The sequence below is a fragment of the Anopheles cruzii genome, chromosome 3 (genome assembly GCF_943734635.1).
Source record: "Anopheles cruzii chromosome 3, idAnoCruzAS_RS32_06, whole genome shotgun sequence".
NCBI lineage: Eukaryota > Metazoa > Arthropoda > Insecta > Diptera > Culicidae > Anopheles > Anopheles cruzii.
In genome coordinates this window covers 34,330,349-34,452,357 of record NC_069145.1, presented here as the reverse complement: position 1 = coordinate 34,452,357, position 122,009 = coordinate 34,330,349, and the positions used below count along the sequence as shown (strand labels likewise).

Here is a 122,009-nt window from a genome sequence, read left to right as displayed (position 1 = left end):
GTGGGCAGGCGGTCCGAGGGGTGTTTTGTTGTTTTTGTTTTGTTCTTGGCTTGGCGGCTCGCGCGTCGCGTTCTCACACTGATTGTCAATCCGGCGAGCGTGTGGAGCGCCCGCTAATGCCGACACACGAGCGCGAAGAACCCCCGGGAGCTAATGACAGAGATCAGAGATTTATGGGTGTGTTTCTCGGGAGTGAGCGAGCGAGCGGGCCGAGGAATGTGAGCAACACCCCGTTCCGATCGGTTATGCCAGGGCGCTGGCTGCTGAATCTATTGCTCATATCTTGTTTTCCTTTCCGGCAGCCGATGGTGGCCTGGGTTCAGGGAACTGTGTGAAGTGTCAATGCTTCGCTGTTGTTGCGCATTGCGGTCCACGATCTTCCAAGGAGTGCGTCTGAGGCGCCGCCGCAGAGATTGGCATTTCGCATTCCACTAACTGATCGCTATTGTTTTCTAGAGTCTAGAGATCAATAGGGTTTCTGGAGCCCGGTTCTGTTGGAGAAATTAGAGTGCAAACTTTCCCAGGAACTAGGAAGTAAACTAGGTCTAGAAGACCTAGAAAACCCAACATACCCGATGCTCGTTGAAAGGCTTTTTCTTCGTCCGGCAGCTCCGTCAAGGCTGGTTAGGGATGTAGCATAATTAATTAGCTTCACCATAGGCAGGGGGGCCGTAAAGGAAGGTGGGCCCATTACTTCAGAAAGGCCGCGGCTGACATCTTCATCCAGCGGAAAATGATCGTTCTATTCATCCATCAGCCGAGCCTAACGTCCGACCAGGCTTCCGACGTCTTAGGTAACGACCGTCAGATCACCGATACGCGGGGGGCGAGGGGGTCTAGTAATGGCCGTAGGCGCAGACACGGTGCACTTGAACCACCGTCGGACGGGGAGACTCGCAGGAGTGTGTGGTGAAAATCGTTAAACTCAACTATCGTCGTCCGTCGGTTTTGGTCCGGTTTTCCGGTTTCGCTGGTTTGATTTGATAGCACACGTCCTTAATCGGCTCTAGGGCACCCCCCACCAGGGATGATGTGGTGGGTGGCCGTTCACACACCTTGTCTAATCGATTGCGCCACCAACGGTTGCGCCTGAGCACCTGATCACCACCACCTCAGATCGGCCCGAGAAGGGTTTTCGTGTTGGCTTCCAATTAAACACTGGAAGACACTTTGTATATTTGTATATTTGTATTTGTATATTTGTAAAATACTCATCGGCCATGATTGGCTACATGAGACGTGTATAAAAAAACATTACATCAGGTTAATTAAGATTAAATTATTACATTAAAATACAGCACTGGGGTCATGAGTATCGAAGTCTCTCTTTGAATGTGGCCGTTGACGTGTGGTAATCGAAGTGTGAGTAGACTTGTGACACTTGTGGCGAACACAAAAAAAGGCGAAGAAAGGAACGGGAACAGAAGAGGACGGACGGCGCTCCCGGTTACGGAGGCAGGGCCCGGAGGGGCGCCCGTTTGTAGAGCTAATTGATTGGAATAATTCCAATGTTTTACGCCTCGGGTCGAGAAATTGGCGTTTAGAATCGCTGATGGATCCCTCGCTTTTTATCGTTTACACTCTCTTTACTCGGGCCGCGCCTCTCAACCCGCTCTTCGCTCTTCACTCTAATTCAATATTAAGGGCCGGTTGATGGGCGGTTGTTTGGGGCGCCTTTCTATGTTGCAGCCGCCAGCCGCGGCGGCGACTCGTAAGCGTTAATTACCATATCATGTAATTTTCTTCACACAATACGTGAGCGTGACGGTCGGTGAGGATGGTTTTGTTTGCACTCCATTCGGTTTCCTGCTTCGCTGTGACCATCGGCACACCTAGTTTTGCCACACGAGTTTTGTGCCCAAAAGTTGACAGAATCCCTCAGAAGCAGCTTTTCTTCGTGTCACAGCAAGTTCACACCTCAACTGTCTTTATTAGCGTCAAGTTCGGCCATCAACAGTTCGTCGAGAGTAGCCTTCGGCGAGCAATAGAATCCTTATAATTGCGCCGCTCATCTTCACCGGTCGCAGCCGGAACAGTGCCGGATCGTATAATCACACCTATTAGGTGTTTTAATAGCTCTCCAAGAACCCTAGCGACGACGATCGGCTTGCCGATCGTTAAGCCAAAACGCTCGTCTTGGGAGCGGCTCGTTCCTTCGCCTATCAGTGAGCTCCACGGAGTACACGTGACCTGAGCCCCAAACGAAACGCAGTCAGAAACAGTCCGGCGGGCATCAGTCGGATGGCCCATAGTGTCGGAGCATCGGCAGCATCGGCAGCAGCATCGGTCACTAGATCGGTGTCGGTGTGTGAGTCGATGCGTTGATGCGCGGTGCGCTGGTTAGTGGCCTCTCGCGCCGCGCATGATCCACGTGGATGACCGAACCGTGGCGGAGGGGGGAGACCCACGGCCACCCTTCCGCCATAGGTTCAACGACCGGTCGCCAATGGTGGGAGCGAGTTATCACACACAGCATAGCGGGGCGGACTGCAGCGGGTGCGCTCACGCGGATAACGGAGAATTTCGGGCCGGGACGCTGCGGGGAGGTGATCTTATGCTCTCTTTCCCCTCAGGCACACCGCTTTGAACGCGCCACGGGAAGTGACCGCTGCGGCTTCCAAATTGATGACATGGGTGGGGCCAGATACATATTTGGTTGGGGTCCGGACCGCAGATGGGCCGCTCGGACTGCACCATATCGGATTGCAGCGTTCGAAATCGGTGGATCGGGCCTCTTGGACAAATATTAACAGAAACAATGCCGCATCGGGTGACGCGGTGGACGAATCGGCGGGAGGTAAATATCCCGCGTGTATCCATTAGTGTTGTAAATGTTATGATTGTTTCTAGTTTTTCTGCTTGGCTGTTATGCTTATGGAATGCCATAGTCTCCCGGAAGAGAATTTATTGGTTTGGATATTTTTTTAACTTTCTATTACTAGGAAGTTTAAGAACACTGCATAAAGTAATGATGTAAGTAACTTTATTTGATAGCGATATGTGACCTGGAACCACTTTTCGTTTATTGGAGTGGGTAAGCCACGAGAATGAATCAAATTTATGGTTTTCCAAAATCCCTATTTCAAGGAATAACAATAATTGCTTTGTAGGAACTGTCTGAAAATTTAAAAATATTTGTCTAAGAATTTCTGTGAAAAACCTGAAATAGAAAAGTCGAGAATATTCATAAATTCTTTATGAATTATTTAAATTTCTTATTTGCTTAAGAAATAAAGATCTGTATTTAATCATTCTTTGAGACATTCAAGACGATCTGTGGTCTATTTGTGCAACAAGAAGACTCGGAGTAGAACATTTTTGTCTGCCATATTACCAATCTGTTACGCACAACATGTGAAGGAAGTGTCGTTTTTTACGGCCCGAACTACCCAAAAACTGCGCTACGAAAGTGAAACCGCGCAGAAGAAAGACGCAGTGTGCAGATTTCCTCCGACCAATATTTGCGGTCAATAGACAAAAACTGGCTTACACCGTACCGGAAGGTTGCCGTACCTGAAAACTTGTAAAAAGTGAAAAGCATTAGGCGTGGGCCTTCTGTCCACGTGTCGCTCGCGTCTGCGCACGCGCCCGCTGCAATCTGCCAGCCGGCTGGCCAGCTTCCACCGGAGGCCACCAACCAACATCCTGGATCCTGGTAACCAAAGAAACACACTTCTCAACGCCAGACGGACCACAGCCAATGTGGCGCACGAAGGATACGCTGGCGAAGGAGCAAGCAAACACGGCGTAGGACAACATGACGCGCACACCAATCATAACAGCGATTAAACAAAGAAATAAACGAAATCGAAAAAACAGATTTCTGACGAGCGGCCGTCGTCGTGGCGTGATTTGCGGGAACCGCATCGCACGCCGTCTGAACGGCACGCATCGGAACGCACCACGTGGTTCGCCTTCCAGGGCGGAAGCCAACCGCAGCATGTGCGTAGAATTGCATTTGATTTTTTGTGGGTGCGCCGCGACTCACGCCACGGACGGTGCGGGTTTCGATTTCGGTTAGCATAATCGGAAGCCGACCGTCCTTCTGCGGGTCCTCCGGCGGGTCCTCCGTTTGTTTTTTATGTTCACCCGCTTTTTTTCTCTCTCACTTTCCACCTCGCCACACTGGCGAGGATCATGCGCCATGCCCCCTTGCGTCGGCTTCCTTTCGCTTTTTTACCGGTGGGTCCTGTTTCTCTCGTTTCCTTCGGCTTCGGCTTTCGATTTCGATCTTACACCGCCTCTCCGCGGTGCGTGCTTAGACCCCCGTGCACTGAGGCTGGCGCAGGCGCCGTAATCTGCTGCCCAAGTGCTGCCGGCTGTCGGAAGGAACCCTGAGCTTCGAGGGCGGACAGCACCAAATCACGCTTCCTTCAGCTAGCACAATGTGCAATATTTGGATTCGTTTCGTCGCTCCTTAGATTAGTCCAATTTACGGACATTTTTGAAGAAATCTTAAGAAATCAAGTAATTTCCATTCCTTCAATCAAACTCCTAGCTAGCAATGGCAAGTTCTATGCCAGGGAGAGAACGCTCAAAAGACTATGATTATGGTACAATAAAAAAAACGCGCCGGGCACATGCCACCAAACAACAAATTAGGGAGTAGCGGGTGTTCCGTTGTGCCGCCCTTAGAGATTTTTTCTTCAAAGATACGCTTTTTTCCTAATTCGGAGGCTCAGATTGTGGCAGGCGTCTTACCGGGTCCTGGGCGGATCCTTTGTGCGTAGGAACCGTTGTTTTTTCTGGTTTTTTTCGGTGGGTTCTCCAATGCGCAACACGCAGCAGTTCCGGTGCGTCATATGCAGACAGGAGGTTTCGAGCATTAAGGATCATAAAAAACGACACGCGGTTCCGAACCGAAGCTCAGTGACTAACAGTTTTATTGCGATTTTGATTTCGGTTTCATTCCGGGACCGGGAGCCCGCCCGGTGATCTGGTGATGGTGTAACTTTTGTTTTGTTACCCCCGGAGTAGTTCCGCAGCTTGATTCGTTCGACAGCCGGTGACGCATAAAAACGTCAGCTTTACGACGCGAGGACGTCAGATTGGGGAATCGAAACTGCCTGGACGGATAACAGCTTGGACGGACACGTGTTCGAAATGATTGGTGAAATTTTCGTATTAGCTTACCGGCTGAGATCAATTGTTCGTTCGCCACAGAAAGCTACGAACAGGAATGGTCCCAATTTACCGTAAACGCCACACCTGTTGTAATATTAGAATTGAAAGAATTGGATTTTTAGATAACTGTTCACGAACACACCAGGAAAAAATGGCATGAAGAATCAGTGGAACACTTCAAAAATCTGTCGTAAGATCGTAACATTTACCAAAACAAAAAGAGAAATTATTCACTACGGAATATGTATTAACATTTTCTAAGCATAACTAGAAGCATAGAACTTCGCCAACATTTAGAAAATTTTCTATACAACAGAACATTGTAAGGAGGTAATGTTAGGCTCTAATTGTTGATTCAAGTTGATTGAAAATGCTCTTTTAATTTGATTATCCTTTCAATTCAAATTAATAAGTTAACCAAGTGTTTATGATGTTGTTTTTCATTATTTGGAAAATAGTGTTGCCAATACGGACTATGCATATGACTTCACAAACTCCAACCAAATTATTTGTTGATTGTTGATGAATGTTGTGAAGAATGTTGGTGAACAATGAGCGTGATAATTCATTACATAAAACAAAAGTACTACAAAAAGGACACATGTTTCAAAACAGACTATACCTACTATTACCAACAAACTATGGTAAATGTTTAAAACTATAAGAGTTCAATTTCATTCTTCAATCCTAAAGATGTTTTATGATGTTTATGGTTTTGGAATTTGTACCTGTTCGCGTGTGTCGCGAATAAAGTGACGGTTTTTTTAAATTTAATTCTGATAAGTTCATTATCAAAGGTCTACTTCGCTGTGTAGTCAAAAACTGTTGACTTTAGACAGAATTTCCATCAACGAAGAACTTATGTAAGGTTCCATATCTAAGCTGGATTGTGTCAGTTGATCTAATATTGTTAAAACGCGAGCTTATTGTAGACTCAATCGATCGATCAAATCTCAATTCGATCCCAAATACAGCTTCCAAAAATGACGTAAGTTTTTCTTGGTCGAGAATTTCTACTTCGATGTTGATTTAAATTGCTGCTTTCGTTTAATTATCCATTTAACCTCATATTAATTATGTTACCAGGCGCATAAAGTGATTCATCGTAATGTGCAGGGACTTTACCAACTCCAACCAAATTGCTTGTCGATTTTCTGTCTCCAACCAAAACCAACCTTTTTCGCTCTCTTTCGCCCTCCTTGAAAGTGCAGCTCAAATGGATGGTCGGTTTTTTGTTTGAATTAGCTTTCATCGTTTCATCGGCTCGATAACATCTGCATCCGCCGCTCAGCAGCCGGGACTCAGCAGCACCAGACCACGTTCACGTCAACCCGGCGGTGTGGTTTCACTTTCGACACGAAGGCGGATGTGTCTCCAATACGCAAAATCGACCACAAAACCCACAGACCCAGAGACCGCAGGGAAATGCTAAAAAATGAAACGCCAACCGAAGGATCGACCGACGGGTTGGGCAGGCGCTACGCTGGCCAAGAGGTGTGAAGAACGGCTGGGGCAGACGCGGCAGGAACGCAGGAAGCTTAACGATGATGTCGATGATGAATACTCATCGAATTATTAATTGACAGATTTCAGAGAATCCGCTGGCCGGCGCTGCCCATCCGGCGAAATGTGCAGCAGCGAAACTGGAAGACAGACGGAAGCTAAGCTGGAAGCGGGAAGCGCACGAAATGAAAGGACCCACACACTCGGGCGTCCCATGTTCCGGTCCGGCACCTTCTGGACCGCTATCCGGCACCCTCCGACGGCGCCTCCGAGGGCTGTGTTTATTAATTCTCTCTCTAATCTTCCGGTCCGCGCGAAGTGATGATCACTGCCCGATCCTTCTCGATCGCCAGGGCGGGTCGGACGGGTCCGGTAGTGACCTTCTGCGCCCGGTGGCCCGGAAGATGGATGCACTCATGTGCAACAAATTGAGAAAAATACGCCGAAAACGCCGGACCGGATCCTGGCGCGTCAGTCGGACGCCCAGACAGACAGCCGGCGGACAGATGGCGCTGTCCGAGGTGGTGGCCGGCAGAGTTGCCGGACGAAGCGAACCCACTGGCGGCGCACGGAGACAAGAAGGTGTTAATAATGCGATTATCCATCACCCGAATAGTGACCCACTGTCCGACTGGACAATGGTCGAAAGGACGAACGCTCGATCGATAATCCTTCGTTCCGCCGCACTAGGTGCAAGTTGTCCGGGGCAAGGATTAGCGTGCATTGAGGTTGGGCATATTTGGAGATACTTATGCGGTGACAAAGGCCACATTCGAGTACCATTTGACGCGTCAACGGGAGACGGTCTCTCTAAACTGTTGGCCAGCTACGTTTTGCCGGATTCCACCGGATTGACCGGCTGGACAGCCGAGGTCCAGGATTGATGGTCATGGTCATCAGGTTTGAAAGACGGCTCCAGGTTGGACCAGGTGTGACGATCAGCCCAGCGATCTCCACAAAGCGGCTGTTGTTGTTATCGCATTGTGTTATTGTTTGTTGAGTTAGTGACGAACCGTGCAGTAGCTTCGTGACGCACAATTTACCGTGCTTCCATTTTAACTACTGAACATTTGAACAATATGTGAAAATATGAAAATATCTTCTTTTGGAATTGCTCTTTTAAAATGAGTAATATTTGTTTAGGGTTTCGAGAGCAACATTATGAAGAATAAATGTCATTTTGATTTAACCTCGTGTATCGCCATCGGTGAATTTAAGCGGGGCGAAACAAAGTTTACTTGATGTTTGAAGCTTGCAAATTTCAGTTTTCCAGATCACGTTTCTTCGTTTTTCTCGGTAATAAAGTAACTAGACATCACACTGTTTCCAAGCTTTTAAGGTGGCAGAACCCTCGAAATATCGTAAACTAACCGATGAAGAGTGTAATTTGAATATTAATATGAGTATTAGTGGTAAAAATAATAGGAATATTGCAAAATCTTTCGACGAAAACGAGCAAGCAATCGGCAAAATAATTAAGGTATGTGCAAATGAAGATCGTGTTCATCAGATTAAAGCTGTTGGGCGTAAGAATTCAACACCCCAACGAATTGGTAAACGTATAGTGATCATCTCAACTACAAACTTCTTTCTGCAGTGCTTCTACTTCTTTTCAGTGCACTCCATTCATAGCTGTCCGATAATTTCCTATTCGTAGTCTAATTCCGCGTATGGTTAGTGTTTGTATTACAACTCGAGTCCGGCAACGGGCTCACCATCGGCCGAAGTTAGCTAATCCACGGCTTGCAACCAACCTTGCATGCAACACGGCCCTGGGGTCGAAGGGCCCTGGTGTTATTTGAGTTGCGCGTGCGCTTCCTGGAGCTTCTTGTGGCTTCCATTGGTCGCCGGCCGGTCGTGGGCCCTTTTCGCGGTAGGCGCCAATCGTCGATCCGATCCGATCCGATGTGCAAAAACAGCACTGCGGTCGGCTAACGCGCCGCCATTTCGCGGAAGTGAAAACCCACCACGCGGGGCCCGAGGTCTAGACCCGCGGAAGGGTGCCCGGTCTCTCTCTCACTCTGTCCCTCTACGATCGAGTCTGTCTTCTTTTGCGCGGCGTTGTTTACTTGATCACGGTTTTTGTCCACTTCCCAGGAAAACTCGCCGCTTGCATTTCTTGCGTGGCCAGCGGCGGCCAGTATCGTACGCGTGTCGGCCGCTGGCCACCGGAGGAGTGTCGTGGAGCGGGCAGAAACGCTATTCCAATTTCACAATATCCGCTTTTATCGAACGCCTCCTGCGCAGTTGTGATTCATGCAAATCGGGTGACAAACCTATGGCCGGTGGTCAGAAAGTTCCCCGATTGCGGCGCAAAACCGAACTGGAAGCAGACTTGGACGCCTTTTTCCGCGTGTGCGAGAGTCATAGATTCGACTCTCCGACGTATCCGCTGAATCCTGGGCCACCAGGCAGCCCGAGGCGGCCGAAACGGCAGCCAGTACCAGGAAGGCAGGCGCAACATAAACAGCCGGCCACAATGTTATGCACAACACGCCGCCGTGAAGCGTGAAACGAAACGTCTTCGGTCGCGGCAGAGCTCTGCTCCGACGGAGAGAAATTTTGCTGACTCGCAACCGACCCGGCCGCAGGTTTGTCGTCGGTGGCATCATCATCCGCCTCTGCTGCGTAACCGCTAACTTTCGCCACACTCCGCCAGCGGGCGGATGGCGGCGGCTGAGTTACGGTTGTTTTGGTCCGGACACTGGGGCTAACAGGAACCAGGAACTGACTGAGGTCTCACACCGTAAACAGACACAATGAAACGAAAATAAAACAATTTTCAACCAACCTCTTGGCTCTCCCAAGTGCCGAGATGTTGCTGTTGACTTTAGGAACATTATTAAACTTTAGTTTAGTGATGCACAGAACCGCCGGCGTACGCTTAGCCGGAAGTTAGAAGAACCTGCGCGATTTCCTGGGTTTTCCTGCACTAAACCCCGGGTAGCTTATGTCATGTTTTAAGGAAATAAATGCTCACGATCGTACTTGAAGATGTATTTCGACATCTTGTCAAAATAGAAAGAACAATATTTATACACCGAAAGGAATAACAATAGTATCTGGTGAGGTCAAAACAGAGCGCTGTTTTACTTTTTCGCTTAGGAATCTAATAGCCGACGTTCAGCTTTCAATCCAAACAAACAAACAAATCTCAGAACCAGAAGAAACAAGGGATTCTCCGTATGGCTAACCCTCTAAATGCTAACTTGACAGTCTGAGTTACCTTACCCCCATTCGCTAACGAGCTACGAGATCCACTCGAGTCATGAACCTTCCAAGTGTCCCGTCAAAGAACTACCGTTCAGAGAGCTAGATTTCCCGGCCGTTGCGTCGTAGCTCTCGGAAGCCAGAATCTCTCCGTCGGCGCTGCCTTAAGCTCCGCGGCCACTGCAACTGCGAAAAGTAGGTGAACCGTTATTCAAATATTCTACGCGACACCCGAGCAATAGAAGCAGTTGCGACGGGTTACGTAACCAGTCTCACGGCACGTACACATTGGCCGTTTTGGCTTACCCAGATCAGTGTGTGGTCAGTATGGACTTTGTAATGCTCGCCCTGTTGTCGACTGGCGAGGCACGGACTCGACACCGGGATCTATCATAATTCGACGCCCAACGCCAACGAGTGTTGACAATCTAGTAGGCCGTCAGATATGTGATGTTAGTGTTCTGGGCTGGGTGCGTTTCTCCTTTGCCTTGCTCTGAGGCAGAGCAATAGACATGATAATCGAGCGAACCGAAGACTCTGACATGTGACCTCACAACCACACCGGCTGTGCGATTACACGTCTGGCCCATCTTTCCCGCTTCGGGTCTGTAATCGCCAAGCCAGGGCTGAGATGATCGTCTGATGATCTGATGATTATTACGGGGTAGCGACTTCAGCGCGCGGGATCGACCGCTAGGTTTGCGGATTTAAAAGAAACCCGTTAACCGCTGCGGGATCGACCCCCCCTCCGCGGAACGCCCTCTCTGCCTCGGCTGCCAGCTGATTTTCAGGGAACGGGAATGAAGAATCGGAACCCCCATCGGCCAGCCGGTGGTCGGGGAATCGCATCACCAGAACTCGTGCCTCGTTTCGTGGCCGCATAGCAATGAGAAGAAAGTGCCCGGGCTCGGGTCCGACCAGCCACTCGAGAACTTTCTTCCAGTACCAGCAACCCGGTGGGCGGAGGCCGTGGTTGCTGCTGCACCGTGGTGTGAATATTTGGGTCATAAAAAACCCACCATTTTGCGTTCGCCTTCTTCACTGCGCCACGTCAAGATTTCAGCTTGCTCGGTGCGGTGGCGGGGCAGTTAGCATGTGCGTGGGGCCAGGGGCACCGCGAGAACGGGTTGTCTGCGTGCCCGGGAACGAACCTGCCTCGGGAACCACGGACAGCCGGGTGGGGGAGGGGTGGCCGGACGGACGTGAAACGAAAGCGCAAAAAGCAAATGCCGAAATGAGGACACGGTGAATGAACTCTGGACTAGACGCTCATTAGACGATTTGGATCGCCCGTTGAGGAGAGTCGTTGGCGAGAGAGGCTTCTGGGCCCGGGGCCTGGGCTCTGGGCTGACGTAGGCTGCGTCTGCGATGTTTAGTTTTGGCGATGACATTTGGCCGCTTCACGTTGACGTTACCACACGTGACACGGCTCCAATGGGGAGGGTTACGGGTCGGTCGGCCGCCCTGTGGGTGCTGGTGGGTGCTGGACAACGGAACACGTGTGTATGGAAATTAGTGACACATGTTTGATGAATTTCAATGAAACACTGTCTCTTGGCACACCTTAAGGGGCATCTCTTGGGCTGGACTTTGTCCCCCTTATTGCCAAACTGTGCCCGATTTTAGAACGCCGAGCTTTGGATTTCAGACCAGACTTGATTGAAGACCTGGGATGGGTGCACACTAACAGGTTAGTTTCTTACCACTGCAAATAATCAGTCAAAAACATCACTGAAGTTGTGTAAGTAATCCTCTGACGTAAACAAAAAATTATTTTCATTGGGCTCAGACAATATTGCCATATTGGTGTGGTATAGTCATGCAGTTCTTTCTTCAGACATGATTTTCAGACAGATATTGATTGGTGACCAGACTGTTTCAATTAGTTAGACTAATTCCGTCACATTACGTACGGTCTTCTCAGTTACTTCAAGGACTACATGTTCTAAATGGTCGGCAGGACAGTGCATTGTGGTGGATAGTCTAAGATCTTAATATCATCGTCACCAAGGTACTGAAGTGTTATTTATATGGATTAAATCTTTCAGAGTGATCACATCTTCAACAACTAATCTTTCGTTGGTAATCTTTCAAGTCAACGCCACCCAGAAAGGTCATTAAGCTGTCAGTCTCATACCAGAAATGCATCCCTAGACATTGATGCCTTTGTCATTTACCTGTTATATTTGATTTGGTACGCTTAGAGGATGATTCATAATTCAGTAGTTGAGTATTACAAACGGCTCGCCAACACTTCACGATGATGTCATTATGTTGTCTACGTCGAACGCTAGGCACAGATAGGGTCCCTTCCATATAATGTTTTAGGTGAAAATTTTTCCACGAATGAACAAGATTTGTTGTTGAGATGTTTATTACACGTTTATGGCTGTCGTTTAGGACATGACGGGATTTACACAAGCTGCAAGAAAGGGATCAATTGGAATTGTGAGTTCTTCGTCGTGCGTTTCCCAAGTCATAATTTTTCTCTTGGAACGTTAAAATAACATTCTACTTCATAAAAAAGCGATTCCGAAAGAAGATCTACACAGGTTTATACATATTATCCAATTTATCAAACGATTGCAGATGAAGTTTGGAACAAATTGGAACCTTTAGTTGCAACGTTAGTTTCAGAATATCGAGAATACAAATATAGTTTCACTAGAACATGGAATGCCAGCATGGCGTTCTGAAAAAAAAACATACGAAACTGAATGGAAATTGCTCAAAAATACCTAATTATCCTCATTTTATTGTTCCTTGAGCCATCTGCATGTCCACTTGCCATGTTGCATGGCTTTCCTTGGGCGCAGTGAAAGGATTGAGTCATTTGTGTTCCATGCAGCGCCATAAACCCATCGACAGTGTGCCATTTAATTTTGGGCCGACAGTATCCGGCGGTTCGGTCGCGACCATAAAGCCCAAAAACTTGGTTTACATTGGGCACCATAACAAAGCGCTGCTTTCCCAAAATTTCTTCTCCGGCGAGAAAACGATTTGCGTTTTACAACGACCGCCCGGATGTGGGTGAAAGGCCGTGGCCGTGCTCACGGCCAAGGACTTAACCCTTTCGGTGGACCGATCAACAAAACGATCCCAGAGCGGACCCGAGCACAACAAAGCTAATTACGACGGTTATTACACATTTGGAAATAGGACGAATAGGGTGGCCTCCAGGTCGGAGAGAAATGATCATTACTGAATGGATTACATTACACACGCCCGAGTACCGAGTGCAGCGCGCAATAGAATGGAAAGGGTTGAACCAGAATGGCCCTGCAAGCCTTTATGGCTTTACTGAGCCACTTTTACAATCTTCAGTACGTCTCGCCCAGGGGTTGTTTTCTTGGGCTGCAGGGCACTCTGCGACTTCACGTAGCACGAGCTGGCCGCTGGCTTGGTTGTTTGGTGTGCCGTTTTGCGTCGTGTTTTTATGCTTCCGAAATCAAAATATTGACATCCGCCTGTGACGCTCCACGGACCAACCTTTTCGGTCGCCAGTGAGTTGAGTAAAAGTTTATGAACTCAAACCCTGGGTGTAGTATCCACCAGGCCCGGGCTCAGGTAGTGTCGGTGTGACGGTTAGAGGATCAGCCAGAGACCCGGACGGCACGTAGCCCGGTGAAAGCGTTCGCGCTGTGGGAGTGACATTGACCAAACTGCGACGCGGACCACGGACTTGGGGACCATGCTCTGCCGAGGCGGTGTCCTTCCCGGGACCCCCGGGGCGAACTGTTTGTTGTTTTCCTCGCGAATTACAACCCCTTTTGGGGTGACACATCTTTGCCGGAGAACCTGTTTCCATTCTTCGTTCTGGTTCGACCTTCTCCAAGGGTACAAGGGGTTTCGTTAGCCCACTTAGCCCCGCGGGGCGCACTTCGGTCAACAGATTTGACCATTTGGTCCGCGATTGGCACGACGATGTAGGACATCGCAGTGAAAGCGTGGGATAACCGAGGGATGACGCTCTCTCTCGGTGACACGTCCGGACTTGAAGTGGCGTCAAAACGAAGCGAACTAACGAGCGGACCTGGTTGGTTGGCAGCAAAAGGTGGATTGTAAAAGTTCTCGCCAAAACCGCCATCATAAACGACGTGTCAAAATGCGTGCACAAAAACGGCGGACTCAGTGGGCTGGGCAGCGGTGAGCGGGACTCCGGAGCGACTGCTAATTGGTACGTGCGAGGATGATTGGGCAAATATGGTTGCGGAGGTAATTAAGGTCGCGGCAGATTTGACGCATGCAAATTCTCGGCCATCTCGGCCAGGTTCTTGGCCTACTTTCTACTCTGCCGCCGTCAGGCAGGTCCGGGTTTACCAGTTGCCCACGGTAATTCCAGCAAAACCAAGAATCGACGACGATCGATAATTTGGGGGCTCAGTCTGGGGTATGTGTGAAATATTTCATTCAACTTAGCAGCAGGAACCGCGGAGTCAGCCGAACTACGGTGCGCATCCAGCCGATCTGCCATCTGCTTCCTGCGCAGAGACGCTGCGTGCTTAGAACAGCGTGTTCTAAAAACTTCCCCCACCACCGAAGGATACGCCTGTCCAGGACCAAAAACCCGAAGCCGGAACAGCTGCTAGGGCGCCGGCTGTGGCTGCCCAAAAAGGGCACAACAAGAGAACTCCTCCTAGAATGCGTCCCTGTCGGGCCATTCTGGCGAATCAGAATCTTCCAATATTGTATCAGGCCCGGCACCGAACACACACCAAGAAACTGCCGAAGATCAAGAAGCTCCTACTGGCCAAGGAAGCCTCCTTCGGTTCCTGGAGAGAGGGATCAGCTACCTGAGGCCCGTCCGGGGATTAGGTCCGGCTGCTTCTCTTTCCCACTGGCCACCGGCGGTATGGGCGCTGGAAAAGGCCGGCGAATGGAGGGGAAAGAATCTAATTCTAATTCGATCGCCGCCGTAGATCGGAGCGAGAAGGAAGCGCTCGATCGGTCGCGATGTTCCTGAGGGATCACCTCCGGGATTAGCTGGCTCCTGGTGCTCCTGGCGCGCAGCTGGCTGGCTGGCTGGTTGGTTCCGTGATCGTGCCTTCTCGCTCCGGCATCCGGTGTGCGGGGTGCGCAGCGAAGCTTCGTGCTCGCTCGCTCGCTGGAATCGATCGTTTGTTTTTCCTTCTCTCTCTCGCTCCTCTCTCCGGTGGATCGGTGACGGGAGCGGTGGCGGCGGGTAGCGGAAGCGTTTTCCGGCGTTCGGCGCGCGCTGCGCCGCGCGTTCGAGCAGGAAAATCGTGAGAGTTCGCTCGAGCTCGATTTAAGAGCGCCGGCCCGAGTGCTGAAGTTGTCAGAACGACGAGTGAAGTCGAGTGAGCAACATCGGTTAATCCGTCCACGACACACCACGCTACCCACGCGCCACCCCGGGAGTTTGTCTCTCAAGTCTCACGTGTTGTGCGTTTGCGTGAACATCGGCTTCGCGGCTTCGACGCTTTTTGCGAGAGCGACGCGATCGACGCGATCGACTGGAACTCAGAAACGGCCAGGGCCACGGCACCGGCGAGAGCAGTAGATCTCAGCGGCGCGCGCAGTTGCAGAGTTCATTCGCTACGGTGAGGTTGTATCGTCCGATCGATCCGGAACTTCCATCGCCATCACCAGCCATCATTTCGCCCAAAATGGCCATCCTCGACCCGACCGGTTACTATTAGAGAAGACGTCGACGCCGTCCGTCTCCCGTCGTGTGTGCCAAGTGTGAAGTGTGTTCCGCAACTCTCTGTGTCGCCGAAGATCGCGTTTTGTTTGTTCGAGAAGTTCGCAACCTGTCCGCAACCAAAATGGCCATGAAGCTGGACCCGACCGGACACTACTAGAGCAGCAGCAGAGTTTCTGAACCGTGTGCCCTAGAAGACTGCCTGTGTGCGCCCGAATTTAGTGTGCCCAATTCTTCTCGGTTGGCGCGGTCCGTTCGGTTTCGGAAAGAAGTTCAAAGCGAAACGCAAGATGGCACGCAAGCTGGATCCAACCGGTCACTACTGAACCCGGTGCTGACGACCCCGATCTGCTGCTGGGAGCAACGGCCGTACACTCGAACACGTCAAAAGTTTCCGGAAGAATTCCTTGGAACCAGATCATATAGAGTACATGATGGCGCAAACATTTCTAGACCCCACCGGTTACTACTAGAGATAGAGAGAGAGAGAGCGACGTGTAGTATCCCAATCGCTGCCAACTACGATCCTGACGAAGCCAGCCGAGATCGACCCCAACAATCCGGAACATCCACCGAGAACACCCAACCCAACTCCAAGTGCGATGGAACTACAACGTAAGCTGGACCCCACCGGGATGTACCGGCGGCCGGGTTCGGGCTCGTCGAACCCGCACCAGCGGTCGGCGCTCCACCATCAACAACAGTTCCAGAACCACCGACGGATGCCGCAGCACCACCAGCAGCAGCAGCACCAGGAGCAAGTCAAGTGCCATTACCTAGACCCGACCGGGCTCTACTGAAGGGGGCGGCCCGCCACTCCGTTCTGGCCGAGGAGCGCGCACAATGTGATACTTTTTACTGACGTATTAGCCCGCCACAATCAGCGACCCTCTACCGGAGCATGGCCACGGACCAGTGGACCAGTCCAGGACCTCTGGCGAGGCCAGCCCAGCCGGCGGAGAAGAAAGTTTCCGCCAGACCAGAGTCGCCACCGCCGCCGCCGCCGCGTAGGACCCCAGCGCCGGCGCCGGTAAAGGGAAGTTGATTACTTTTTAAAGAGAATTCGGAAGCCCCACTACCCTCCCAAACATCTCTCCACCTGACCCCACATTAAGTAGCAGTGCCAGACCGGCCGTCACTCATCTCTCGTTCTCGTATCTTAACTACTCGACTTAAGTTTGCCACCCCTTGGCTCGACTTCTAGTGCCTTAGTGGCGAGTTTTAACTTTAACCAGCCGGTAGTGGAGCGCGAATTTGGCGTTATTACTACCCGGCTGCAGAACCTATTGTGGCTTCGCTATCACTATCACTGTCATCATTATTACTATTATTATTATTATTATTAATATTATTATTATTATTATTATTATTTGTGTAAAGCTCTAGGCGTCTAGGCGTCTAGGCGTCTAGCTGCCTCTAGTATTAGTTGCCCGTCACAAACGTTTTTCCTGTGGCATCGACCTATTATTTAGCCAACACTGTCTCACTGCCACCGACCGAGGAGCGATGGCCGAGCTTTTCGGGCTATTTTTCGCGGTTCTAGATTTTCCACTATTCTCGAGCGCCATTTCCCTGTGTTTGTGCGTTCGTTTTCCTAGTACTCCCCGGAAGTGTTCGTGAACGGGAACGAATGTTATTTAACTACCCTTTAGCCGCACCGATCGTAGAGGAGTGATTTTTTCCTCTCTCTCTCTCAGCTAATTATTATCATTACAATTGTACTAGTTGTACGGCGGCAGCGCCCACTGCACACACGAGCTACACTTCACTGCCACAAACGTCTACGTCGCCTATTGTGCAGTGGTTGGTGCAGCAAACAAATCAGCCTCCAAACACTGCCAACAATGAATAACAACCCTCTATGTTTTTGTCGACCAAGCCCCTTGCGTCCTTACCGTATCGGGTGAGGGTTGTTTTCTTTTTCCCACGATGTTTGTGGAACCTAATATATCGTCGTCGCCTTCCGAGAGCACGATGAGACTGATGAGCATTGCCCACAAGTCTGCGTTCAGGATTCCATCCAGAGGCAGTCCGATAGGCCCAACGGGGCGGGGTAATGGGAACTCAACTCATAGCTTAGGAAGGCGAAACGGAATCGATGATCATTGACAGATGATCATTATTATTTTATTATATATTATATATTATTACAATTACTTGTTGAACATATTATTGACGGAAATCATATTAAAACCTGTATGGAAAAAGCAAAGAACCACCCGTTTGTTTTGTGTTTTTTTTGGCTTTAACTAATCCGAAAGGAACCGATACCGGGTTCCGGAACTGCTGCAGACCGCTGACTTCGTCTTCCGGATCGTGGTGCCGAAGTGCACTTTCTTCGCTCATTTGGAATCTTCGCCTTCGTTGTTGCACCCTGTGTTGCGCTGCACATTACATCATTTCGCGCCATTGCGCCATTGAATCCCTTCCGCAAAATCGCAAAAAAAAACACGAAACGAAAACACCGTCAAAAGTGCGCCGCTTCCTGCTTTGGCCGATTTGGTATGCGCTCTGCAGCCGCCCGGCCCGGTCCGGCTCCGGCGGCGCTGCGACAGATCGCCACTGGATCGCCTTGGGGACGGACCAGAAGCGGACACACACACGCACACTAAACCCGGGCGCGTTTGTTTTTGACTGCCGCCAGATCGTCCATCTAAGTCCGATAGCCACGCGCGTTCTCTGTCTTTCTTGGATCCCCCAGCCGGGGATAGTGGCGTCTCTTTCGGCGTATCAAACATCGTTCGCGCACGTCATACGCGCGTCAGCAGAGGCAGTGACATTTTCAAGGCTCGCGTGTACGCGTGATCGCTTGCAATGAGTCGCTCCTCACAGTCGTCGACGGAGGTATGTAGGTGTGTAACCGACACGTGGGATGAAAAGTCCCGAGCTTGGAACACATGGATACCCCAAGGCTCACATTCCTCACTTTTTCAGTGAGTACTACACTTCAAAAAAAAGTTGTTAAAATATCATGATATTTTTCTCTTAAGTTTGTCAGTTATTGTGGTAAGACCGACGCTATTTTTGTTATTTTCAAACCAATGGATCGCAAGCAATTTCGTGTTTTAATTTTACATTGCTTCTTGATGTTACTGTTCAATGCCGTTTGAAAAGTCTTATTTAGACTCCACAGAAACAACAATAAAACGTTGGTTTGCTGACTTCAATGCGAAACGCAGTGGACGTCCAAATGAGGTGGTAATGCTAGAAAACATATTAAAAACAACCACACAATCGTTTTGAATGATCGAAACATGAAGTTGCGTCAGTTATCTGACATTGTACAGTGTAGACCAAAAACAAGAACGTATTTGACGATGATTCTGAGCAGTATTTGTCCATATTTAAACGTAACAAACCGGAATTTTTGCGTCGGTATGTGGCAATGGATGAAAGATGGATCCATCACTTCACTTCGGAATCAAAACGATCGTCATCTGAGTGGAGTGCAACTGGTGAACCTCGTCTAAAGCATCCGAAAGCACAACAATCGACTGGAATGATTTATGGCCTAGGGGCTGGCTGTTTGCAGCTCCCAGAACATGCTCACCGGAAAGAAATTTCGCTCGAATTAAGAGGTTGTCGCTGGAACTGAGAGCTATTTTGAGGCAAAAGATCAATCGTCCTACAAAAGTGGTATTGAAATGTTGGAGCGTCGCTGGAATGATTGTATGGTTCTTGACGGAGGCTACGTTGTTGAATAAAGCCAATTTGAAACCAAAAAAAAAACGCGTTTTCCCCCTCAGTCTCGGGACTTTTCAGCCCATTTGTTAGGTGTGTAAGTACGAAGTACCAACACCGACACACTGCGCGAGCGCGGGCCACGCACGCTGCGTCTATCGCTCTGGCCGCCGCCGATCGACCGAGCGCAAAGTCGCAGCCAAAAGTTCAAGATCGAGGCGAGGTGAGTATTTATATTTTCGATGTCGATCATTGACCGACAAACAGCCCATGGCTAGGAGGGGGGCGGGGAGACGCGGGTGCGACTGGCGCTGAGCGGGTGACGACGGTGTAGCCGAGGACGACGACGGCACCCGACGGTGTGCGGAAGTTCACGACGTGCGATGCGAGTGACTCAGAACGTTTGGGGAGCTGCGGCCGCGACCGCGTGGAGGTGGTCTCGTGGTGGGTTCATCACGACACGACACGGATCGGTGTGTCGCTATGCGGGACGTGTGAAAAAAGGCGATAGAACTAGAGAGCCGTCTGGACGTGGAACGGCGGATCATCGCCATCGGCCACCGGTTTGTTTATGATCGCCCGTTCGCACCTCTCGGCCGCTCGGTTTGTGACGTTTCCATTTTTTTTCTCCGCTCTCCCCGCGGCCACCAGGCGCCATGTCGTAACGTGATCTACGTACCGCGGGTGCGGCACCCAGAACGTGAGTCTGTCTTGGAGCTGGAAAAGGGAATCGCGGAAGGATTACGACGCCAACGCCGTGGACCAAACCGGCAGCAGATGTAGGTCATCGTCCGTCGTTTGCTCACGTCGCTGAACCCGGTGGCAGGTGGCGGCGATCGTTCCCCCGTAAGCACCTGATGCTAATCTTAGGAAATGACTGCGTAATGCCCGTTTGGCTGGCGTTTGGCCCGACTTAACCCTGGAAGTGCCGGAACCGCCAGACGCGCACACAGCTAATGGCGGTCGGTGGTAGATAAAATGTTTTAAACTATTCGTGGAATTCGTGGTTGAACCAAAAATCTCGCTACTGTTTGCAAGGACACACGCGTTATACCCGTAAGTCATTGGGGTTATTCCTTCTCAGAACTTTCTCCACATTACACTTTTAATTTCTGCCGCTTACTGTATCGTTGGATTTTTACGGTGTGTTAGATTATAGAATGCCGTTTATTGATAATTTACTCTGAGTACAATATTGTTCAAATGACCGTCTCCATTAAACACACAAAAAGCGGTAATTTTCAATTGTTTTTGGGCATTTTTAATTGTATTTGACAACATTTTGGGCGTAATAGCCGCAATTTCCGTTGTGACGTTAGCTTTCAGTTCATCAATGGTCTTCGGTTGGCTGATATAAACCTTACTCATCAAATAATCACACTGAAAGAAGTCAGAAGAAAATCGGCAACAATAAGTACGCTCAGTTTTCACAGTTTTCAAAGTTGAACGATTATTTTCCATGTAGAGCGCTACAAGTTCATCCCGCTTTTTTGCGTAAATTGATTCATGACTAAAACGGCATAGACTAACGCTTAAGAATCTGGCTGATTTGTCAAAATCGACTGCCAGGCGGCGGAGTTATCCAACATTCTAATATTCCCTGTCGTGAATACGCACCCTGTATATAAGCATCAAACTCTATATACAAAAAATTTTGTTCCACAAAAAGCTTCATGCTCCACTTCAGCTTCATGAAGTTGTGGGCGTTATGTTGTTTACGTTCTGTGATGTAGTTTTAACGAAGCCACCCGCACGTAATGCAGCCAAGGTGTGGCTGAGGCTAGTAGGCAACCGGCTTCAGTTGACTGGATCCAGCATCCAAAAATATCCGCGAGGAGAAAGATCGTGATTGACGCGTCAATTGTAGACAAACCACTGTGAGAGGGAGAAAGAAAGAGCGAGAAGAAAGGGGAAAGAAACACTTTTCGCGAAGAAAGGGAACAAAACAGAAAAGGCAAGTCAGGAAGAAAGAGAGATTATGAGAGAGAGAGAGACACTCGTTGGGGGCTTAAGGAGCGAACCGATAAGGAAAATGTTACTCGGGACGTGCGATGCGATGTAGGTACAATCAATCTGGGGAGTCAAGAAAAAGAAAGAGAGACATGGAGAGAGACGGTGAATAAAAATGACAATTATCGGTGCATTGCACCTGAAGGCGAATGTGCGTTGTTTCGCTTTATTTTGCATTCGACCTGATGATGCGTGGAGCTGGCAAAATGGCGTTGGCCAGTTGGTCGTACTGCGTAGGAATTGTGACGTAATGAAGCGCAAGTTGAAGGCGATCCGACGTGTATCCAAGTCCCAACGACAAAATGGGTCAGATTTGATGTATTGTAGATTGTAGAAATGCTATCGGTTATCAGGTCTGTTCTGGACATTTCCCCACGCAACTGTTCCGTTCGGTTCCCCATTCCCAAAAACACAACCTGGCTCCCAACGCTGGCCAAAACCGAGCACCGAACTCTGCGTCTCTGCGGCCACTCGGGGGGTGCTCACGTTACGCGCAGGAATTGCTAATGTACGAAGGAAATTAAAATGTATCATCCGACATGACAGAGGTCAATTAATTCCCGTCCGTCTTACGGCCGGCGGACCACCTGGGCCCCTGGGCCCCTGGGACCCCGGCGCAGGATCTCGTGCGACGACGGCTGAGGCACGTTAGGCACACTACCTTCTCGGGACACCACCTTCCCGGCGGTCCGCCAATTCGGGGGTCAATGTCGCCCAAAATGTGCATGAAAATTGGCTCGGGCCCCGGTTTGTGGCTGTGTGAGTCGGCTGTTTGCTGTTTGCTGGTGCACGTAGCCATAGTCTGGCGGTGAACGAAAGGAAAGAAATGGAAACATCGTGGCCGCCGCCGTGGAGTCGTGCTGAGAAGCAGCAAAGTTTCCAAGAGGACCGACAGAGGGAGAGAGAGAGAGAGAGAAAATCGTGGCGGTTCAGCTCGTTTGATAATGGATTACGCATGATGTTACGATTATGTCGATCAACTGCTGCGCGGTACATCAAGCGCACTGCACCCACGGGTCAGCCACGGAGCAGGCGGATCAACGACCGACTCGTCGTCTTGTCTGTGAAGCTGCGGAACGATACCGTCTTATCACGCGTGCGCACGACAAGCTGACGTGGATCGGGGCCCAACATTACGCTCGACGTTCCTTATTTAGCGAACTCTTCCAAAGACGACACTTCCAGAGATTCCATCATGCCAAGGGAAAGTGGAGCAAGTCAACTAGAGGTGAGGGTCTAGAACCACCACAGGACACGTACGGACCTTTGGACATTCTGCATTCGCTGTGGACGAGGAGTCCAAGAATCTAGGTGGCGCCTAGCTGCGCATAACACAGCCGATGGACGATCGCATCGGGCGCACGGGTCAACGACACCCGTAGGCCGGAGTTTTCGGGCATGTTTTCGTTCTCCGCCGCCCGCCGGTCGCGTCCACCCCCTCCCGCGATATGGCGGAATTTTGCGGAGTGTCTTCCCCCCTTGTTGAGGGGGTTTGGCGTGCAGTCGACTAACCGCGCCACAGATCAACTCACGTGAGCCGGCTGAACTAGACATCCCTGGAACTGGTTTCCGAAAATGTTGTGTTTCGACGCAAAATACAAAATTTCAAAACCTTGCGCATCGTAGGTCACGTTCGTTCGGTCGCGCCGTGTCGCGGGAAAGGAAGCTCCACACAAATCTCGAAACTTTCCTTCCATATGCACCGCCAATGGCCGTCGGGGCCAACTTTTTTTGCTCGCCAACCGCGGCCGTCGCTGTTTGCTATTTTTGGGTGTCGGGACTGGCGGAACTTTGGGGAGCTGCGGAGTCCGAATATGTTTCGAACGTAGTCGCTCCATTCTCTACTTCTAGTTCGTCCGCCGTCGCGTTTCGGACGTCTGTAGCAGAAAGAGAAAGAAAGCGAAAAAAGGAGAACACATTGTGGCAAATCGACTGGCTGTTCGCTGTCTAGTCCCGACGCCGCCCTACGCTTCCTCGAACCCCCCCGGCTCCGGTGGCCATTCCGGTTTAGGCCACAACTCATCGAAGACAATTTGCAGACACACAATTCGCGCTGGTCTTGGGTCGGGTCATCTCGAGACGCGGCGCTTCTCCCGGCCACAAGCGGAGCTATCCGCAGTCGAAGATTTTGGGTATTCTGGAGGCGTCGTCTGGCAGTCGTCGGAACCCTTTTCCGAATGGGTTCTTCCTCTGTGCAGAACACGTTACCTGCATAGTTTGGGCTTCGTTTCTTTGACCAACTGCACCCCACTTTCGGGGCGCGGGGTTTTCTTGTGGTTGTGCTTCTATTTCGTTGTCGTCCGAAAAAGGAAGAATTGAACTGCAGGCGGGCACGGCTGAGCACGATCCCCTTTACTGTCCTCTACGGCCTAGCTCTTGGATCTCTTGAGGTTCTATGTCTAGGGACTTTACGCGAGCAAAATCTAATGCGGGAATTGGCTTGTACCTCAAGAAGTCGTTCTTTATTCTTCTATATCTACAACATCACCTTTAAAGTCATCCTTACTCCATGCCTACATTTGCTCCAATTTTTTGCTTGTGTTTAGCGAACAGCCAGAAGTCGTAGTTGCGGAATATGATATTGGTCGAGTTTGTGGCGAAGTGACCCCCAAAATGTGATGCAAAATCTTTCTCGTGATGCCCAAAAACCGAGAATTGTGTGTCTCCAACAAATCTGATCTGTTTTCGGGATTCGGGATTTCGGGCGAGTCAAAACACTCAAGAAGTATTCTGTGTTGACAGTTCTGCCAGGCTCGGAGGAATCCAGGATGTGCCACATCACGATAACCAAAGACGACTTGTATGGATTAGTCTAGTCTAGTCTAGACGACTAGTTTGTCGTACTAGTCGTTGGGGGTTCAGTGATTCGTCGAAGGTCCGACAGAGGCAAAAGTCTGGCAGAGATCACGAACCGTCATCACGGAGAACCCAGGGGGAGGCATCGTGGGACTTGGCAATTAGGATGAGCACAGACGATCGATGGCTGCGAAATACACACACCACACACACTGGAGAGACGTGTGTGTGTGTGTGTGTGTGCTGGCTGACTCCTCTTTGTTTTACGTTGATATATCTGGTTAATAATATTGCGGCCCGGGCCTCGGTCCGCCCGGACGGGAGTTAGGGATGAAGCCAGGGGAGAGCAACAAGAGTTTTGATGAGTTGATGGGTGTCTGAATGGGTCTGGGCTTCTGATGGGTGGTCGATCAGTCGGGTCTGGCTCGAGCCCGTCGCCCCCAAAGTCCGGCGTCAAAATCGCCCAAAGTCCGACCGGTCCGCGTGTCTACGGGACGTCGATCGAAGGAAGCCCTCTCTGCCCTCTCGGGTGGCGTTGGTGGCGACGTCCGCTTGCTGATCCATCCAGCCTCCAACAGTGTCTATCACTCAGAACGCGCCGCCAGAGAATGGCAGACTGCCCCGAAAAAGGCGATTCTAGGTCTCTCGGACCCTGACTTTACGGGCCTTAGTCTTAATCGCAAAACAAATGTCCAGTGTCAAAGGTTAACCGAATGCTAGATTCGGCCCCACGCGACGGACACGCGACGAAATCAGATACGCACTGTCGAGGCAACCGAACGGGGGGCTTTCTTCCGAGGTCCGGATCATATGTTAAAACCCCCAACACATGGCCCGATGTTCGGTGAAAGAGTGAATGATACTCCCGAAAAAGAGCGAGAAGAGAGAGAGAGAGAGATTGGAGGAAAGAAAGTAAACAGAGCAGAAGCAGAATCAATCGCAACGAAACCGAAACCGCGGACACGGTCCGCGGGCAGTGGGCTAGAGCGAGAACGGAACACAAGAATGCCCCCCCCCCCCGCCCTTCTCGACCATCCAACACACCATCTCAAGGAAGTCGCGATCGCGAAAGCGACTCGGCAGAGAGCGTGGCCGGGAGATGTGATCGCTGCCCCCCGGGGAGAAAAGTGAGCGTAAAACCTAGATTTAGCAGATCATACGACGAAATGCTCGATCGACGCATCGCAACAGAGCGAGACCCCAGCCGAGAGAGAGAGAGGGACAGGCGATACTCATATGCGCAGCATAATCTTAAGGCGCCCCGTAAAACGCGTTGACGTAAGATCGAGTGAGAGGGAAAGAGCGCTCCGGAGAGAGCGAGAGAGCGAGCGATCGAGCAAGACGTGTGCCGGGGGTTCAGTGACCCGCGCACATTACTCTCATCGGCTTCGGGTTGGGCGATGCGCGACTCCGGGGGCCACGCGGCTGCTGCTGCTGCTGCGCGGAGGAAAGTCATTTGCAGGTAGTAACTCTTCATCTGCCATCTCGCTTTTGCTGCGGCCCCCCCCCCGGCAGCTATCTCACATCGTTACGCACACACACACCACAAACAACGACCACACAAAGCCCACCCGTCATATCTTCTGGCCAGCAGCGGGTTAGGTGTCTGGGGGACACACCGGGCGGCGTGTGTGAGAGAGAGAGAGCGCGAGATGGGGACGATGGGGTCCGGCGAGAACGAGACAGGGAACCGGGACGGGACGGGCCCTTTATCGCTGCGCGCCCATCGGGGCCTTTTTTTGCCCTCCGTTCGCTTTTGTCACATTTCGCCGCGCGGCGAGCGTTGAACGTCATATCGACAAGTGTAACCCATTAAGTACCCTTCCGCAGGCAAGGGCTAGGTGGGAGGGTGTCCGGGGGCCAGGGGGCATGTTGTGTTGCGCGCTGCGCTGCGTCGTGCACCCCGCCGAGAACCGAATGATGCGTGCGAATTGACACGTCCTTGCCGTTCTCCAGAACCGGCCGCTGCAGTGGTGGTCGGTGACGAGTTCAGTGTGTTGGTGCGGAGGGGCGGGGGGGTTGTGTGGTTGCCCTGGCCGCTGGGAGATGCCCCTTCAAGAACGCCCGACCAGCTTGAAGGAAGAAGCGATTGAACCCGGGGAACCCAAGCGATTGTTGCATAATCGTCGATTGGTCTCGCGCGATACGGTATGCACTGCATGTCACGAGATTTAGGAATATCTGGACCACATTTGGGATTAGGAAACATTGATAAACTGTGACTCAAGAGGCAAGGTACCATAATGTCCGTTTTGTAGGTCTGTTTTGCACGGACCAGGGGTCTGACCAGCAGCAGATAATGTGACGCACCATCCAGGAGATCAGCCCGGTCGCAATAGTCTGTAACACTATTTGGCACGCTACGGAAATGATGTGCTGTTGCTTTTAATATTGCATCATTATCGCCAACAACGCGAAATTATGCCCGGATGATGATGCTGCGCGCCGCAGCATAGCAGCTCGCGTCCCGCGACCGCTGAAGGTGCCGGGAACTAAGGGAAAATTGGTCCGATGCCGAGCACAAATAACGCACTTTTCCAGATCTTTTCCGCCAGGAATAGGCCGCGGCGGAGCCCGATACGGCTGTGGTCTCGCAATCCTCCGTCTACGGGTGTGCTTAATGACCACAATCATATGGGGGCCTGCCACAGGCAGGTGGGGTGTGTCTTATGTGCTGGTGCATTCGTTTCGATGACTACTCTCTGGTGGGTTCGTGACTGGTAGGGACGTAGGACAGCTTCTGGCTCAATCGGGCAGATAATGATGATAGCAGCAACAGCAGCCCCAGCGACAGTAATAGGGGCGAACCGTCACTTCGCCTCGGTGCCAGAGCGTTAGAGACGTAATCGGGACGTAAGTCCGGGCGGGGAAGGAGCTTCGCAGTTCCTCCCACAGCCTAGGCAAGGCTCCCACACACCACGGCATGGGTTGCTTGATGGGTTCAGGGAAGCCTTTTTTTATAATTGCCTACTCACAGTTGGAAAGGTTTTTCTTCGCAAAAGGTCAGCCAGGTCAGATAAAGTCCCACTGGTCCAATTCTTCACTCCGTCAGCCTATTGCGCTGTTTAGTCCCATCTACGGCCTTAATTACTCTTTTAACAACTATACTTTCATCCATTACATTGTGCGTTTTTAATCTTAAAGTTTTGTTCTAAAGTTGACTACTGTCAAGGGTCGGACTAATGTCTACAAACATACTATATTATTAAACATTAAAATGTATTCATCGTATTGTAGCCTGTGCGATTATCGGGAATCTTAGCACTAGAACATCCTAGGTTCTTCCACTTTTCTTTCTTCTTCTTCTTCTGATTTTTTTTTATTTGGTTGATTTGAAGTTTCTTTTGATTTTCCGAATTCAATTTCCTCTTATTTTGCCCTTTATTTCAACCTGTACACTAACTTTAGTTATTTATTGCTTACTAATTCTTAATTAATGAATCAATTTATTTGTTTTTTTTTAAATTTATTTCGTTATTTTATTTATGTATTTATTATTACTTTAAGTAACCTAAACTAAGCGATGGAGAACGTTCGTTGGTGAAAAATATGTTGACGGTAGAAAGAAAAAGGGAAAGAATTCTTGACAAAAATGATGCTTAATAATCAAAGTGAATGAAAACGAAAGTGGTTTCTGTTGAATAAAAACTTCAGGGTATTAGAAATCAACACCAGTATGATTAGGTAAATGCATAACAAACATCTCAATAACAAATTTTTGCCTATTAGTTAAGAAGAACTTATTCCAAACATCTAATAGAAGAGTATTAGGCATTGGATAAACCTGTGAGCATTCATAAACCTGAGAAGATCCTACGACCGTACATAACCAGCTTCATTAACTCAAACAGTTTGATGAACAACAATATCTGAAACCTGTAGAAAATACTGCGATACAATATTACGCCAATCTGACGATATCTGGTTCTGGGCGCTATGAAAATAAATTATGTGTTGCGCCAGAGGAATTAAGGTTGTTCTTAATATGTATGGCTCAAATATTTTATTTGTATAATATTGTAATATTATAAAGTCACTTATACAACTTTATAGATGTTTATACTGATTTATAATAGCTTTAAATTAATGCTGTTTGCTTGTATTTCATGACATATTTTGTTTTGTTGAAGTAAACTTTGTTTCATTAGTCACTCTATACTTTTAATCGGATCGCTCTGACAAAATCAGTTCAATGTTGAACGGACTGAATGATTCGATTCTTGGCCCTCGTCGCTTCTGATGCTGGCGAATCACTTGGGTGAAGGTCCACTAAATTTACGTACAATTTACTCACAAAAAACCACTGGCCAAGTGCATTTGAAGATGGCAAAACTCCGGCAACACAAAGTAACCAACGACACGGGAAGGTCCAAAGACCCACACCACTGCACGCTGACAGCTGACTAGGCGCGAGGCGAGTCCTTTGCGTGGCCCTATTCGTTCCATTACCGGGATTGCCGGACACTCGGACATACTCGGGCGCGAGGTGAGAGTATCTTTCCGAACACGACCGAGACCCATTCTCATTTCGATCAATGAATCCGTAAGCGAGCCTCTGGCCACGGGCAGCATGAATCGACCGGGGCTCAGCCCACCCCATTGCCGCCCGTCCGAGGCGGCGTAATTACGGCATTCTTTATCTATGTTAATGTCGAAACAGGAATTCCTCTCCGCCATTGATAGTGCGCGTGTGGCTGACCCTATGAGAGCCGGTCCTAGAGCCGGAGCAATCGGAAGAACAATTTCAATTAAACTCCAGTGCTCCGCCAAGTCCGCCAGGCCCCGGAGACCCCTTGGTGGAGAACGCGATCTGCCGATCGTCCCGGGGTCTGGGAATTCTAGGAGCGATTATGTCATTCCGTGACGTACACTTATCGCGCCCCGGTCCGAAGCCTAGTGCAACCCTTCCCGGTACCCTTCGACCTTAATTTGGGCCATCCCAGTGGTGGGCCAGGTGGGGTAAGTACTCGCGAATATGTGCTTCCTCCCTCCCATGGTTCTACTCGCCAATCGCGCGTATTCATTTGCTTTTCGTTAGCCCGTGCTCACGCGAGTTCAATGAACGAACGAAGCCGTGCCAAAGACGGGGGCCGTGTGCTCTGCTCACTCGCCGCGCGTGCCAAGCACTCCTTGGCTCCGGCAACATAGGAGCACGCGGGCTCAGGGTACGCTCCACTCTCGGCTCAGCTGGCGAAGGGTTGTTAAAATGTTCGTAATTTGTTTCATTCCACTTTCTCCTGGGGCCGGTTCCCCGGACTGCTGTGTGGATGAGTTTTTGGTGGGTGTCCGCGCGTTCGCTGCTGCTGCTGGTGGTGGTGGTGGTGCACTGTTTTGCCTGGATTCGCCGTTGCACCGCGCGGTCAGGCCGCGAGATCCGGGCTGACGCTGTGAGAGTGGGCGGATGTGGCGGGTGCGTTTCGGGCTGCGCGGGCGGACCAAGGCGGAAATTTATTCCATTCCTCGCGGTGGAGTCCGGCTCCCCCATGGGGACCAACCTGAACTGTCAACTGAAGTTGATCCGAATCATTCCTGATATGAAGGCTTCTGTGACTTCAGCGTTTGTGTCATTGTCTGTGTGCGAGAGTGAGAGAGCACCAACGGGCACCAGGGATTTGGACACTTTGGCACGTAGTTCTTGGGTGGGGCGAAAAAACGGGTGTACTTTCGATGTCTCATTAGAGAGGGGGCCCTAGTTATAGCTGTCAACGCGCTGTGACGCGCTGATTGGCTCGACTGGCCACTTTGGGCCCTGGACTCGTCGTCCGGTGGGAAACAGAGCGCCCGACCGGTCGCGTTGAACCCTTTTTTATGTCATGGTTCGGACTCCGTGCGACCATTGCCAAGGGCCCACTAATTACTGGAGGAGGTCACCAAGGTGCAACCAACCCACGGAGCTTAGCTGGAAGGAACCACACAGATCTGGTCGAATGTGTCGATTGGAATTCTTCAGGTCAAGCATAGTTTTTGCTGGGATCACCAGGGAATGCCCCAAGTTTCTGGAGAGTCCAAACGGAAGCCGCAGAAGTAATTTGGTGGAGAAATCTCCAGCTGGTTTGTTTTGGCGCTAGAGGAATATCTGGATGGGACAGCAGACAGGAAGTGGCAGGACACGGACCCCAAGAAACGGGCGGTGGCTCCAAGAGCAACAAACTGCAAAAGATCTGCTTAAGCCCCGCGTGTTCCAGAGGGACCATCGTGCGCCTGTGTCTCTCATTAACTCACTCTCCCTATCCCGCTCTCGCTCTGCCGATTCTTCTTCTCTTTCTGGGCGTGTGTGTGTCGGTTCTAGCTGCCCCGTCGTCGTCGTGGTCGGCTTGTTGACCAGCAACTGATTTTCCGGTTACAGCGACAATTATAATCTTCCCCGGGATCTAATTGATGTAACATCGACCACAGGAGAGGTCGCTCACAGCAGCACAGGGTCCAAGAGAGGCTGGGGCTGGGAGCCTCCCAACGGCTGTAAACGACACGCTCGCAGCGTTCAGGAGGCGCCCTCTCAGCCCAGCCAGCCAGCCAGCAATGATATAACTTTATTTATCAGTGTGTTTGTTTTGGGCTTCGCCGTCGTCGTCACGGAGTCGTCGGAACCGGCCCGAACCGGCAAGGATGTCTGTCGCCCGTGTGCTGCGCAGGGCGGGCGCCGGGGCCGGTTATCGCCGCGACCGCGCCGTCTGCCGCTCATCCGGTTTCCGAGTGACATCTCGGGAAAATCTGCCGCAAATTTGCCGTATTAAAAGAAACTGCACTAAAATGTGCACTTAGCAGGCACCTCCTCATCAGGCGCGTCATGCGATTGCCACCCGGCAGACCCGGTCCCTGGTCTAGGACCGCAGGGCCGCACTTTGCGTCGACGCTGGCTGGATTAATACGCCACAGTTTCCTGCCCTGGAGCCCTGGAGCGAAGATGGGTCCGCGATGAAGTGAAGATCGGTAATGCTAGCCTATGTCATTGGCTCCCCGCCTCGGGGGGTGGTAGCCGATGGCAAACAGACGCAGCCGGACGTAAGGCGGAAAACACAATGCAATGACACCGCGGCGTTGTGATGGTGTCGTCCGGCGCCTCGTCTTGGGTTCGGTGTCTCGGATCGAAATGATTGGACGTGAAGCCGACATCGGCGAATCGCTGTTGACAGCCCGTCTCTGTTCTTCCCGGGAGCCGGGTCAGCATTCTAGCCGGACCAGGTGGGTAGTCGGTCAGAACTGGCACACCTGGCCCCCGCGAAGACCAGGCTCCCTTCGTGGTCCGAAGTTCCGAAAGCAAATCGATAGGCAAATTATGGGTGAATTAATACGCACACCACGGCCTAATTGTAGACCCATCGATTACACTAACGCTTCCCCAGGATACTCTCGGGGACTAATTATCCAATGACATTCATTGCGCGCAATTGCAGGTTGTTGGTCCACGAAGCACCACCGGAGCACGTCGACGTTGCTCTTTTCAACGTTGTCAGGGTGGGTTTTACCTGGCTGTTCAATAAGTTCGATAGGAAAAACACAATTTTATCGTATAAAATACACTTTACTAGTCAGTCTTTCTGTACAGCAATACACTTGTTCCAACGAGATGAGACTCTGAAAGGGCTGCAAAATACGTTTCCACAGCTGTTATGACCTCATCATTTCTTGAAAACTACTTTCCATGCACGCATTGTTTTAGGTCTGGAAACAGATGGAAGTCGCTAGAGGCCAAATCAGGTGCATACGGTGGATGCTCCAACAATTCCAGCTTTAATTCATGGATTGTCCTGAAGAAAGAGGATTTGGTTTCTTCAGCTGGTCTAACAGGTTAAAATAATATTCAGAATTTATTGTTTTACCAGTTTGCAAGTAATCCACAAACAAAATTCCTTTCGCATCCCAAAAACCTCATGCTAACACCTTCTTGGCCGACACGAACTCGTTTCGAAGCCGAAGAACCAGATTCACTAGGACTTCTACTAAAGCTCTTCCTGTCACTCAACGGATTTTCAATACGATGTTCTGTATTTTTACTATGATTTCAGGTGTCGCTAATGTTTTTAGACGTCCTTGACACATCGATACTAAATGTCTTGTAAACAAAGAATGAATTGACAGATTCAAAGGAAACTTCCCAAGCGTTCATATGAAGAGTATACCAACATAGAAAAAATAATTCAGGCTAGTAGCAGCGTCCTCTGTTATTGAACCGCAAACCTTATTGAACAACCCACTGGTTAGTAACGGCACCCTGCTGGATAACTAATAATACCCTGCATCGTGGGGCTAAAAATAGTTGTATGCGTGATAACCGTAATAAGCGTGAACTCTTGTTGCGCGACTTTATTGAAAGTATTTTACACCTGTAATTGAATTTGTCAACTAAGGTCTTCAAATTCTTGAACTAGGCACAACGGGAACTTGCACCGGGAGCAGGAAATGTGCAGTGCAGTGCTTTCCGACCAGCTAACTATACCCTACGCGCGGTCTACTCTTGAGCTGAACGCGCGGTTCCACGCAAAACGCGGCTTACCCAACTCGATCGCCGCAAACACGAGCGCCGCCGTTGCCACGGAGTAATTTGCAATTATTTCCGCATTTTATCGCGACACGCATAGACTGGCGGTCCGCGTTCGCCGAGCCTATTGCTTAGTCAAGACTTGGCGAGAAACAAAAGTATCGCGTTGGCCGCGTGTGAATTGGTCTACCGCGGCGGCGACGGCGGCGGCAATTGGTTGGACCGGGGTTGGTGGCTGCGACTAACGCCTTGACGGACGGGCGGCGGTTGATAAATATTTACTCAGCAAAGCAGCTAAATTATTGCTTCTTTTTCTCGCCTGCCCTCGCTCGTCTATGCAGCTACTTCGGGCGCTCGGCCACGTGAGTGGCGCAGATATCTCATCTTTGCCATGGTTCGTGCAATCGAGAAGTGGCTCCCGGATCGGGATTCCAGCGGCGTAAGTGCATTCAAACAAATCAATCACAGCGCCGATTGATCGATTACAACATTGTGTGCGATTCCGTGGTTCAATCCGAAGACCCCCAAGAGTGGCGGTGATGTCGGCCACACAGACACACGCACACGTCTGCAACATGGAAATGCCTTCCTGTCTCCGATCGCAACGCACCTGCCCGATCGGTGACAAACCTGGATCGTTAAACTTAGTACCGCCCTGACTACTACAGAGCAGGTACTCATTAGTTGCGCTCTTAATGTCGCACCGTCCGTAATTGCACGTTGCCGTCGGGGTGGTACGGACTACGTTGGCGGGGCTCACTTTTGTCAAACAAACACAGTACTTACCCTAGCCAGCCTGCCTTCGAGGGCGATGGTGACCACGACCCACGGCGCAGCGCATCGCCCATTTATTCCTATTACTCACGCACATGTGTGCCCTGGATCCGGCGGTACCAGGTGTTGGGCATTCCTTGACCGTTTTTCTACTTCGTTGAGCAAAGTGGGCAAAATAATCAGGCAAACAAGATCCCAGAACCACCAACTGGACCACCAGTTTCCTTTTCTCGTATTCTTATTGTCCGAGGATGTCAATGTTGGAGGAAGCTGAGAACAGGCCGTTGTGATGAGACGCTTGGCCAAGAGATTTGTTTGTAGCCTGGCCGTGACTTCTAAGCTTCTAAGAGTGGCCCGAGATGTTCTAATTTCAGCCTGTTCAATTTGAAAGGCAAATTAGGGTTTAGAGGTAAGTTGTTCTTCAAGTTCACAGTTTATGTTAGTTAATGTTAATGTTATGTTAATGTTGTTACGTCAGCCACCATTTAATTTGTTTTTATTGTATAATTTAATATTAGAAAGACAAGTTATCAAATAAGAAGTACAAAACATCGAGGTAGACTTCCTAATAGTTTACGGTTGTGAATCGATGACGTACGATCGTTGCTATGATGGATTGGAGCCTTCCTGGAATACAAGACAGTGTGGAGAACGATGGGAAAGTAAATAAATGCGACACATTTGATTTATGGTGGCTCTTGCAATCATTACCCACATTGTCGACCACTCTGAAAGAAAGTACCAGGAAGAGGCCGAGAAAGGAAGACAATGGTGGCGAGGTAATAGATCATACCGCAGGAGAACTCCATCGAGAAGGAGTGCTGTAAATCAAGTGGCTACAGTAAATCACTTCTAATGTGCAAAGCACCGCAAGGACCTTTGGCAAGACCACCGCGGGGAATGTCTCAATTGTCCCGGCCGGCCCAGAAGGCCACTCCTTGCCCTGAGAGCATCAGCTGGTGGTGTGTCGAGAGGAAAACAATACGCCACCCGTACCCTTTAACTCTTGGTCTAGGGAACGATAAACTTGACGCCGTAAATCAGGTCTCGATCGGAATTCAATCATCCATCAGCGCTCCTATCATCGCCCGCGTTGCGTCATACACGGCGTCGCGCGGCGTAACACGGCGTGGTGCTAATTTGTTGATCGTAACTGCATCTCCTGTTGACAATTATCGCGACCGAGCCGGAACGCCGGCCCCAGCCCTAGCGCTTCCCGTTAGGCTGGGGCGCAGTTTGATTTACGAGCTCCACTTGATTGTCGATGTGGGGGGCTGAAGATCGAATGCAACCGATAAGCGCACCGCTCGCAGGGCGACAAATGATCGGTGCACTCCTGGCGCAGCCTTGAAGGTCAGCGCAGGCACCGGCAGCGCAGGCGCAGGCCGATCGGATGCCGGCCCGGCACACCGTGGCATTTCACAGGCGAACGACTTTGGCGTCCTTGTGTGGCCTCCGGCCAGCACACAGTCGGTCCGGGCCCCAGCCGGGGGATTCCGGGCAGGCCAAATTGCTAGACACACGGCGGGGGGTGCATATGGCGGTGCGCGTTACGTCAAACTCTGCCGGACGTCGCGAACTGAATGAAATCGAAACTGAAACCTGACTCCTAGATCCGTCGGCGACGAAGAGCAACCATCCACACGCTGCTGACCGCTCTAACGCTCCTAATGGGCTCCCGGCATCACCCGGATTAATGGGTTGGCCATTTGCCGCAACTTTGAACTATTGTTTGCTAATAGCGTACGATGCGGAACTGTAGATGTTGTGACTGGCTGGCACCATGTGCGCCAACAATAACAAAAACTATGTTAAAACATCGACCGCAGTTCGCGGAATGGACCCACCACACGGGGTGATGTTTATTTTTTATGCATTTCGATGTGGCTGTTGCTATATGGCACGTAGCGCCGCTATCCAATTGGAACCAAATGTCGTCCAAGATTTCGGTTTCAATTTCGCCGAAGAACCAATCAGCCAACGATTCTCGGTAGCCATCGACTGTTATACGAAGGAATCGACGGAATGTTTACAATTTCCAGAATGAAGTTTGACGTTTGACGACAAAAATCAAGTAATCGGTAGTTTAAAATCCAAACAATAGATAGACCAGCCTATACATTTTCGGGCTTTTACGTTCAAAAATAGTCCCAACATTCTTGCAACCTGGTAGGTACTGAGCGTTCCGTTGCATTATCGTCTGTTCCTGTCTCTTTTTCATGTATCCAAGTCTTCCAGAAGTATATCAGGGTGTCGCTCTGCGTTGGGCCGCTGAGGACGGGATTCAATGACGCCACGCGAAGAAACCAAGCGTCATGCTCTGGACGCGGTGGGCGCAATGGCCGCCTGTTTCGGGTGAATCGCCCATTTCTCGGGATTTCATTCGATATTTACCATGGGCCCCTTAGCCGCTGGGCCGCGGCCAATCAAACTGAACTGTGGAGTCAGCGAGACAGCGAGTTAGTTAGTTGGGCGTGTTGCAGCCTCGTGCGCGCCTCGTGCGTTGTTGATATCAAATGAACAAATTTATTCGTAAATCTGAGTAATCATATAAAGTGTGTGGCCGTGTGTGTTTATTGTTGAGATGTGCGCGACCGCGAGGTCTGTGGGAATCGATCGAGTTGAGGCCGGTTTTAGAGTTTCGAGAATTCCTACCATAAACAAACAAGAGCATTGAACGCTATGTCCGCGTGTTGCGAGGAGGGCGCTACTCCCCCGGGTAGGTGGTTTAATCGAACCCTTTCGAACAGGATACGCGGGTCCGGTGACGGTATTGCAGCGGAATCCAGCCCGTGAACCCCTCACAAAACCCGGAAGCCGCCAGATGTCAATTGAGTGGAGTTTACGAAAACGGGGCGTGGGGCCACCGGTGGGGTGGCTGTGACTGGCAATAAAATGCATATTGGCGATGTGCCACGGCCGGTGCTGACGGCAACGAACCGATCACCGGTTCGTTGGCAGTCGAGAGGAAATGTAGGCAAATAAATTTTATCCCAGCCCGGTGACGTCATGCGGACGGCAACAGAAGTGCTGGCGGAAGTGTCTGGCGCGCGCGATAGACAATGTCTCGATGTCGAGTACCGAGACCATTACCGGTGATTCCCATTCTTCGGCCTATGGTCCTAATCTGGTCTGGTCCTGGTTGTTCTGGGACTCTAATGCAAATCCGTCCGTCCGCATTATTAAATTAGCTGCTCGCCTTCGGTTGTGGCAGGTTGATCGTCGCAGGTCGGGCCGTGTGAAATGTCGATTCTCTATCTACCTCCCAATCGATCTGCTCGCACCGCTCGAGGACCTGGGGAATCAATTAAATGCAACCACTAGTAGTTCTGCTTCTTCTTGCCTTCAGCGCGAAGTTCAACGGTGCACTGCGATGCAGTTGAAGTTCAACGAATAGAGCAAAACTGTCCCGCGGCGTTCGGTGCCTCGGCGCCGGTGACCTTAGACGGTGCAAACTCTCGCCGTCGGCGCCTCGCCTCGACGTAAGGACGCTCCGGTCTTCAATCAACCGGCCGGCCGGTCGTTGGGTTTAATTTACGGATTAGAACTCTTCTTCCGTCGTTTGCTGGCAGGTCGCTCCAAGCGCACACCAATCACTGAACGCGATGACACCGTGGTGGCACCGGACTGTCAGGCGGCTGACAAAATGTGGGACCGTAACAGAGCGCATTAACGTTCCGGTGTCCATTCATGTGCGCGCCTAGCATAAAAGCGTCGATCGTCTCAGTGACGGTGACTATGTACTGGGATCGTTTATCTATTTGTCATAATATTTATCGCCACCAGACCAGACCAGACAAGTCCACATGGCCCAGGCCGGCCGGCAGAAGTGTAGATGAAGCAGTTAATGATATCACTTTAAATGATTGAGTGTTTATTAAAAGGCGCTGTGTGACCGGGCCACATGCGTGGAAATGGAGTGCCAAGAGAGTGACGAGAGATTCGCGAACCCGGCCAGAAAGAAAAGCGAAAAGATCGAGAGCCGGGCCGGACTTTACATAGGCTTTAACAGGCAGCGGCGCAAAACAACTAAATACTCGCCATCTGAGGTATCTGAGGCTTGCTCTGGGGAGGGAGCAACGATAAAGTTGCCAGCTGAAATCGGTCCGGTCCGGTCAGCCATCGACAAATCGCTTCTGCGCGCGAACACTACACTAGCGTGCGTAGTTGCAGAATAACCCGGCCGGCGATCCAGACAATTCGAGTTCGAATCTCTCCCGTATTTCGAACGCCAAGGAACCGAACGAGAATTCGTACGCCGCTCCCATTACGACGCCGAGTGTGCGTAAGATCGAGATCGCGATACGCCACCGTGCGGCGGGGGTTTCATCAACGTAATTTCCCTGCTGCATCCCCGCCACCACCACACCAAGTTCTGGATGCGTGTCGACAGGAGGAGAAGTTGTACGCGCCGCGGGTATGCTGTTGTTGTTGCTGTTTGCATAATAAGAAGGGTGGCTCGCGAACGAGAGAGGCGGCCGGCGATGATTTGCTGCGTGATCCTGCGCGACTCAGGTCTCACGTTTCTGGGCATGCGAAGTGCGCGAACCCGAGTCGGGAACGCATCGCGCGTTATCGCTCGGATCTTCGCGCCGGGTTCTCTCGGCACCCGCGCATAAATTAGATGCAAATTTCATAATTTATAATTATCGATCATCCTGTCGCGGGAGTTCCTGTCTCACCCTACGTGAGCTACGATGCGCGGACTACAAATGAGACATAATTGGTGCACACCGCGGCCAACGCCGCCGCGTGTGTTGAGGCTGGACCTCATCCCGGTGATGAATGCGATCTAAGTATAATGAGGTACGTGGGCACGATGGGCAACATTATGGACAATCTGCGGAACAACGAAATATGCGGACCTGACGGGACGACGTGGTTGTTAGTCAGCACACGCGGCCAACTTGTCGACCCGATTGGCTTGATATGTCTCACACCTTAGAAGATTAATTTAGCGTCGTCGTCGTCGTCGCGGCTACCTTGAGTCCACGTCCGTGTGTCCGCAAGTCATGGGTCCGGGATCGATAAAAGCAGGAATAATCCGTGCTCGGTATGCAATTAGTCGTTAATATAAGAACGAGCTTACAGCGACGAAGAAAGGCTTACGACCGGGCTTAAAGAGCACCGGTTTGTGATCGACGCAACATTGTTGCGCTCTATGCAAACGCGGTAGCGCGCCTTCAACCGGTACCGCACCACCGCGACAGGTTCGCTCGGCGATCGCCACTGAGCTGAGCAAACAGAGATCTCGACCGACCGGTATGCGGGCGGTCCGGTGCAGTGAGTGATGCACTTCACGCCTTCACTCACCTTCACAGCGGGAAGTGGGCCCCCGCAGACACCGCACCGCGGCGAAGATACTGTCTAGGGCGGTGAGAATGTCAGACGTAGACCGCACTGAAGTGATCCGGAAATCGAGTGCCGGCCGATTAGGCAAAGGCGACCAGTCATCCAGTCGGACCACGGGATGACTTAATATGCGCGTGGTACGCGAGCGAGTCGCTTGATAAATGGTGGCTTCGATGACGTCATCAGGCGGAGCGAAACGCCCGAACATCTGCCAGGTACGCCGCGCAGGATGTGCCTCGTCTCGCATCGCATCCGTGACGGTCCGGAAGTCGGCCCGAGATTCCACTCGAAAACGAAAGGAAACCAAAAATTCCCCGGAACCTATAACGGTAGTCCGTGTCCATATGTCCTTTGCGCGTGTGACGCAATCTGCGCCAACCACTGGATCCCGTTAACCGGGACGGGATCCGGAGCCCGGAGTGAAAGTTAATCGGTGCGGCCGGAATAAACAAAGCGTTCGCTGCTCCGGCACCGGCATCTTGGGCCGCATTTGTTTGCCAACGTGGCTGGATGTCGTTTTCTATAGATCCGTTCCGTAGAGTGGGAAGATTCGGTTTCAGAGCGGTGTCCTGGCGAAAGTCAAACGACTCGGAAGGAAAGGAAATCGGATACGTGCTCGAGCTCTGGAGTAGCGGTTCAGGTCGAGAAGTCGAATCGAGCAAACAGAAGCGTCCGACCAAGGAAACGGCACGGCAACATTTGTCCCCAATCGGAGCAGGCCATCTGCCATCGGCAATCGTGGAGTTTGCCATTTCGATCGTTTGCGCTCGTAAAACCCGATCCAACGATCGCTGTCTGAGCAGATCTGTCGCTGACCAGCCCGGCCTAGCCCGCACGGGTCGCCAGTCTCGCCCGTTTTCTCCGGCCGAGAGTACCCCAAAGTCCAAAGTCCTGTTTTATGGCTTTTCTGAACGTTTGCCATCGTTCGCGGTCCGGACCGGGATCTGGACCAGACCGTGGGTCAGCAAATGGTCTCGTCTCGAGAAGATTCTGCGCTAGGCCGGTTGGGATCGGCTAGCCGCCGGTGACTCTCGCTTTCGTTTGGTCGTAAAGTAGCGGGATTGATTGCCCCCCGTACGCTGTCAGTCTCGGACCGGACCGGGCCGCACAGGTTTCAACACGTACCGGGCATCTCTTGGGAAGAAGGTTCGTCGCTTCCTGCAAACGGGTGGCCGAGTTCACCGCAAAACACCGACCGGCGTCGGCTTGATCCTTGAAATCTGTCGATCGTAAAACTGCCATCGGACCCCCGGGGGGTGTTTATCCAGTTGCGCCATTTGACAGCCGCCGGTCATCCAGCGGGCGGGTTCTTCATAACATTCAAATGCCAACAGTTGTTGTGGTGCGCATTCGTGAACCATTACGGGACGGAGTACAACCATTACCGGCACATGGCGTGAGTCATCGGTGCCTTTTGCGCTTTCAATCGTTTCCACATTCCTGGGCTATCACTTATTGAACACTTTAACTCAATTCAAACTAAAATATAAATTCAAGCATTTATCCACATTGGCCATGTAGCATTCCAAGGGGCTCGATAAATAGGGTCACAATTTGTACGTGTGCCTATTATCCACCATGTAACAACTGAACCATCAGTTGTACTGCATTACTAACATTCGTTTGTAGACCGTTAAAGAACTGTATGAACGGTCGGCATTAGCATTTGACAAATTTGTATTTGTGAAATTTAAATTGGGCAAAACATCTGCAATCAATAAAGATAGACGTTTAAAATAAAATTACCTGTTCTAGACGTATGAAACCGGATTGTGTAAACAGATGGCTCTAGCGGTCGATTTGGTCCTCCTCATTATGCTTTTCTGACAACATTACCTTGTTTTAACATTAGCGAAATGATTTCATGTTGAAAAAAAAAATTTGGTTTGCAACTTATTTTTGAATAGGTTAGACCGTCTTGACTTTTGTGCATGAAAAGTACGAAATGCGGACGTCATTGCTTTTCTGCTACCTTTTGAAGAAAACTGCTATACGATTGCATCAAATGACTGTCGAAGCTTACGATGATCATGCTCTTGGAAGATCGCAGTGCTTTGAGTGGTTTAAAAACTGCAAAGAGCGTCGGAGGACTTCATAATAGTTCGAGCACGCTGAACTACAAGAACTTTTGGCAGAAAATCACACGCGAACGCAACAACCATTCGGAGATCAGATAAATGTGTCTCAATACGTCATATGCCTATGTTTGAAGTCTCTCGAAAATCCAGAAGATTGGAAAATGGGTGCCAAATGAACTGAACGAAAGACAGCAGAAAAACCGAAAAACCAAAAGTGAAATTCTGGTCGCCGGGTACAAGAGGAAGTCAGTTCTCCATCAGATCGTGATTGGGGATGGAAAGTAGATTGCGGACAGTGGGCCTGGTTCAGGATACAATCAAAGCACTTGGCTGGGACATCGATGGGACACGTATTGGCTGAGCAACCAATTCCTACGAGAAAATTGAAATTGGATGACTAATTGGTTTGCTTCAATAGACGAAGAATTCTTTAGACGTGGCATCCGCAAATTAACAAAGAGAAGGGAGAAATGCCTAGCAGTTGGACATACTTTGAAAACAAAAAGAATTTTTAATTTCAATGTAATACGCATTTGATTTCTTTGAAAAAAAAATCAGTTTTCGAGTTTTAGACCTCATATATGCGGTGTTCCACAGTTCCAACAACTCGAAGAATCGGCCCTAATCCCAGTGGAACATTCCCAGGCGATTGCTGCACAGTCACGAGGATCATGAGTCTAAGCGCTTTCCACCAAGTTGAACAGTCATAGTTCCTGGCATTAAGTACTTGGTATAACTAACAAGAATTGAAAAAAGTGTCCATGATTTTCCGCAGACCGGGCCTACGTAATTGAACTTGAAAACTGCGACTAGCTGGAATGGATCCCTTGATTTGAACCACCTACCAAACTGCCAAAATGATTCTCTGAAATAAGGATTCGGTTGATTGAACCACATTGGCCTCGCTCTGCATGTCGCGAAATACGGTGAGTAGAGATGCACGAGTGCTTTATGACGTGTCCGACAAGTTTAGGAGCTTGCATCACATCATTAAACAGCCCTCACGCCCTGCGTTCGCCATCCGAACGTGGCCGATCGGCGATCGAGGTATCGGGAACGATCAATTGAAAATATGCCGCAGAAATGCGATTCTTCGGCCAGACGGCCGCAAAACAACAATGCTGACCGGAATGGGTCGTACGCGGGGCGGAACCCAAGAAGAAGCCTTTCGTCACTTTATAAGGCCATTCCGATGATGTGTCCTCAGCGCGCCAGTAAATCATGAGACCGAAATCTACGTTTATTCCATTTACAGAGATTAGTCTGCCCAAAAAGTTAGAGATTTCGCGGTGGCTCCCATTTATGGGGAATGTCCTCCGTTCGTTCGCGCTCGGCTCGCCCGGAGCCGGCGACAGGTTTTCGGCCGTGGCCGCCGTAGCAGTCGGGTAGCAATCGCAACGTGGCCCCCTTTTTTGGGCTGGAAGGATGTGGAAGTGCGCAGCGCATAAAATTAGACGTTGGCCTGACGTTCGGCGACCGTTCAGGGCGGCCGATGCCGGTAGTCGGCTTTGATGGTTCGAAATGCTTCACCGACACGTCAAACGCGCTGTCGGTAAGGTAAGCTTCGCGCAGGATAAAAGACAAAGGGCCAGTCCAAGTGTGTCACCGTCGCCGAGGAACTGATATTGATCCTGCGAAGCGTTCGCGGAATGCGTTACCATTGTTTAGAAAACACGGCCCGCCCAATCCATCCAGAACTGCCACAGATATGTTGGGCTGCCTTTCGGAAGGGCGCATCGTTTGGCTGGCGCAACGCGATTCCCGAAGTGAATTTTATGGATTTCTCGGGTTTTTTTTCGCCCCGGGCGGCTAGCCCTAGAGAGCGAAGGCGGCCCGCGATGGCCCGCGATGCTTATTGGGTATTGTTTTCAATCAACTTTATCAGCGCGAAACATCTCAAGTTCTCAAATATGCCTCCGTGGATGTGGCTTTTGGCACGTCACTTACCCATCGATCTGTGGAGCGCTGTCAAAACGGAGCTGCCCGTGTTGCTACCGCAATGGTATGTTTGGCCTGTGATCGCCGCACAGAAAAACCGCTGGAATTCGGAGCGCAAACTTCATTGCCTGAAGGTTGAAGGTTGGTTGTTTGGGTTAAGGAGTTCTCTTTGGAGTGCAGCCTAATTAAATGGTTAAGGAAACACTAGCCAAAAGTAGTTATTGCTCAATGTCCCGGCAGATATGACAGGGTTGTCAATGGCAACAAAGATTCATCCAAGTAGCCGTAGATTTATTAAACTAGCGAAGAGTAGTTGAGTGGGGAAGGCTCCATCATAGGTCTTTGACCAATTACCCAGCACTCTCGGTACTTTCCTTCTCAAAATGATCCAATTGTCGCCATTGATGTCGTGTCGGATACGGCCCTATAACTTTTGGCGTAATTGTTGTCGAAATCCCCTTTTAAGAAATCAAATCCCGAAGACGGCTGTTCTTGAAGAAGGTATTGGCCAATACCTGAACAAAAAAAAAATCGCACCTTTCACCCACCATTAGGGCGTAATAATCCAGATGCCTGCGTCGTCACTTTCAACAACCCCTTTCGAATTTGACACTTTCCTTCGGTGCCGCGCGGCTGTCAATCGATCGATCAGGGGGTTGGCCACCACCGGGATATCGAAAGTAAAATAAAACTTCAAGATTATTATGACACATCGACGACACATGCGCCGCGGAACAACAAATCGAAATCGGGAATCAGTAAGTGAGTTCGGCTGCTGGCGCACGTGCCACGGAGCATCCGGTGGAGGACCCCACGGTTCGCGGGGTCCTTCGAGAGCGTCTGCTTCGGTGAGGGTGAGTAGAGATTTTTTATGCTTGCTCGAAGCGTGCCCACGTGCCAAGTGAAGGGGTTCATCCGCTCCGGAACGGGGTAGAATTCGGGCCTAGGGACACCTTTTGTGAGCGAACAAAAACATGATTCGATCTCCGGCGACAAGACGCGACCAAGCGCAAGAAAAAAGTGAAACTCGAAACGGACACCGAACGAAACGGTTGTGTGGCACGAGGCCGGCACTCGATTCGGTTGTGCCGCGCATCACATGTTACCGGAAGCGATCGGAAGCGCGCGCGCACACAGCACATCCGCCACGGGGTGTGTGGATGGGTTTTGGGCGTTGGTCCGAGGTTGAAAAAAAGCGAAAGCATCTTGCATCGGCTCGTTGTTTAACGATGACTTTTTTTCGCGCTATCGAAGACGTCAGAGTGTCAATCAGCTGCCAAAGTCTCCAAATACTCACAATGTGAAGCTGCCCGGGTCGGTCATTAAATGGGAAGATTTATTCCAGGGGTTTTTTGTTCAAGCCGAACCCCATAGTTCTTTCCATGTGCCCCGTGGATCAAGCAAACGGGCCATCACAATATTTGTTTTTTTTTTATTTGGTTGATGCCATAAAACATATCGAAAACTAAAGAGCGTCCGAGGTCCACGCAGATCTATCGCCGACGAACGCACGAAAGTTATGGTCCCGTCGAGGGGAAAGAGAAGATCAAAGCCGATCGAACAGCAACCCGATGTCACTACCTGTGTCCGGGGTGTGGTACAACAAGGACCCCAGAAGGAAAGTGAAAAGGATAATCACCTTTTCGGGTGGGCCACACGGCGGGCCATCCTTCGCCGGACGCTGTGTGCCTTTATCCTTGCGGTCTTTACGACCGCCCGCGAAAACGGTGACCAACCGTTCTGGGAACTGGCGACAGCGTTGACAAGAGTGACGCACTCTCGGCGCACGGATGATGGCTTTACTAGGTGAGGTCCCTCTAGAGGTCCCTCTTGTGGACTTTCTCCGTTCCTCGTAAAACTTACGAACCGATGGCAGAGTTATTGGATCATAATTTTGATTTTATTGACGAAGTGTCCCGAGAGAAAGTTTCTCATACTTTTGTGAGAATGTTCCCAGTGGACAGACAAACAGTAAAATGGTTCAGAAATTCTGAAGGCAAGCCCCATGAAATCCTTGTCGATCGGTAACGGTAACGGCTGTCAACACGGTTCTAGTTTACCGCACTCCGGGCTCCGCCTGCTGGTGCACCTGTGTGTGGACCAGGGCAACCAGGAACCGATCGAGATCACACACACGTCATCCGTGTCACGCTCGGTGCAACGTGTGGTGGCTTCTTGTTTTGCATACTTCACTCGCAGCCACTCTCTATATTGCCCGTGCCAGCTCATGCCGGACCACAGATCCGTCTGGGTCCTGCCACGCACACACACACACACAAAGGGTCACGCTAACGGTCGGAGCTCCCAGGAAACCGCGCGGTCCCACATCCGCGTGTCGCTGTGGGGCCGTGGAGCAATTACTCAATCAGTGCGACGAGCGAGAATTCCTCACGATCGCATGCGATCTCGGTGCCAACGCACCGAGAGCAGGCGTGTGCCCTGGAGATCGGCCCCGTGCCCCGGTCCACTGCCGGAGCCCAGATCTCCGATCGGACCGGGCTCTCTGCCCTTATTATCGTTATTTAATTTAATTTGAAAACAATGAGCCGCCGCGAGCAATAGACGACGGCAGGCAAGCAGGCAGGCAGGCAGGCCCGGCAGCCAGTCACCTTGAGTGTCGCTGCATAAACAGATTAATGAATAATAATAATATCGCAAAGTGCCCACAGATTGTGGCCGCGGTGTGGGACGCAAGCGTTCGTACGACAGCATGGTTCGCGAACCGTTTTAAGGTGTTACTGCTCCTTCGAGTCGCTACCGGGCTTACACCGAGAAGCGAGCCCGAGACCAAGCCCTACCGAGGGGTTGCACTACGTCCGACGATTGCACTCCGCTAATTAGGCGTACAGGTTATCGGGGCCTACGGGGGGAGAAAAAAGCCTACAAACATTCCAGCTACGCTCTGTTGAAGGCTCGCGATCGTGATCGCAGTCGCAGTCGTAAATCAACCACTCCTGGGTGGATGCTGTCAGGACAACGGCCATTCCCCGTTGGCCACTCGTTGACGTCTGAGACAAAACACACTCGCACAGCATCAGTAATAGGCAGTAACGTAGAGTTTCATTTCATGGCACTTGTTCCAAAAACCGTGTCCTTCAAGGTGATATACTGTCACACCCCATAAAAATAGGATCCTTTGGGATAAATATCGAATCCAATCCAATTGGCCCCCGGGATCGAGGTGCTTGCGTGAGACCGCGGCGAGGACCTCTCTCAATCAATCCGTTCCGTTCCGATGCCAGTCACCGTGGCCAATTAGCGTGGCGGACGGAAGGAAGGTAGCAAACCGAATTCAAAATAGTATTCCCAAAGCGTGCGTCGCGCTCCGACTCGCTCCCGGAGCTGCAACATAATTATGCTCAACCGTTTCTGCGGCAGCGCGAATTGATTGATTCGTATAATTCGGCCCGGCTTAATTCCCGAGTTTTGCGAAACGGGCTCCTAAACGGCCGAATGCAAAATGCGCTGCTACGCCATTCCCGCCGACAAAATGGTCGATTTTCCGCCTCGCCCCGGCGCTCTTTGGGGCGCTCCGGTTCGATAATTATGTATATTTGTGTAAGATCATTCGGTAAGCGGCGAAGCGGCGTTTGAATAAGAAATGCAACCGTTTTCGGACCCGGAATCACACACCCCCCCCCGGCCTATCCCCGCTCCCGACCGATCGATGGACTCCCGTGATCGGGGTCGCGTTTTTCTTGTGCATTCTGATTTTTTGGTCGATCGCCACTTCGGGATCGCCGTGTCTGTGCCAGAAATTGCATTGATTTGCCGCCGTAAAAATGGCGTTTTGAAGAGCGATCGTCAGGGTCCAAAATCGCTTCCTGTGAAATCGCATCGCGTCAGCTTCGGTGCCCCCGGCTTTCCGGGGGTACCGCAAAAGCGTGTCCCTTTCGGTCCGCAGCGGTCTAGTCGAGTCCGCGTCCGGGGCACTCGGGAGGGCCGTCATGATTATGATGGGGTGCTGATGCGCTGAGAGTTCTGAAGAATTTCTGTGGAAAAAATTCCCAGACAAAGCGCCCGGAACCACCCCGGCCTCGTCCTGGACCCCGGCGGATCAATATCTCTACGCAGTCGCGCAATTATGAGCACGAGCCCCATCAATTTTGAATAAAACCCGAACCGATCGGATGCGATTCAAATCCTAAATTGGGACAACTGCCCGACCGGCGCGACTTGTCCCGGGAATGCGCGGGCAACAGATTTATGGCTCTCTGGCCCGATCGACCACTGGGGGACACGCAGACAATAACATCATCATCTGGGAGGATGGGCGCACAGGAATTCCGTTCATTTGGTCATTCGGAGGACGTTTTGGCCATACCGAACGGCCCGGCCCTTGAGGGTGCATCAAGGAGTCCACGATCAAATAAGGCCTTCAAAGGGCGAACCGCACTCGGGACCCTTGTCCCCGGGCGATGAGTACGAGGACGGTTGGTGGTTCGCTGATTTGCTAAAAGTCAGAGGGTGGAATGTTTTCTGCAGGTCTGACTCACGTTTGTCACGTGTCTCAAAACAAGCCACCGTACGCTAGGGCCTGGCAGGTGTCTACGAGCAGCCGGTGCGCATCCCGGTGTGGGCAAAGTGCTTAGGATAATCTGTTCCATAAACAACCGAACGGTGAACGCTACTTAAGACCGCTGCGACCAAACGCCTGGCCTGCAGCGGCAGGATGGGCGGATCATCAAGGGCGACACTGCGCCGCCGGGTGGATAACAATCGGAAGGCGGCGGCCACGAACCGAGCAAGGGTCCGACGGCTCGAAAAGGACAAACAACCCATATTTGGCGGAACGGGACGGGACCGGGACCGGGACCGGGACCGGTCGCCGGCCGCTCCATTTGCGAATCGCCAAGAAATGGACAAAAACAGTGAACAATTTTTGTCAATATTTTGGCTACGTTTGGCTCGTGCTCGGCACGGCCCATATCGGGGCCCCGGAGGTTCCTTGGCTGTTTTGGTCGGACGCACTGCACACTGCGGACCACTTATCCTACACCGCGCGAAACCGAAAACCGAATAAAAACCGCCTCCTTCGCGTCCTGATGGAATCAGGCTTCCTGGGGAACGAGTGGGGGAGGAGCGGGTGAACAACATTGTTTGGTAATGAAGAGTTTAGCAGTGATTGAAGGACTGCTCCGCGAACGGCTTGCGCATCTCCGGTGTCGCTTTTTGTAGTCCGTCCCGTCGATGCTGCCAACTTATGCGTTGCTGCGAATGCAAATTGATGCCAGCGATGGTGATGTCCCGGAATTGGACATCTAGACGTCCAGTTTTGGGGTAGGGATTTGGTTTTGGGTATGTCGAAAATTTGTCGCTTTAAATCGAGCGTGAGCGAAGGGTTGCAATAATGACAGTAGGCACGCACCGGACAAGATGCATGGTTATGCTTTAGCGAAGAGGGTCGTCTAGCATTGGAGGATTTCGGAAGTGTGTTCACCATAGGAAGTAGTGTTTGGAAGGAACTTCAGTTTCTTATGTATTAAAGGGATTTTGCGCTGCAATAGCATTCCATTCGTCTCTTTTTACATATGAAACTAATTCTATCTGAATTTAATTTTAATTCAAATTTTAGTTCCATTATTTATTTATTGAAAAACAGTTGTCTTTCGGGGACTCGGAGCATCAAAGCCCTAGCCTCCGCGAAGATTTCCATTGGCAGGGAAAAGTGACGTGAGACAGCCTCGACTCTGACCGAGTAGGCGACTATGGGCAAGGGCTCGCAATATTGAAGAAAGACTCCAAAAGAGTGTATGACCCCGTGGAGTAAAGGCTCTAAAAGAGTCTTATGGTCCTTAAAAGGGCCATCCGAAAAGGCGTCCTCTATTACTCGTTCGGGGCCACCGCCACCGCCAGCCACCGTCAGAAATTGTAAAATCCGAATTGGAGGTTTGCGAAGAAGAAAAAGAAGTGATTGTCAATTCTGAAAGAGTGAGTGACTCTTTCCAAAGTTCTTGTGCTGAAAAGGATCGCTACCCTCCATTGACGCGTGGCCTGTAGTGCTTGCGACTATCGGGTGACCCACGCCGCCCCAAACCCTGCAGCACCGGCGAGTCGAGGATCCGATGAGGATCCGATCCTATGAAAAAATTTGTTCGCAACACAAGCGCACCATTCGAAACCGCCGAAATTACAATGGTAAAATAAACATGAGTGAGGAATGAAATTATAAAGTTGTTATCAAGCGATAAAGAAAATTATAAAATAATACTAGTAAATATAAAAGGATTGCGATGGTGGAATAAATAAATCATGAAGTAATAAAATAACAGTAAATTGAAATTAGATCCATAATTAATGTTGGGTCTTGAGAAGGGCCCGTGGTACTGAAAAGAGCCGTTTCGATCTTTTGGGTTGTGAGTCCTTAGCCTTTAGGCTTTAGCCTAACTAAAAAATTATTTCTTTATTCTTCCAAATCTATGTCATTACCTTCATAATAATCGTTACTCTAAGCAATACATCTATGTCTACATTTGTTCCACCTTTGGAAATAAAAAGGTCTTTTTTGGAATAGTCTTCAACACATCCTTCGTTTCGGCTCTCATCCCAACTATTGACGTGTCCATGGAGTGGCCTCTTGAGTTTAGCGAATAGCCAGAAGTCACAAAGTCAGGCAACAATCTCCTCGTGAGGCAAGAACCAAGGACTGTCCCTTCACTAATTAGGTCTTGTTTGACTAACAGAATTACGCAGACACCGCACAACACTAATATTCTTTGTCGGTTTCCCGTTTGTCTTTGGTCACAATAGTATATACTTTTCAATCAATTATTAATATTGAGTTTATTGATGTGGCCCTTTAGATTACTTTTCTTGGAACTCTTCTTCTATGGCCCCCTGCCATGATAAGTGATTATTCTTCACTTTACTTACAATGAGAGCATCGAATGATGTGTCGCGTGCCACTCTGTGACAGCTTTTTTGTAACACCAAATAGAGGGTTTAAAAAACATTAAACAATTACCAGTAAAGATCGGTAAATAAATTTCGGGTTTCCTGAAACTCTTCTAACGACCAACATTGTTAGTTCACATGCTGTTCGGTGGCTTGCAAAACATCCTTCATGGTTTGCCGGGCGCAGCGATTTCGCTAAAAAATGTCGCTCCCTGTCCGATCCGGGAGCATTTATCGGTTTATTTATTTTGTTTTTTTTTTTGCTTTGCCTTGCCAAACCATTTATGTTGCCCGACCCGTTCCGTTCACTGGCCGCTCGGTGACGAAATGAATTGGATTGGCGTGAGCAACATGCGTCGTTGCCCTTACGGGTTCGTAGTATTTTCGGCGTCCCGAGTCGCGTCAGCAGTAGCTTGTGTCCACCACAACGCCATTCACAAGAATACAAAACCCGCGGGCCCCGGGGTGGCCTAGTCAGCACAACAGGGAGCTATTTTTCCCACCCACCCACCGTGGTGGTCCGCCTCATGTTACGGCGGGTGTTCCCTGGAATTCCGAGAACGCGCGATGCAGTCCGCGACGGTGGCGTGCGTGTGTGTGCCCCGTGTGCCAATAATAAGGTCCGGCGATGCATTTCGGAAAAACGCACTTGAACTGCAGTTGAACCCGCGCCGCGGCAGCACACTTCCGACCCCGCTCAGTCGGTCGGTATGTTGTTTACGGTACGGCGAGAACGTGAAGGGTTTTTGCTTATCGCGTCAAAACGAAATCATACATTTATGGGCGTTGTTTGGCACCGGATAGGAGATGGCCGGAGGTTCATTGGCCGTGCCGTACGGCGTTGACGAGCGCAGTAGTAAAACCTCCGCGCTACACAATCATTGACCTGCGCTGTGCCCGTGGTGAGAATGTGAACGAGAAGGACCCTGCGATCGAAGGGCGCCGCATCGGGTGGCAGAGCCGATTCCATGGTCAAGAATTGCGCCGGTGAAGGATGAAACCCTTTTGAATCGCAAATCTGTACGCCTCGATCAATGGGTGGAAACAGTGGCGTTGCGCACACAGGATCCGCCGGCAGCAGGCTCATTGCCGAAACAGCAGCCCGCGCTGCGTTGGTGGCAGGGTGAAATGCGCCAAAGGAATTGTAGATTTCACGCGTGATCGATGGATTTTGAGAGCTCGTTCCGATCCACTCGGGGGGCGGCAGCAAAAATCACCTCCACCCACCCCGGTTCGGAAATCAAAGGTCACGGTGACAACGCCCGTGGCAGTGCCGTTTATGTTAACCATTTAAATCATCGTTTGGAACCACTTTCCGTTCCGGTACTGTGGCGTCCGACTTTCTGGCCACCATTTAAGTGACGAACTTGTTGTCTTTTAGCTCATTTGTGAAAATAAATTACAAAATTGTTCAAATATTTTGGGAAGCATCATAACACGCGTTCAGCCTCCGGTAATATTCGGATTTGGGATGTTGATAACGACCTGACCAGAAACTCAGAATTGCCCAACGTTGATCAACTGCTATTTGCTCATCTCTTGACTTCAACATCTCCCACAGTAAGTGCTACTGTCCTTCATGCCGTCATAGACATCGTTCAAGTTCATTAATCAATTCTTCAACCGGTTACCTGTGTTTTGTTTTCCGTCTCGTTTGTTGTGATTAGTTGCGCTATTAGTTCTATGTTCTATGTTCTATTTTCTGTGAAGCCCAATGACTCAAGCGAACAAGCTGATGTTGACTAAGACGAAAACAAAAAACAAAAAGAAAGAGCAAACATATCTGACTATCGACTTGAGTGCTGGGTCGATAGCCAAATCATTGAGCTAAGTTATTATTATTCAGTTATTGTAACTAGGTTATTCAATAGTTTCAAGCTTCGATGAGAAAAACACATTTTTATGGTTTGAAATACACTTTATTATTCAGTATGGCCATCCTGACGCTTCCTGACACGCTTGTTCCAAGAGACTCAATTTTTTAAATTCCATCCCTGAAGTGAAAAACTGGAAGGGCTTCAAAATACGCTTCCGCAGCTGTTATGACGTCATCGTTTGATACCAGACGCTTTCCCTGCATGATCTCTGCATGATGGTGGATGCTCCAACTTTAATTCATGGATTTTTACCCTCCCTCTTCTTCCAAATTCCAAATTCCAAAATATTCCAAATTCTTAAACATTTCTGAGGCAGAGACAAGCTCTTTTAACAGTGTACTGGGAAATTTACTTCATTTGTGGGAATTGGTACAGATTTATCATTTTATCAGAAATAAATGAATGATAAATCCAGCTTTGACGGCCGGTGTAGTGACATCGACACCTCAATACGAAAGAACCTTCAGTTTGTCATCTTAGACGACAGACTTCCGACTCAATGTCTCAAATCCTAATCTTTCCCCCGCCAGACCCGCCAAGACCCGTAGCATGTTTGACCTGCGATTCACCTCCTGACCGAACGACCGTCGGACTGTTGTGACAGCTGATGATGTGCAGGTTTCATTTCAGTTTTGGGTGCTTCGGATCCGGATCGGGTCGTTTAGGTTTTTTGGGTACTAAACGCGGCCGGCATCAGTCTGCGGATCGTTCACTGATGCCCGATCTCTGGTCCTCCCCTTCCCGATATGCAAAGCCGTGGCCCCGGTTGGTCCATGGCCGGCCGGCCGGCCGGACCAGATGCGATAAATTTGTAATTCCAATCCGAATGGTCGCGTTCTGTTCGCACTCCAGAAGTTCGCTCGCTCCAGATAGCCTTGCCGTGTGCGTCTTGCGGGGTTGCGAAAGTCAGACGCCGGGGTGATCGCTCCGTGAAGCGTTTCCAGCTTCCAAAACTTGGTCTGCCCCGCGATCAAGTGTTGAGCACATGCAAAGTGACTGATTTAGGTGCGTCCCCAGAACCTCGACAGCATGCTTCGAGGCGCTACGCCCTCAGGTCAAACCGTCAGCGAACTGGCGAGAACCGTGACCTGAACCGTGGAGCATATTCATTGGCGATGCCAACACACGTCCGGGAGCCGGGCGAGAAAATACAGGAAATACCCGCTTACTCACACACATACGCACACGTGTGCGCGGTCACGCACTCACGCAACGCGAGGAAAATTGATCATCGAACAGCAACGCGATGGAAACAACACCGCAAGACGATCGGTTGGCGCGGGAAAAAATGAGCGCAAGTTGAATGCACCCGCGAACTGCATCGCTCGGGCCGCGGGTCGTGGCCACTGCTGGGGCCGCGGGTTGGGGTGGGTTAGGGCGACTGGAAATGGGCGCAATTATCGCCACTTTCATTGCAACACTTCCTGATATCGCAGCGGTCGCCGTCGTCGTCGTCGCTGGGGACGCTCACGGGAATGGAGTACCATTTTCCGGCCCAACCCGTCGGCGACCCCAGCCCACCAGGCGGCCGGTGACCAACCAACAGGCCCCCCGCCATAGCCCGGGGGGCACTCACCGGGTGCATTCAACCGCGAGCCTCTCTCTCTCTCTCCCGTATCTCTCTCGCTCGTCGACACAACCCGATCAGTCCGATCCGGTTCGTGGCGATCGCTGGCTGCTCGAGATGTCAAAGGCCCGAACCGATGATGCCGTCGGCCGGCGGCGGCATCGTCGTCATCGTTGATGACACTCTCACGGTGAGTGACACGGAAAATGGGCTGTCAGTTTTTCCGCTTTTTTTGTCGCCTCACGGCCGCTCACGACGATCGAAGGAGCGCACTGCGGAAGCCGCACTGGAAAATGCCGGACCGGCCCAGGGGTGGTGGAAAACTTACGCGCAACTTTTACGTAACCGTTCATTGATCTCACGCCAACAACGGTCGCATAACTCATTCGGCTCTCGCTTGAGCTCGTTCGGGCGTTAGCGTTAGGGCGTTACGCGACGCGCAACGTTGTCCGGCCACGTTGTTTGCCAGGCTGGTTTCCGCATTCCTCGCACTTCCGCACGGCCCCACAGGATTAGACGATCGTTCGCTAGGTTTAGGTGGTGCCTTCGGTGCTTCGGATCAGAGATATTTAAATCCCATTCGGCCCATTACCCATGCGACTGAATTGGCACGTCGCTCGGCACGGTTAGATCAGCGGCACGGCGCAGCCCATGTGCCCGGCCCGGATTACTTCACCGTAACCACGTTGCACTGGGTCTCTAATATACACTGGCGCATATGCACTGCCGACGCAACGCGCAACGCATGTGGCGCGAATAAATGCGCATATGCTCGACAAATGTGCCCAAAGATGCGCCGGCTCAACAACACATTTTACCGGTCCACTTTATTAACTTTAATTCATTCATCGCTGCTCCGTATTACCTCATCCTCCGCTGGCACTTAGCACCAAGCAGTTTGCTTTCGCTTATTTTGGGTGCACTCCAGTTGCAACACTTATTGCAACGGTCCCGTCCGTCCTGTTGCACCGTTAATAAATTATTTATTTTATATTATCGTCCGGCGTCGCGTAAACATTACGGCACGGCGTGTCCTGCAAGCACACACCTCAACGAGGGAGGGCTAAGTGACGGAATAAACATCATCATTAGGCCCGGCTCGGAAACGATAAATCATCGAGGGGGCGCATTACGCGGTCCGGCGGCCACTCGTTGTCGCGATTTGCCGCCGTCGCGTTGTGCGGGTGAGCCGGACGAAACGGGTTGCAAATGATCCGTAGGAAGCGCCGAAGGAAGGAACTGGAATTGTCCCGAGCCACCGGAGCTCGGGCGAGGTCCGAACGGGAGGCCCGCACTAACAGTGGCGAATGAATAATGGACGGGCGAGTTACTTTCGATTTCACTGCCGGCCGGCCGGAGCGTACACCTGTTGCAGAGAGCGTCACCGATGATTGTGGGGGACGAGGGGGCGGATTAGAGTGGTGCTCAAGGTGCTGCCTTCGAATGGCCCAGTGGGAGTGCGATAGGCGCCGCGCGGCCCCTCTGCGGCTTGCCGATGTTTCCGATCAATCGGAGTGTCACTGTCACTGTCGTTTGGGGGGGTGGGGAAATTGTGAGCATCATGCTCTTGGGTAAGGTGTGTGTAGGAAGGTGACGTCGATGGTAGACACGTGCGTCAAGCGGGAAACGGGGAGTCGTCGACTGAATCCTTCGCGGTCCGATAAAAGTGTGATGCGAATTCTATGTCATTTGTTTGTCTCGAAGTTATTTTCGTATTCGAATGCTTTTCTTAATTGTTCTGAATATCGGCCTATCCCATCGGTAAAAGGAGTCAGACCTGTTGTTGTTTATTACTATTATCCGACAGTAACAGTTAATGAATGGAACGCGATAAAACTATTATGAGTTTAAAATCATCGCTGCACAAGTTTAAATTTTTTTTTAAATTTATCAATTGAAGCCTATTTTTTTCTTTGAATAGCTGGCAAAGTTTGAAGGAATAAACCACATGGGAGAGTGTGATGCTGCTGCATATATCGCCAAGGATAAGCCACACAAACTTCTGAAACCCCAATTCAGTCGGCTCTTTCAGTGACAAACAATTACAAAATTCCAACCAAACATTAACTGCTCGGTCAGATCACACTTATGTTGCAAGTGTTCATTACACTCCGAGAAAAGTAAACAATCTGTATTTTTACAGCGTATCCTTTTCATCTAATGTTTGATGAAAATCGTCCCGGCTTACGCGAGAATATGTTTATACACTAGTTACTGTGTATATAGTGGAATACAATTTTATCCGAGATCCCTCGAGATAGCTGTAGAAAAATAGCTCGCGATAGCTCGAGAAAATTGTCCTGTTGTAGGGTGAAATCTTCAACAATAAAACGAGTTCCTTGATGAATGATTGTTTCTTTCATCATGTTTGGGACAGTTTTTGGGTTTCGAGTCACTACGAACAGGAAAGGTCACGAACCAACAAAAAGAAGGCCAGAGTTGTCTACATTCTGCAGACTAAATCGTAAGACATGCGCGGTAGGGACTTGTATACCTTCTGGTTTTAGTTTTAGTTGAATATTTCTGACATATTGAAAACGATTTGTGGTGTCACTATACATTTATCAATTCGTTTTGGTGTTGATATCTTACGGACACCAGCTTAAAAAGCTTTAACGACCTTCGTTCTCATAACCCTTCTTTGTTCAGCATTACATGTTTCACCAGTAAAACTCTTACCTATGACCATTCGACGTCATCAATAAGTTAAAAAAATTTCCCAGGTTTTTGCCATTTTACAAGCTGAGAAACAGTATAATGTATCGTGAATTCTTCAGCGTGCTTCTCAACTTTAGTTTTGCATTTTAAACATGGAACCATGTAAAAAATTAAGTTGTTATTGCTCATAAATAACAAAATGTACTTTAGTTGCTTTTTTACCGAGCAAAGCGAAGGAAATTGGTGTGAAAAACTCAAAAGATCAAGCTTCTAACTTCAACTGAAATTGTTTTCGCGGTGCTCTAATTCACCTATAGCCCCAAATGGCAGTCTACGAGATTTAATCAGAATGTCACTTAACCAGCAAAACTTTGCTCTTAGATTAAAGAGTAGTTACTTAAACCTTCTTATTTTTCTTCTGTATGTTTATTTTCTTTGGCCTGGTCATGGAGCCAAAGCAAGGTGAAGGTTAAGTGTTGGTTCAGTAAGGCTTTTAGGCAAAGCGGTCCGGCAGACAGGACAATGATCCTTCCTTTGCACTTTGTTTCTTCAAAATAAAGGTTTTTGTTTGCTTAGTTTGCACGATTTCTGCCTCAAATCCTTTTCCCAACTCAGAAAATGATGCCCGTACGCCTAAATGTATGCATTTTCGGGACACCTCGCATTTTGCATCGTTTGAACTATTTCATCTGGGTTCCAAAAAAGCAGTTGATGTTGTGAATACCGAATCGTTACGCTCTAACTTGCTTTCGCCGATCGGCCTAATGATGAATATCGTTATATGAATAAAGATCACTTTTTTCAGCTTTTCGCGCGCATTCGATCAAATGGCGCGGAAAACATCGACGGAACATCGAACATTTCATGGGAATGTCGGTTGGGTACCGAGCTAAGTATGGTGCATTGCATACTTTCAGGGTACAAACGAATCGCTTTGCTTCCGTTGAATCGGTTTTACAAATTTGAATAAAGGAACGAATATTCAAAATCTACATGCAAAGCATCAAACAGATATGCGACGTTTCTTTTTGTACCCCAAACGTTGCTCAATGCTGCTCTGCTCTATTATATAAATGCTTATATCTCTCTGCATAGTTTAAGAATGATATCTAATAATCCAATCCAATAATCCGTACATGTACATCGGTCCGTGTTCGCTTTGTGTTTTTATTCGTTTTTATTTCCACCGTCAATAAATAACGTTCGCATTGAAAAAAATAAATAACTCGAAGTGGATTTAAATAACTGAAACTCAACACCAAACCATCACGGTTCACGGTCCGCAACACGGCGGGTCCCTCACTTCCCCCTCGAAGACGATTGGAGCTGATGTCCAACCACACAGGATTGGGGCATTGGGAGGTCGTGACCTAGTCGTTTCGTTCTATCGACGCTCGATCGGACGAAGGCCGATCAGTTGGAATGCGGCGGTGAAGGTTCTGTGTCCTGCGGTGGTCTCTGGGTTGCTCTCCAGTGTTGCTTTGGTTGGGCCAACGGGTTGGGCCAGTTGGCGATGGCGGTGGTTCACGGTGGTCTAGTACGCGTGCGCCGCATTGGACGAGGACGATCCGGACGAACCGGACGAGGAAGAGGAGGGGGAGGATGAGGAAGAGGAACCAGAGAGCGAGGATGATGAGGAAGGGGAGCCCGAATTATAGGCCGTGTAGGAGCTGGAGCCACCGGAACTGGGATAGTACGAGCTGTAGGCGAGATTGTGGGACGTGCCCGAGGTAGATGGTTCCCAGAGGCGCGAGTATGGTCCACCGGACTGCGGTTCCCAGGATGACGGCTCGTAGCTGGAGGCGGGCGTGGAGCTAGGCGGGACCGGAGCACCGTACTCGGCCAGTGGCGCCTGGGGCATCATTGGCATCATGGACATCGGCATCCCGAGGCCAGACTTCTTGACCAGCTGCGCCACCAGGAAGCCCAGCACGAGCGTGATGGCGAGCTTCGACAGGATCAGGGCCTTCATCGCCTTCAGGCTCACCAGCCCCAGCAAGATCGGCATCAGGGCCTTCATCTTCAGCTTCAGCAGCAGCAACACTGGAAGCAGGAGTTTCTTCTTCAGTAAATGACCACGGGCTTCTGTGGGGCCGATCGAACAGAGGTGAGAAATGGCGGCGGTCCAATGACGGAAGGGAGGTACTGGTTAGTTCCAATGTCGCGTGGCACTCGTAAGGTTAGCGCACCCCATACTTACCGGTCGCGAGCCCGGCAGGCACGACGTCAATGTCCAGCCCCTTGTCGGCACGGTAACTGACGACGGTATCCTCCGGAAGCTGCACCCGGAACTCGTGGGTGTCCAGCACGCGAGCCACGCGATCGAAGATCACCTTGTCGACGTGGGTCTCGTCGAAGGCCCGGGCCTGTTCTTCCCGCAGTCCAAGCACACCGTCCAGGTACAGCAGAACCTTGCCTTTGAGGCAGCCCATGACGGACGAGTAGCCGCTGAAGCACTCGTTCACAATCGACGACAGCAGCTCTTCGCTGGTCGCGATCCGTGGCCGTTCCTCGATCAGGTTCGACGCAATCGAGGCGCAAGATGCGGCACCGAGCAGCACCGCCAGGGAGGCCACCACCAGCCAACAGGATCGACCCGCCATTATGCCGTCTAGCGCAAGGACACCGAAACACACACTCGCACACACTCACGCACACTGGCTCGCCCTGTGGGTCTATGTTTTCACGCACCTCGTGTGACGGCGGCGGTGGCGAATGTTGATTAAGCAAGTGGCGGCAGGCTAATGATAGTGTATTGGGAACGCCGCCAGTGTTTTATACGTCGGCTGGACTTTCCAACCGACCGATCCCCGGCGGGGCGTCCCGATTGCGGCCGCACTACCGTACAGCACAGCGCCAAATAAGCGAAGGGCCGGCTGTTGGCCGTTTTTGGCGGCCCGAGCCCCGAGCCTGCCTCGACAATGGTGCTGACCGTGATGGTGGTAGTGTTGCCGTATGGTTCCATTGCCGATCCCACCTGCCGCCGGAGCGTTTCGATTTCCATCCATTCCCCCCGGCCCAGGCCAACCAGTGCCCTATGCTTCATTTTCGATGCTCGTCATTTGGATCACGATGTAGCGAGCGAAACGCGGACGTCGCGAAGGCGATTAGCTATTCAAGGCACGGCGCGCTGCTTGCTCGAAGCGCACTCCCGGGGAGTGCCCGGAGTGGAGAGACGAAAGAATTTCGACCGCAATTCCCGAAACGTCACCACGGGCACCCACCACAGTTGGGTCGGCTACGCCCAAGAATGATCACTTTCTCCTGGATCGCCTCGATCACCGATTGGGGCGCCGATGCAACGATCGACCGCCGAGCGCCGCTTGGCCTCTTACTTCCGGATCCACAGATCCGGATTGAAAGGCGAACCGGATTAGGATTTGGCGGAAACTGGTGGCCAAGGCAAATTACCACGCAATTACTCCTTTGGCCCCGTTGGCCAACTTCCGTTCGGGTCACGCGCCCGAGTTATTATCTTTTTGTTTTCATTGGAATGCAAAGCGGACACTTGCGTTGTTTTTAGGCTACAGCAGCGGCAGTTACAGCAGCGAAACGGAAGTGCAACAATAAACGACTGGCCGTCTGGCTGTGCGCAAATTATGATTACCATAATCGAAAAAAAAGTTGAAAATGAAAGTTCCGGTCGTGGGAAGTGAAGTCGGAGCACAGGTGCCAATAAGTACGTACCAAAACTATCAAATGAACCACGCCCCAATCAGACGGCCAGACGTCGAAAGGCAGATAATCTCAAAATAGTCCACCGAGGCTTGCATGTACTACTAATCGGATGTGAGACATTAATGCCCTTTTCCGCATAGTATCCGGAATTACGTAACACATACGTTGTGACAGTCAGGCCGGGCATAGCACGAAAACATCTGTTCAACTAACTCCGTCCAACATGAAACCGATAAAATCGAGCTGAAACACAACACTTTCCAATTTTTGGGGTTTATTACGACCAATCGGCCTATGAAAAATACTGAAAACTCTGAAAAATGTAGAGATTATCTAGATTCGGGAATAAAGATAAACATTGGCATAATTGACAGCCAAAGGTTGATTCCGTATTCTTCCTTTTCTTTTCCTTGTTTATCTCCGGAATCCTTAGCACACATTACCCAGTAGATCAATATTGGGTTGTTTTAAATGATTGACTACAACATTATTACACCCAAAGCGCATTTGAAAATATTTCGATGTTTTTATGACTTGCATTGTCCATCTATAAATCATCTATAGAAACAATAAGAATTCTATTTCTGTGACAAATTGAGAGAATGCTTTACTTGCGGCCACGATGTATAGAATTGTGTTGGTTCTTGTCGCAGAAGGTCTGCCCACGGAGTAGGCTGGATTGGTCTTGTACTTCCAGAACTGCAGTTTACAATTTCTTTAGAAAAAGGGACCTTCAGCTCAGGGTTCCCTTAGAATATTAATAAGCAGCAGACTGAACCTAATCATGCTGTACGCTGTTCTTAGTGCCATGTTTCTTTTCGCACAAACGATCGCACGGAGTGTTCAAGAAAGCGAACAATAATTCATTAAAATATTTAACATCAAAACGTAACGCATCAACGTAACGCTAACCTACTTGAAGATAGGGTAGCATTCGTTTCCATTCAAGTATAGAAGTGAACATTAAAACAAATTATTCAACAGCTTGTACCTAGCATTAACCCATCGCAGAATTCCTACTACCTGTCTGTATACCTAAGCAAAGATCCAGTACCTCAAACAGTAGCTTCTCCTGCTCACGATCAGCATACATACATATCAGTTGGCAGCATAAACATACTAGAAAGTGGGTCATCTATTCCAAGATTTAATAAACACACCAGAGCGGTGTAGATGTTTTCCACGTTTCCAAACGTTGGCTCACTGGCACATGGAGACGCCTGGTGCGCGACGTGACTTTCATTCAAAATGGCGACGATGGCGATCATCACGATGCGAACGGAAGTGAAATCGATTGAACATCCATTGTTGTGATCCAGGGCCCTAGACCACCTCACCCAGCAGGTGTTACTCCCAGGAGAAAGCCTCCGAATGCCATTTGCTAGGGAAAGTGTCCCCCCGGAAGCATAACAAGTGTTCGTTTCGTTTCTTATTCGTTTATTGGTTTCTTAGTCTTTCACTGTGTGTCGTATGCGCTCGTAAACAATAAATAAAATAAATTACACCATCAACATGGTCGAGTGGACGACTCAGGCGTAAGCACTGTACGCCAGGTCCTGCCCTTCGAAGGCTGGCTGCTCGAAACTGCCGTACGATCGGCCGGCGTCCCACGGTCCATGGGCAGCTATGTGAGGATGATGGCTATCGGCAGCAAGCTGTTTGGAAACGAGAACAGTTAAGAGTGAAAATGCGGCGTATGTTTCGCATGTTACTTGTATGTACCTTTTTGCAAAGCTGGAAGATAGCCAGACCGACCGATACGACGAAGGAGAAGAACGACAATTGGAGCGAATTCCACGCCTTAAGTCCCAACACACCGAGCGCCATCGGGATCAGGGTCATGGCCTTCAGCAAAATGAACACCATGATGGGAATGACAATTTTCTTCAGCTTGGACTTGCGGGCCTCGCCTACGCCGCGGCCGCTCTCGGCGCTCGGGAACTGGAACGTTACGCTCATTTCGTCGTTCTGCAGATTACGCTGGGAAACGGTGACCTTGGCGTCGGCGATGGGCATCTTGAAGGTGACGTCATGGCTGCGCAGATAATTCTCGACCTGATCCAGCACTCCGGTCGCTCCACGGGCATCATTCGTTACGGCTCCATTGCTGCGGACTTCCACATCATCGGAAACCTGTGTGTGAGAAAAGGAAGTTCTAAGAGCAACCGATTCCCTGCTATTACTGACCTCGATTGCTTACCTGGAAGTTGTCCTTCCGGAAGATGGTGTCGAAGAAGTTCATGATCTTGAACTTCATGCACGCAACGGAATCGTTTTCCGTGCTGCACAGTGACCGCATCTCCTCGACCATACCATCCATCGGCGTTCCCTTCCAGAAGGCTGGCTTGTTGGCCGGATTGGCTGCAACCATACCGGACACCAACGCCCCGATCACCACGATCACCGCGCACTTGGATGCCATGTTTGGGGCCGTTTTCGTACAAATCGCAGGTGTCTCGAGTCGATGTTGATCCGACAAGCAAACTGTCCGGTGTGATTGGAGAAATTTCACCGCCCGGTGCTTTTATACGACCTTCGGTCCGGTCTCCTGCCCTGGCCACACCGGGCCGGCCAACTCCGCCAATCGCTGGATCCGTTATCAGTGGCTGCTTTCGAGCATCGCCGGCGCACAGCCGTTACAAGCTGCAGCTAAGCGCCAGCGCCACGGAACATCAAGATGGCGATCACGTACGGTTAGTTTGGATTTTTAATGGTTAGTAACGTCTGGTACGCACCGGTCCGTCCGTACCATAACGCTCGAAGTGTGAGCAGCAGCAGACACACGTCCGTTTGCAACTCGAGCGAAGGAAAATCCGTAATGCGCCGTGTGCAACATATCATAGAAACCGAAACGAATGCACCTTATTCTAATCCATCGTACGCGCAGGGAACTTCTACGATCTTTGCCACGATTCGCAGAACGCCACGGAACCAGAAGATCGATTTTTGCTCGAGGAGGAGCTCATCAGATTGCAACATATTGGATTACCGTCAGAAAATCTGCAACCCGCTTTCACCTACTGCAAATGCAATTGCACGACCCGTTTACGCACGCCTTACGCATGAAATCAGCTGCCAATGCGATCGAAGGCGATCGAAACATAATTCATTAAACCTTTCACCCTCGCCCCAATAGCAGTTCCGGTCACGATCGCGGCTCACGGAAGCGGCCACAGTTACGGGGACCTTGGCTGCATAAGGAAATCACGATCGAAATCTGACAATCAAAGTGTCTCGACCGATCACTGTCAGCCCGTCTGGGTCCGTCCGCCTGTTTTCCCTGAAATCGATATAATGTTGATGACGTTACGTAAAACTTTAGTTTTTCGTTGTTTTGCCCACATTACGTTGTTTACGTAAGATGTATTGGACGGCGAGCAAACAAAATTTAGCATTCTATTTTAATACTGGAGTGTAAAGTATTCGTGACAGTTTCGATAGATCAGATAAACATGTTTGGACTGTGTTATAAATTGAGCAACTTGAAATGAGCAGTAGAATAGAATAAAAAACAATATAAGATAAAACGGAAACATAAATTCTATGTTAAGAACTTTGAAAGAATCATAAAATGTGACCCAAACGACCCAAAAAGAAAATAAGAACTAAGAACACAAGGACAAGCAAAACTTGAAAAACTGTTTGGTCTGGTCTGTGGATTAGTCGCTTTCAATGTGTCTGAAATCTTCTACAGTCAAGTGACATTCATTCTTGAAACACTTCTAGCGATCTGATGTAAAAATAGTTATTGGACTCAGATTCTTGAATAAGAAATAAAATAATATTTTTAAATTCATGTGACACAAATAACCCCATTGATGCAGGATGCAATTAAGGAACCGAAAGCTTAGCAAACCATCCAGGGCGTGTAGGATATACGAACGAGGTTGTCGCAGAGCGAAAGTTCTCCTTAATTGAGGTGAGTGTTGGCTGCAAATTTCTGGCATCGCCATTGCCCTGTCCTCAAAGGACCCAAGTGTCCTTAGTCACCTTGTTAAATTTATTCAAAATTTAACTTGAAATTTAACCATGATATCTGACGTACCATGATATCGAGGACGTACCATGGTATCTGTTTTTTACGCAACACACCTCAAAAAGGGCAATGATCGAAAAGTTACAACATAACACAAAAGATACGAAAGGTACAAAATGGTTTTATGTTTTAATTACAGTTGTAATTAAATAATCATCAACGTAAAAATTAATTTCACCATTTTTCCTTCCGCCAAGAACAATATAAAGAAAGATATTAACTACAATTTGATTGTAATGAGAATTATCTTTTATATTAAAAAAAAGGACAAAAATAAATTAAGAATTTGTTCAATTTCCGGTATTCAACAGGTTTATCAAACTCTTTTTCCCCATTTTACTGTTCTATCGAAAAGAGTGGAAACGGTTTCTAGTAAACGATACTATTTACGTAACAACTAAAATTTTGTGTAACGCGTGCCTTCAGACGAAATCCTGTGTTTGGCAACCTTCGTGCACCGCTAATTACCATTTAAAATTTATTTTTTCGCTATCATGTACGTAAATACTCTCGCTTTCTACGGTGCCTTTCGTAACGGAAACGGCCGTGCCTCAGGTCCGCCGGCAGTTTACGACGCAGCATAGCGGAATGGTGGTCGAAGTGAAAAGTGGCGCTCCAAAGGGTCGTCAATGTGTTTGGAAAAAATTTCGACTGTTCTCCCATTCCGGCCACGTAGACCACTTTGGACGAGCGGAAACCGATAGTGTTGGTGTTTCGGGCAACGAGTTTCCCTCCTCTATCTCGTCTGGCGGAGCCTCTACCGCCGACTGCTGACACGTTGACCAACGCGTGGGGAAAAGAAAGAGCCAGGAAGCTAAATGAGTAGAGGGACAATTATCGCCGACGACCGGGGGCAGAGTAACGCCATGTACCCTGATATAAAATCCATGGTAATCAAATCCAACCGATTCATACGGTTTGTACAAATCGATCAGTAAAGACCGACATCTTCGTGTCAGTAGTTGTGGTCGCGAAGTGCGTTATTCGTTTCCGTTCCAGAGCTCCGGTTCAGCTGAAATGCGCTCGATAGCAGTGCTGGTAGCGTCACTGGCGATTCTAGGATGTGCTACCCACGGTCAGCCTCATTCGGCGGCCGAAGTAGCGGTGGACATCTACAAGACGTGTCTCAGTGACTACAGCATGAAGTGTGCCAAATCGAAGGCCCTGGCCTGGATGGCTCGGGCTGCCGAGCAGGACGAGATTCACGTCACTGACGCGCTAACGATCGTGCGTACCGGAACCCTGGAAGATGTCGAAATGCCGACGGAAACAGGAACTGAGCAGCAGGAGCATCGGGCTAGCAAGACGGTGCATTTGTTGAACAAAATCGATAGCTTCCTGTCGACGCACGCCTTAAAGCTAAGCCCACCGGCAGTTCTTCGGTCGGAGGACGCTCGGGCCTACATTCCTGAGTCGCTGCTGAAGGGCGGACTCGCCGAAGATCTCGTCGTCCCACTGACGGACGGAAATGTTGCTGAAGGTAGGCAAAACCACGTTACGCTCTACCTACGGCAGTTCTATAAGAAAATTCTCTCCCTTCGTGTCGTGCAGGTCGTGGCTTTGTTAAAAAAGTCATGATTCCTTTCCTGTTGGGCATCAAGTTCAAATCTACCGTCCTGGTCCCGATGGCTCTTGCCCTGATCGCCCTGAAAACGTGGAAAGCGATGACGCTTGGTCTGCTGTCCCTCGTCCTGTCAGGCGCCATGATGATCTTCAAATTCGCCAAACCAAAGATCGTCAACTACGAGGTGGTACACTACCCAACGCCACACCACGCGCACCACGTCGACCACCATTTCGACCATCACGCTCCGCACGTCCACTGGGACGCTCCGCCAGCCTGGAAGAAACGATCGCTGGACGCCCACGAACAGGCCTACGCCGGGCAGCTGTAATGTACCTGGATCCGCGGCCCGGACCGATAAGATATTTATGTCTCCGATGATTGCAAAATAAATAAATAATTTATTTCCTGAAAGTGCTACATTTTCTTTATTTTTTGTTCACTACACCTTTGCTAGTACACCTAGTTGACCAGTTGAGGTAATTAATTACATTCTCTTCGAAGAAGTTAAAGAAAGCTGCAGAAACCTCCTAACATGGAATAATGGTGTACCGATAACTGATTGACCAGCGCTGGCGAGTGGGACTGACTGACACTTTACAAGGAAGTCACCTCGAAGTCCGATTCTCTGAAAAGCCGGTTCATTGAGAAATAAGAATGAAATGAGGCTTGGCAACGTACGCCGAGAACAGCTTGTACTATAGTAAACGCAGGGACAAAATTCATCTCAACAAATTCGTATACACACACCGATAAATTTGATTTTATGAAATTTATTTATTTCTATCGTTTCTTTTCGTCGTCCAGGTGGTCCAGATGTTGGAAGAAATAAATACTCGATTGAACTACACTATTCCTGCGATGCTCCTCCATTGAAATAAATAGGTTAATAAATAGAGCAATAAATAATTTAACATTAAACCAATTGCAATCAATGATCTCTCACGAACAGGGTGAGGACATCTACATGGCCGATAGTCTACAATGTGCAGGGTAAAGTAAAACAAAGGCTGTCTAAAATGAAGGGAGCCACCGCGGTTCACTCCGATTACGTTCTATGCAGTTTGCGTTAGGTCATATTTGGATGGATCTTTTTCTACAATACGACGCGCCCTAGCGTGTGCTACCTACTGTCCCTACACCCGATGCTGTGTCACACGTAGCCGTGCTCACGATCCTTGCAAGTCTTAACCTAGCTGATTGCGTTGAAATAGAAACCCTGCTGCCCCCCCGGGAAAGAGGATTGCGACGAAGGATAGCAAAGAGTTCCCTGACTATGTACAGATTGAGAAACATTGCCTTTGAGGTATGTGTCAATAGATCGCTGAGTTGAAACGTTCCCGTACAGTTTGTTGTATCCAGCAGCGTTATCGGTTCACGGAGCGCGTGATTTATTTCTTCTTCTTCTCCATGTTGATCGTGCACAGCGAGTAGAGCCTCTGACAATCCCTCTGATCCTGGCCATCGCGTGCCGCCTGAACGTATCTGTAGAACCGGACCACGGCCGCGTTCGTCGAGGTTGGCTTCTGTAGCTCCGTAGCATCTCTGGAAGATGGCAAAACAATTTGTGTAAATTTAAAACTACAATGTAACAATATAAATAAATGTACAATAGTTTCAAGCCATCAATGCTCAGCCACCAAACGAATCAGATGCGCTGCCGAAACGCTTGCCTACTTTTAGGCGCACAGCATCCAACGAGGTGAAGTAGCGGTTTCGCAGTCGGTGCCGGCTGTTTCAATTACTAGTTCCCTTTCATCGTTGACAGCTATGATAAACAAAGGTTTTAGGTGGCTAACAATAGAGCAGGCCAGAGGTGCCGTTAACGATAGGCGCCGCCGGGAGTATTGTGGTTAGCGACACGCCGCAGACACACTGCGCCGCAGGCATTGATTTCGCCGGTCAGCAGAGCATAACCAACGATGTATGTAATTTTCTGTTCACCCTCGGCGCCGCGTCGGCCTGGTACTGTTCGGATCCTCCGCACTCGGCAAATCGGCAAATAAAAGCAAGAATAAACGTACAAAATGCGAAATTTCTTTCCCCTACAATCACAGCAGGCGATCGGGGAGAAACATTTTCTAGTGCGCTTCACCTACGGAACCTACTGGAGCAGATCATAAACATTGGAAAGTTGGTGTTGGGCGCGGCCATCGCAAGGTCGCTCAGAAGAGACTGGCTGATAGATATGGGACGGCCACGCCGCGGCGCTGTAAAATCGAAACTAGTGTGTACACGTGCATGCTATTAAAGCCGTCTCAAATCTCCAAAAGCGTTTCGGCTGTAAAGCTTTGCACACAATTATTTGCCGTGGAGAAAATTGGCCATTTGTCAGTGGCATGAGGAAAAATTAGTCAACGAAAGTAAACGCAGACTGGCGCTGACTGAACGGCTGGGCGCTAAAAAGGGACCAATGCAACGACCTCCTTTTCCAGGGTTTCGAAACTAGCGGACATCAGATGACAAATACGACCGGGAAGCCCGAATTTCGGAAGCCACCCTTCCCGTTCCGATGGGTCCCTAATTACCTGCCCATTCAAGGAATGGATAGGCAAAAAAAACAAATCGACATGTGGACCGCATACTCGCCGCCCAGTCTTTATGATGGGAAAGTGCTTACTTCATTATGTGCAGCGAATCGAGTAAAAAAATTAGCGTACTTTCGAGCCAACCGGCCAGGGCGCGGCAGACCGTAGACATCGTCGGTCGGAATGTCGCATTAGGCGAAAGCTTACGAATGGCAAACAGTCACCCTTGGGTTGAATGGGGTAATGTTGTTTAATAGTATGTGGATTTCGCTTTAGTTGGCCTCTCTTATGTCGACGTCAACAAATAGCGTGACGTTTCCGAATAAAATTCATATTACTTTGATCTGTCCGTATCGTAATCTTAAATAGTTTATTAACACATAATGTGACGCAGTTCCCCGGGACGGAACTAACCTCTGAAGGGAACGAGAAAGGTACTACAATTGGTCCCCAGAAAGGCACTCACGGCTGAGGCTGCGCCATCGCTCAGCTTTCCGTTATGACAGCGTTAATTACACCAGGAATCGTCCAATTCGGTTTTACAGCTGCCAAGCCCGAGCAACATTAGCCATCAGCCCTCGCCCATCTGTCTAGTGGGGTGCATGACACCGACGAGCATCGGCCACTGAACTCGCAACGATTAATCTATTCTCGAATGAAAACGAAACCCTCTCATCGCACACGATAACGCACACGTAACGCGTGAGAAAACTTCACCTCGACCAACCAACAATAGGTTCAACAATCCGAGCGCATCATCAGGTATTCCCGTACAGCACCACCTACCTATGCTGCTGCTGACACTGGCTGACCTCGGCCATGATGCCATGATAAAACGGTGCCGATCGTTAGGACTCATCGCATGTTACGCTCCGTCTCATAACGCTCACATTTTCTCGCAGAAACGTACTTTCTTCCCCATTAACCACGTTCGAGCTTACCTGCTTAGTTCCGCCGATACGTAGTTGCTGTGCGGGCTGTACTTGACGGGATTCTTATACATGCTGCAGACCAACCGTTCTCGGCAGTTCTCGTCCACGATGCCGAGCGAGTTGAACACCTTGTCCAGCCGCTGCAGGATGGGACTGTAGAACGGATCGACCGGCCGCGGAGTGACGCCTTCCTGGACGTATGCCTGCTGATTGACGATCGCCTGCTGTTTCGCTATCAGCTTCTGCTCCTGCGCTATCCTGTAAGCTTCCTGTCGCTGAGCTTCACGGATCTACAACACGGAAGAAACACAGAAAACATGGACAATGGACTGAGCATTGTTTGTGATTGGGGAAAGTTTTGCTATGGCTCCGCAAAGTAATCAGTTTCTTAATGAGCGTAATATCCATAGGTCACCTCCGGGCCACAGATTGCCAATCCAGTGATGGCGCAGTGTGTCCAAGTATTCGGAAGTAAGTCTCTTCGCCCGTTCACCGTACGACGCTCGCGTCACGCAGTGCAGCTGATTGCTGGTGGATCGAAAGCGATCATATATGCAACACCCCGGCTGTCAGGCCGCGCCAGATTGTTTTCCAACGTTAGAAAGTGTGTCATACCTAGCAGCAGTGGAGCGTAAATATGTCTGCGACATGTCTGTGTGGCGTTGGCGAGCGCCTACGAGAGCGCCCGGCATTGGAATGTGCGTTGTACATGTTGCTGCCCGATGGTTGCTAATCGATGCACACGTGCCAACGGCTAATCGAACTCTCTGGTGGTGTTTCCAGTCCACCGCCGACGATGAGCCCCCAGCATCGGGCCTCAGCATAAACAACAACAAACAAGGATGCATCTGGGTCGCGTTGATTAATGGCAAACAATGGCGCGGGGAAGGAAAAAGTGACAACCGCCGCCCGTTACCGCCACTTTATGGCACGTTTTTAATTGCCAACCGTTACCCCACTCGCGTCTCGCGTGGTTATTAGAGATGAAGATGAAATGAGATGTTGAATGTGCCCATCAAACGGGTCCGCATTCAAAACACGATAAGGTACAACTGTCATTTCAGATAGCAGCTTCGTAGCGAGCGAAGATCTACACTTTCCATCGGCCGGTAAGGCTCATTTCGATTTTCCTGCTGCGATTGGCAACAGTTATGACGCATGCAAAGCGTCGCATGGTCCATTGTGGCCATTTGGGGGTCTCTGTCACTTTCACTGCAATGCAAAACAAAACGACGGGAACGACCCCACCATTATCTCGCCATTCCAGACGTGGACTTCCAGCCTGTTTTGTGTAGGTTTGCCTCGGCCGTACTTGAATTCATAATTGAGTGACGCTACGGTTTGCCAGAAATGTGGACTGCTGTTCGCATCGTTGTGGACATCCGACGTCCGGGTACTTACAATCTGTTCTTCCGCCGACAGCGTCGGTCCGGACGGGGCCGACACGTACTGGGCTGCGATGGAGGTGGCCGCTCCGGTTGGAATCCGTTTCTGGGCCGTAGACGTGAACCCGGGCGGACCGTACACGGGCTTGGGGCTCAACACTCTGTCGGGTATGGGATGAAATGGAGAATCGAGAAGGGCGACAAGTCCCACACATTAGTCTCACTCGCTGCATTCGGTTTAGGGGTTTTGTGCAGGATTCACAAAGTTGTGAGAAGCCCCAACGGCGTCGGGATGGATGAGGCATCGGTTAGTGACGAATGAAATGAATGTTTTAGCACTGTTTTGGGCGTTTTCTACCCTCGGTTAGTGTTGGGTGTAATTTTGAGCTCAGTCTCGCTGTCGGCGTCCAGTTTTCAGTGGTCATGTCTGTGATCAGGTGCGAGTAACGCGTGTAATCAGAGTCGCGCTTTATCGGTTATTGGTGTTGCGGTGGTTTAGTGGTGGCGCTAGTCACGTGCTGCGTGGTGAGTGGATCGGGTGCAGGAGAATGTGACGGGCGGACAGACAGGGGAGTGGTCGCTCGGGGCGCTTTCCTTTGGCCAAAATAACACGAACACAGCCCGGTCGGGGGAGGGAGCTCGGACTCGGAGGGAGGAAACTCTCTCTGGAGAAAGAGGTGTGTGTTGGGGGCGGCAAAGAAGGGCGCTAGAAATCCTTAGGGTGGCTTACGCGGACCTACCTGCTGCCCGATGCGTGATGCGTGAGTGGATTTACATTGTAGCTGCCGCCGCCGCCACTGCCGCCACCGGGCGGAGAGATGAAGTATGGCGATGATTGTGGTTGTGCTGATGTATTTGTGCTTTCGCCCAAACCCCATGCTTTGATATCGTTCAAGTCATCGTACTTTGGCTTGAACGACGTTTCTACGTTCGAGTTTCTATCGCTAATGAACCTGCGTTCGAAGAAGGTTTGGTTTCGGTTGGTTTGTATGAGCGGAACGATGATCTGACACACACATGCTGGTGAGTAGTGATGCTGGTTTAGTAATCCCCGACCGATAGTTGTTTTTTCACCCCCCCTGTCACCACCACCAACTACTAGTTGCGACCCGTGCGGATTAGTACAAGCTGCTCAGAACCCCATTCCGTTTGGCCCCAGACTATCATGCAAGGGATGGACACAGCAACACTTATACGGATACTAAGGATGAAGGATATGCCCGAGGGGAAAATGCCTATAATGAATCCTAATTCTTCATGGTAAGTCAGGAAAATATGTTTTGTCGACAAATGGAGTGGACATGACATGACGTTCGGAGTTCCAACGCTCCACTGCAGGTCGCATTCTTAAACACTTTCTCCTCCGTTTGACTACTAACCCACCAAATATGTCTCCGGAAAGGTGAAAATGTGTCACTCTTAAGCTTCAATAGTAAAGAATTCAGCAGAGTTTAGGACCTAAACTCTGCTGAAACCTACACTCTAGGTCGTGTAGGGGTTTCAAAGCGCAGAATCGTAACGATAAGAAGGAGAGTAGCGTGAAAGACAAGCGACAGCTCGAGTGTAAGGATGATGAAACAAACCTCAGACTTGACATCGGCCAGCTTCCTGGTCTTGAGTTTCACTCATGCTCGATCGAATCGCGTGCTCGACGAATCGAATGAGTCTACGGTAAAGAGAGTAATTTATTCTAACCCACAGACGTCATGTGTTGTTCGGGCTAAAGTTATCCCGTTTGCCAATCAGGGCAGATACCTGAAGTCATTTTAATCTGACTGCTCTCCTTGTTATGATCTAGTCATCTAGGGTTTGGATTTTTTAAAGTGGTGAGTCTTCCAAGTTTTTTCCAAAGTAGTGAGTCTTCAACTCAAGCTGTACGAATTTTTTCACACTCATGTACGGAAAGCAAACTTCAATTTTTCTTCGAAAATGCCGAAATAAGCTACCGATAAATGTTGGCTGATTGGTTCATCGATATTTTACACTACATCTTCGGAATCCAAACACTAGATGGACCAACCCATTCCTGGTTTGAAAATAATTTGAACTTAAACTTTGCTTTGCAAAAGCTGTGCCTGTGTCCATCGCCTATTCCATCTCTAGTTACCTAAATCCTATTTCCCGGCGTGCAATGTGGAATGGCATTGAATGGAATGAACTTTTGATACAAAGTGACCAACCGGTGGGCTACCGGTGTGCGGGCTGCGGTGCGGTGCGAGTAGACTGATAGAAGGTACAACTAGAAAACCGACGCGCGTCTTAACGTCTTAGATCCGGAAAGACATTTTGCCAAACGGAACTGCACAAGAGAGAAGCGGCGTGACCGGCAAGAAAAACAACATAATCGTAGCATTAGCGTGGCTCTACGTGACGGTTTGTGGGTTGGGTTGGGCACCGCAGGATTCGCGATCGCAGTGACGTCATCAGTGACAAGCGGTCACCGATCACGGAGAAGCGCCGGACGATGTGCATTTGTTGTTCAAAGTTAGCAAAGTTAGTGCAAACGTGAAGCGTAGCCAAATGCAGCCCAATACTCGGTCAGCTCGGTCACAGCATGAGCAATGGTTCGAGCCGTGGCAAGGCGGATACTCACTCTGATCCAAGACCCGGCGCCGTGAACTCGTAGTTTACTTCCGGCTGGTAGTGCGTGTGCGGTGGAACCGGTGCTCCGTGCAGGTACTCCGATGGATGGCCCCGGGGGGGTTTCGTGTAGATCAGCTCCGGTCCGCCATGCTCGGGTCCGTGGGGATAGAACTACAGCGCAAAAAACAACAAACAAACGACGTAGACATTAATGGACTAAGATTGAGGGATGATGAGCGATAGCCAGCGATGTTATCTGGTTGCGCAATCGCGCACGCGCGCGCCTGGAACTGCCCAGTGACCCAGTAACGTCTGATCTACAAATTTCTCCACAAAACCTGGGATCGCCCAGTGCGGAGCTGTTCGCCCCAGGCGTAGAACTACCACGGGGCGGTGGGACACCGGGGGAACACGAGAGGCCAAAACACAGGTTGAACCGCGTGCAGATGGCTCCCGAGGGGCCCGCGAAATGATTGTGTGATCGTAAACTTCGTCAGGCCGCGTTTGAAGTTCAACAAACTGGTGGCCGACTTTCGGCGCACAATTTGTGAATTTTGTGTCTTACTTTCTCTCACGCTCTCTCTCTCTCTCTCTCTCTTTGTCCGCGGGTGCGCGAGTAGCATTTAATAAGAAAAAGATTATACAATAATTAAGGGGGCCGCCTCGGGGTGCCAACCGCACACGCACGCACGCGGATAGTGGCACTGCTGACCAGTATTAAGGAGCGCGCGCAACAGCCCGTGGCTCCGGAAGTAGGCCAACCTGGGGCTGGTGAACCGTACCAAGCCGCACCGCTTACCGTATGGAGATGGCTGATGTGGTGCTGATGGTGGTGGAAGTTGGGCTTATGATACGAGGCGTGGTAGTACGAGCAGAGCTTGAAGATGTGGGCCAGGGCCGGGAACAGGAACAGCAAGAACTTCAGCACCAGCTTCTTGGCCGTGCCGACGCCCACCATCAGCGGCAGCAGCCACATGACCTTGATCTTGATAATCTTGATGATGAGCACGATCGCCAAGAACGCCAGCAGCAGTTTGTTTTGGAAGAATTTCTCTGCAAAAATAACACACAGGATTAGGCTTCGCTCGTTGGTCCACACGGCTCCCGTGTCGCTGGCTACTTACTGATCTTTTTTAAAAAAAATATTCTCGGCGTGCCGTGACCCCGCGCTTCGGCCAGCTCGGTCCGTGGCACGAGTTCCAGTTTCGCCAGCATCCCGTTGCCCTCGATCGCGCGGGGCTGCACGCGGAACACGGCACCGTCGAACAGGATCTCGGGCAGCTGGATGTTCACGTCGTGCGTCAGCATGAACTTTAGGCTCTTGTCGCGCAGCGCCGTGGTTACCTCCTCGATCGGTGACGACGGCTCGAACAGGGCTACGAATAGTAAAAAAACGAAAACGTACAAAGTCTGATCAAAAAGTATCGCGACACAAGTATTGCAGTTTTCTGCAATTGTAGAGGAGCGTGGTGCATCATGAGTTCTTGAACCAACGGAGTAGAACGGCCAATAAGGAATAATACCTGCAAATTACGCCAGAAAAGCCCGAATTCGTGGAAAACCAAAAATGGGCCAAAAACAACCCACGAAGAATGCCACACCCTCTGTTATTCCCCAGATCTTGCTCCCTGTGAAGTTTTTCTTGATCGCGAAACTGAAGAGCCCCATGGAAGGACGACACTACGATTGAGGAGATACAGACGGCATCGAAGGAAGACCTGAACTGGATCACAAAAAATGACTTTTTGAAGTGCTTCGAGGATTGGAAAAAAACGTTGGCACACGCGACTAATACCTTTTTGGGGATTAATGTGAAAGGGACAAAATAGATATTCATAAATAAATAAATATTTGTTAGAAAAGAAAAACAAAATTTGGCGATATGTTTTCAACAGCCCACGTAAGTCGTTGGGGCGAGAGCGCGACCGAGAACTTCCCCGAACTCCGGAGTCCGAAACATGATTCAAGAAGAAACTTGATTCGATCGACCGCCTACGACATAAGGACCGCCGCCTGCGCGATGCGCGACCCGAAATCTCGCCAAAGTGAAAGTCGATAACACACGACGCCTGGGCGGCTCTGTCGCATCCGCATCGGCGTACCTCTATTAGTCAGTGGATCTTAGTCAGTCTTGGGGGTCTCTGGCGACATAAAACACACACACACACAGTTGACAGGCCGCCCTCTGCTGAACCGAAATTCCGGACATTCTTCGACCACAAAAACAACAGCGCCCAGGTGTGCCTCGAACTACTCGAAATCCTCTAATCGCTTCCCGTGTTTTGTAGAGCTGGGCACACTTTCAATAGCCATTCCGGAACCTTGGCCCCAAGTGGTCGATTTCCGTACTTCAGATGACCGATCCGTCCGGCGACCATTAAACGGACCATTGGGACGGGAAAGGAGTCGCGCATTACGGGGCACGTTCCGATGGCGTACAAATCGCTCCAAGTGCGCCGTCGACCGATTTGCCACCGCGACAGGGAGGGAGCTTTTTCGCACAAACAAGTCACACAGACACACAGCAACGTCTCGAGAGCGCTCTCTGGTGTGCGCGCACTTGATTTCTCTTTCTGACCAATCTTCGGACGCCAGAGCATGGCGCAGCGCGCAGGGCCACTACGCTGCTTCTTCCCTCCACAACATCAACACTGGAACACTCCCGACTTTCTTCCCGTGGCCGATGATACCGAAATTTGTACACCCCCCTCTTGGGTTTCACTTTCCAACCAGCACCGGATCGGGGGGATTAGCAGCAGGCGCGCGCGCGTTCCACTGATTTCGTCACACCTCCAGGAGGAATCGATCGGATGTGGTCAGTGTGGTTGGGTTAGGTTGTTGCGTTTAGTTTCCGCTTTTAGCCCCCCAAAAATGGTGAGTTGACGAAATGGTGACTTGATGTGATTTGACACCTACCGGGAATCGAACCCCTGGCCCCAGCTGCGGGACAACCGTGAGCGACTGCTGTACGGACTGTTCCGGTCAATCGACCAATAAAACAGGCACAACAATCGCCGCTCCACAGGCTTTGCAGTTTAGCCGTCGGCTCCTATCGCTTTCATTGCTCGAAGCAGATCGAGGAAGAGATCGATTATGAACTTCCGCCTTCTCGCGCCTACTTTTCCGACGCGGCCCAGCTCACTGTTGCAACAAATGCTGCGCTCGGTCCACGCCCAGATGAATGGAAAGTGCATCTCATTTTCCGTGCCATCCTGCCATCGCCTCGTTGTCTCGTCGCGACGCCACATTGGAGAACCAGTCCGCAAGACGCGATCACCGTAAGCGGTCATCGAAAAATTGTGTTACCAGGGTGGCTTCCCGGTGATCCCCACTCTGGCAACACTACTCAGCAACCCGGTAATCGTCTTCGGCCTCGTCCGTCGGCATCTCCCATTCCATCTCTGAGCCCTCCGTTGCGTCCGGCCGCCAAACCAGTTCTTGCTCCGTCGGCGACCTCCAAGTGCGTGTGTGTAGTGGCCGACTGCCGTGAACGAGGGAGAGCATGGGGCTGCCGGCCCCTCCAGGGCACTTTGAATTTCCCTTTCGAGCAAGTGGTAGCGGTGCGTACTTAGATTCATCCCATCGACACACATAAATCAACTTCTTCCCATCGACAACGGGCCAGACTGGGTCGGTTGAATCGAAAGTATACCTCGCTCTCGTCACACACTTTCTTTCTGCACAGGCTAATGACGATGATTAGATCCTAATTGAGATCGCGGATCGCGTCAGGTCCTGCGCTCAGCGGAGAGCCATCAGCGCACTCGGAAGCGCAACAGCACACTGCACTACATTCGTAAATTACCAGACCGGTCACTCCCGAAGAGAACCCCAGCTTATCTGCATCACACCCCAATTGGACCCCTACATCGTCAGACCGTGATTATGACGTGAAACAATCCGTACAACGGCACAACGGTCGTACCCGGAACCCTGATTTAAGTACGGTCAAATGTCAGTACGCTGGCACGTGCCCCGTGGAGTAAGTACCCCGTCAACGTTGACGGCCAGTGCCACCGAACCGGTCCGTCATCCACAGTGTCGGCAGCCCATAAAGATTATGTTGAAATCAACGATGAAAACAACATAAGCAGCGAGCACTCAGGCTCGGCGCAGTTCGACGAGAGACCTGTGGGGCCAACTCCCAAAAGTACTGGAAGCGAAAGTGAGCGAAGATAGAGATCTCCGTTTTCGACCAACACATCGTTTGTCATGGTCGTAATGAATGAAACAACGACTAAGCATGGGGCACGGGGCACGGACCGACATGCCTTGGACAAGATGTTTACGTTTCACTGTGTTCACCTCTTGAATGTTAACCCTCGCTTCGTGGATCATCATTCGGAGGATCGAAACTCGACCAGTGGACAATATTTGACTGACAGTCGACTATGAAGGCTCTAATAAGGGCACCAAATCCCACCCGCGGCCACCCGTGGTATATGTTACTGGTCCATCAAGTGCTTGGATTTTAACTTAACGATTACTTTACTTTCAAAACGTAAGACTTCGTTCTGGAAATTGTAAACATTTGGTAAAACTTTGACATTATTTCTAAAGTGGTAAGTTTTCAACTCTTGTTTTTGTCTCTGTTGTCCCTGGTGAGTCTTTGGCCCTATTGATAGATCAGTCGGTAACGCTCGTCAGTGTCACGCAGCTGGCCATGGTTTCGATTCCCGATACCGGATACCCGATAGCAACAGAGATTAACATTGTCTCTGATGCAGGATAAGACCGCTCAGCCGTTGTTGCCGGATAAGAAGAAGAGTCTTCAGCTCAAGCTGTACGACATTTGAATTTCCACCTCGGGGGTTATGTTAAAAAGCAAAATCGTCGTATTTGCGGCTGGAAAAACCCACACGTCGTGCAAGAGAAGCTAATACTCCCAAAACGAGTGACTTTTTTGTGCGAATTTTGATTTGACGGCATCATCGGCCCATTTTTCTTTGAAAATGAAGAAGGAGCCGCCTTAACCGTCGATGGCGTACGTTACCGAGCAATGTTCTTAGGCGAAATTTAAGCTAAAAACTTGGACGACATTTGATTTCAACAGGACGGTGCTACGTACTATACAGCGAAAGCCACAATGGATAATTTGTGCCCTATCATGTGTCTACGGACTCCAAACATAGACCCTATATCAACCTGAATCAGCCTATAGGCCTGCAACACTGTCATCCACAGTGTTGGCATCGATATAAGACACCTCGGAAGGGTTTCTCCAGTACCTTAAACCCCAAAGAAAGCCCATAACAATGTCGAAGCAGTTTACAACGATGAATAAATTACAGTTTTGAGGAACATCACATTCCAAGGGGGTCCGCTGGATTAACCTCAAGCCTTCCCGATGGAGGCCCCAAACCAAACAAGGCAATAAGGTGTCATAACAAATGGTCTCCCCGCGTGGGGAACTAGAAATCTACCCGAAATTGGCCCCCTAGTAGCCCGGAGACTTACCGCTTCGTGCGTCGTCGGGAATTTCGTTGTCATCGTCCGCGTCCAGCTCGTTCGCTTCGCGCGTATACTTGGCAAAGTCCACCCGATTCCTCCGGAACTGCACCCGGTTGGTGAAGTTCATGTTCTCCACCTCGAGCTGCTCGCCGAGAAAGTTGTAGACGTTCTTCTGGATGCACGCGAACGTCGGTTTCCGCAGGCAGTCAGCGATCAGCGCATCCCACAGATGGTTGCCAGTGGAGAACATCGGTTTACCGGTCGTCGCCCGCCCACTGTAGTTGTTCGGGACGGGAGCTTCCGTCGTGACCGTCACCGAGGAATGATGATGTTCACTCTCACTAGCGTTTGCCGCGAACTCGGAGGCTGCACCGCTCAGACACAGACTTACGGTCACGGTGAGCAGCACGAGCATCAACGACTCCGACACCGGACCTGCCGGTGTCTTCCGCCGGCGGTTGGTGGTGTTGGTGTGGCCACCGAACATACCGTAACTACCGATGTTGCCGGGCTCGGTCGGCTCGACACTAGGCACCGTTCCCACCATACTGACACGTCCGACAACTTGTTGGTGCTTGCTGCGCTGACAGTCGTCTCGTTGCACTCCGTTGGTTCCTTATTGCACTCCGTAAACTCACACCGTACCACTGACCTACAGCGGCCTCCCGGGCATGGCAATCGGCAACAGGTATGTGACGTGTATCTTCCCTGGGCACAGAGACTGCAACGAGAGCGCAGGCAACGAAAGGCAACGGATGTATCAATATCGGACGCGACGGAAAGTGAACGTCCACAGCTGATGTCGCGAAACGGACTGACCGCAAACTGCTGGCCACACTCGCCTAGAAGAGTCGGTGTTTCTCCAACAAATTGCACGCGTGGACCCATCCCCAAATGAAGTACCTCGGCTATGCGCATCCCAAGACACGCGATAGCTATACCGGCAGATGAGCACGGGCCCCAAAATTCGAAAGTTGATGCCACGAGCGCCACTGTAACGGTAAGCGGGATGTTTTGGGCGAACGGTTTTCTTCGGAAGGCCCAAGTTAACGGCCCGTTCCGGGTTGGGTGTTTTACGCTGTCACTGGCACCGCGTGGGACACGCGCGATCGTGTAATTGATAGGTACAAATGGGACGCTTCCGGTTAAAATCCCGTCCACGTCCGGATGTTGCTCGTGAATTCGGTTGGTCAACACGCAGTCGAAGTCGCCGAAAGGGCCAATACCGGTCGGTGAAAATCGAACCCCATTTTGTAGGCCCTTTCGGACCACCCCTCTTCCCCCGAGGGAAAAGTGACACACAACACCACACACACTTTCGGCCGCAACCTGTGGCTCACAAATTGCGCAAATGTTTTCGATGATGATTTCCCAAATTGCTGGTTCCGCACAATAAAAGTGGGTTTTGCGGTGATCCGTGGTCCACAATTATCCAGTGCCCGTTCGCCCAATCGGACGATTTCTTCGACCCCCCCCCCCCCACCCCAAACACACACACACCTGTTCGGGTGTGGTGCACACCCGACGGGGAGCTGAGCAAAGTGCATCGACGGCGGCGACGGCCTATGAACCTACCGTTTTGGTTTCACCTCGCCTTTTTATTTCCGTAAAAGTGAAACCTACGCCCAACACACACGCACACGGCACGGCACGGGTCACGGCACGTTTGGGTGCCTATCAGGCATCTTCACCTGACGGCCCAGAAGTGAAACCGCAAACCCAGCGGGGTGCCCGGAGTGTTTGCGCATTTCACTGTCAACAGACGGACGGACGGCAATTGTCATCTCGTCGAAGGGACGAGAGATGAACAGCCCCAACAGTGGGCCGGATGTGGCACAGATTGTACTCCCGGTGTCTGGGAGCCCGTTGATCGATCAATCAGCAATTGAGTCCAATTTCGCCCAATTCGCCCGACACCTTTGGGACGCCAGAAGATGGACGCCAAGATTTGCGCACTCCCAGCACGGGGCCGTGGTGCGCAAAAGGTGCTAATCACGCCAATCGCTAACCCAGTTTCGGTGCACGCACACACGCACACACCCAGCCAGCATTAGCATCCAGGCGCCACGCCAACTGACCAGTGAGTGAGATTATTAATTGATTAATCGAGAGACAATTTCCTCCCTCCAGGCCTGACTTACTGAGCCTACTCCGAGCCTGAAAAAGGTGGGTCATTACTTATTCACCCACTTCCCTACTAACGGCCGCATTTCTCCGAGATCGCTATCCGGCGGCCGCCGGCGGGGGGGCCGCGGCCTTACATCACCTCGACACTTTCCGCGTCCGATCGTGACGGTGAAGGCGATCGTGCAGCAATTAAAAGTGGTTCGACTTGGCCGCACCCAAGGCCAATGCCAGTGCCAGTTCCACAGTGGTGATGGTGGCCACGGTACGCGGCCAGCCGCTCTTCGGACGCCGAACCTCAAAATTTTATAGTCCACACCGGACCGACCCACCCGCAGTGAGGTAACGCTTTTCCGCTTTTCCACGCACTTCGCGCGGTGTGCACGGTGGTGAATTTTCTCATATCACGCACTGTTTAACGCCTTCTCCCCGCAAGACTCAAGACTGCTGTTTCCACCTTGTTTGCTCCGCTGTCAGAGCAATGCTCCACGCTCGCCAAGCCCCTTTAGTGTACTAAAAGTCGCACCACAGCTGCCAGATCGTATCGCCAGATGTAATGGACCGGCTGTTCCTGCTGGAGAGGGAACCTTCCTCTGTCCGATAGCAGGCGGTATTGGTCGATTTCTCCTTTGATCTTTCGGCCCGGGACCGGGAGCGATGCGAGCCGGCATCTTCTGGGGATTGAAGATCCATGGTGTGAAGTGCTGTCAATATCTTCCCGTTTTATAGGAAGCAAAGAATTTAAGCCCACCGAAAAGATGCTACCTCGTATCTTCTATGAACTTCGAATCCGTGTCCGTTTAAATTTCATCGCGCGTATTACATGGAATAGAAAAAAAACATCGCCTTGCTCCGTCAACATTGCCACCTGAAGACTTGATCTAGGCCTTCAACCGAATGGCTGGAGGCAAATGATGCCTTCTGATGTTTCTTATCAAGAGACTAATCCTTGATTTAGTTGGCGGGAGAGCAACTATCGGGCGACCACTCGGGACTCTTCAAACTTTTGAACTGTTCAAAGCGTTTTAACCACATCGTTAGCCTCTTGGACCGAACAACATGGAAACTCCTCTGTAGGCCAGGAATGTTAGAAGCCTTGCCGAACGAACATCTGCTCCCTAGCGGAACTGGCACTTCGAACTAACAAAAAATTTGGGCTATTTTGGGCACTACAGCGTCGATTTCCCATCGAAAGACGTCCGTTTGAACCTTCGACAGTGCATCAATTTGAGGGTCTTCATTATGAAGTTTAACAGCCCGTTCTACCGTTCGCCTCACAGAGAATTGGTCCACTTCATGCTCGATTATTAGCACTCAACTCCCATCGACGCAAAAGTCGCTAAACATCGGGCCGGCTCTTGAAAAGTTCCCGTTCGCCGTTGGTGCTTTGGTGCAAAAAAGGATTCACCCCCAGCGTGTGTGAGTGTAAGTGTTTGAAAACTGATCTAATGGGATGGGTGCATGGTAATTTGTTTTGCCTCGTTTGGCGCAGTTTCATTATGGCGACTTAAACGATGGAGCGGTGCTTTACCGCTAAGCATGGCCGGCAACGGCAAAAAGGCTCACCGCGATCGACTGATGATGATAATCTATTAGCGGCCTTTAGGTGGGTCAAGATGATCCGAAAATTCTCCATCGGAAATTGGCTGTCGGTGTCGGTTCTGGCTGGAAGCTGAGAACCGGCCAGAAAAACGGGAGCGAAAAAAACGCCTTCGCAGCCGGACCGGAAGTAGCAGCAACCTGTACCCGTGTAAGCGAGCGAAAGCATAAAAAACCGGCGGCTCCGACAAACATTCCACCATAATTGATGCTCTCGCTAGCGTCGGTAGCCGGCAATGCAAGTGCCCGTAAATCAAATACCTCACGCGCGGTCAGATGCTAATCATCGCCGCGCCGATCAGGGTCAGTGGAGTATGCCTTTTTTCGGTGCTTCGGTGGGTTGAACTCGGCGGCCACGGCGAAGCATTATGCGTGAAGCAAGTAGGTTTACGATCGCTTGATCATAGGCGGAGTTACTAAATTCAATGGTTAACAATTGCGTGGTCAATGCTGAAAGTTACGATAGTGTTTTGGGCGATTGGGGATTACTCAATTCCATTTCACAACATTCCGTAACTATTTTCTTAAATAATAAGGATCCTGATGGCAAGTTGGCGGGTTGAGCTTTCTGCACTTTTGGGCTATCCGAAGCGACAGCGACAGATATTGAGTTCATTTCAACACACAAACGTCGTGTCGTGATCCGTTTGGAATGATGTAAATATTGGACTATCCACTACTATCGACCAACAACACGCTACTCCGACGGCAGACAGGTTTTGGTCATGCATTTCACTTCTCTCACTTCTCCACAACGCTCGCCCGTATATCCAAAAGTCAACAATCGGAACCTGCGGCTGCCAACCTACGCGGTCGGTGTACCGTTTTTTCGTGCCTGGATTGGAGCCGATGCTTTCGAAAGGGGAGTTCCGTTAGCATCGCTTATCAGCTGAAATTCGAGTGAATTAATTAAAACAACACCCCGACCAACGGGACGGGCGCTGACCGGTCCAGCATAAGCCAACGCCTTCTCCTTCACTCCGAAACGCGGGGCCGGAACGCGGTCATCGGAAAATTATGCTCCGACCCCGCACTCAGCAGTTTCGCTTGCCGCGGCTGTCGCTGCTCATTTGTACGCCCTCCACGTTGGCGTTTGTTTACGTCGGCGTCGGCGGAACTCTCCCACCCTGGATTCGGCGGACAGCGTGCCCGAAAACGGAACGACCGAATTTTGGCAACCCACCGCGGCCTTTCTCTGTCCGATCCAATCTTCCCGGAGGAGGCAGAAAGTTGCTCAACAACTACCGGCCACCAAGACTGGGCTTCACTGAATCGTCAACATTCACATCGACACTGATATCACCGCAGGATTCGATGGGCTTCCGAAGTCAATCGAACGCTGCCCAATGTCCACCGGAACCGTACCCGAAACCACTTAGAGCTCACTAATTAATCACTCTGTAAATAGACACTCGTCTAAGCTCACTCTCTCGGTCGGTCTAGCACTCCAGCCTCAGCCCCAACCAATCTCTTTCTCTCGGTCTCGCTCTCGAACCGGGGAAAGCAGTGAAAGTTTCCACCTTCAGGTGATCGGGTGACGGCGATGGACGCCTTTGCATGCCTCCCGTTACTCACGTACACAGAAAAGAGCCGCTAAAGGCCAACCACTAAGCGCACACCGAGGCTGAGACGAAGTTTCAAGCGCCTTCGTGTATCCGACACCACAAACGTCCTCGGTCGCGAACGGTTTCTACCAAACTGAACCACTAACCGGTGCTGCGCGAGTGTTTTATCAACTTTCTTTCGTAGGCCCACCGTGAGCCGAGCCGGCAAGAAGATTGCCTTTGGCGTGAGATGGATGGAATAGGATGAGATGAGATGAGAATAGGAGATCCACGGGCGCAACGGACTATCGGTGTGACAACGACATTGATCTGGATTTGAATTTAATTTCAATCCAATTCTCGATGTTCTAGGATGCTGTAAATCAAGAAGGCAACTTTGGGTTCCTACAGTTTCTATAATTTCTTGAGGTACTTCAAAAGGCAACGCGTTTCTTCTTCATCCCCCCAAGCTAAGTATTGCAATTTAGTTGATATGTAGCGAGATTTTACTGACCTTATCAAACAATGTTCAAACAGTTAAAAGCAACAGACATCGGAAGACGTCACTTGTGGCACAGCATCACTGTTCAGCTGTACGGTGGTTGAATGAGCTTAACACGAAACTTTCGTAAATTTTTGGTTCGAACTGTCAATTATTCTAAAAACATGAAAAATTCCTATAAATCCTATTTCTTACAAAGAGGTTAAAATTGTTAATGTAGAACCAGTAATTGGTTCACTTTCAAGTAAAAACCAAATACTTTAATCACTATCAAAATCGCTTGGTGATCCGCAAATGATCGTCGTGCTAACGATGTAAAGATATGATCGCGCCCTTTCTTGCGATTATGCGTAAGCGGAAATCAAAAACAAATTGCAACAATAACATTGCATCGTCATCTAACTAAGTTGTAAGTCTGTGCTTTGAGGCTATCCATTGTGCATATAAATAGAACTGCCGTCAGCTGGGTACAGGAACTACGACGCAAGGTATGTTTTCCTACCCCCAAAGGTTTCATTAAAATGCATCAAAGCCCTCGCAGTACTTTTAATCGATGAAAAGTGCATCATTAAATTTGATCGCGATGCGTCACTATTGTCTGCGGATATCGTGCCTAGACTTCAATTAGTTCCGGCCAGTGTTCTTGTAGGTCGCGCAAGTTTTTCCCATACGTTCCGCTCGCGTATCGAATTTTCTTCAATAATTTTGGAATACACTGTTGATCAATCACTGATTAGATTCATAATATTTATTCTCTACGTTGATCGTTCCCGAAGGACATGATATGCGTCACGTATTTCTTGACAGCATTTTTTATATTGGCTTACCCTTGATGTTTTCGGTAGTCTAGTCGGTAGAACTAGTAAAAATGATTTTAGAGTACACTGAACTGTTTTCGCATTTCTGTCTTTTATTTTCGCTCGAGGATTGCACAGAATTAGGCATAGATCACGTTTGGATCGTCTTAGTTATAAATAAATTAATAAATAAGTTTGGCAGAAAGATCTTCTACGGGAGTAGAATAAATAATACGCCCTAGTTAGCCCCTACGGCAGAAACCCAACGGCCACCCTTCAGTTCAAATTTATACCTCTCGATCTCTGCAGCAGCACGTGCGAGCGCCCTCTGGGGCCGGTATCTCGAAGCTTAGTGGGGCTTTTGGCCACCGTAGGCCAGATCGTAGGCCCTTCCGTACCCACCGTAGCCCGTGTGCCCGTGCACCGCCTCGTCGTGCTCCGAGTGGGAATGCGAGTACATCGGCTTGGCCACGATCTCGTACGTGGTGGATTTGTGGCCACCACCACCGCCGCCAGCCAGCGATTTCAGGCCAACGATCGCGGCCAGCATCAGGGCCAGCAGTCCCGTCATCAAAGCTTTTCCCGCGATCAGGGCCAAAGCTCCAAGCCCAACGGCTGCTAAGGTACCTACGAAAAAACAAACCGAAACGGTCGAAAGGGTTGTTAAATTCAAAAGCCACGTGGACGCACTATTTTCACGCACCTTTCATCATCATAGCGCCGGCGATCAACGTTTCCAGACCACCCTTTTTTCCGAGCTTGCCCTTGCGGCCGATGAACGCTTCCCGGGCCTTCTGGAACGCGTCACTGTCCATGAACTTTAGCCGCAGCGAGTGCGTTTGCAGATAGTCGTTCAGCTTAGTCAGCAGGAACTCGTCCAAGCGTTTCTCGGGATTCGTTGGGAAAATGCGCGTCACCTCCGCGATCAGATCGGCCGTCTTGGTGACGTTTGCGCCCGGGTCACGCACCACACTCACGCCGGCCATCAGATCGTACTCCTTCTGGTTCGTGACGCGCTCCAGGAAGGACACGAGCTCCAGCTTCAAACAGTTAACGTTGTACCGCTGTTCGCACATCTTTTTCGATGAAGAAAACACAGATCCACCGCCACTGCCACCGATTACGGCCTCCACGTTCAGGCAGCTGCCCAGAACGACGCCAAGGGCAAGCAGAGTCTCGATGTAAGAACGCATGACGGTACTGGTTTCTGGCACTGCTGCTGAGACGGCTGCTGCTGATTGACACCTGTTTCGGTACTCGAACACTCGATCACTGACGAAACCGGGATTGGGCCACCGCACTTTTATACGACCATGCGCACTCTTGAAGTCGAACCGTTTCTCTTCTCCCGGAAACCCAAAGCAGGGAAAAGCTGAACTGTTGAGAAAATGACAACAACGACCACAGCAGCCCAGACCTCGACGCATATTTCCAGCAGGGGTTTGTTTAACGCATGATTAGGTTTGCTACGCGATCACTTAACGATCCCGTGGAGCAGCGCGGAGATCCCGGAGACACCTGCCGGGCGCGCCGATCTTGGCCTTGGCGTGGCGCCAACTTTAGCGCGTGGACGACCGCAGACCCTTTCTGCTGGGGAAAGCCTTCGATGTGGATGTAATAAAGAGGTAATGATCGAGATTTTCGCGGTTCAATTAGATTTGCTGGAGAACGCGTTGCCCGAGTGAAAACAGTGGCCAAGCGACGAACCCCGTTGGAAAGCGCGCCTTGCCACCTTGCCTTGCTGGAGGGCCGAGGGTTTCGGTACCGACCTAGACGACGATGCGACACAAATCCGCCGCAAATCCACTTTGGAAAAACGGGTCAGCCCATTGGGTTACTGAAGCGTACCGACAAACTTTTCCCTTTCTTTTGACTGTTCCCCACAGGAGCGGATGTAGAGCGGGCAATGCTTTCGTAGAGAATGTCTCCTTCTATTACACGATTATTAGTCGATCGGGTTTTGGTTTTTCTTGTGCGGTGTACAGACCGCGATTGAGGCGTTTTGTCACAGTGCCCCGTGGCCTGTGCTGTATGGTAGACATATCGTGGCGGTCCCAATTGCTGCGCCTGTCGTACAGACGATACCCCGAATGGTACGCATTATTGTGTCTAAATTGGCTGAGCTGGTCATAAAAGACAGTTTATTTGGGAAGTGTAATGGGCAGGATAATGTGTGGAAGAAACACTGACAGAACTAACCAAATCTCTCAAAACTTAGGAAGGCATCGGCATCTTTTGAAAAAATGTCTACTTCCCTCTTTGGGCTTCCCTTGCGGCTCTGTGACAGTTTTCGATTTGTGGCAGAACAATATGAGAAAATTTCAGATCAGATTCAAATTCCACAGGTTTCTTCAAGGACCATTCTAGCCAAATACGTGTATCTGTATCTGGTGGAATGAAGCAACCCGACCCGTTAGGGCACAAGAATTGAACTTAGATTACGAGGGCTGATCAAAAAGGTTCGCGACATTGGACTTTTCGTCGGCTACATATATTTGATTTTTTGTGGCGTTGGGTTACTACACATGTCAGTGACTTATGGTGAAAAGTCATTTTGAATAAACAGTCAATTTTTTACAGCCGTTTGGCTTGAACAAGATTTGGCTCATCGGCGATGCCGTCTTTGTGCCTCCTAAATCGTATCGTAGCGTCGTCCTTTCACGGCCTCCTTCAATTTCCGGACTAAGAAAAAGTCACACGGGGCCAGATGTAGAGAATATGGTAGCTTTGGCATCATTAGTGTATTGTTTTGGCTAAAATTTCGCGCAGAAACCACGATGTGTTCGCAAGAGCGCTACAGCCAATTTTGGGTTTTCCACAAATCCGGGCATTTGTGACGGATTGCTTCGGGCAAATTGCGCATAACTTGCAGGAAATATTCTTTATTGACCGTTCTATCCTTTGGCAACCACTCATGATGCACCACGACCCTGCAATCGAAGAAAACTGTAAGCAAATCTGTTCTCATTTAACCAAACTTTTGACTTTGGCTTTTCGACGTTCACATCTTCTCGGCTCTCTGAAAACCTTCTGAAAACACCACACCACTAATAAGTGCTGCTTTTTGTCTTATTAGCTTCACGATAAGCCACAGTCAACATTTCGAAAGCGCATGCGCTTCTAACTTCGTTTTTCACACAAAATTTGATAAAGATTCTTTGTCATCCATTTTTGTGGAATAGAGAAAAATCGACAATGAGCCGAAACACGTTCAAGCAAAACGGATATACGTAGCCCGCGGAAATTCAATGATTCTACCTGTCTTTGCCAAAAATGTTAAGCACCAACAATGACACACCCCAAAAACTAGTACTTGTCCTGTACAGCCTAACAGCTTTGCAGGAACGGTCATTCCCGTCCAGACTTCATCATACCTCCGGTACGCAACTCGCCATTTCTGTTTCAATCTCAATTACCGCATCCCATCGGTGGCGGGTGAAAAAAAAGTAACATCTCTATCTTGTGTTCGGCCAATCGATGGAGCTTCCTATGCGCTCACATATGTGGGTCACCCGGAATGTTGCGTGATGCTCGCGCCTCGCCCGGTGGGTCATCAGCCATTTCCGTTACAAATAATTGCAAAGACAAAATACCGTTCCGCGCAGCTTATGCCTCTGTGGCATTTATTGGCTTGGCTCTCGCGGAACGATTACCACCGCGAGGCGTTGCGTTCTGACCGCCACATGGAACACCCAACGCCAACCACCGAAAAAACCCCGGATGGACAAGGAAACCTTTTTTCTTCTATTTGCGCGTTTCGTTTATTTTCACCCATACTACGGTACGTACGGTCGGTGGAGACAGCTGGAAACAATGTGTTTGGTGTTGGTTGGATCGGGAGCAATAAGTTACTAAAAGTAATGCATAATAAATTAACTTCGCCGTCGAGTCATTGGTGAATACGATTTGGTAACGTGATGGGGCCTGCCGCGGGCCGGATCGCTTAAGCGAGCGTCGAGTACGGGTAGGCACCGTAGGCCAGCTCGTGGGCCGCAGCCTGGCCGTTGCGGTTCCAGTCCTGGTGGACGATCTCCGCGTTCACAGGCTGAGCGCTGGTGATGTAGGCGGTGGTCACGCGCTCTTTCTTCTTCTCAAACAGATCCTTCAGGACGGTAAAGACTGCAAGAGGTGAAGACACAGTGGACAAGGCTCAGCACTCGTCAGCTACCAAGAATCGGGTCTGTTCCCTCTGCGAACGATACTTACTGGAAAACTTCAGCGCCAGCAGACCGGCGATGAGTCCCTTGAGCGAAATGAACTTCACGATGGCGAGCAGAACGGGCAGCACAACGGCCATTTTAAACTTCAGCGCCAGCAGCAGCGGCAACAGCATCTTCTTCAGGCGGCTGCTACGAGCTTCTGGAAGTGTACGAAAAACCGATCAGCGGGGTTGCTGTCGCGGGCGAACAGTACTAAAGCTTCCGATCGACGAAAGCTTTCGCGGCGTGCAATCCCAAAAGCTACAAGTTGAATGCAATGTGGCTTGAATGGCCTTTCTTCCCAAATCCTTAAAACCAAACGAAATTTGTTTAAACGTTTCCGATGATTGCACTTTCATTAGTTACCAATTTCTGCGCCAGATTTTTATGGTACATTTCATAAACAAAATATATTATCAATTGGAGAGCTTGTTGTACTCAAGATGCTGATCATTGATCGCTGATCATTTATGGGGGACTACTCAGCAACTTATGTGGTACCTCTGTTGATTGACCAAATTCTTGATTGTTGGCAAATATTTAGCCTCATTCCTTCGTCCGACTTATTGACCACCCACTTACCGGAGGCTTTGTGCGAGGGTCAAGCAAGTATTCTACGAGACAAGCACAGCATCTCTGCACTGACACTTTCTCCCATTGTGAGTTAATTGTCCACCTTTCAAATCCAATGTCGCTCAAGGCCTTCCAGCGGCACCCAACACAGCGGCAACCGTCACACATTGATCGCCGCGTATTGGTTTAGGGGAAAGTTTCCCCCGGACCAGGGCCATATCTGGGGCCGAAGCCGAGTTCTAAAGCCGCCCCAAAAAGCTAGAAACCTGTAACCGGGCGGTATGCGGCCGCGCACTTGTCTCTCCGGGGAAGAGGCGCGAACGCGATCCGCGGCCACTCACGCGAGGCTCTGTGCCAATGACCTACAAACGCCACGGCACGCCGAGGGCCCGGGCCAATCGATCGATCCGAGTGCCGGCGGTTCGGCGAAGGTTCATTCCGTCCGTCCGGCGTTCATCCAGCATCGGCGTCACGGATGTGCGTCGGAAAGGAACGAAACGTGGTATCGTTTCGGGGGTTTCTCCTTCTCCATCGAGCGGATCGCGTGGCGATCGCCGACTGAAGGGACTCACGCAGTCCGCGCACTGCACCTCTCGGGGACTGCTGTTCTTGGCGCTCCCTTTGCGGGGAGTGAGGGGGAGAGTGGAGGTCCGGCTTGCGCGTCGTGGAGGCTGCTGTAACACACAGGGTGTGGCCCGTTGCCTACATCATGTGGAAGGAAGTGTGTCTTTGGCGCAACTTTCCCTTTTTCTTGTTGGGCGTTTTGTACGCGCCACACAGCCTTTGGTGCGTTTGTATGTGTGTGTGTAAGCGGTCTGCTATTGTTGCTGTTGCTGCTGTTGTTGTTGGTGTTATGCATTGTCCCGCCGGCGGATAATTTTTTGGAGAATTTTCGAAAGCCGGATCTGATGGGAGTGAAAGTCGCTGGGCGCTGGGCTGGGCGCAACCTGAATCCTACACGACAGGTATTTTGATGAGCCGGTGGCTTACAGGCAGTGTCCTGGAAAACGGGTGCGGAGGACATGCGCACCCGACGCAACCCAAAAGCCACTCACAGGGCGCGCGCGCAGCGAAAATGCAATTACTTTAAACGAGAAATTCATTAATCTACGCCGGCATGGCATGGCTCGGCGAGCGGACCTGCAGGAGTATCGGTTGGCCGGGGTTTTGGGGACCTTCTTCCTGGCAAACGTCAGCCTCTACGCGGCTTACAGCACACAAGGCTAATGCTTCCTTTGCCACACCAGAAACGGATTCTGCACGTTGCGTCGCACCAAACTACAGGTTAAATGTCCAAAGGCCCGCAATTTGTGCCGATCTTCGTCCGGAAACTTTCTCGATCTTATCACGCACGCAGGAGATCGCGCTTCATTGGCGCGAACGCTCGAGAACGATCTTACGGCGCTGCGTATGACCGACAGGAAACTTTCTCTTTCGACCGCCCGGAGTGCCCTTGCACTCCTGGCTTGATTAAATACGATGCTGCTCCAAAAAAACCTGTTCCAACATGGCCCGGCATGAAGATGTCGTTGACCTGTTCTAATAAGACCTCCAGCCGGCCGGCGTGGGATTCTGTCCAATTCGGCGTCACGGAGTCCACTTGGAACTCCGAACGACCAAGAAGTGAAAGTTGGTTCTGGCCAGCAGCAAAACAATTGTGAAACGGCTACGATGCCTATGAGCATCCCAACACGCAGCCTTGAACCCCTGGGGGTCAAGCTCGTGCCAGCAAACACGAAGCAGGCACAGGTTCAAGATCTTCATGTCGAGCAGCAACGTACGGACGAGTTGGTTAACGATGGGATGACGTCTCCACCAAAGCGGGTCGTTCGAGGCGTAGCTCGCACGGAAAGTGAATTTTGTGAAAGTTTCCCCAAATATAAAATACCACGTCAGCCCGTCGGCACCATGCATTGCAGAGCTAGACACCTAACTGGAGCGCAGGCTATACTCGCGGCGCGCCATGGATTAGCTAACGAAGACCCAGCTCATCAGACCTCAAGTTTACCACTTTGTTGGGGGGTTTATGGGGTTGCCTCAAACAGGGATACTAGGCCACCGACCCATCTTTTTGAACGGTTGCAGTATCCATTTCGAAGAATGCTTAGTAACTACGTCAAATGGACGTTACGACACCATTCTGATGTAGACCGTGTGCGACATCTTCGTCGCTTGCTATGATTTCCATGAATGTTGGTTGTCCAGAACTACACAACACCCAGTCGTTGACACTTTGCGCTCACCTTCGACTGTGTTTTCATCCGATGGCACCTGGAACTTCAGCGTGTGGGAGCTCAAATAGCGCACTGCCCGGTCGGCCAGGTCTTCGTTCGAGCGGCCGGCGAAGGTGCGCCCGCCGTCGTAGTCGTTCGATCGTTCGACGGTCAACCCACCGAACAGCGGGAACCGCTGTTCACCGTCGATCTCGTCGATGAGCTGCATCACGCTGGTCTCCTCCTTCGAGGTCTCGGCACCGACCAGCGCCCCGAAGGCAACCACCGCTAGAACCGCAATCAGAACACCATTTCGCTGGGGGGCCATTTCACTCGAACACGTGGGACACTGGGACACTCGAAGGACTTGACGGTCTTGACGCCTCGCGGGAACGCACTTGCTGGTCGAATTAGCGGACGCTTAGTACTGATACTTTAATTTGCCGTTACCATGCTATTTATGTGATTTGTGAACCCCCGGCGGGGGTGGTCACCCCGACGGGGACTGTCCAAAACGGCCCAACATACCCGGCCCGGGTCGCATCGGTTTATGGAGCGAAACTGTCCCCCGTCACACCAGGCTGCGGCTCGAATCGATGGGCGATCAATTACTTGGCATGCAGCCGGTGTCTTCCGTCAGCCGGTCAGCCGGGCTTCGCACCGTCCGGAGTCGTTGGCTTTTGGGCATGTAGGCAAAACATGCGGCGGCCAGCGACGATGACAGGGGGGTAGCAAATCATAACCGAGCCGAACCGAGCACCACACGCGACTCTCGCCGCGGCCAGCAAATGTGTGCCAGAACGTGACGAGAATTCGGCGGAGGCTTTCCCGGAGCCGCGGAATGCGACCAACTATTCGCTTCCGGCGTTTCGTTTTCGTCGACCCGTGCGGAGTGCGTACCCTTAAACGGGGGTAAGGGTAAAGGGGCGTACCCCGACGGGAGCGGGGTAAGTAAACGTCTTCATCTGAAGATGATGGATTGGCTGCCCTCTTCGGGGCGCGGCGCAAACTGGAGTAGCTTTGCGGAGCGTTTCCATTAACAGGAAACAAGCCTGCATCTTGTGATCCGAGTCGGCCCGTAATTAACGGGGCCGCGGGCCGGTCACTCCGGCCGACGCTAAATACATTTTGATTAAGTTTAAGTGCAGGAGAAATCTGAGGTTAGGTTTAAGTTATTCATCGAACGTCTGTGAAAAGCAGCCGGCCCATTCGTACGACCGTGTGTCGTAATTGGCGCGACGCACGGCGGAAAAATAATTGGAAACTTGGTCCGTTACTTCCCAAAAACCCATCCCCTGGGGAGTCCGAGTCTCCAGCTCCAGCCAACCAGTCCTCGTGTAGGCGTGTGGGCTACGTACTAGCCCAATTTATATAATCATACGAAAGTGTAATTATTGTGTCACAAGAGAGCAGCCACAGGTGTGCTAATTTGTAGTGGCAACAGGCTCATCTTTCGGTCGAATTAACCCTCAATCGAAACGGCCCCGAAACGGCTCCACAACCACCGCACTATCACCCGTCTACCATCAGGGGCACGCAAGTTGCGAAGGCGGCCACGATGTCACATTTTCTATTCCGCGCACCGGACCCGAGACATGTCCGGACGCATCCACGCACCGGACTCCGGTTCATCAGTCAGTTCCGGGATCGTGGACAATGGACAATGGTCGACAATGACGACGAGGGCCCGGTGACGCACTGAATGCACTTTCCCTTTCGGGTCTGCGACAGGGCCCACGCCAAGTTCCCACAGCATTACCGATCGCCCTGAACTGAACGAAGTCGGAACTTTTACACTCCAGCACCCAAAAGAAGTGCCCAAACTGAGGCCCGTCAGGCGACACTTTCTCGCACGCACACCGACTCAGCAGCCCCAGCGATTGGTCTGGATGTCTGAAGTTGGAGCCCTGGGTTTGTGGTCGGGCAGTGCCGGAGCTTTTGGAACACATTCTTCTATCTAGAATTGGAATCGGCCCAACCGGCCCGGATGATATCTGTGTTAATGGCGTGTCATTAATGTCCGTCTCTCTTCCTCGCTCTCTCTTTCGCTGGCTTCTGAGTCGATCCTGGGAGCTGGGAGCCGATTGATTTCTCTCGAATTTGTGACAATTTCACCGAACGTGCTAAAAAAGAAATCTCCGATCGGCCGATCAGATAGTGGCCGGAGCCGAGACCACATGCACAGTTAAGTCAACAGGGCTGTCAATCATTTATGATGCCTCGGCGATGGTCGACCACGATGCCGACGATGAAGCTGAATAAGTATCTGGGCCACATCACGACAACACCTGGGTGCGACACCCGTGACTGGTGGGCGAGCGAAATGAAGATGGCCCGGAAGTCGGCGGAACCCGGGACACTCGATTGAGGTTACGCCTGCCTGTGCGGAGGTGTTGTGGATTAACGAACACACAGACTTCAGCCCCCGGGCTGGGGTTTTTGTTTTCAATCATCCATTTTGCTTTATTTTCATTCAACACTTGACTGACAAACTGGTGGCTCTTTCTTCACTGGCTTCGGAGCGGGATTTGCGGAGTCGTTCCTAATGTGAGTTCCTGAATCTGAATTCTCAACCATTTCCCGCGGGCGACCCGCGGGTGTCAGGTTGTTTGGTTTACACTGTGGTTAATCACCTCCTGTGGGCATTCTTCTGCTTATTGCGGTTCCTAGCTAGAGTAAGAGTAGGTATTTTAATGGTTAACTTGTGCTGCCGCCGCTGTTGCGGGTTGTGTGCGTTTGTGGCATCGTCTATTCGTATTCGTATTCGCTGTTAACGTAACTCTGGCTTGTGGTTCGACCTCGACACTCGACACATTATTACAATTATATAAATAAAAATAAATTAACTACACAATGTTTCTGAGCGTTGTTGTTAACATTACGATTGGCGTCGTGTTTTTGTGTTTTGTTTTGTGTTCCGTGAGCGTTCTCGCGCCGGGTCGGGTCGCCCTCGACGCGGTGCTCACCCTCACGTGATGGTGGTAAATAAGTTACTAAACACTACAAAAAAAAGTATGTTAGAAGTCGAATCGGTCTGCTTCCGGGGCTGCTCCGGATCGCACTGCAGCCGGAATGGCGCAGCGTGGTGAAGTACGGTGAACGGTCCGCGTGTGTCCGCGGAATGTACGGGTGTTGCGTGGCGCAGAAATGAGAGTGAGGGCGCCGGGCGTGCTAAAGCACCGTTTAGACACCCCCCGAGAGGCCACCCGAGATGAAGATTCGTGCCCGAGAGGCAGACAGACAGCGTGGTGGTGCGCGGAAAATGAGGCGATGAGGCGCAGTTGAGCGAGAAAACCTGACCACCGACTTCCATGGCGCGGTGCGGTGCGGTACGGTGCGGGGCGTGTATGTACAGAAGCGGACATCCCGGGAATCGGTGTGGCACGCGGTGTGGCTCCGGTGCTCCGCTTTCTTCGTTACGAGCCGCTGTGCGCGATAATTTGTGTTTGCGCGGGGGGCCTGAGGTGCCGCGCGCATCAGTGGCGCAATGGAGGGCAACCGAAAAACGGGCGTCCGAATGTCCGAAGAGGCAAGAAGACTAGACAATGGTGAGTGAGGACAGCAGGATGCATCGTCGGGACTGCTTCACCAGAGCGCTCAATCCCGGCGAGCATAGCGGCAGAGAAAGAGAGCGAGCGGAAGAGTGCGCGGACAGATCAGAGCAGGTGCGGAGGCGCGGATTGCAACCGGTTGTGAGGTGAGGGAGGGTACTGCGCTCACGATGAGCTTACTGGGCCGGGGCCTGGCCGCTGTACGCCAGCTCCTGGGCGGTGTCGTAGCTGCGGGCGTACGGGTACTGGGCCGAGGCGGCTCCACCGTTCGACCAGCCGGACGTGGCGGCTCCGGACGACCAGCCGCCGGCACCACCGCCGGCCGCAACGCCACCACCGAGACCGGCCGACGCGCCTCCGGCCACCTTCGACAGCAAGTTCAGGGGCGATCCACCTCCGCCGCCAAGGAACTTCTGGGCCGCCAGGACCGCGGCCAGGACGAACGCCACCTTCGACACGAGCAGCGCCTTGATGGCGAGCAGGGCGACTCCACCGAGGAACAGGGGCAGCAGGGCGAACAGCTTGCCGCCGAGGGCGAGGACGAGCGGACCGAGCACCTTCTTCAGCTTCTTGCCTGCAACGGAAAACGGTGAAGACCACGTGGTTTTGAAGCCCCGAGAAACCGAAACAAAAGGACGTCGCAGGACGTCAAACAGGACGAAAGGACGAAGAGACAGACGGGATCGGGTTAGTACGGTTAGTCGGCTGGCGATCGTACGCACCTTTCTTCAACAGTCTACCTTCCTCCAGCGAGCGGGCGATGCTGTCGGTCGTCTCCTCCGGCAGCTTGAACTGGACCGAGCGGGCACTGAACAGCCGCTTGGCGGAGTCGATGGCCAGGTCGAACAGGGCGTCCGTCTTCTGCTCCGAGTCAGCCGGCAGCGTGTTGATGATCTCGTTCTCCGAGATGGCCTTTCCGGTGCGCTCGGCCGGCACCGACGGGTCTCTGCGTGTGTGTTTGGTCGAAACGTAACATGATCAGTAAACGAGCATTGCAGCATTGAGCATTGAGTAACGATCCCTGGTACCGCGCTACGACCCGAGACCAGATCTCATCCCAATTCCAGAGAAAGAAGAAAAAAAATTCTTGGGCCAAATCCCGGAACTGTTCTTGTCTTGTCTAATCTGTCACTCGATTCGTCGTCTAAGCGACACTAGATGTGATCCTCAAAACGAGCCCTAGACGAGATCTTCAAAACGAGCCCTAAACGAGATCTTCAAAACGACCCCCCGACGAGATCTCCAAAACGTGCTCTAGTTGTGATCTTCAAAACGAACCTTGGACGAGATCTTCGAAACGATCCCTAGACGTTATCTTCAAAACATCCTCTAGACATAATCCCCAAAACGAGCCCTAGACGCGATCTTCAAAACGAGCCCCAAAACGAGCCGAGCCCCGTTGTGATCTTCCAAACGAGCCCAAGTTGTGATCTTCAAAAAGAGCCCTGAACTTGATCTTCAAAACGAGCCCTAGACGATCTGAACTTCAAAAATGGCTGGCAACCAAGCAGAGGCAGCCCGAAAAATGCGGCGCCTTCTGCCATCGATCGCTTCCTTCACTGCCATTCAAAGGACACTACCGTTTCCGGCTGGGGGGATCGCGGGTCACACTTGGGGAACGGGTCCAGAATAATCACCTTGCGAACGTCACACCCGGTGCCAGCTCGATGTTGGCGGCGCGGGCCGCCCGGTTCAGGGCGGTGATGCCCTTGACGGCGAAACAGGTGCCCATCTCGTCGCTATCCAGACAGGTGCCAAAGTACTTGGCCATCATGCTGAACGCTCCGCCGGCGCTGGCGCTGGCACTCTGGTCTGCCGGGGCCGGGGCTGCGACGGCCACGGCCACCAGGGCGGCGATTGCGATAAACACTTTCATGCTGACTGCGTTCTTTTGTCGTTGTTCACTAGCGCCAAAGCTTTCGTTTGTTTCGTTTCGTTTTTGGCTTTTCCGGGTTTCCGGTCACTCGGCACTTGCGGTCACACTTGCGTTTTGCGCTATCGATCACCACTCGAACTGCTCGAATCTCTCGGGAGGCGAGTCGAGTTCGTCTGACTTCTGCGATCGTCAATTGGAAATGGTGCCGGTATCCGAATGCTGTAACCCCTTTTATAGTGATCAACAAAAAATCTCTCGAATTCGAGCGCACACACACCACCCCCGGGGCCGGCGCACGCACACCGGCGCGCCGCCGATCGCTTCTTCAAACGGCGCGCGCTGATGATAAATTGTAAGCCCGAGATATTATGTTAAATAATTTTTACATCCCAATCCCACGAGCGGGAGAGAGAGAGAAGGAGACAGTGAGAGAGAGAGCGCGCGAGAGAGAAAGCCCGAGCGCGAAAGAAAGCACCGGGCGTGAGATCGCGAGACGCGTGAGAGAGATGATCATGCGGATGCTCGCTCACAGCTGCTTGGGGCCCGAGAGCGAAGGAGCCGCAAAGAGGCGACGAAAGCGCGTAAGATGCGCGCCCGCGATCGCGCCCGTGCGAGCAGGACGACGCAAGTGGGGCTCGTGTCCTGCACGAAGCGCCCGCCCGAAACATCTCGCAGATGTGTGGGGCTCTCTCACTCTCCCAATTTCACTTGGCAGACCAAATTCAGAATCCATTCATCAGCAGCAGCTCGGAGTCGCCCGGAGATCCGGCCGCCGGTTTATCGGATTCCGATCGAAGGTGGGTTACGTGGGCCTCGGACAGCCTTGGGGGACCCTTGTGGGGACAACGAAGAAAAGGAAAAATCGAAAGCCGCCAGTATACTTCTGGGTTCTGGGACGTCGAGCGAAACAGAAAAAGAGAGATGGTAGGCAAACGGCAAGTGACACTTTCTTCTCGGTGTACACACACACACGCGCGCGTCTGCACAAAGCGAAACCATTGCCCATTCTTTTCTCCCGACGGCGGCACCATCATGTGTGAAATCCGGCTTCCCGGCCCTCGCCCGACATCCTTCCCATGTCCCTGTGTGTTCGTGTGTGTGATTCACCACCACGCGGAAGCGAGTGACGCAATGCGCGCGATGCCAATATGGCCTGGCCGCATTCCCCAGCGCTGACCGAACCCGACCCGACCCAGCCCGGGACGGACGACAGTTTTCACTTTTCTTCTCAGCCCAGCCCAGGGGCCAAATAAAGTGTGACAAAGGAAAATATTTACTCGCCTGCACGGCGTCGACGGCGAAACACGGAAACCTCATCCAGTCGGGACAAAACGGACGCACCTTTCGCGCCGCGGTGCGTGCGGGTGCGTCTGCCATTAGTTTTCCCTCCCATGGTCCGGCCAAAACGCATTTGGTTTTCAAATTTATTTACTGTTTTTCTTTTCTGTTCCCCCCCGGGGGGCGTGACCTTACCGCGGTCCGGGCGCTCCAGACACTCTGGACGCGGGTGTCTCTGATTGTTTACTGTTTTTTTTCTCTTCCTGTGCTTTTGGTGGCAAACTGCAACAAAAAAAGAGCGGTGAGAAAATGATGAACCAAGCGACGAACCCCGACGAATTCCCGATTCCCAAGACCTTGCCGGCCGGCCAAGTCGGCCAATGGGAGCCGACGACGGCCGGGGAGAAAGCTTCCCGATGACGATGATGATGATGAGATGATGTCGCCAGCGTGCCGATAGATGACGAGGTGACGCGGTTCGACGGTGCGCATCTTCGATTCGTCGTCGCTTCCTTGACGACCGGTGCGTTATGGAAGGAATTTGCGCACGTCCCCATCCCGCCGTCGCAAAGGAAAGTCGCGAAGCAGACACTCCCGTGATCCCGCCGGTATGTGGGTCGTGTGCCGAAAGGGCGCTGGACAATGGTGACCGTTTTGGCGCTTTGGACATCGTCGAATGTCTGAAACTTGAATAAAAAACCCGTCCAGTGATTCAAAAACGCATTAAAAGTGCGAGGATATGCTTTGAACTCGGCCTGGCGACGTGCAATCTGTGTGGCAAACACTCCAAGTTCGCTCGCCACACAAACTTGGAAACGTCAAAACTGCATGCAGTTTGTAAACAAACCCACGCGGAGAGAGTCGATGTGTTCCGGGTCACGCACACATACACATGCTTGTGGAAATTACGGTCAACGGGTGGAGGTGGGCTTAAGATCACTCTAATAAACTTATAACAAGGCCCTTCACTTGGGCCAACTTCGTTAAAAAAGCGTTAGCAAAATCCACGCCTTGAGATGTAAACAAATGCTTCCGTCATCACCAACACAACAGTACGGCAGTGGCAACCCCATATATCAGGCTGTTCAATAAGTTTTTCAATAAGAGATTCCAATTAATGAATTCCATCCCTGAAGTGACAATCTTAAAGGGCTGCAAAGTACACTTCCACGGCCGTTATGACCTCATCATTTGATGAAAATCGCTTTCCACGCATGAATTTTCTTTGGTCAGGAAACAGATGGAAGTCGGCAGGGGCCTAATCTGGTGAATATGATGGATGCCCCAACAATTTCAACTTTAATTCATGGATTCTTGGATGAAATTTTCTCCTTCAGCTTGTCTAAATGGTGACAATAATATTCAGAATTAATTGTTTCACCATTTTACACGTAATCCACAAATCAAATGCCTTTCGCAAACCAAAATACTGATGGCAAGACCTTCTTAGCCAATTTTTAAACACGAATCGGTTTCGGAAAACTAGATTCACACCATTCTTTAGCCTCTTGTTTTGACTCAGTATCATAGTGATAGACCCAAGTCTCATCCATAGTGATGAGTCGACGGCACAAATTTTATTTCACTTTTCCTCTTTATCCTTTCGCAAATGCTCCAAATGTTGCCAAGAAAAATGCATTCAAATGTGTTTTTGTTCCAGCTTTCTCCGGTTACAGTCACACGACGATTTTCCAATATGATATCCTGTATTTTTCCTACGATTTCAGGTGTTGCTGCTGTTTTTGGACATCCTTGACACGCTGATACTTAATGGCTTGTAGACAAAGGACCGTAAATAGTTGTGGGAGTTTCATCAACAAACCTCGCCCAAGCCAACCTGGATCATGGAGTAACATGTACAGCCGAGTGATCTTAGGTGGACCCCCTTTTGGACACCTTTTGTTCCAGAGAAACGTACTTCACGCCCTAACGAGCGACCGATTCAGTCCTAGTTTACGTTGCAGTGATACCTACTAGCTTACCAGATACGAGGCTTACACATGCTCTGCGATATTAGCAACACGAGGCTTTGGTTGCCGCGAAGTTTAGGAACAACAGCAACAGTGTACTATCGGCTGATCGGCTGCCGTTGCGCCTCTTTCGGCATCATGCTTCATATGCGAACGAGTGCAGATAAGTCCGGTATCATTCGACTGCATAAATCGCGTCCATCACCAGGCGTACCAGGCAGGCGATTATCGCGGAAACGCCACGGAGGGCCACGCGGGACGCGTGCGCTCCATTACCTAACCGTCGCTAACGAACTCGGACTCCCGGAGCCGAGGGAGAGATCTGGTACGGACACCAGTTTGCCGGCCCGGCTCCTAGAGACCGGAACTAGAGCGCGCGACGTGAGCACACTCCCCAATTGTGCCGCACACACACAGTCAGCGGCAAAAGCGGTGCCGTGCTCCCGTTCGGTTGCGCTAAATCTTCCGAAGGACCACCGCCACGATTCCGGCCGCTATCAGCGATCGCCATCGAAGGAAGCATCGAGAGGCCCCAACTGGCCGTTACGACAACCGGGAGCCGCTCGGATGCCAGCAAATGCCGTTAAATTAACACTTGCCCACACGGTGCACAATTAGAAAGTTCGGTGCGATATGCGTGCGTGCGTGCCGTTTTGCGATTCGCCCGCCCGGGGGGTGGTCCGACCCGATCCAGCTTCCCCAACCCCGTTCCGGTGGCGCGCCCATTGCCCATTGCCTAATCGCTGACGGGGATGGCCTCTAAATCTGCTAATTGCTAGCTGTGCTCGCGCTCTGTCTGTTGGGCGAGGTCACAAACGCGAGACTTCGGAGCGGAGCGGACCCGGAACAGTTTTCACTCTCGTTTTGGGTTGGGTGGCGACTGGTTTGGAAAGTTCGACGCACCAGGATCGTCGGCTTATCAGAACCTAGATCGCACCGGCGAAGGTCACTGAACAGAGGGCCGCCACCTGGAGCATATCGCTTTCTATGAGGATCTGTACGGCCAGGGACCGAACCCAGGAAGCATTCCAAAGTTCCCTGCTTCGTCCCAGACAGAGAGAGGGGGGGACAGAGAGCGAGAGAGACGATGCCCGGGGAAAGAAAGCGTGGAAAATTGCTGTCGTGTGTTGCGATCGTAAACCGATAAGCACCGTGAACTTCTACGCCCGGCAATTATTACATGGATCGCTGCCGCTCCGAGCCAGCCTCGGGCTCGCCTCGGTTTTCGGGATCCTACTCCGGTGCCGGTCGATCCACTTCCAAATTTCCAAACTTTCTACGCGGACTAGGGATCCAGAACCCCCGCCCGCGTGTGCGTCGCCGCTGTCAGAAGGAATGGACGTAGAAATCGAAATTGGAAACTCCATTTCATAGCGACCTACGGGCGTCTCCTAGCCTATCGTAAAATCCGATTTCTATCCTCCTCCGCCTCCTCCGGGCCGCTGTCCAGGGCTGCGCAGGGAACGCACGCACCGCAGCCTTCGGAGGCGTCGTCCGTGGGCTGCATCTGATCCCTGCGTCAGTTGTGGGCCCCACAGGGGCCAAACACTGAGTCCTCTATCGCTCTCTCTCCCTCTAATCCCGATCGATATCGAGGTCAATGGCACCCGGCCCAGCTCCGGAGCATTCCGGAGCCTCCCTAGGCTGACCCGACCCGCACGGAAGGTGAGCGACCCGGACGCCTTCGACGCCTTCGCGTCGTCAAGACGTCAAGATATTTATTTGGCGTTTACAACCGGCACCGTCAAGCGACATCACACCGGCCCAACTCGGAGGATCCTCCCAACAACGCTACGGCTCAGTCGCAGTGTGCCTGAGGCGGGCGGATTGCTAAATGAAACGAGATATAGCCCCGACGGCGAGCGGCTCTTCACCGGCAAACAGAGCACACGAATGGATTCTGTATTAACAGACGTGCTGATCCCTGGAGGTAAGTATACTGTGCCGAGAATTAGAGTGTGCATCCCGACTTTGACGCGGAGCCAAAGTTGTTCGAGTGAACGTACGTTCATGTCTAGTTCACGAGCTGCGATGGTGTTGTCGATGGCGATTAGCACACCACCACCGCGACGGAAGATGCTGTTGTCAGTGTTACGATCACAACGAAAAATGATATATTTATCGGACGAAAACAACGGAGTAGGAACGGTGTCATCCAACCAGGTTTCGGTCAATACGTATACATCGTAGTCCCCATCGGCGATTACCAGCCGGAGGTTGTCAAGCTTGGTTCTGAGTCCTCGTACGTTCTGATAATAGATGGACAGATTCTTATTTTGATGGCGATTAGGAGCCGCGAAAGAATCGGTCCAGCGTGGACTGAGTTTTGGCGTGAGAGGTCGTATGATTAGAGATGTGTCCGTGTGTTGTGGGAGATGGAGCGTCGACCAGTGTGTTATTAGCATTCTCCGGCGAGCGGTCCGACGTACGGCTCAACGCGTCCGGAACGTGTGAGGATGAAGGTCGTATGGTCGGTAGAGCGTAATTGTGAGAAGTGTGAGAAAAGGATTGCGGGACAAACTCGCGTACGGCGAGCCCCGCTGGCCATGTGCTCGGAGTGAGTGCTTTCTCACGAAGGGCTGCCTCGATTCTCACCTTGAACGAGATGAAATTCATCAACTCGCGACTGCTTCCTTTTTTGACGAGACAAATCCCGGTGGCATCGTTTGTGTCCAGTCTGTGCTTCACCATTGCAATAAGTTGATCATCGGTTACCGACGGGGCCAAGCGGGAGATATACAGCCACAAATGCTTGGAGTTATCCTCACGCGGGACGATGGTAACCGCATTTGTTCCACTACACGAGGCGTCAGTTCCTGTTAGTGTGGGTAATGCAGGCCTGCCACTCATTCGAGCCGTAGCCAACGCGACAGGGTGGTCCGCATTCGCTGCTTCCCGATCCATCGGTTGGGCGACCTCCGCGAATAATCTGCGCCTCTTGTTTGAGGGAAACAGGGGACGATCGGCGTGCGGGTGAAGATTATTGGTTGTCGAGTCACCTGAAGAATTGTTTCCACTCGCCTTAAACTCTCGAATCAGCGGTTCGAGGACTGCTGACTTCATGGTTTCGACCACAGCCGATAAGGCCGTGTTGAGGCCAAGCTGGAGACCTGCATTCTTGAACGCCTTTGAGCGCGGGTTCTTCAAGATGCTCGTGCACCCGATACAGCTCCACTGGAGATTTATATGCCGCTTCACCTCCTGGATCAGCGGCATAGGAACTTGGGAGCATTCGTCGTGGAATAAGCCGTCACAATAGACGCAGCAGATCATAGAACTTTCAGCTTCGAGCGGATGCGCACAAGCGAAACAAAGTGAGGCCATGATGCGGTGAAATAGTAGTGAGTGATGATAGTGATAGTGATGATAGTGATGATAGTCAGGCACAAGTAGTAGTGCAGTGCCGATGCGCAGATATGATGCGTAGTATTAGTGGCGGGATAGAGCGAAGCGCAAATTGACGAAAGCAAGGCAGCGAACAGCTGATGACGCCAAACAATTCGCGACGAAATGCAAAGCACAGACGCGCGCAGGATACTTTACACGAACAGGCAGCAAGGCAGTGATTCCAAGGTAACCGAAAATACACGAATCAAGCCACGACACAGTGATAAGTCACAAAAAAACACGAATGTAACACAGAGCGCAATAAGGGACGTCCGAACGCAACGAATTGTTGAACGCGCACTCGAACGTTGAACGTTTTAGAAATTCGCCACCAGCACGAACCCAAAGAGCCCAGTTGCTGCTGAGCTGTTGTATGTAATTATTCAAATCCCAATTCGGACGCTGTCCCTTAATCGTTGGATAACCACACCACAACTGAACATGAACTGCAATAAATTCCTTTTTTGTTGCAACCTTGGGCAAAAGTATAATATTTCGGCATTCACCCTAAATATCAGCGTATAATAGTTAAACATTCGATGTACCCTTATGAGCTTTTTCAGTGGGTTTGAAAAGTTTATACTAAAGAAACCTAGTTTTTCGAGGTGTCAGCGTATCAAATGGTAATTACATCTCGTGGTTAGTCCTCTGGTTTTAACCCTTAAATTAAGGTTTTATACGATACGAACATTGCTTCGCCTTTTGAATTGTTTTCATTTTCAATTTCGGTATGTTTGGTGTCTAGAATCAGTCTTTATTGCTATTCAAGGAATTTTAAATTCGAATTTAGATTTAAGAGATCTGGTAAAATGTGGGTTATGTAATTAGAATAGGGTATTTTCTTTCCTTTGTATATGAAACTTTGTTAAGAAAATCATACCGTTGATTTCAATGGCATTTATTAAAGTGCTGCTGGGTATACAATGTTTCTAGTTGTTCTTCCAGATGCATACACAAATAAATCTGAGCGTGTTCGAACACATACAACTGACCATGGGAGCAGCTATCATTTTCTGGGTTTGATGTTACAGTTTAAAACATTTACGTCGTTATGTTTTGCTGCTAATATAGCTAATGTAGCCCATATGACACTACACACTAGACTCGCAACCATATCAGAGCAGCAAGAAAATTAAATAACAATCGGCAATCATCGGTCTCTTGGCAATTTTATCACAACTTGGGTGAAGTATTGCCCATATTGTAGCGTTGTCCCCTATCCGAGTAGTTCTCCGTAGATCTAATGGTCGTCTGCTTAATGATAGTGGACCGAAAGGGCGTTGTGTTACAACGCCAAGTGTCATGCTACACAAACCCATAAACCATCCGACCTCAACAATGAGAGAGTACGGTGTAGCATTACACGTTGATATTTAGCATAATTGATGAAGCAAGCTGAAAGCACACGAAACTCAACTCTCACAAACTTCCACACACACACACGCACACACGCGCCCCCGACCCGACCCCGAGGGGCCCATCGCAGCGGAAGCGGACATCGTTCGAAGCAATTGATTCTCCGCCGCTCGTTCCTGATTAACGACTGCAATTTACCGTCACCTCCAAACCTGTCAAACCCAACCCATCGGCCCATTCATCCCAAAAGTGGAAAACACCGCTGGCCAAAGCGGGCGCGCACCGCCCGACGGCGCACGTAGGGAGAAACAACGAACTCCACCGGTCCATCAATCCGCCGGCTCACACGCTGCTGCACCCGATGGGCCGATGGGCAGGGTGGGCACATCTCGAGATGCACTTTTCTGTCACCTTTTCGCGGCACCGCACTGGCCATTTTGCCAGATTTCGCCTTGTTGTTTCGAATCACCCCGTGGAGCAACAACAAAAGACAGCAACGGCCGCAACGGCGACGAACCTGCCAATGGCGTTCGGTGCACGCCAATCGAGTTTAAAATTTCTCTACACGTCCCGGAACCGTGCGCGCACCCGAGCGTGTGTGTGTGTCGCGGTACAGTACCCGGCAGGACATAAATCAAATTTCTCCTCCGTTGACCTCAGCCTCAGCGACCGCGGCGATGCATCTTCTGTGCGGTGCACCCCGCGCGGGTCAAAGCGCAGCGTCAGTGCAAGTGAACCGCCTGCTCACGCCGAAAAGGGCGAATGGCTGGGCGAGCGAAGAACGGCACGGGAACCGATTGGTTTTCGGTCCCCAGCGGGTTCGGAATCCGATCGTCGCTGATTGACCCTTTTCGCGGCTCTGCTCGTGCAACGCTCGGTCACCTGCCACCGCCGGGTTGGTCACCATTTTATTGGAATGAGGCAACAAAGAGAGAAAAATTGAAGACGTGGGCCAGTTTGTGGAATTTTAAAAATTTCTCGCCACCTCGCAACGCTGACCCGACGCTTCGATCGAGGGGGGTGGGATTTGTGAAGCGCCCTCGGGCCCTGAGCGCTTGGGCTTGGCGATCGCCATACGGGAAACGGGGATGGTGACAATTATTCAAACACTTTTTGGGGAATACGCGTGGACCTCAATGGCTGTTTTGCGAACGCGAAGAAAGTGCGGACGGTCGATGTGTGTTAGGGGGTTGCAAACGGAACCGTTTCGATTTTTGGTCTCCGGGGAAGTACGCTTTCGTGTGACGCGCAAATCGGCACACAGTTCTGTATGGACACGCTCAGTTCAATAGAAGTGTCATTGTAGTGGAGTATACTATTCGTGATGGAGTTTTCTATCATCTTCTGGTCTTTTGTCACGTTGTTCAGCAGCTCATTTATTTATTTGCAGATTGACAGCTTACAAGACTAACGTGGAACTAACTATCTGTACCCAGTGCGAGCGTTGCTTCGCTTGTATAAGTGTTTCTTCTTTCAATTTCGCAGTCTTCAGTTCTGATCAAGGAATTTTAAATTTAAATTTCATTTTGAGGGATCTGGTAGACATTTGATCGTATAATTAAACTAGGTTATTTTCTTTGGCTTCCATTGAACATGAAAGTTTATTGGGAAAAGCATACCATTGAATTCAGTGGCGTTCATTGAAGAACTACTAAAAAAGTGCAATGGATTCGATGATGTTGCTCATCCATTTTTTTATCCAGCCCAGCACAGTCAGAAAAATTTCGACGGATTGCTATTTCTCAAAAGAGTAATCATAGCTCCAACCTTCAACTTCAAAATATACGGAGGCAGTCCTAGCAAATCAAGCGAATAAAGAAGTTCTGACTTATGATAGTCTCGATTGACAGATCGTTCACAGTAATATTAATTTACATATTGATTTAATAATAAATGTTGATGTATAGGTACACTATTCAAGCGGAGCGTCAAATACGCGTCAGGCATGAGCAGCCAAGACATTCATCGAAGGTGTTCCCCAAACAATTTTTCTTACTGATCGAGAAGAAATTTCATGCGAAGATAATGTTTGAACTGTTCACAGTAACAGTCACCTATCCTTCTATTTCTGCGATTTCTTTGGTCCGGTCCCGCCAACATCATTCACAGCCCATGCCCTGCTGTCGCTGTCGTTCTTCGGGGGTCACACAATATTGGTTCGGTTGATGGCACGACTATGCAAATCACTTTCACCGTTCCGTTCCACCAGCAACCGAATCTATGTTTAAACTCTCGGGCCTGATGTGTCAAATTTCATCACAGCGCGCCCGCGGGACCCACCGAATGGTCGAAAGATGATAATTGTTTTCAAACTTGAACGGCCGACGACAAGTGTCTCGTGACGCTGACCCATTTTCGCGACAACGATTTCAGCTTACTTCGTGGCTGGGCAGACCCTCGGGCAGTAATTCGTTCCCGGCAGCCCGGCCGGAGTGTGTCCTCTCCAGAATCCCTTCCACCGGCACATTTGGGCGGGGAGGACGCGGAGTGTCAAAACACGTTTGAGCCGTCGGTTTCTTTTCGCTTCGCTCCCTTCCGGCGAGCGTTAAGAGTAGTGCGAACAATGCGTTAAGATGGCAGATGGAACAACAGTCGGGCTTCTTCGCGGCCCGGGGGAGGGCTCTGCTTACCATAAACTTTCTCCCCGAGCAAACAATCGAAAATTCCTGCCGGGCTCTAGAGCTGGACCATTGGTTTGGGTTGGGCCGTCCGATTCCCAGAGTTCGGTGGTGGAAGCCCTCGACAGTGATCGAAAAAACTGCGGGACAACAAACAGCCCGTTATGACCTCAGGCGCCGAACACGGATCCCACATCCGCATCGCCCACCGACCGGAAGAAGCGCAACCGGCGGCATCAATGCATCGCGCGCGTATGCAACATTCAACAGCCATCCACCGAAGAGAAAGACGAGAAAGGCGGGGTCGTGTGGTTGCGTCCGGTGGCGTCATTCCAGATTACAAAATCGATCAACCGAGTTAGGTAATCTGGCCGCCACGGAAACCCGGCTCTGACCCCCGGCTCTGGCCCCGAGGTACGGGTGCATCCTGGTCCTGGTCCACGCTCGTTACCCGAATGGCGCACGGCAGGGCCATAAAAATGGCACCGAAAAACAAAACCACCGAAGGAAGCGAAGAAGTTCCTGCTCCGGCGGCGGGCGAGACGAGATTTATCATCGTGCGATGCGCAAACCGCGGTTGGCTTAGTGAAAGTATGCCCGTTCCACCTTTGGCTCGTTCTCGTCTGAAACCTTCCCGTCCGACCACAAACACCAACCGCAGTCTCAGGGTCAGAGTCTCGGGAACGACTCACTCACGCCGGGCAAAACCGGGCCACATCCGTTCCCGGCGTAAAGTCGGCGTCATCGCAAACGCAAACGCCATCCGAGAAAGGCCGGCACTCTGCGTAAGGATCCCGCCAGTAGTCGACGGACTTTCTATGACACATTTGTCCCACTTTCGGGTCCCGAAGACGACGACGACCAGGTGGGGGCGACGGATCCAGTTCGGCTGTACACATTTTTGACATTTTTTTGTTTGTCACCCACTGCTTGATTCATCGATTTTCGGCACCGGCCCCGACGTCGATACGTTTCGGCATTTCTCGTTGACATGAATTCCTCGAAAACGCACCCTTAAACGCTCGAACTAGCCCCACCACGAAGCCCGTTGCTGGGAGTTCATTAAAATGTTTCGTTAGAATTTCACTTTCACCAACCCCGGGGGCGACTCAAAGTGATCAAGTGCAAAACGAAACGACTGAACACGAAACGACGTAATGCATTCGGGCGTGGGGCACACAATGACCCAACCCGTCCCTGGTTATGTGCGTCGCGAAACGGGAACCACGGTTTTCGCGATGCCGTTTCGATCCAAACTTCACTTCCGTTTTGTGATATTTATTTATGAATCGCTGACGGGCCCGGCGAATTAGCTTTATTCATCAACGGAATCAGAGTCAAGAGCCAGACACAATCATTCCAGTGCCGCTCAAACATTTGAATACCACTTTTTTAGAACGATTTATCTTTTGCCTCAAAATAGCCCTCAGTTTCAGCGATAATATCTTCGAGCGAAATTGAGCATTTTTTGGGAGCTGCGAACCAGCCAGTCGCTGGAAGTCAAATCTGCCGAATACGGTGGATGTGGGTCGTTTCTTTGCAATTTCGCCCTTCAAATGTTCCGTGTACGCTATATAGTGTTCACTGATGATGGTATTTTCCCTTCTCAAGATAGTCAATGAATTGAATGAATCAATGATAACACCACGCACATCCCAAAATACCGAGGCCATAGCCTTTCTAGCCGATTAATATACTTTCGTGCACTTTGGGCGAAGTTTACCAGTTGCTTTCCACTCAGATGACGATCGTTTTGATTCCGGAGTGAAGTGATGGGTTCATGTATCATTTATTATTACATATCGACACAAAATATCCGGTTTGTGACGTTTAAAAATGGCCAAACACTACCCAGAATCATCAACACATCCGAATCAGAATCATAAGATTTTGTGGATTTTAAATGTTTTCTAGCCGTAACTAGCCTCATTTCGACGTCCACTGCGTTCTGCGTAGCCGGTGTCTCTATCGGACCTCGTTTGAAGTTATCAAACCAACGTTTTATTGTTATTTCTGATGGAGCGTCCTTATAACACTTTTCAAGCCATTGCTCCGCTTGAACGATATTTTTTTCCATCAAGAAGCAGTGTAACATTAAAAGACGAAACTGCTTGCGATCCATTATTTTGAAAATAACAAAAGTAGTATCACTCTTAGCACAATAACAAACTTAGGATTCAACTCCTACCCTCCTCCTACCTACCCTCCTCCTACCATTCAACTCCTCCTACCATCATGAAATTTTACCAACTTTCTCTTGAAGGTTAGTACTAACTGGAATAGTGTTAAGTGAAAAAATATTAATAAAAAGAAACTTTAATCAAAAGATCATTGTTTTGGTCGAACATAGACGATCACGGCCCTTCGCGCTCCAAGCTTTTCGCGGGCCGCGATTTTGTTCCATTGTAGAGAAATAATTAATGACAGACATACGTACGGTGCGATCCAGATACCAACAAACAGTCAAATAAAGTATTTTTTCCAAGGATGGTAACGGTTAGATGACACTAGTCAAAATGAGAAATTTCGAAGCATCAAGAGCAAAGCGAGAAAGTTCTCTTAGACCCTCTAGATCCCTTTATAACTCAAAAGCCATCATGGAAAGGGCTAATAAAGGAAAAGCCAAATCCATTTTCTTAAAAACCGCCCATTCGTTCAAACCTGAACAACAATCAATCCTCAACCGCTCCGACAATGGCGCTACTAATTGAACTACGCAACGAGTCGCCTGCTCCACTAACTGGTCAGACACGAGCACGACGTTTGCCCGCCGGTTCCTGGCCACGAACCACGCCTGCCGAAGGTGCCGGATCTTCATGTGAAAGTGTCACCGACGCCGCCGCCGAAAGGTACGGCGTCCGTTGCACTGAGCAAATACGGAGCCATTTTCACGTTTCCGTCACAAAAGTACGGTGGACCCCCCCGGGCGAAGTCCGGACTTGATTTGTGAAAAAGTGAAATTTTTGTTTAACCAATTGTTGAGTAATCTTAGCGCGCGCGCGAACGTCGCGTCTCTCACGTTCACATTCACGCCGAGTCCGCCGCCGGCCAGTTTCGCGCTGTTGACGGTGGCCCTCTCACTTCACTGGCCTGTCATAAATGTTTGCCGTGTCGAGTGGCTTTTCTCGTTGTCGTTTTTCCAAGGGAAACCATCCGCCGGTCCACCGGAGCGGTGCGAGAAGTGCGAGACTTGTAAACCTCTTTGGTGGTGGACAATACAAATTTCGACACGTTTATTGCGCGGATGGGAAGCGGAATCGGTCGTGCTCGGTGGTCCACTGGAAAACCACTTGCATAATTATTGGCGATGGAAAGTGAGAGCTCCGTTCTGCCGTGGAATATGGGGTCCAATCGCTCGTCTGTTTCGGATGCAGCAGCCGTTGCCGATTCTCTGAAATCTATACGCCAAAAGTTATGCAATTTTTGTAAGCCCTGCTATGCGACCCGGTGACATTTGCCAAATATGTTGTATCATCCATTTGAACCGTGAATCGTAAGAAGAAGCTACTGTTCGTTTTTTCGGAGTTTGGCAGCAACTGAACGCGGCGCAGTAAAGCGAATCCACCGAAACCGATAGTGATTGGCCGCGCGGAACCAACCGAAAGCAGTTTATTAATATCATCGTTTTTCTCCCTCACAGATCTCACAGAAATCATATCTGAAGCATCGGCGCCTCCTAAAGTTAGTCGCTTGATTGCGCACCATTCAGGCCCGTTTTAGGCCGCGTGCCGTGTGTGGCGAAGCATAAGTTAATAATTAATTACGGTGGGCTATATTGGGATGTGTTTTTTGTGGGGAAGGCCAGTAAGCCTATGCTGGAAGTCGATCCCCTTGTAGAGACCCCCACGGGTCAGTCGCTCTGGAATCGCTGATGTTCATCTCGTAAATGCCTCATCATGTCCAGCTTCTCCTTCGTTAAGGTTTTTTGTTTTGTTTTGGGTTCTGTTGAACACGTCACTCTTCAGACCGACTGCTGCTGCTACTGCTACTGCTGTTGTTGTGTGAGTATTCCTTAGAACTTTCGCTTTCTTCTGTTGACCGTCTGCTGGCGCCCACCAGCCATGCCACCATACTCCCCCAGAACCACTCCGTACTTGCTCCGGTTGTCGGAAGACGCCAGCTGCTGTTGGTGCTCCTGGTAGTTGTACGATGACGCGGGCGCGGGCTGCTGATAGTCTTGGGACTGCGGGCCGTAATCATCCCACCCGTAACCGGCTTCGTGCGCCTGGTATCGCTTGGGCTCCTCGCCGCGATTCCAGCCGCTCCAGCCGTCCCACCCATCGTCCTTCCGGTCGAACTGCAGATCGTCGGTGTCGTCGTCGAAGAACTGCTCCACGTTCTGTGCACCGCCCGCCAGCGCACCATTGAACGAGGCCGGTGTGGCGTCGAAATGAAAGTGATTGGTCTCGTAGCCGAGCGGGATGTACTTGCCGCCGAAGTCCGCCATCTGCTGGTGCGCGTGCTGGATCGGGTGCGAGTCGGCCCCGACGAACTGCTCGAACTGCTCGAACGCGATCGAGGGCTTCGCCGTGCTGGCCGGGGCCGCTGGTGGCGCCAGCTGCTTCAGCTTACCGGCCGCGTACTTCTGCTGCTGGTGCTTCTTGTGGAAGCCGGTCTCCTTGCGGATCGGAATATGCACCACCTCCAGCTTGCTACTCTCGCTCTTGTCGGTAGTGTGCGGGTGCTGGAGCAGCAACTTGAGCGCAATCAGTGACGAGACCAGCAGCGACTTCTTGCTCAGCAGCAGCGACAGTGCCGTGGCCATCACGAGCTTCTTGAGCAGAAAGTGTAGCAGTAGCGCCTTCAGTGCCAGAATGCCCACCCCGATCGGGACCGCCTTCTTCATGTGCTTCTTCCAGCCCTTGCGCTTCCGCCTGCGGTGCTTCTTGCCCTTCTTGCCCTTCTTGCCCCCTTTGCCCTTCTTGTTGCCACCGTCTTCGATGCTGATGGAAATGTCGTCGTGTCCACCGCCTAGGCCACCGCCACCACCGGCCACAACGATGTTGTTGGTTCCGCCGCCGCCGCCGCCCCCCTTTTTACGACCTGGAACGAGAGTTTGAGGGCAACGAAACATTAGGCAAAATGAAACGAAGGATGCGGCCACACACACCCAAAGCGCCAGAACTCTCTCACGCGTGCCCAAGCAAAACACACAATCATACGGGTTGTTACGCTACATTTACATGAACAAAATCGAATACTGTTAATTTCCTGGCGTCGATTGGCGTCCCGCTGTTCGCGGGCCGCCCACCGACAACAGGGCCGACCGTTCCACCCGTTCGCTCTAGTGCACCCCCCACGCAGCGCACCCATAACGATGCCGCAACATGTGGTCCGAACGAGAGAAACAAGCGTGAAAATAGGATGCGCTGGTTTTGAACGTGGCCGGCGCCAGTGATCGCGTTTTTTGCCTCCCCATTTCTAGGCAATCACGCGTGTACGAGGCGAGGGGCACACGTGCGCGCCCAGCGCAGTCGCATCCCGCGTATGCGCAGAAAGCGTCACAGTAAAAGCTCTTCGTGCTCTTTGGATGCATCACGCAGCAGCAGGCGGGCACGGTCAGTTACTGTTGCAATTATCTGCAGTGTTTGCATTGTAAAATATATCACAACGAGCACTTTCGAGCAGACGTTTTTATCGGAAACCACCAATTTAGATAGGATCTCTTCTCTTACTCTCAATCACGCCACTGTAAATATATTCCGTGAGCACTACCCCGTTTTGGAGCCTCTCCATTTAAATGGCGTTATAATTTGGATGCAATTCACTTATCGCTATTCAATCCGTCTCAATTCAATCAAACTTTCAATTGTAGTTAATTGCTTACTATGGACTACAGGTTTTTCCTCGAGCAAGAATTATTTAGGACGAACACAGTTGCACTATGCACTAGTGGCACTGGCAAAACAACAGCAGAAACGCAAAACATTATGAATCAATTATGGAGAGATCAACTACGAATTATCTATTACGAGTTGTTGGGCAGACATCAGAGGAGCAACGCAACGTAGCAACCCATACTAACACTCCTGGCCTTTGTAAAACTATTCACCTAGAACCGCTAAAAGAACTGATGAAATCGTTTTCGCCATTAAGTGTACACGTTATGACACCAAGGTCCGAGTTGTAAGTTAGCTTGTTGACTTGAAATTCTCGACAGCACATTCTTAGTGTCCTAGATTTACACTGAAGCCCAGATTCGAGCGCAACCGAATTACAACTTTTTTCAATGATCGCTTTCTAGATCGTTCCCTCGAAACCGTGCCACCCGTAAGCGCCACAATCACCTTCTACGGTGGCCGTTAGATCCTGACCCGGTTCAGACGCGGTCTCCTGCGACGATTCTTCCATCTCGGCGGATTGCTCTTCTCTGCTTGCCACAACACTGGTACGGTTCACGTCACTCGCCCGGATGAGCCCGTGCTGCATGGCGAGCTCCCGTAGTGATCGAAGATTTTTCCGAATGTCAGCCCCACGAAGACTCGTTAACCGTCTCAGCAAGTCCAAGTGTGTCATCCGCGCTTCGGACGTTTCATTCTGGCCGCGTCCCGGTGCGCCACAAACCGTCAGCACCCCGGACAGCAGAAGCAGACACAGGCACCAGTTCATGGTTCACTTTAAAGGCCGTCTCCGAAGTAAAGTCCTTTTTTCTACAGCCCAACTCCCATCCGGTTTCGCCGTTGCGCCACGAAACGCCTTCGGAATCCGGTCCGCACTGGCTAGTAATCGCAGGTGAACTAAAATCGCGAAACTGCAACAATCGATAAAACCTATCATGGAAAATGGCTAACGTTGGTTTTTGTTCCTCGCGCCGCCACCGGCCGCTGCCGCCAGCCGCCGCCCATCCTCCGGTGAGTCTTTTTTCCGATTCACTCAACCGATCAACTACACGCAATCTCTTCAACGGGAATGGCGTACAAATGGTCAGGTTTGCCTTTTTGCTTGCTCTCTAGTTACGCAATTGTACGGTCGTTAATTGGAAACCTATTTTCTGCACTGATAAGACGGACTACGGCTGAGGGGCTGAAAAATGAAGACCATGCCACGAATGGTCATTGATCACAACGGAAGACATTGTTTCGCATAATGAAGAAGCCGTTGTTCTGGATGTTGTCTGCTGCTTCCGTTATTTCTACCCTGTGTTTTAGCGCACGCAGCAAATCCACATCGCGATCGAACGCACACATGTAAATAAATAACGCACGGACGAGAAAGTGATGATTTCTCCTAATTCGATACATTGCCGTGAGCATGCCACAGTTTTCTGTAGGGGCGAAGGAATCTGTGTGAATGCACATTCTACCAGTTTCGCAACATGAAACATGAGCGGCCGCTTATATCGACGAACTCGCGTTCGTTTGATTCTGTTTGAATAAAGTCATTGTGCATCCTCATATTATATTTATCGTAGATGATGATGATTTATCGTTGTTCGAAATCATTTTTTCATGTAACTGAATTTTGTAATTTCTTATGGCTTCTCAAAACATGCTGTGTCGTACTGTTTGCCTACATTTAGGCGCTATAGGTCCAAATAGCCGCCGGTTGGGGTTGTTAACCGTTTGAATTCACGTTAACGAATGCAACGTGCTATTCAATTATTCCAGGTTGCAGCCAAGTATTTAAGCATAAGAAACTTATCAGCCATCTCAACTAGAAATAAAACATGCCGTGATGTTTGTTTCTTTGCCTCGCGCAGTGAATGAATAACATGCTACAATTTCGGTGTGTTTGCACTCAGTTTTATTCAATCAAACAAACTTGGTCACTGTTTCTAAGTGTCTCAGAAAGGGCGTTGGACCTCGTTGAATACTGGATGGGTCTGGTATTTTTATAGATAATACTTAAAGAGAAAACACTTATTTAAATTCAAGTATTAGCTCGTGGAGCACTATCATTTAAAACTGTCCATCAGATTCCCACATCGGAGGACCCTGGTGCGACGAGGGAAAACAAACTCGGTCCCTCGGTGATGCGAAGTTAGTTACAGTAATTAGTCGGACTGCCAAACCCATCAGATTCGAGCGTGCCTTACACGAATGTGAACGAGTACGCGTGCTCTTCCCTGGCGCGTAGACATTCGCACGGAAAGCTCTAGCAAGCAGGAAATTCAGCCTCCGCCGGACGGATGATTGATTCCGCGCTGCGAACACTGCTCAGTGGACCTTATCGCTAGAAACCTTAACCGCAAACAATCGCCACAACTCACACCGGCGCGCGCCATCCCCATTGTTTTGTTTCTTCGGCGGCCCGATCCGGGAGTGAGAGACGATTCGATACGAGTCCGTAAACTGTACATTTTTGACAGCCCAAAACAATTGAAAGCTCCGCTGAAAAGAGTGCGCGCTCAACCAATTCGCTTCAGTTTTAATTATCTACACTTTTCTTTCGGATACTGTCTTTACTTTCTTGCTGATCCAAGGCTCGGTCGGTTGGGGCATATTGTGGGCGCCATGAACGCCACCGCTGCCGGACGTGACCCTCTTCAACGAAAGTATGTAACAAACAAAGCTCTAGCGGTCGACCGTCAATCCTAACCTAACCTAACAATTGTGCCAACGATACGATGCCCAAAGAATGGGTGTCGATCGGGAAGAGAAACGATAGAGACTGTTCAGCAGCTTCACCTTGACTCCGGCCTTTTTTGGGAGGGCTTCTATTGTTGTCCACCAACCGCCTTTTATGCGCCCGCCCGAAAACCTATTGCTCCACCATTTCCTCCGATTCCCCGGGCGGACCGACGACTGTATGTAATTTGTTACGGAAGTTTAGGGTGCCAACTACTACCACTGCCTGGGGTCAGCTGCTGCCTGCCTGATTGCTGATTTTCTTCATTAAACCTACGAATATGGATAGTAAATTAGACGACAAAGACCGCCCCATCGCCTAGAAGAGAGAGAAAAGCAGGCGAAAGAGAAGAAAGCTCATTACATGTTACATTTCTCCACGTTGTTTTTTTATTACGCCATTATGTTGAGCAAAAGTACCGTTCGGTTCCTTTTGGCCCACATCTCGGGACTGCAGCGGGACTTACCCATTGATCATCGATCGGAAAACGTCTCCGTCCGGAGATGGTCAGCTGCGCTCTGACACGCAACTGCGTGAGATAGGATGACAGAGGTTAATACTTCTTGAGGCTGACGACGGCGGTGAAGAGCGCAAAGAAAAAGCCAGCCAGACCAGCCGACTTCACCAGCAGTATCAGACCGCCGATGATCGCCGGCACCAGCGCTAGGAACTTTATTTTGTACGCCAGCAACAATGGGATCAGAAACTTTTTGTACTTCTTCTTGATCTTAAACTTCTTTTTCCGCGCCTCGGCGCTAAGGTCCAGCCCTCCGTCCTCGTACAGCATGTTGCCTTCCGAATCCAACACATCCGTCGTGCCGTCGTCTTCGTCGTCGTCGTCGATGGAGGCGGAGACGTCTGCAAATAAAAGGGTAGCCATCGTCAATCGACATCTCTTGGGTGTAATCTTGGACCCGGCCGGGCGCGGTCACGGGAGTTTCGCGGTCCAGGAACGGTGTCAGCCACCGGCGGTAACCTATCATCATCGGCGTGCGTCAGTATGCGTGCGCTCCTCAGAAGGGATCCTCCGACAACGCGCGCGCGCACACACTGACCTCAATTAATGCGATCTTCAAAACGCTTTGGCGCGTTGGCACGGTTCCCGGCCACAATTAAAGCACGGGTCATTAAGTTCCCACAGCTTCAACACGCCGCCGCTAACCGGTAAGGTACACCGCGGCCCCCCCGGGGAGACCGGTATGCAAAGGTAACAGGAACAACAGCAGCACTAAAATGCGCCCCAAACAAGCGAGCGGAAGCAGGCCAATCCGGTAATTAAGCGAGTTAAATTGTTTGTTTGGTCACTCTCTGCCATGCATGTACGAGCATTATTTTGGGTGTTCGTCTTTTTCCCGTACACCGCACATTCCTGGCGGAAACATGACGTATGGTGCGCAGATCGGTTGCCTATCGTTTTCGGGACAGCCTGGGCTGCCTGTTGCTTCTTGGCGGACGTCAGCTGATGAACGAAATATAGGGTGGTGGTCCATCTAATGTTTGGATTCCGAAGATGGGGAGCAAAATATTGATTGTGGCTATCGCTGTATGGCACGTCGGCGCCGTCCTGTTGAAACCACAAGGCGTACGGTATCTTCTTCATTTTCGAAGAAAAATGGGCCGATGGTGCCGCTTCTCTTGCACGACGTGTGAGTTTTTCAAATATGACAATTCTGTTTATGAGCATAATTATCGAGGTGGAAATGAGCTTAAATGAAATGAGCTTCTAAAAGTGCGTACAGTTTGAGTCGAAGACTCACCACTATCGGACCAATAACTTTTGAATATTTTCCAATTTTCTGCAAGCGTATAGCTTCCCATTTCGTAAATGTCAAAGTTTTTACTAAATGTTTACAATTTCCATAATGAAGTTCGATGTATTAAAAATCAAGTAATCGTTAGCTTGAGATCCAAACAGTTGAGGGATCACCCTTTATCCGATTCAATCAGAGTGCCATTTTTATCAAATCGCAAATCAAGTGATCGCTATGATCGCTATATCACTTTTTCAATCAGAATTCGTATAGGAACTGAAGTTATGCCAAACAGGCATAATAGGCTTGTTTCAAAGAAATGCAAAATTCAAGGATTAACAAGTTCCAAGGAAAATCGGTTCTTCAACAGCCTTCACTAAAACTATCCGCTAAGTAACGTACGCAACTTTGTTGATCTTCGAATATTTTTGGTGGTATCAGAAAAATCATTTGTTGATGATAATGTGATAAGATGTGTTCATTATGTCAGGAAGAGGAAGAGAGCAATTCTGGAATGTGCCATGAAACTGATATCGCAGTTCATTCTTCGCATACATCTCACATACATCGTTTTTCCATTCGAAGCGGATTGTCTTTAGACGGTGGAAACGTGCCCAAACCAATGTACAATTGAGGAAATTCTACCATGAAAATATGAAAATACGACAATAATTTGGATAATAAACAATAAAAAACCTTCACAAAAGGCATACAAAAATAAAAGTGAAAACTTTGGTACAGTAGAGCATGTGGAGCTCCAGCATTTCATTGAATATTTCGCGAAGATTAGGTACGGACTTAGTACTCGTCTAAATGGTCTATCTGACCTACAACGACCTACTAGGGCACTCGGACACGAGGCATTCTGGATGTTGCCTAACTTTCTGAAGTATTCTTAACTGTACAGGTTTAAATGGGCCAAGTGGGCCATGAGCTTGAGACGCAAACCGAAGACCAGCCCATGGTCACCTGGTCACCTTGACAACAGCACTGTTTTGAGCTGGCAAGGTTTCCCGATCTTAACGCCCGGCCCCTGGATTTTGTAGTGTGTTTGCCTTCTTTGCGATGCGCACCCGTGGATGCGGTCCCGAGAGCGATCTGTAGCGGCCCTTAAACACACGTCATCCTCTCACACGCGCCCGTTATGTCTGACCCTCTCCGTGAGCCATAAAAGCAGTATCCAAGTCGTAAAAGCCACCGCCAGCGGATTCGGAAACCGGACCGGACGACCGGTTGTGTGTCTGGATAGCACTCACCGCTGTCGACGAAGTACTTCCAGAAAAAGTTCTCGATACCACGAGATTTTTCGGCACTCCGGAAAAGCTCCGCCAGCCCCGTAACGTTGGTCATCCGCTTCTGAGGCTGGGGCGGCAGCGGCGGCGGTGGCGGAGCGTCGATCTGCTGCATTCCGGCTGGAATCTCGACCTCCGAGAACCGAGTCATTGACCGATTGTTGATGCGGCTCCGGCTGCTGGCCGACAGCGGCTTGGGCAGCGGTTTCCGGGGCCGCCAATTACCGGAGTAGCTGGTAGCGTCGACAACCTTCCGCAACGAGTGATGCAGATCGAGCACGTGCTGTTTGCTGGCACTGAATTTTACGCTTTCCCCAGCTCCGGCCAGGTCATCGGCGACGGTCCCGGAACCCCGGCCGAACAGATGGTTGTAGTCCATGGCCGTGACACCGCCCTGTAGCTTTCGTCCGCTCGCCCTCGCCTGTTCCAGGGCGTTGCACCGGGTCCGTAGCAGGGCCAGGGCCACCGCCAGCACGAACCACACCACGCACCGGCCGTTTCGGCACATCTCACCGGAAATCACCTCGTGCCGTGCTATGTCTACTGTCACTGCGCCAGGGACGACGGCGATTATCACTAGCTTCTCGAGGCGTTGGCCGTCCGACCAGCGGCCACCATCAAGTTTGACAGGCTTGTGTCACTCGAAACACTCAAATAAACACCACAAACCAGAACCCATAAACCGCCACCGACACCGTCATGCACATAGCCAGCCACCGGAGTCACTAGGTTGAGAGTGGCGTCGTTCCAGAAGAAAAAACGGCAAACTCCGCGACGTGCGCACAGGAGCACTACTTTGAATGTCGGTACCGTTGGCCAACCCCGTCGGCGCGACTGCCAGAATGCGAATGGAGCCAACCGCCGGGGGAAGTGATCTGTGAAGCCCGTCGTTCCGGGCGCGGAGTAAGGTTCGGTTCGGCTTTTTGAAGTCCAAAACTCCTGCTGGCGGCAGCGGCGACGGCGGCGCTGCCACACCAATACACCGACCCGGTCCCGGCACCGCGGAGCAACCTCGCCGCCCGACACGACGCCAGGCCAACCAACCACACTCCCAATCAAGTCGCGGAGGCCGTGGGGTAGCTCGCAGGGTGGTGGCGCCGTTCCGTAGCTTCTTCCCGCGAACCTGGCGCACATTGGCTGAACAGCAGAAGGCGCAGAAAAACCGCCAAGGCAAACCGCAACAGACGCAGAAATTGATTTTTTTCCATCAAACGCCAGGCTAACAATTCCGAAACACATGCCGGGCGGCCCAACAACGACGGCTAGAGATTGTTAAAGTGCTTTGGTATTGAATTGTTCATGATCAGCGTGCCGCACCTGACAGATATGAAGGGACCGGGGACCGGGGGCCGATTTAGCTTGATTCAGACTCCGACTCCGGAGATCGGCAGCTCGTTTAGGGCGAGCCAATTCGGTTGCTTCTGGATGCTCCGGGTCGGTGACAATCCGCTCGGTCCGTGCCCTTGCCCCGCCAATCGAGACGTAATGGGTGAGTCCGAAAGTTGCGATTTTAGTTTTGTTGCGAACCACAATAGGAGCATATAATTGATGTCCAAGAAAGTATGTGCGTTGGTTGGTTCGCTCCCAAGTCCTGTAGGTTGCTGTTTCCTGTTATCTTCCTGTGAGTGGTTCCTATGATGTTCTGCATTTCTACTGACCTTGACCGCAATTATAGACTACTCGTTCGACTCAAAACATTGAACGATGTAGCGCACATCAGATGAAGGCATACATCTTTCGTCACTTGCGCCATCTTTAGCCATTAGCCAAGACCATCCGAAAAAAATTTGGAAGTAGCAGAGTTACTACTTCAAGTCTACAAAACCCAAACTACTCCCGTGTTTTGGTGCACCAAGTCTAAGAAAGCGCCAGATGGGCCCTCTTTTGTGTCAACCCAACGTGTGTAGGACCGGCATGGAAAACCGGCGACAGTGAAACTGTTGGCGCTGTTGTTTTCGGATAATACAACAAATTATGTTAACGACTTTTCTCTCATGCTCGAACGCAAATCCAGAGCAACCGGTGCGTCATTTGTCAGCGCTGTTTGCTCAGGCAGTGTTTTCACTTTTGCTCCGGGTTTGGGACCGGGCCGGGCAACCTGCGGTGGCGACTGCCATGGAGGGAGGCTCCATATCAACCTTGGTATCCAATAAAACAGTTTTCCCGCCATCGCCGCCGCCGCCGCCGCCGTGCGCCGGTGGTTCTACGAATTTAAACGAAACTGAAACGCAGCCGGCCTAGCCTACCCTAGCGCTATCCTGGTGGACGCATAAAAGTTGAAAAGCTGGCATAAAAAAGTGCCCCGGACACCAAACAACGAACCGGGAGGAACCGTGGTCAGTGAAAGTCCGGACGGTTTCTAATACGGCGGCCGGTACTGCGGGCTGCGTTTGGCTAATTAAATCCCCATTATTAGTTATCGAAATTATCGCCCTTCCCATCCCAGGATCGTTACTGACGACTCATTTAGAGAGAAGATAAAAAACGGTCAAAGGGAATCCGGTTCGTTACCGCGCATAACTAGGCCTATTCTGTTGGATGATCCCGATCCCGATGAAGTGGCGAAGCAAAGTTTATCATCTGAACATTTGTATGATAGGGGGAAAATATGTGAATATCTTCTTGTGAAACGGCTCTTTCAGGAAGTCGAATGTTCATTTAAGGACGGTACGGTACAACCGCAACTGGAGTAGATTTAGTTCTTGAACAGTAATAGTTACGTGATTTTGAGCATGATTTAACAATAAAAGGGGCAAAATGTGTGGTAAGAAACGCTCAATGAAGAATTAGCTAGGCACAATTTCGTGTCTTAGTTTGTAAAATGACAAAGAGCTCGAAATATTGTAAACTAACCGATGAAGAAAGGATCATAACTCTGTGTTTTAATACTAAAAATGAAAAAAATGAAAACAAAAATCAATAGCTTTGAACATGAAGAACTTATTAAAGCTGACGGGCGTAATAAATTAACACCAACCCGAATTGATAAACTATAGGCCGAAAACGTTTAACAAAAACTTCAAACAGAAAGTATGGAAGTCCAGTATTCAT

General features: G+C 50.6%; 9 protein-coding genes across 9 annotated transcripts; 1 reads left to right on the top strand and 8 right to left on the bottom strand.

Moving 5' to 3' along the window:
• Window positions 1–57,137: 57,137 nt before the first annotated feature.
• On the bottom strand, window positions 57,138–58,206 carry LOC128270297 (uncharacterized). Its single transcript, XM_053007699.1, has 2 exons — window positions 57,804–58,206; window positions 57,138–57,688 (listed from the first exon to the last, which is right to left on the bottom strand). Exons 1-2 carry the CDS (start codon window positions 58,204–58,206, stop codon window positions 57,138–57,140), a joined length of 954 nt encoding a protein of 317 aa, XP_052863659.1.
• Window positions 58,207–60,810: 2,604 nt separating this feature from the next.
• Window positions 60,811–61,703, bottom strand: LOC128273148 (uncharacterized). Its single transcript, XM_053011070.1, has 3 exons — window positions 61,482–61,703; window positions 61,004–61,414; window positions 60,811–60,936 (listed from the first exon to the last, which is right to left on the bottom strand). The coding sequence occupies exons 1-3, from the start codon at window positions 61,701–61,703 to the stop codon at window positions 60,811–60,813; spliced, it is 759 nt and encodes a 252-aa protein (XP_052867030.1).
• Window positions 61,704–64,334: 2,631 nt separating this feature from the next.
• LOC128273744 (uncharacterized) lies at window positions 64,335–65,212 on the top strand. The gene is made up of 2 exons (XM_053011778.1): window positions 64,335–64,797; window positions 64,869–65,212. The coding sequence occupies exons 1-2, from the start codon at window positions 64,335–64,337 to the stop codon at window positions 65,210–65,212; spliced, it is 807 nt and encodes a 268-aa protein (XP_052867738.1).
• A 1,060-nt stretch (window positions 65,213–66,272) lies between these two features.
• Window positions 66,273–78,307, bottom strand: LOC128270296 (uncharacterized). Its single transcript, XM_053007698.1, has 8 exons — window positions 77,767–78,307; window positions 73,434–73,685; window positions 73,109–73,362; window positions 72,320–72,480; window positions 70,467–70,679; window positions 69,743–69,887; window positions 68,351–68,631; window positions 66,273–66,426 (listed from the first exon to the last, which is right to left on the bottom strand). The coding sequence occupies exons 1-8, from the start codon at window positions 78,305–78,307 to the stop codon at window positions 66,273–66,275; spliced, it is 2,001 nt and encodes a 666-aa protein (XP_052863658.1).
• Window positions 78,308–84,675: 6,368 nt separating this feature from the next.
• Window positions 84,676–85,519, bottom strand: LOC128270295 (uncharacterized). Its single transcript, XM_053007697.1, has 2 exons — window positions 85,030–85,519; window positions 84,676–84,953 (listed from the first exon to the last, which is right to left on the bottom strand). Exons 1-2 carry the CDS (start codon window positions 85,517–85,519, stop codon window positions 84,676–84,678), a joined length of 768 nt encoding a protein of 255 aa, XP_052863657.1.
• Window positions 85,520–88,269: 2,750 nt separating this feature from the next.
• Window positions 88,270–91,639, bottom strand: LOC128273987 (uncharacterized). The gene is made up of 3 exons (XM_053012067.1): window positions 91,342–91,639; window positions 88,533–88,685; window positions 88,270–88,445 (listed from the first exon to the last, which is right to left on the bottom strand). Exons 1-3 carry the CDS (start codon window positions 91,637–91,639, stop codon window positions 88,270–88,272), a joined length of 627 nt encoding a protein of 208 aa, XP_052868027.1.
• Window positions 91,640–95,038: 3,399 nt separating this feature from the next.
• On the bottom strand, window positions 95,039–96,738 carry LOC128273974 (uncharacterized). Its single transcript, XM_053012048.1, has 3 exons — window positions 96,500–96,738; window positions 95,585–95,808; window positions 95,039–95,436 (listed from the first exon to the last, which is right to left on the bottom strand). The coding sequence occupies exons 1-3, from the start codon at window positions 96,736–96,738 to the stop codon at window positions 95,039–95,041; spliced, it is 861 nt and encodes a 286-aa protein (XP_052868008.1).
• Window positions 96,739–111,359: 14,621 nt separating this feature from the next.
• On the bottom strand, window positions 111,360–113,956 carry LOC128270294 (uncharacterized). Its single transcript, XM_053007696.1, has 2 exons — window positions 113,635–113,956; window positions 111,360–112,390 (listed from the first exon to the last, which is right to left on the bottom strand). Exons 1-2 carry the CDS (start codon window positions 113,954–113,956, stop codon window positions 111,360–111,362), a joined length of 1,353 nt encoding a protein of 450 aa, XP_052863656.1.
• A 2,512-nt stretch (window positions 113,957–116,468) lies between these two features.
• LOC128270293 (uncharacterized) lies at window positions 116,469–119,466 on the bottom strand. Its single transcript, XM_053007695.1, has 2 exons — window positions 118,923–119,466; window positions 116,469–116,773 (listed from the first exon to the last, which is right to left on the bottom strand). The coding sequence occupies exons 1-2, from the start codon at window positions 119,464–119,466 to the stop codon at window positions 116,469–116,471; spliced, it is 849 nt and encodes a 282-aa protein (XP_052863655.1).
• Between the last annotated feature and the right edge of the window lie 2,543 nt (window positions 119,467–122,009).

What these genes read in the sequence shown, in the direction of transcription:
- LOC128273987 (XM_053012067.1), bottom strand. Translation starts at nt 91,639, where the DNA reads ATGGCCCCCCAGCGAAATGGTGTTCTGATTGCGGTTCTAGCGGTGGTT. An exon ending in GGATGAAAACACAGTCGAAG is followed by an intron (nt 88,686 to 91,341) that starts GTGAGCGCAAAG and finishes GTACACTTCCAG; the next exon opens with AAGCTCGTAGCAGCCGCCTG. An exon ending in GCTGGCGCTGAAGTTTTCCA is followed by an intron (nt 88,446 to 88,532) that starts GTAAGTATCGTT and finishes CACCTCTTGCAG; the next exon opens with TCTTTACCGTCCTGAAGGAT.
- LOC128270293 (XM_053007695.1), bottom strand. Translation starts at nt 119,466, where the DNA reads ATGTGCCGAAACGGCCGGTGCGTGGTGTGGTTCGTGCTGGCGGTGGCC. An exon ending in GAAGTACTTCGTCGACAGCG is followed by an intron (nt 116,774 to 118,922) that starts GTGAGTGCTATC and finishes TTTTATTTGCAG; the next exon opens with ACGTCTCCGCCTCCATCGAC.
- LOC128270297 (XM_053007699.1), bottom strand. Translation starts at nt 58,206, where the DNA reads ATGGCGGGTCGATCCTGTTGGCTGGTGGTGGCCTCCCTGGCGGTGCTG. An exon ending in GCCTGCCGGGCTCGCGACCG is followed by an intron (nt 57,689 to 57,803) that starts GTAAGTATGGGG and finishes TCGGCCCCACAG; the next exon opens with AAGCCCGTGGTCATTTACTG.
- LOC128273744 (XM_053011778.1), top strand. Translation starts at nt 64,335, where the DNA reads ATGCGCTCGATAGCAGTGCTGGTAGCGTCACTGGCGATTCTAGGATGT. An exon ending in GGACGGAAATGTTGCTGAAG is followed by an intron (nt 64,798 to 64,868) that starts GTAGGCAAAACC and finishes CGTGTCGTGCAG; the next exon opens with GTCGTGGCTTTGTTAAAAAA.
- LOC128270294 (XM_053007696.1), bottom strand. Translation starts at nt 113,956, where the DNA reads ATGAACTGGTGCCTGTGTCTGCTTCTGCTGTCCGGGGTGCTGACGGTT. An exon ending in TCTAACGGCCACCGTAGAAG is followed by an intron (nt 112,391 to 113,634) that starts GTGATTGTGGCG and finishes CTCTCGTTCCAG; the next exon opens with GTCGTAAAAAGGGGGGCGGC.
- LOC128270295 (XM_053007697.1), bottom strand. Translation starts at nt 85,519, where the DNA reads ATGCGTTCTTACATCGAGACTCTGCTTGCCCTTGGCGTCGTTCTGGGC. An exon ending in CGGCGCTATGATGATGAAAG is followed by an intron (nt 84,954 to 85,029) that starts GTGCGTGAAAAT and finishes GTTTTTTCGTAG; the next exon opens with GTACCTTAGCAGCCGTTGGG.
- LOC128270296 (XM_053007698.1), bottom strand. Translation starts at nt 78,307, where the DNA reads ATGGTGGGAACGGTGCCTAGTGTCGAGCCGACCGAGCCCGGCAACATC. An exon ending in TCCCGACGACGCACGAAGCG is followed by an intron (nt 73,686 to 77,766) that starts GTAAGTCTCCGG and finishes TACTATTCGTAG; the next exon opens with CCCTGTTCGAGCCGTCGTCA. An exon ending in GCGCCGGGTCTTGGATCAGA is followed by an intron (nt 70,680 to 72,319) that starts GTGAGTATCCGC and finishes CTTCGAACGCAG; the next exon opens with GTTCATTAGCGATAGAAACT.
- LOC128273974 (XM_053012048.1), bottom strand. Translation starts at nt 96,738, where the DNA reads ATGAAAGTGTTTATCGCAATCGCCGCCCTGGTGGCCGTGGCCGTCGCA. An exon ending in CCGGGTGTGACGTTCGCAAG is followed by an intron (nt 95,809 to 96,499) that starts GTGATTATTCTG and finishes ACACACACGCAG; the next exon opens with AGACCCGTCGGTGCCGGCCG. An exon ending in AGGTAGACTGTTGAAGAAAG is followed by an intron (nt 95,437 to 95,584) that starts GTGCGTACGATC and finishes TTTCCGTTGCAG; the next exon opens with GCAAGAAGCTGAAGAAGGTG.
- LOC128273148 (XM_053011070.1), bottom strand. Translation starts at nt 61,703, where the DNA reads ATGGCATCCAAGTGCGCGGTGATCGTGGTGATCGGGGCGTTGGTGTCC. An exon ending in TCCGGAAGGACAACTTCCAG is followed by an intron (nt 61,415 to 61,481) that starts GTAAGCAATCGA and finishes TCTCACACACAG; the next exon opens with GTTTCCGATGATGTGGAAGT. An exon ending in TCTTCCAGCTTTGCAAAAAG is followed by an intron (nt 60,937 to 61,003) that starts GTACATACAAGT and finishes GTTTCCAAACAG; the next exon opens with CTTGCTGCCGATAGCCATCA.